Genomic DNA, 140,145 nt, shown 5'->3' on the forward strand with positions numbered 1-140,145 from the left:
ATTGTGACGATACAATATAGCGCCTTCCATACTGGCAATATATGGCTTGTATTGTTTGTATTGGTTGGTAGTCATTCGCCTTTCCGTTCCCCAATTCGCGCCAATATGATGACGCGTCAAAAAACACGCGTAAATATAAGCATGTTCTATGTATTGTTTTTCGTCTGGCGGACCTCCAGGACGTAAAAGTTTCCTATTGGCGCACGGAAACGCGTAAATGTATGTATAAATCCAGACCTACAGGGTAGCGGCTCGCCGTCCAAACACTGTTTTCCTCCTCAACCCCGCTTTCCCACCCCAGGACTTACAAGCAATCTCGATGCCTCAACAACGCCTGCCTTTTGTTCAAACATCGCCGCGACGGGATTCGTCAATATCAGACGAATACTCGGAGATTTCCAGCCCACGGTTGCATGATCCAGATGAGACCCAAACCACTGAATGCCAATCGTCGCAACCTCGCACGGCCTCCATAAACCCTTCGGCCAAGCCAAGAACATCATGGGTCTTTTCTCATATGCCAGACGAGGACATAGAGACGAAATACTACAATCAGCGGACCGGAAAAGAAGAATGGCGCTGCAAACACTGTGACAAAACGTATTGCTGTTCCGGTGGAACTGCGGCCCCAGCCAAGCACCTTACGGATCCTCCTCCTGACGGTCACGGCCTCCCAAAAGGCGCGCCACGAACTGCCAAAGTCACGAATATACGAACTATTCTCGAGATAGCTCGTGTTACGGCCAAAGAACATCCCCGAAAACGCCGTCGGCTCAACGATCAATCCGGAGACTCGATCGACCCAGACCAGCTCGAAGCTTTATACGTAAGGTTTATTACGTCCTGTTCTCTCCCATTTAGGCTTGTGGAATGCCCAGAATTCCGAGCATTCTTAGCCTACCTCAACGCCGATATCGATACTTGGCTTCCAGATACACACGAGACCATCAAGAAATGGATTATGCGGCAGTACGAAGGTCAGAAGGAGAAGGTCAAGCAGCGCATCCAGTCAGCAAAGTCAAAAATTCATATCAGCTGCGACCTATGGACTTCCCCCAACTCTTTGGCCATCTTAGGCGTAGTTGCTCATTACGTTGCAGAAGACAGTCAGTTGGAACACCATGTCTTGGCTTTGAAAGACATCGACAGTGAGCACGACGGATATCACCTGGCAAGGGCAATTTTGGAAGTGGTTGATGACTGGGGTTTGCTTCCAACCTTGGATATTTTGTGATGGACAATGCAGGCAATAACGATACAATGATGAGATCTCTTTCCTTGGTAAGTACGGCGCACTGTTTTTCTGACTGGCCCTAACATTTACAGGCCTTCTACGTCGATATGACATTCGATACGATCCCAAATCTCACCGACTCCGCTGCCAAGGTCACATTATCAACCTTGCCGCCAAAGCTTTCCTCTTCGTTACCGATAATGAGAAGCTCAAAGACGACGAACGTGATGGGCATAATGTGACACTAAAAGAGATCGAGGCGTGGCGGAAAAGGGTCCCTTGGCAAGCTCCACAACTTCGTGGTTTTCGTCCAAAGTAGTGTTCAGCGTCGCCAAAAGTTTCTGGCCATCAGCCATAATCGCAAGCTTGCGCGAGATAATGACACGAGGTGGAGTTCGTGGTACACCATGCTACGAGCGGCCTTGCATCTTAGAGGCGCAGTCGAGGATATTTCAACAAATGGGTGGAAGGAGATTGTGCCGGAGACGAGCTCTCTCCCGAGGAGTGGGTCATCCTCGAGAAGATCAAGTCTTTCTTGGAGAAGCTTAAAATGACGACAAAGGCCCTTGAGTCATCGTTTGCAACTCTTGACAATGTTCTCTTGGCTATGGACTTCGTATTGGCGCAATTCGAAGCAGGAAAAGAGGCACATATCGACGATCCGATTATGGCACCAATGTATAACTCGGGCTGGGCGAAGATGGATAAGTACTATTGTCTTACTGACGAATCGCCTGCCTACGTCGCTGCGATTGTGCTTCACCCTTCGCATAAATGGCACTACATACACGAAAACTGGAAGAAGGAGTGGGCTGACTCGTCAAAGAAGCTGATGGAGACACTGTGGGATGATTAAAATACTTCGAACACCCGTTAAGTTGCCAAGGCAAGGGGCTTAACGGCTGAATATCCAGCCCGAAGGGTGAACATCGTATTCCTGCAATTCAACTTTCCTAGGGGGGGACCCCCTAGAACCCCCCTTTCGCCTGCGGCGGCCATCCAGCTGTTTAAACCGCTCCTTGACTGGCCCAATCTAACTATATACCTGTAACGGTCTCAACTGAGTGTGTTGACAACTAGCTGAGCGACTGCGACGAGTATCCTAAAGCTAAGGAGAAAAGAAGAAGAAAAGAAAAGAAAGGAAAGCTCTCGAAGATGGCACGAGCTTATAAGCGGAGCTCCGGTGGGTCTTGTCGAGAGCGGAGCCGAGACCCTCACGGGCTCAGCCCGTTACAATAACCCCTCCTTCCTCCCCGTTTCGATCGTTTCGATTGGGGTGGTTTCGATCCAACTTTCCCATGAACTTCTTCATACCTAGCCAGTGCTATTGTGTCTGCGACGTACTTGACTGGCTCCCACGTCGGACCTATCCATCCGACCCATTTCACCAACACTTTCCACTCTCTCCCGACTTTCTTCCTGTCCAGAATCTCTTCCACTTCCCACAGCTCGCCATCGTCCGTCAAAATGGCCGGTGGGCGGTAGTCATCCGACGTCTGTGACGGTAGCGGATCGTCCGCTGCTAAGCGTAAGAGCGACACGTGGAACACGTTGTGTATTCCCGGAGGCGTGTCCAGCCTGCACGCGTGTGACCCAATGGTCTCCAGGACGGTGTACTTGGCCGACAGCCAATCGAGCTTCTTGGATGGCCGATTGGATCGGATGTTGCGAAGTCGCAGCCATACCTTGTCTCCAGGCTTGAACTGGTCTGACGGCTGTCTTCGCGAATTGGCGTTCTTCTCTTGCTGCTCTTGCGCTGACGCAATTGCCGCCTGGGCCCATTCCGTTGCCTCTCGAAATCGTTGCACAATGCTTTCAGCCCTGGCCACTGGGGACCTTCCGTCCGTCCGTAACTTCTCCTTGACTTGTATCGGGTCAACATGATACCCATGCGTGATAAAGAACGGGCTCAGGCCTGTCGACGTCGAGTTGTGATTGTTGATGGCCATCATGGCCGCTGGCAACAGCTCTTCCCAGTTATCCTGAGCATAAGCAGCAAAGATCCTCAGATATCTCTCGACTTCCTGATTCGCCCTTTCTGTTGCACCGTCAGTCTCGGGATGCCACGCCGTAGACAATCTTTGCTTCACGCGTAGCAGCTCGCAGAGCCTCTGCCATAGTCTACTGGTGAATTGCGTGCCACGGTCAGTGACGATCGCGCGCGGCACGCCATGGTGTTGCACCACGTTCCGTAGCAATGCTCTGGCCGTCGTCTCGGCCGTGATGTCCTTCAATGACTCAAGAACGACACTTTTGGACAGTCTGTCCGTCACGACCATAAGGTTGGTCGAACCGTTCGACTTGGTTGGTGGCAGGTCTGTCACAAAGTCAATTGACAGCTCCGACCAGATCCTGTCTGGAATAGGTAGCGGCTTCAATAAACCGCGACGCTTCTCTCGCCAAATGTTGCTTCGGCCACACACATCACAATTTCTCACAAATTGACGCACGTCTGAATCGAGGCCTGGCCAATAAAACTTGCGGCTCAACAAGGACTTCAGCATGTCCCGTCCGGGGTGTCCTGCAAGCGTTGAGTCATGCGTCTCCTGCATAAGCCGCGTGCGCAGGGGTTCGTGGTTCGGCACCCAAATTCGCTCTCGCCAGCAGAGCCGCTGTCCATCGTCAATCGAGCATTCCGAGAGCATCACGGGCAGTCCCCAATGCGACGGCAGACGCCTCTCGCCTTGCTGTACGGCCTTTCGGATGAGCCAATAACGATTGTGCTTCTTGACACCTTCGTCCCATAACTTCTGCAGTTCCGGGTCCGAGAAAGGGTTTTCGATTGAGTCGTCTTGGTCAGTTGTTGCGTCATCGGGTTGATCCGTGTCGCCCTTGGTGACATAACCGCTCTTGACTTTTGTCACCAGGCCACCCTTGTTACGTTGCAGCAGCTGAACACGTCGTCCTTGCAACCGATCATCTTCGGCGCTGTGCGGCATGTCCTGTTCTCGTCGCGACAGCGTGTCCGGTACGACGGCTTCTTTGCCCGGTCGATGCTTGATGGTGAAGCTGTACCGCGATAGCGTCTCAGCCCATCGCGCCTGACGTTCACTCAGTTGCTGCTTCTTGGTGAAGTAACGGAGGTTGAGATGATCCGTCAAAACGGTAAAGGACTTCACACTCCTCAATTCGGCGTCCCAATGCTCAAGGCAGCGAATGATCGCCAGCAGCTCTTTATCGTGGATTGGGTAGTTGCACTCCGCCGGTGCGTTTTTCTTTGAGAAGAAGGCCACAGGCCGCATGATGCCGTCATCGCCCTTTTGCGAGAGCGCCCCTCCTGTGACATAACCGGATGAATCCGTCTCCACAATCGTCTCTATCCGGATCCCATTGCGCAAGGACCGGCGCACTGGTCAGAAGAGCCTTCAACTCCTCGAAGGCCTTGTCGCACTCCTTCGACCACGCAAACACCGCATCCTTCTTTGTTAACGCCGTTAGAGGCGCGGCGATGTTGGAGAATCTGGGAATGAATTGCCGGTAATAGTTGGCAAACCCCAGAAAACTTCTGACGCCTTTGACAGAACGGGGTCGCTGCCACTGCTGAATTGCCTGCACCTTCTCCGGGTCCACGCGGATACCTTTCCCGGCTTCGACGATGAAGCCCAGGTACTTGACACTCTTTGCCTCAAAGTCACACTTGTCGATATCAATCTGCAGGCCTGCATCTCGCAGTCGAGCAAGGACCTGCCTGACTTTGTTGCGATGATCTGCGAGCGAACCGCTCGAGTAGATCAAGATGTCGTCAATGTAAGCGGAACAGAACTCGTCGAGGAAATCTCGCAACGTGTGGTTTATGTAACGCTGAAACGTTGCGGGAGCACCCGTCAACCCGAACGGCGTGACAAGCCATTCGTAGAGTCCGTAACGTGTTCTGAATGCTGTCTTCCACTCGTCTCCCTCCTCGACGCGAATCTTGTGAAATGCTGCGATAACGTCAAGTTTGGTGAGCCACTTGGGCTTGGACAGCGACCGCAAAGTTTCCTCGATCAACGGCAAGGGATATCGGTCTTTCTTGGTGATCGCATTCAATCCTCGATAGTCCACGCAAAGCGCAGACCACCACCGGGCTTCCTCACGAACAAAACTGGTGCTGACGCTGGAGAACTACTTGCTCGAATGAAACCCTTGTCGAGTAGCTCAGTGAGAGTCTTTCGCAGAACAATGAGCTCTTCTCGTGACATGCCGTACAATGGTCCCCACGGCGGTTCTTTCTCCTTGTCATCAGGACCTCTCTAACTGAATCTTGTGATCACACCCCGGACGACGCGGTGGGAGTTGGTCCGCTTGGTCGCGGTCGAAGACGGATAGGTACTCGTGGTAGTGACGGGGCAGCTTCTCTCTCGGGTCTGACTTCTTCCTCGGAGTCAATGCCTTCTCAATGTCTTTCAGGCTTGCGGCGAAGATCCGCACTCCATCGTCTCGATGCTTGAACTTTCTTGCTCGGCGAACCATTCCGGCGAACACGAACGCCGCCTGTCCTCGTATGTTGCACCGTTCCTCCTCCTTCGGGTCTCGGCCTTTCACCCAATGGTCGTGCGTCCCGATATGCAAGAGGTTCTGCGATAATCGCAAGGTGACATCCTCCTGGTTCAACCACTTCTTGCCCAGAATCACAGGGTCGGTCTGGTCTCGCACAACGTAGAAAAAAGCTCTTTTCTTCTGGTACCCGTCGATATCGAAGTCGAAGTAGGTCACGGCACAGATGGCCTCGGGTGAGAATGTGTTGACCTGCTCCAACGTTCGAGGTTTAATCGGAATACGCGGCAGGTGAAGCTTGCGGGCAAGGCGCTCACTGATGGTCCCATAACACAGGCAACCACAGTCAACGAAGGCCGTGATGAAATACTCTCGATTGATACCGAAATTTACGTAGAGGCCTTCACAGTCCATCTCGTCCTTCTGAGTTGCCCATTCCGCCTCAGCCTTTGCGCGCTCCTGACGGCGATTTTCGTCAGGAGCTACTCGTTTTCCGAATGGTCATCGGAGGTATCCCCGCTAGAACTCTCCGCGGGCTCTTGGTGCTTTGCTCTCGAGCTTCTTGTCTTCTCTTCGACACGGACCTTGACTCTCTGCTGCCGCCGCCTTCCCGGGACACTTGGCCGCAAGATGGCCAAGCTTCCCGCACTCGTAACATTTGCGCTCCTCCAACGGAACAAATTGCTTTTCCTCCGGGGCCCTCCTGCCGTTTATCAACCGATTTGCTTTCACGGGTTCCCAATCCATCTGATCATCGGACGGGGACGACGTGGTTGGCGATCCGGGTGACGGGGGCTTTTGTCGGGACTCGAGCGGTTCGGATAAACGACCATACTCCTTTCTTGACCTCTGCTCGCGGCCTTGTTGTCGTTGGTGGAAATTGAGGCTATCTAGGCGCGAGCCAATCGTCAAGAGTAGCTCGGCGTAGCTGTTGAAATCCTTCGGAGACTGACGGCACTGACGAGACTCGACTTGAGCCTATTATTAATTGCTCCTTCCAAGTAATTGATTTGCACCACGTCGGCCCACTCGCCACCGCCACTATCGGCAAGCTCTTTCTCGAACTTTGGGAAGAAACTGGCGAAACTCTCATCAGGCTTCTGCTTCAACGATCGAAGTCGATCCAGTGCTCGTGCCTTTGCGTTCGGGTCCCCGTACCGACGGTTCAAGTAGTCGAGAAACAGATCTGGGGAGCGAGCACCATCGATACCGCCCTGTTCGTAATAAGCAGCGGCCATGTTCTGGGCTGTTCCCGCCAACCGGGAGTACACATAGGCGAAGAGTGCTTCTTTATTGTCGAATGCCTGTCGGTCCACAGCCAATTTCGCTTTCATCTCTAAGAACCAGGGACGGAAGTTTTCCTGGTTCCATCGAATTTCGGCGGATCAGGCAAGGTTGGTTTTACCCTCTTTGATGGGATTCTTTCGGATGTCTCGATCGATTGAGGCGTGTTGTCGGACATCGGTTCGATAGGAGCGACTGGTTCATTTGCCGGAGTCGGAGTTGAGACGGCTGTTTGGAGGATTCGGATCTGCGATCGCATCTCTTCGCGTTCGGCCTCTTGGCTTGCACACACTTTCTAGTTTGTCCATCACTGCAGCCAGGGCTTGCATCATCGATTGAGGCTCAAAAGAACCTTGCTGGGAATCGATTGCCTCCATGACTGAAGATTTTCTCCTCGTCTCTCAGGACTGAGGGCGACTTGATCACACAGCAAGTCTGATACGGAAGGGATATCTCGACAACGGTCGAACGCTATCAACGCCTCGAAGGCTCCTTCCTACACGGCTGGACGTTCTGCACAGGGCTTCTAGTCCAGCTGCTGCCGTCCACACTGGGAGCCAAGCAGCAATCACGTACTTCTCGCTCAACCGCACGCCGTACGGAGAGCAGATTGACGCTCCACGTCCTTTGCTCGGGAGATGAGAGCTACGCGACGCGAGCCAAGCTGGCTTTGGCGCCGTACACACACGCACTTTCGTCGCGGGCGTTCCACACAGGATTGCCCAAGCTACTGCCACTCCGCGTACCCACAAAGGGAACTGAACAGCGCTGCCAATTGATTGTGATCAAAGGCTTTAACGATGAAAGGAGCTTTAGGATAATGTAACGGTCTCAACTGAGTGTGTTGACAACTAGCTGAGCGACTGCGACGAGTATCCTAAAGCTAAGGAGAAAAGAAGAAGAAAAGAAAAGAAAGGAAAGCTCTCGAAGATGGCACGAGCTTATAAGCGGAGCTCCGGTGGGTCTTGTCGAGAGCGGAGCCGAGACCCTCACGGGCTCAGCCCGTTACAATACCCTATATCGAACCTCCCCCTTCCCTGTAGCTTATAGGAAGACGTCGTTTAGTCAAGGTAGAGTGGTGGATACGGTGCATCGCTCAGCTGTTGACCCTGACGCCGTTGTTGGTCAGCGAGGCGCATCTTCATCCCTGCTTTAGCCTTTGTAGTTAGCCGTAAACGCAGCACGTAGGGAGACAGGCTTATAAACCTTCTGTCGGCGTGTGGTTATAGAGGCTCTGACGATCGAAAGGCGCCTCAAGGAGTAAGCCTTGCAGCGACGTAACCCGTGACACAGCAACATAGCTAATACCGGCCTGGAAGTCGCGTGTAGCGAGATCAGTAACTATTTGCTCCTTCGTTAGGCTCTGGCATTTGTGAACAGTGATAGCAAACGCCACCATCAGGAAACTGCGTGCGAGCGCAGGTCTCGTTGCCCATAAGGAAATCACGCCTGACTGGGAGGATGGGTGAGATTTTCCTGCCCTCGTTAGTTATTAGATATGGCGGTCCATCGTAGCTATCAAAGTCCACCATAATAACGGCCGGGGGTCTTCCATGGTTCGGCGCCTGGGTTCCAGGCGATATCGTATACAGTACCCTGGGCACCGTTAACTAGGCCAGCTGGCTGCCATAGGTTAGTAGTGAGCATTACCCTGGCGCCCTTAGCAACAGGGAACTTGTTAGATAGATTGCCAGCATTGTCGCTTGGTGCCTGCCCCGCGCCCTTGCCCTGATTCTTTGCCTCCACCTGTATTGCCGGGGCGTTGAGATGCACCATATGCTCGTAATTGTATTCGTTGACCCGGGCCCTGGTAGAATACACCCGCAAAGCGGCCCTGAAGCTGTCAACCTCGCTCTGCGTTAGCCTGGACTGTACCCGACTGCTAAGGAGGTTCCAGGACGGTATGGATAACTTGACTTCACGCAGTTCCTGCAACGCCCGACGGAACTGAGCCTGATCATCACCAGCCTGGCGCTGTACCGTGGTCAGGAAGACGGTGCGGTCAAATAACCGGTAGGCCACCTGCCCTCTCCTTTCCAACGAAGACAGGCTGGTGCTAGTCGAATACAGGGGCTTTTGCCGGACTGGTGGTAACTGGAAGAAATCGCCCACAAGCAAGACGCTCACACCACCAAAGAACTCGAGGCTACGCTGTGGAAAGGCCTGTCGCAGACGGGAATCGATCCGCGCGAGCTGCTCAATCCCAGCATGCTCTTTTCATCGATCACGAGGTATTTGACGTGCCGTAGGCGGGACTGAAGGGCGGCTGCGTCGGCTGGGGGAAGGTCGGTAAAAGCACCACCTACTGGGAGGCGTAGCAATGAATGAATGGTGCTGCCCTGTATCTGGTTACTCGCAACGCCTGTTGGCGCTACGCGGCAAATAGGGCTAGGATTCGGTAGAGCGGCCGCCTGAAGATGGGAGGAAAGCACCTTGATAAGGAACGACTTGCCGGTGCCACCACCACCATCAACGTGGAGAAGGATTTGAGTGGGATTTCGCGCCTGGAAGTGGCCCATGAATGTGTCGTACACGAGCCGTTGTTGTGGATTCAGCGTATTACGCCATTGAGGGCCAAGGACCTCCACATCGTTGGCCATGGGGTGGCTAGCGATAAGGTCCTTCCAGTAGCCATCTCGAAGTTCCGGATATGTACCCACATGCCGTGTCCAGTCGTAATTGACGTCGATATCGCGGCGGCCAAGAAGGTCAAGAACTTCCTGGGTAAGGGGTGGTCAGGTAAAGGGCAGCGAGGCGAATCCAGTCTTCGTCATCAAATTCTTCCCCACAGGCAGAGCCTCATATTGATCATCTTGAGGCTGTAATCGAGCCTCTTTTGGCTGGCCGTAATGGTCATCACCATGATTGTGATGCTGCCAACAATAGGAGAAGGCCTGAACGTGGGAACTAAAAGCCTGGCCGTCGAAAGTGAGGAGCTCATCAAGCCGGCGATGTGGGTGATTTAATGTCAGCTTTACACGGCAATAATCTGGCCACTGCTGGCCTTCTGGAGCAGCCTGATAGCGAGGAAAGTAAACCAACACACGGGGCCTGCCGTTAACGTTGCCTGGCCGCCATTGCTTCCATGCGGAAGGGTCTCTAGAGCGGAAATTCCAGTGTTTGAGGAAGGAAACGTAGGTCAGGTCCTTCAGGGCTTCCGGGCGCTGACCGTACTTTTCGTAGACGTTGGGGCCTCGTCAACCTCATCGCCGTCAATGCGTAAGGAGCGGGAATGTCTGTCAGGATGACGGCAGTCAACGTATAGGCAGATTCGTGAGCCCTCCTGTAACGGCAGGCCGAGGAGTAAGTGGCTAACCTCCTGCTTCGAGTAATCCCGTTCAGCAACTAGCTGATTCAGGAGCTTTGACGTGAAAGAAATCAGGGGGTTGTGGTCCTTGACCCGGGGCATCAGCGCCTTCCCAATCTGGGCAAAAGACTCGCTCTTCTTTTCTGACTTGGAGCAGTATTTGGCTGCGTAATCGATCACCTGCTGGAGGCTCGTGCAGGGAGAGACATCTGTATTGGCTAGCCATGCAACGGTAAGCAAGCGGTTGTAGTGGTTAATCTGGCCATCGTTCCTCCCACCCCTAAAGGTCCAGTGCTTGGAGTGAGGCAACTTGTCAAGGGAGGCTAGTAGGCGCTGTCCGTGAGGAAATCCAAATCGGCACTCTACCTGCTTGGTATGCTTATTGCGCTGCATACAGTAGTTGTTGCAGCGGTGGCGTTGCACGCGGTTGACTACCATCGATAGGAACTGAACGGTAAGGGGCTGCTCCAATAGATTGCTGATCAGGGGATTCCCTTCCCCAGGAGCCTGTATTCGATGAGGCTCTGGGTTAACGGCAGATACGTGATATCCCCAGATACGGGCAAATCGCTCCCGGGATCGATTATCGTCAGGATCCAAGTCTGGGTGGCCACTTAACCAATATAGGCCATGGTGGTGACTAGACCCCTGCCCTGCCACTCATAGCGGCCCCAAAGGTCCGTTAGGTTGAACTTCTGCTTCAGGACAATAGTCGTAGAAGCGTATAACGCTTGTAGAAGTGGTAGGCGGCGATGTGGGCGTTGTCTCGCAGTAGTTGCCGGGACAGGACCATGCGCGCCGCCTCAGGAGCTGCTTTCCACTCTTGGAATCGAGGCATGTGACGATATAGTGATTCCCAGTGGTAATCGGCCGCACTTGCAGTAACGAAAAGGCCAGGTCTGCCCAGATTGTAGGCATATGCTTCCAATTCCTTCCTTTGCTTATACCAATACGGCCGGGTGCCCCTGATTACCGCGGCTTGGCGCGTGATCGACTGGATCAGGTCCTGAGCCTCTGGCTCATCAGGCTCAGCCATCGCTTCCTCTAGGTCAGCGCGTGTAAGGGGTTGACGGCGGCTGTCGCGTTGCTTGACGAAGTAGTCACTTCGCTTTCGGACCTGCGCACGTAGCAGCGTGTTGAGGGCGACGAAAGGCCACGTTTTATGGCGGGCAAAACGTCCGTCATGCCATCTCATCGCATGGCCAAGGTAGTCCTGGTACGTGATGCTCCGTAGGCGAGGCTCCACGAAGTCGGCCTTGCCGTCAGGGTAGAGGGTAGGGAACGCAAGCGATAACAGCGGCTGGGAACGGTTGAATTCGTCGATAGGGGTCCTGCGAATGGATGGCAATGGCATCTGGTGGTGAGCCTGCGCGCTATGCGACATATACTCAACATTAGCCATACGCTCAGAGTCAGGGCAACATCAAGGACTCGGGACTGCAGGGCGTTTAATTCGGTATCGGTAACCTGCAAGTTCGGGATCGCTGATGCGTCCGCATCGCAGGATCCTCTTCAAGGCCTCCTCAACAGGGCCTTGTGGGATCTCGCCGTCAGGTATGTCAGCCACTTGGCTAGCAATGGAAGCAACTATGCTGCCGTCAAGAGGAAGCCGTTGCAGGCGATCCTGGCTCACGACGATATCGCGATAGCCCGGGTGGTGGCGCTGTAGGTAATACAGCCAGGTCAACAGGCATGAACGGCGTACCCGGAAATCGCGAGCAAACTGTTGCTGGAAGCGAGGGTCGCCTTCCATATTAGGAGGCCGTAGGAGCACGATATCTAGCTCCTTCGGTAGCACTGGGAGCTCTTCAAATAGCCTACCAATGTTGCGAAGAAAGTGGATAACGTGGCCGCGATATTTGTATTGAGCGCCACGCACTTGTAGGACCTTGACGTGTACGTGAATCCTAGCAATAAGCATCTCCTCAACCATCGTTAGATCGGGTAGATTGCCGGGGACTTCCCCAAAGTCGAGGTTATTCGCAGCGCTGAAGAAGTAGGGCTCGTCGAGGGCTTTCTTCCTGTCTCGACCAATGCAGCGGCTGCAGATTTTCAAGCTATTTCGTTTCATATCGAACCAACGCTCCTGGCAGCGAATGCAACTATGCATCTTGTCGTCATTCAGGGCAGTATAGAACTCTCGCACAAGCGCCTGATCTTCCTTACTAAGGGCGGGCAAGTCAAGGTCACCTGTAAAAGGCGGATCACTACTCTGATCAAACAGCCGCGCTTGAGGCTGTGTGCCTTGACGAGTATAACGGCCGCGGTGATGACCCTGTGACAATAATGAAGGAGTGGTAGGAAGCGATTCCTGTGGTATAGGAGTGCCTTGCACAACAGGAGCTGTAGAAGCAGTGTCTTGAATCGGCGTGCCCAGAACTACTGTTGGCAGGCCAAGGGTAGGAGGAAAAGGGAAGGTCCTCAACAGGGCTTAGAGTAGATGGCCCCAGCGGAGGTATAGGCAGTTCCGGTGCAGGCGCCAGGCCACGGAATAAAACAGGCATGGCAGGAGGTCGTAGGTCAGTCACAGACGCAGGCGTTGGCGCAGTCCGCCTTGGAGGCGTCAGGTTAGCTAGCGAATCCGTCCTCTTCGTGGCTCTGCGTAGCGATGGTCTCGAGGCGATATTCCGCATCGCGGTAACGGCGGCTCGCGATTCGGTTGCCCGTTCTTTTCGGTGTGCCCTACAGCTAGCACACTGTCCTGTAAACTTCGTAGGGTCCTTGACGCTTCGAAATTCGACTTCGGGCAGATCTTGCTTGCAGGTACGACAGTTGCGGACTGCCTCGGGCATATTGTTCTCCATCTGACCGTATATATCCACCTCTTTCCCACCGAGACTGCTAGATATTGCTCGGGCAGGAGGCTTTGCGAGGACTTGCGTGGCTGCAGCAATACACACCCGCAGGTGGTGCCAGGAATGTTGTAGCTAGGTCGGCCGCGGAGCTAAATTTGACCTAGAATCCGTTAGTAACCGATGGGTTCGATAGATTCGACCCACGATGGAAGTGGAAGCGTGTGCTTGGAAACTTGCATTGAAGAAAAGCTCTCGGAAACGGCTAGCTCGTTACCTAGTCAACGCTCAGGGGTTTGCGGCATGGCCTTCATTTGGTGGCGTTGCCAACCGACCACTCCCCGCACGAGTTGAGTACAGGGGAGGCCAATTAGCCAATGAGAAGAGGTTTTATGCCTCTCTTTCTGACTGAATAAACGCCCTTCGGGCTGAATAAACGCCCTTCGGGCTGAATAAACCTGTGGAGCCGCCTTCTCTATCTGAGGTTCCGTTGACGACCACGAACGAGTTCTTGAATTGGAGAAACAAGCACCTACAACCAGCACTTATCACAGACGAGTACGAGCGATATTGTAAGTCTGAACGGGTTTATGGGTTCACAAGCGCCCTCGCATGGTGGCTGGAGGAAACACAGCAAAGAACTACCCATACCTGAGCAAAATGGCGGTGGATATACTGTCAATTCCCGCAATGTCTGCTGAGCCCGAAAGACTCTTCTCTGGGGCAAAAATAACCATCACAGACCGTCGAAATCGACTTGGGAGTGATGTAATTCAGGCATTGGAGTGCTTGAAGTCATGGTTTGGGATACAGGATTTTCAGGGTGACGATATTTCAGCAACGACGGTTGAATAATGAGGGTCACGTGGGATATACGGGATATATTGTTTTACTGGCAATATATTTGGTCACTGGCAATACAATACAATATGGACCAATGCCATATTGCGCAATACAATACGCACCTCTTGACAATACAATAATATTGCGAGGGGTCCATATTGCCAATATACGTATTGTTTATATTATTAGCAACACTGAGTCAAGCTGCTGCCTGCAGGCAGCAGCTGCCCTCAGTCTCCCTATTCATGTATATAAGAGAGATAGATTTCCTTCATTAGATATAAATCAAGAGTCTTTCGTTGCCCGATTCACAGGGGATCTTCTTCCCGATTGCCGCTCAGTCGTCCATACTGCCCGTGCATCTTGTTGTGTGACATAACTGCCTACACTTTACAGGCAGAGAATTTAGATCAGCGATTCCAACTCCCTCGGCCTCAACTATTCCACAGACAGAAACCGGTTGCCGGTATCGTCCACAAGGCACTTGACTACTCCGGTTCCTCATTTGAACTGTTGCTTTCCTCCTCGTCACCGCTTATTCCTTCAATGTCGGTTCCTTCCTCGTCTTCAAAGCCTAGTTCAACCAATGGTTGCTCTGCTGATTGCCCATCTCCAAGCTCTTCTTCTCGGGCTCGATTTGCCCGCTCAAGTAATGCTTGCTATGTACGTTTAGGTCAGTGTACTCACAAACAGATATTGCGCTTACATATTCAGCAACGCCCCCAGTTGGCGCTTTGCGGTACGCCAGTATAGGCTGCCGGCCACTTTCGATGTGTTGAATGATCTTATCCGGAGACCAAGATAGAAACGCTTAAAGGGTCGCAATTTATCCGGGTCCTGGCGACTTCAAGAACGACCTGATCGTAGCCCATTTTAAGGAGCGTCTTGTGGCACCAATCCTTTGTCTCGGGCTCCAAGCACGTGCTAATGTCAATGTCCACCAACGGTCGCCCCATTTCGTGTAGAACTGAGCGATCAATGGGGATGCCCCAATTGCATGCCTTATCCGGGTCGGGGTAATGGTAATTCATCCAGGGCTGGCCGTGGACCACATGGGGACGGTTCTTTTGAAGGCGTATTCGATGAAGATTCCATGCCTCCACAAAGTCGAAGAGCTCTTGACGTAATATATCTTCGAAGACGGCGTAGATGGCAATCTGATCCTCCAGCATGTCGCCGTCGAAGTCCCCGTCCCTTGCGAGCTCCCCAAAATAGTCTACCCACTGCCGAGAGGAGACATGGAGCATACGCTCCCACCAACTCTCAATCTTGACGTTCTTCGTACTCGGGGCTGCCTTATACGAATCCTTCAATCTCCTACCTTGCTGGAAGACTTGCTCATGCCATTCCACACGTCCGTCTGTGGTCAAAACAAAGTTCAATGGGCTGCTGCAACCAACGGCGTTTCGCTCCCCTGTCCGCTTGCAAGTACCATGGCCGGAAGCCATAGGCGTCACATGCCGCCAGGTACTGCTTCAGTACGCTCAAGGCAGTTGTGGCAGAGTGCCCAAGGTAGAACCAGATAATGTTGCGCGAGTAGGCGTCGATGGCCGCGTATATCTCGAATCCGTACACCCTGAGCTTCTCGTGGCCATCAATGCACCACTGGTAGTTCGGGCCTGGGACAAGAAACTGTCCTTTCTTTCTCGAAACATCCTCTTTCTGAGCTCGACCTCATTCGGAACATGATCTTGTACATCTCGAAGAGAGGATCTCTTGGTACCCAGAGCTGCTTTTGCTGACGGAGATAAGGTTGCAGAAGGTTTCTGCCGTATCCCGAAATGGCATTAGAGCGTCGCGTTATGTCGATGATGGCTTGTTCGGTTTTTTCCAACAATGCCAGGCGCTCCTCATCGCTATTGAGTCTGCGCACCCAACGGCGGTCCGGGTGAAGCCTGATGCGTTTCAGGCCTCGCTTCGTGATCTGCCAGCCCCGTCTCTGTAGAACACTTAGGGTTTGCTTTTCGTTAAGGCCAACGCGAAAGATCAGATCACGGGTGGCCTCTATCAATTCCGGAGTTTCTCTGGTACGGGATTGCTGGCGCGGGAGACCCCACCTGGCGATTCGGCGGGAGATTGTACTCAGATCGACGGCGACGTGGTAACGCTTCCGAAGTTTATACTTAATTCTGCTTCGCGAAACACCGTTAAGGTAGAGGAAACTGACATAGTCACGATATTGATCGATCGGGTTAGGTGGCCTTGCCATTGCGTTTGGTGGAAGTTGAAAGTGGAGAAAATTTTCGTAGAAAGCGGCCAAGTACTGGTGGGGGGGGTCTACACTTGGCCCGCACCGGCCTAGCGTCAGGGGCTGCTGCCACCGAACCAGGGATAGGATCAATACTGCTCGTTCGGGAAGGTATTACTCCTGAGAGTGCCGCCAGTGAATTAGGATAATTTTCCTTTCGTAGTACAACAATATTGACAGAGACTGTTCTTTCAATTTTAGTTCTTTATTTCCTCCCACCCGATCCCGTCCCGCGTCACACGAGGCATTAAAGGCCCTGGGAATGAATGTGCCCAAGTTAAATTTCGTCAAAGTGTATACCTGTTTCGCTTACGCGCAAGGAACAGTACTGGCGCTGCGTGTTGGGACTGCGCAAAGGGTGAAGGATTTTCTGCCTGCTAAGAGTGACGAGCCATTGATCAATTTGAATCTGTAGGTCTCTCTATGATGCTGTACGTGTCTTTAGGGCTGAATCGGCACCTTACCTGGCGTACTGCTGCGCATCACAACAACTACGAGCTTGCTGCCGCTCCAGGACCAGCTCCCGTGTCGAATGGATCATCCAGCCAAAAGTGAGATGCACATCCCAACAGCACTTCTGCTAGAATAACTGATATGGCCTGTCGCTGATTGCAACATCCCGCTTGGCCTCTTTCGACGAGACAGCTGAGATGAGCCCTGGGAAGCGAAAGACCATGGCGCTGGACCATCGCCGCCTCCGGAGGGTAGTGAACGGACTCAAGGAGCGTCAACGTGCGGGCCCGCTGCTAGTCCGCGGTACATTTTCCACACCAACCCGAGGTACTCATATGACCGGGGCCAGGGGAGCCTAGACCCAAAAGGGAGTTTTGCAACAGTGTCCCCTATCGTCCTCCGTAGCAGCGGTTGAACTACGATCGTGTCCCGGGTGACTCCTTCACAGGGTGGTTTTCCATATATGGAAAGGTGTGCAATCCATACTGGAGTATCGTCCCACATTTATTGCAAGTATTGCAATACACCTTTCCATTCTTGGTCCGTGCGCATCCCGCAACAGCTCACCTATATGGTCTCGGCAAAACGTGCCAAACACGACATGAATCAATGAAAAATCAAGGAAAAGTTAACGTGAACGTAATGACAGACGACCGGTCAAGGGGATGCCAAGCAGAAATTTGCTCCTTTTGCAGGAAACAGGCGTAGAAGTTGTGCCAGGATTTTACCCAAAATCTGGGGACCCTCCACCACCCTCGGCCCCTTGCAAGATATCGTTCTTGAGCCAATGCTTTAAGCATTCTCCCTTTTCGACTTGTTTCGCGTCCAATTGGGCTCTTTCCCATGAGATTGTGCGACGCGCCCTGAGAACACCCGCTCAGGTTCATCACTCATCGCCGGCATTGATAGGATGTCTATGGCCATTTGTGATAGCTTGGGCCATCGTTTTCTCTGTTGCTCTTGAAGCCACCATGACAAGGCCGTCGTCGGCGTAATGTCGTACGGATCACATGAAATGTAATCTTCGTACTCGTCCTGGCTTGACGGTCGAGTGCAATTCTGCAGGTTCCTTGAAATGCGATCAAACGCGTCAAGGTCCTCGTCATCATCGTCATCTAGTAAATGTTGCGAGAGGGCGCCATCCACAGTGTCTCGGTATGTGAGCCAAAGGTCTTTGACCTGTTTGAACGCAGGTTCTGCCACTTCTTCTTCCAATTTGCCTGGATGTATGTTGTGCGATAGCTGGGATGAAGGATCAAGGCAGCTGCATAATAGGGCGATGCTTCTGTCTTGCTATAATATTTGTCAAAGACTTCCCACCCTCGTTTGATCCTAAAGGACAGCTCGGTGTCTGATTTGTACGAGACCTATTGCACCATCTCAGCGCTTGCACAAGGAGATCAGAGGAATGGAAGGCATGGTACCAGGGCTTCATCAAAGCATCGGATCAAGACGTCCATCGTGAAGAGCACTTTGTCCAGGGTCGCATGATCCCCTTGTGTTGCTAATGTCGCTCGGGCGAACGGTTGAAGGATCTTCTCAATTATTCGGAGCCGGGCCCAATCTTCCGGCAATAGAAAATCCGCAGAAAGATCTTCGAAATGATTCTTGGTGTAGGTGTCCAGAGCGCTGGCAGTTTCCTGCTGAGTGGCAACATGCAGCATTTGATACCAGCTATTCCACCTCGTACGATTGTCAAGTGGAATGCCCCTCTCAGCGAGTTCCATAAACTCTCCACTGCGTCCTGATGAACTCCGGATGTTGACAACCAGGTTGTGGAGCTTACCAAGTGGTCCAAGGCGGCGAAATTCGGTGCGCTGCCTTTGAACTTTTGCCAGGTCATCTGCGTCTTCGCATATTTCGCCCTCTTTCAAGTCAATAAAATTCTGGAACAGGAAAGCTTGAACTGCCAAGTTGATAACGTGGCCTAGGCATCGGAGGCGGTGAACTTCAGGATCCCATTTGACGCCCTCTTCCTTGAGATACGTGCTCACTGCCCGGCAGAGGTGTCATTCGTGCTCGAATTATCCCCAACGATGCTTCCAAGGCGTCGCAGAATACCAAAGTCCCGCAAGATGGGAAGAAGTGTAACGAATTGCTCCTCCCGGAATGGTTCGCCACAGGCCGAAGTGCAAGGAGAGCTTTCCGTCGTGCTTCTTGTGCGTGGTCAACAAAGTGGGAGCAAACTCCGAGAAGAAGGAGCCGATTGGGGACGTCAAATGTCAAGCGAGAGGTGAACCTTGGATTTTGCTGACTGGAGCTTCATTCGCACGATATCCTTGGCCGACTGGAAATGATTGTCGATAATCCGTGGAATAGTCGAGTGGGCGGAAGGAGATGGTCCTTCGCGACCGGGTTCAAGGTCGAAATGAAGAGGTGAAATTCGCGGGATTCGACAATTCGATAAGGAAGGTTTCGTGCGACGATCAGCCAAGCTAAGGCTTTGTTTATCTTGTCTTGGTCCAGGTAGCGTTTGAAGACCTCCGACTCAATCTCCGTTGTGTGGCCCAATTCCCGTGCTTGCTGGTAAAGTCGGTCGTTGCAAATTCCCCGCCGCCCCCCACCGCCTTCCGCTTTAGGCAATCCCCTTCCCATTTTGGCCCGTCGCTGCATGCGGGATTGCTATAAGAACACCCACACTCCCTCCCCCCTTCCACTCGATTCTCCTTTTCTTCCTCTCTCTCTCTCTCTCTCTCACCGTTATCCCTGTCCTGTCGGCCGGCCATGTCTGATGCACAGCCCCCTCCTTTGTCTGACTCTGCTCCGCTCACACGACCCCCTCGACCCTTACTCTGCAAGTTCAGCTGAGTCATGATGCCCCTGGGTTCTGCATGTCCGCTTCATCAGCCATGTCTTTTGTCCCTTTGGTCCTTCACCTTGGCTTCGGGGAGGGAAAGGGCTCCTCTTGTTGCTTCAACGCCCTGAATCGAAGGGGCCTTCACTCGCCGATGTGGACGGGATTTCCCCCGACTCTCAACCTCCATACTCTGGCAACAGCTTGACGCGATCACGGGTACCCGCCAGATCCTTGGATCTTGCCAGTGACTTGGTTGCCGCCATTCCCGCGATGACTCACAGGCTTCCGCTGCAATATTGTCCGTTATTCTGGGATCGGATGACGTGGCAAAGTCTGCCCTGTCATTTGGTAGGCATACTGCATACGAACACATGCAGAGATCAGGCCAGCTGACCTTCCATCATCTCCGTTAGCTCCATCAAAAGTCCCTCGGTGCGCCCGAGACGACCACCGATGGAACACTGGCCTGCTTCAGCGTTGGCTGGTGAAGCCTCCTTGATTGGCAGGCATCCTAGCAACGGACCGTCCCCCGACAAGAATTCCACCGACATGGGCCCCGCAATCTGCGACCACAATCGCGACGCACGCCATCTCTCGATGTTGTGATTCGTGGCTCGACGTTATCTCCGTCTTGGTCCACCCTAGGTCTGTTCCTGTGCCCGCATGAAGGTGATGATCCTTCCTCAGTCTCGCAGGCAATGTCGAATCGTACGAGTTTCGGGTATACGGCTTTCCGCGCCGCGGCTCGTGCCAGGGCGCCCGACGACGGACTATTCCAAAGGTGACGTTTATGAGTTAGGTGGTCCGGTGATCTTACCTGGACGAGCTGCTTGTCCGGCGCGCACTGAGATTGGGTGATTGCTCCCCTACTCTGCTGCAGCTTTGCGATGCAACTCAACTAGGGGGACAGGAGAAGCGATGTTCGTGGAGGAAGAGGGGGTTGTTGACCAGTCAGAGGCGAGACACGAGAGTGTGGAGAGTGGAAAGGGAACAGGGGTTCCTGTTGGCCTTGCCAGCTTGTCCCTTACCCCACGAGGGCCACGACTCTCAAGGTGGGTGGAATGGCTGCGCCTTGGGGAGGAGGCACTGATACGTCACGGTGATGATTTTGGCAAGGCTGGCCCCCGTCTTCCTCTTCTCGTTACTCATACAGCTAAGGGCATGGGGGGCTCAGATTGTCTATAAAAGGGTCACGGATTCCCCGGATTCCCCGGCTTCCTCACCCATTTAACACTTCTCTTCGATATCTTTGTTTCCTACGTGACCACTGCAGATGGACCGAATGACTCTGAAGAAGACATACCGCTGGCCCTCCCCGAGTCGAGGTCACTCATCCCACCATTCTGCAGTCACGGGGAACTTCCCGTCCCCGACTCCGTCTCCCTCGCCAGCCAGTTCAAGGAGCTGTAACTCTGGCTCCAGCAGCGACTCAGGAAGCATAAGTGAACCCAGTCAGACCATCTCGGAGCCTGATGATGAAACCCCCGACGTTAAGTTTGGCGCTCCCGTTATCAAGTCGACGGGCCCAGAGACAGAGATGCAGGGGACAACCTCATGCCTCGCGCGATTCCAAGTACCTACCACAGGCCCAGCAATGGACGCCAACCGTCTTCAATCTCTTTTCTCCGAGTACGAAAGGGTCATCAGTGAGCAAACTGAGCCACGTCAGCGTAACGTTTTAGCAAATCAAGGTATTATGAGCTCTCGCCCACAACCTGCACATGCACTTCTTACAGTATTTTGCAGAGAATGGAATGATCGAGCCTGAATGCTCATCACCCCGGCGGCAGGCGCTTCCCGAAGCGATCACAGTCTGTGAAAAGCCCGAGGTAACCAAGCCGCGCCGAAGCGGGCGTAAGAGGAATTCTGCGCCACGCGCTGCTGCTACTGCCTCGTATCGTGTTCAAAAGAAGCGCATTGCGACTTGCACCAGTAAGGAATACGAGTTCTTACGCTTGGGGGAGGTACGAAAGGCTTGGAACGGCTTCATGGAATATAAGGTTATTTGGAAGCCAACCTGGGCGTCTATTGAAGATCTCCGGGGCAAACGGGCATTGGAAGAGGCCGAAGAGCTCATCGTGGATGAGTTCGGTCAGGTAGCGTGGGAAAAGGAGATGGAAAGATCTGGTCATTTCGACATGGATACCGAGTCCGAGTAGAATAGTGAGGTTATGCCAAGACAACCCTAACCCCCTTGCTTCTTTCCCTTGACGGGATACGCTCAGAAGATCCAAGGCCGTCTGGAGCATAGCCCTGCCTTCGTTGACACTACTGCTGCTGCTGCTGCTGCTGAGCCTCTGCAGCTCGGTCGTGTTATTGGTCGCGACTTCATCTGGCGCCAAACGCGTTGCAATCCTGGCGCTCCGCTTTGTCCTATCCGCTGTATCTTCAAGCTGTCGCGTCGCTTCCCGAATCTTGCTGCTAGGTCTCGTGATGCGACTCGATCTTTTCGTGGGCGTTTGAGCGGGCGGCGCGCCCTGCCCCACCATAATCACGGCCTCGGCCGGCTCTTCCATGATGGAGCTCCTCAATCCTCCAGTGCTGTTCGTTCGAGGAGGATGTCGGTTAAGCTCGGAACGACCGTATGCAGTGTCGACTGTCGTTCGTCTTCCCGCGGCCTGAGTTTACCAGCAGCGGGCTATGAGCGACATCGGCCCCGCGTGTCTAAATAAGCGTAGGCGCTAGTAACTTGTAAGACAGGCCGCAAGAGCACCCAGCCGTGCCAGTAACCGCCCAGGTGCAGTGGCTGGTAGCCTGGGGTTACTGGTTACCCATGGTCAGAGGTTGGCAGCAATGTATAGGTGCCAGTCGCCTTTAGACTCTTGTTCCTGGTCGCTAGATGCTGCTGGTAACCGCCCAGCCACAGTGCCAGCAACCATTCATGCGTTGTTGCTGGTATCCCCTAGTTGCCAGTAACCGCGCGGTGACAGTTATCGCTCGCCTGTAGTGAAGGTTGTTCAGGAACATGTGGACAGAAGCCGGGCCAACAAACACCGGAGTCGCGGCCCGATTGCTTACAATCATGACCAGTAGCTAGGGCGGTTGCGGTAGCTCGCGATCAGACTCATGCCCCATTCATTGTATGCGCTAGTCCGCTTGAGGGGAAATTTTGGGTAGTTATAGTGGTTTGTTTGGCTGAAACTTCACGTCCCGCCAGTTCAGAGCAGTAAGGCTTCAAGCAGCAGGAACGGAAAAGATACGAAAGGCTATTCCACCACTTGCAAATGATCTCGTAGCAAGCCACGGTTCCTGCTACGAGCTCCAAACCCGTCTCTCTGCCGCTTCCTCTTATCCCGGGATAAATGGAAAAGCTGCTTGTGTTTGGGAGCTGGGAGAAGGTTGGCGCGGTCGAAGTCGACGAGCATGACGCGGCGGCGCTCGTTGTTCCAGAGCAGATTGGGTTCGCGCTCGTCACCGTGGTCGACACCCTCGGCCCAGACGGCCTGCGAAGAACGCCTCACCTCAGCCGCTAAGTCCGGCACCCCCACCTCCACGGCCACTTCGCCGCCCCACGACATTAGCATCATGTGAACGACCTTGCCCCGCCAGGGAGGACGTAACCCCTAGCCAGTCGGACGATGTCAAAGTGCACCGGCACCACCTCGCCCTGGAGCTTGTCGAGATGTGCGTAGATACGGCTCTCGTACTCCAGGAGGTATAGATGATCCGACAGCGTTCCCTTGCCCACGAATGTGTAGCCATACGGCGCCAGCTCTAACTTGAAGAGCACCCCTGTCGCCCCAACCTTGCCTTGGCCGTCCAGCGCCTTGCAGTTTCGATAAGGATTCCGGCGCAGCCGCTCGCCCACCAGGCGGGTGAACTCGCCGGCGTCGATGGGGTGTCGGATACCGCCTTCGGTGGTGCGATGCGAGGGCACGTTGGGGCAATTGGCGTCGAGATCCCAGCCTCTCTTGAGGCTCAACAAGCAGGCCTGTGTGCAGTATTGCCTGGTGGGTCCCGGATCGGACGTTTCGGTCTCCTGGTCCTCACAGCTGCCGCTCGATGGACCTTCCCTACGCTCATTCGTGTTGGTTCTTGTCCAAGTCCGGGATGGATCACTCTTCGGACCATCCTCGTCCTCGTCCTCGTTTCTGCGACGAACTGCCCCGCCCATGCACGATGACCTCGATCGCAATGGGTACACTCGATTTGTTGGGCCTTCAACGGACTGGAACTCCGAGCCCTCCGTCCCTTGCGATGACGACGGCGACGATGAATCCGTACCTTCTGCCCCGAGAAGACGCAGGTCCTCATACGGCTCCCCCCATTTTTTCAGCTCTTTTTTTGCCTTCTGCAAAGCCGCGTCGAGTGAATTTCCCCTGAGCGCCTCAGATCGGAGACTCAACAGGCAAAAGCTGGCCAGTTGAGCTACTGCGGTATGAGGCACCTGTCTAGCCCGATCCCCAGCCGACACTTCGACCACCTCTTCGTTTGGCATGCATAGATGATAATACAACGTCTGTGGTTTATCTCGGTCCATATGAAGGAAGACAAAGGACTTACCGGCGGCGACATAGCCGTATGCAACCCCATACCAAACCATATAGTCGAAGACTTGTGTTAGCGCCATGGCAATCCGGGTTTCCTCCCTCTCTTGCTCCTGCAGCTTGATATTGCTCTTGTATTTATTGCTGTTGTACCTTGCGATGACCTCCGAAAACAGTTTCTCTTTCGCAAGTGTGGCCTTGAGGTACGCCGCCGCAAACTTGTGAGCTGCCTTAAAGTCATAGACAAAAGCCATGCTCTCGTCACCGTCCAGGTGCGTACGTATGCCCCCTCCATCAGGTTTCATTGGTGGCGGCTGGAATTCTCTTGTGGATGCGATTCGCATGGTGGTCCCGGCCGGCCGTCGTCGCTCCTGCCTTTCCTCGTTTGGGTCATCATCTCCAATCCGACTATCGCTCGGTTGCGTGAAGTCGCGGACGTTGTGACTGAATCGTAACATCGTAATCCGGTGCTCCCCATGTAAGCCCTCCTGATCCCATACGGGCGCCAGGATTTCCCGCACGGGAACTTCAACTGCGATCTTCTCGAAGTACTCGACGGCGTTCTCGTTACCAGCCGGATCGTAAGAGACAGTAGCTCCTAGGTTTCTGGTCGTACTCTCTTGATGAAATAGCCGACTCTCACCGCAGACCCTCCTGATCTCGTCAAAATGTTGGTGTCGCTGGTAGCTGGCGAAGATGTTCCAAGGACGTAGCCACTTAGGATAGTATTTGTTGTCGACTCGCTTAGCGAGTCCCGTCGAAGACTTGGACTTGTCGGCGAACCCGAGTTTCGTATAGAGGTGGAAATGGCAGTTGTATAAATATTCCTCCAGCGTGGTCTTCTGGCTCTTGCGCCGCTCTTGCTCTTCTCGCGCCTTTGCTTCCTCTTCTCGCGCCTTTGCTTCCTCTTTCTCGCGCCGCGCTTTCTTCAGCAAACGCTGAAGCTTTTCAATCTCCCGGGGAAGTTCGGACATTGGATGGAATAGGACGTGGAAATGTCGATTGGTGGCCTATGACGAAGTCGATTTCGAGGCCCACGCGAGGAGGGAATGAAGGCGCATTTACGGAATCAACCGTTTCAAGAGAAATCATCGCGGCCCGAATATTAATCCGTCATGCCCCGCTTCTCTCAACCAATGAAAAAAATAAACTTACCTTGAAGGACAGGTGGCAAACGGCGCCGACCCCACTTACTCTCCCTGTGCGCGAATATTATCCCTGTGCCCAAACAGGTTTGGGCGTAGCTAGGCGCGTGTACACGCGGTACATCGTAAACATATCTATGTACGTAGTAAGTCGCGATTTCGCTACGTCCGTACGGATAGGTAATGGTGGCAGGAAACATCCCTGGCTGCATGTTGCAAAAGTTCCAGCGATCCTTGGCCGCACAGGCAAACGGTAACGCAACTAATGCGCCACATCAACAAGGGGAGCGCGATGCTCGGGTTAAAGTTTGGCCGCGGGCCGGCGTCTCGGACACGTAAAAGTGTCCCATGCCCTACCTATTAGCCTGAAGTCAATTTTTGCTGCTGCTACAACCCCACTCTCAACACCCCCCGCACGGCCTCCGCCACGCTCCTCCACAAGGCCTGTGCGCCTGTTGCCCACGAGCTTTGATCAGACATATTAGTTACGCCCGCTCCAAGACCGGGCCCACCATGTCTCATACGGAGGGCAACATTGGCATGCCCGATAGAAGGGAACGGCAAGCTTTGAGCAGTACTGCAGCGCTCAATCTCCTCGCTAAATGCGCATCAATCCTCATCAGGGACAAGAGCCTCAGTCAGAGACAGTTTAAGAGTATTCAAGGTACACGAGCACTGCTCTTGCCTCCGACGGAGACGAAATGGTCCAAGAGGCACCGCACATATCGTGCGTTCCTCCTCGACGTACTCGAGGAGACCGGCGGGGCTGCTCTACTGCTTGCTGTCGTCGCCTTGGGCCAGTATCGAGCGACGGAAATGAAACGGGATGATCGCAAAAGGCTCATTGAGGGATTGAAGACGAGAATCTGCTCATATCCGTTCAATGATCAGGTCCTGCACAAGCTTGCCAAAGAGGCGCGGATACCGCCCCAAGGTGAGTCAATAAATTCATTGCAAACGCTCCAACATGACCGTCCTGGCCGATACGGGACCGCAGTGCGCGGCGAGGAGTATGTCGATTCACACGAGATATTAGGCGTGTCTACATACCCGGTCGTCCCGTTGGACTCTTGCCAAGCTTTAGTAATCGACGGCGATAGTACGTTTCGGGACGACATCAACCACGACATACTGCCGCCGGGGGGGCAGGATGTAGAGACCGAAGCCAAGCTCAGCTCCGACAAGAGCCGCTCCGCCAACAGCCAAGAAGCTTCTTTGCGATATGCCTCCTCCGCCGGGGCGGCCGCGGTGTTCCAAGAGGAGATATGCAAGGCCGTCAGGAACATTGCCGTTCGTCATGGAGAAGCCGAGCTACGTGCGTCCATCACGATCAAATTCCCATTATGGGGCAGAGGTGCCATCGATTGCCTGCTCAGCATGCACATCTGCCCTTGGGCGGTGAGCTACTTCGCTCAGCAACTTTTTGGCGCCCAAATCGTCATGATCGGCAGTGTCCGACGCATCGTGCTTAAAGAGGGTATCACCGTCATTGTCCCTGGGACAGAGGTCACTTTGAAAGGCGTCGAAGAGGACACGATCCTTAAGGTATTTGGTTCGGAAATGCTCGACGCTGTCAAGGAGAGCTCGGTTCGGGGGGAAGAAATTAGCCAAGGAGTCTCCGCCACCGAGTGTGTGTCCATGATTGTCACTGAAGACGGAGCCATAGTCAGCCTTGCCCTCGGGCTGGCGAGAGGGTTGCAAATCCAGAGGAAGCTGGATTTATGACAGACAAGCGTAACTTTAGAGCTCCAGCGCCTTGCCTTGGGTAATGTACAGTGTAAAGCCCTCCTTTAAAACGCATTCGCCATCAGGCATTTCCATGAGCGGCTGGCGCTGCTCTGCTCCGTGAATGTTCTTTGTGATGATGCTCACATTGGCCCCCTTCCATGCAACTCTCTGCCCTTTGCCCACAATGGTGGCGATTTGAATTGGGTCGACGGTGTCCCAGTCCACCACGGTGGTGAGCGGCCCAGCTTTGAAATTCTGGCATTCGGTATGTGAGTCAAAGCCCACGAACGGATAGATTCCACTTGCCATTCAGTCGTTGAGACTACGAACGCACCGCGGTCGGCGAGGGAGGGGCTTCCAAGGTATGTACAACCGTGGCACCAAGGAGGCGGCGGCAGGATGGTGCTCGCGAGGGCACCGAAGCTAGATATCGCTGACAAGCCAGCACAGACGAGGGACGAACGCTCGCGGACGCACGATTGGACTTGAGGCGGGCCGATGGCTTGGTCTTGAGAATGTCGGCAGCGAAAGGTCGATGCGCGTGCGTTCTGGGTGAGGAGCCCCGCCTGGGGCACGGCACCCGGGTAAAAGGGTTTATCCGATAAAGCAATAATGACGTCTCGTGCCGTCGTGACTTCTCCCCGTCTGCAAAAGCTACGGTTAATAGTAAGTCACTGCCGCTAGCTTTTTGCAGGGGAGATAGCGTTTCCGCCCAGGCAAACCTGTACGTTTCCTCGAACGACAACGATTATTCAGCCGAAGGCTGTCTCTACCTTAATGCCTTGCCTTGAGGAACGAAAGGCCTTCTAACGTGCCCCGCAGACCCCGCCCTCTCCCCCCAAAAGTTCTCCGCCCCTTGATTGGTCCCTTGTGATTGGTCCCTCCTTGCCTCCCTCCTTGTTGGTCGCTGCCCTTCCCCCGGCTTCTGTTGCCTTTTCGCGTGCCTTATCCCACCACTAGGCGCCTCCCACCCTGTCTGCCGCCTGCCGACTCTTCCCGCCTGCCGAACTCTTCATCGCGTCACCTAGCGCGGCCGCCTTGACTCTTCAGCATCACCGTCCAGCCAGCGCAACGCCTCCTCAACGGTCCTCTCGCTCAGTACCTCGAGCCTGGCCTGTGCGGCAGTCATCTCCTCGGGGACCCGGTTGCCCACCAAGTCTCTGTCCCGCACCTTGGACACGAGCATGATGCCGTCTAGAGTTCGGCAGCGCGATAGCTGCACGTACAGGCCGTACGGGTCGCACTGCGAGGCACCACCGTTCCATCCATCTTCGTCGTCCGTGTCCCTCGCAGCTCGAGGGCCGCGCTCCAGCGTTTTGCCCTGCACCTTGTAGTCCGTGCACGCGAACGCTGCTGCGCACGGCAAACCCTTTCGGCTGACGTCGTTGCGTTGCCACGGCCTTTTTCGCTGGCACTGTATCTTAACGGTCATGGGTGTCAACAAGATCGTGCCCGGCGGCATCCCGACGAAGTGGAGATATCTCGTCGTCTCCGATTCGAGAATGATCCCCGCCGGCGGCCGAAGTGGATCGTCATATCGGCCGAGATCCGATGCCCCGGGTACGCCTTGTCGACAATGACCTCCACCGCCGAGTAGCTCGCGCCGTTCACTAGCTTCAGCCCCTGGTGGGTGTTGTGGTTCACGACGATGGGCATCCCGGCCACGAACATGAAGACGGCCGGCACCGGGATCGCGCTATCGTCGCCCTGGTTGAGTATCATGATCGCCTCTTCCTCCGTCGGCAGCTCCTCCTTCCACTTGTGCTCGGAGATGAAAATGCGCATCGTCGACCGCTGCTGGACCCGGAACGCCAGGCTCGCCTCCATGTTCAGGTTCCACCGATTCCTATTGAGCGGCGTCACCACGGTGATGCCCGTCTCCCAGGGATCCGCCTTCCCTCCCGGTAGCACCTTGAGTTGAGGAGGTTTAGATCCGTCCGATCCTGCACGCCTAGACGGATCCGCTTCAGCAGCCTCTGCAGCTCCGGGTCGCCGGCGGCGCGCATTTGCTCGTCCAGCATGACGACCGTCGTGAACCTCTTCCACAGTGCGTGCGCTTTGTCGTGCTGGTGACGCTGCTCGGCCTTGAACGAGTTGTCTACGTCCCACGAGATGGCCGCGCTAGGCAGGACGATCGACCTCTCTTGGACCGGCCGGAACTGCTGAAAATCTCCGCAGAAGAGGACGATGGGGATCCCCCCGAAATCTTGCCGCGATCCGCGAAGCCGGCGAAGCCGCTCGTTCACGGCGTGCAGCGTCCGCGCCCCGAGCATGCTCACCTCGTCGATGACGAGCACATCCTTCTCCTGCCAATCCATTCGAGACTGGCCGTGGATGAACCGCTCCGCCTGTTTCGGCAGCCGCACCCGTCAAGGTCTTTGACCATGTTCGCGCCCCCCGCCCCTTGGTCTTTAGTGAACCCGCAGGCGGAGTGGATCGTGATGCCGTTGATCCGCGCCGCCGCAGTCCCCGACGTCGCCGTGATCAGCAGACGATTCGAAAGGCTCTTTTTACTGAACAGCTCGACGAGTGCCTCGATGATTCGCGACTTGCCGGTACCGCCCTCGCCACCGACGAACTGGCGCAGCTGGCAGGCATCGCCCCCGTCGGTCTGCTGCATCAAATCGAGCTGGCGGCATATTATCAGAAAAGCGATGGACTGCCTCTTGTTCAGCGTCAGCCGTGTTGCCAACACCTTGCCCGCCGCGAGGAAGGAGGTTGATGGGCCAAACTGAACGTCCATTCCCGCCCCTGCGTCGATAGCGGTCTCGTCGGAGTCGGCCATCGTCATTTCGACCTCGTCCTCCCCGAAACCGGTCATCACCCTTCGCAACGCTGCGCGGCGATCGCTTTCCCAGGCGGCGGGCGTGCTTTGTATCCCTTGGATCATCCTCTCCCTCTCCTTCGAGGCACTTACCTGCTGCGACTTGATAGCCTTGACCTGATCCTGCGGCGGTAGTGCGGCCCCGGAAAATACCCGCCCTGGCATGCTTAACCGCCTCTTCCTCGTTCGATCAGCGCCGTGGCCTCGAGCTCGGCCGTCGAGCGCAGCGCCGATTGCTGAAACCGACAGAGCTGCTGTATCATTGCCATGAGCTCCGGCGACTTGGCCGTCACCTGATTCGCTCCCACTGCACCTCGGACGACGTCGATGAGCCGCGTTGCGTCTCCGATGCTGTTGGGCTGATATGTCGCTGCAGACTCCGCGCCCGCCTCGCCTGCTCCACCCTCCTCGACGTGTGCGACCGTCGGGTCGCCATCGCCGGACGAGGCTGCCCATTGCTTGGCGTCGCGTTTTGCGTCTTCGGCGGATCGTCGAAGCAGCTGCACGTTGTCGACGAGACATGATATTCTCGGGGCATAGCGTCTCGAGCCCGCGCCCAGATGCTGTTGATCTCACCTGTTCCTTCGCCCAGGAAGGACTCCACGGCACGAACAGCGCAAGATGCTGCACGGCTGCCCTTCAGGGGTGGGTTAGCCTCTCCGATAATGCCCGCTGACAGAGCAGTTGCCATACACACCTCCGGTAGCACGACTCGTCATCGTAGGTGAAGTCCTTGCTCAGGTAGCCGTCGAGGCAGACGGTAGCGTGCTTGCCCGGCCGCCTGAGCACCTGAACCCAGCGTCGTCTCGCGCCCATCCATCCTCGAAAGACATCTCCCCAAGCCGCCCAGCTCTCGTCGTTGCCGATGCGTTTCAGTCTGACGATCGATATGTAGTCATACAGGCATAGGCCTTTCAGCAGCTCTCCCGGTGCTGGTACGCCTCGACGTGGGAGATTCTCAGGCCTTCTTCTTCGACGACGACCGACTCATCCAAGGTGTCATCCGTAGCCGCAGCGCCACTGGCTTCTCGGAGATGCCGCCATCGCCGAAAGACTTCCCAGTACAGCAGAGAACAGTTCAGGTACGCCCACGCGCTGCTGTCGGTGAACTCGGCCGGATATCCGAGAAGGTGAGCGACGACCTCGACCTGTGATAGCGGACGCTCCGTGAACACGCGGTTCGCCACTCTCATCAGGAACTGTCGCGTCCTGTTCCCTTGACAGGGTCATCGGTGGCAGCGTCTCCGCCACCGTCCCGCCCTCCGTTGGCCGTGCCATCACCTGTTGAGGCGGCCAGGAGCTCGGCCGCGTCCTCTATAAACGCGGCCGAGAACTGCGCGGCGTTGTCCAGCAGGGAACCAATACCGCCCGTCACAGATCGCTCCGCTTGCACGGCGCAAAAACTTTCCTGGTCCAGATCCTGCCTTGCACGTCAACCCGGCCCCACTTGGCCATCAGAAGAGTACTTCAGGCTCCCGGTGGCACATCTTAGGTAGGCATTCTTACCTCTGAGAAGACGCTATCGATGTATCGGACGATTCGCTCGCGATACGCCGCCTGATCCTCCCCGTGGATGTCGGCAAGCATCGAGCTGAGATGCGCGTTCCCGTGCAGCCAGAGCAAGCCGTGAACATGAAGCGCCCTCGTTCGTTCGTCTCCACGGCGCCATAGTACTTGCCGATGCGCCCGAATACCGACTCTTCACCGACCTTCACGTAATGATCGAAGAACAGCTTCATCTCGCGGTGGAAGAACACGGCCGAGCTCATGGGATCCGATATCGCCAGCCGTGCCCGCTTATACGCATCCCCAAGGCCTTCTAAGAACTCCTCGGCCGCGTCGGGATCGCGTGTGCGGTATGCCGCCAGTCGCAGCTTCACCGGGTTCGTAATGTCGTTCGGGTTGATGGTGAACCAGATGGCCGGCACGCCATATCCGACGATGAGCGACTGGATTTTCCGCCGCATATTGAGACGGACCTCTCGACATGGGCTGCCGGTGGCCGTAAAGCGAGAGGCTCCTGAGAAGCTCCTTCACGTCACCATCGGTCGTCTTACCCGAGCTCTCCAACTCGACCCTCGCCGCCGCTAGCCTTTCTGTGGTCATCGAACGCACGATGCGCTCTACCTTGCGGAAGTTCTTCCTCCCCACACTCAACATGCTGACCCGGCGGTTCCTCGACCGCACCCCCATGTTGAAGACGAGAAATGCGAAGATGTGGTGCAGTGCAAATCGACCACCATGGCGCCGGAGCACGATCTCGGCCCACGCCTGAAGGTTCAAGCTTCGAGACGATACAGGGTCTCCGCGGCCGCCTCTGCCTCGACAGCCCTGCCTCGCAAGTTGGCCGTGACCTTCCCGCGTCGACCATGGTCTCTTCAACCAGCCTTGGTCCCCAACGCCAAATGGGAACAGGGTCGGGAACGTCCTGGCAAAGAAGGACGCCTCAAAGGAATCGGTAAACTCACCCCCCCGCGAAACCCGGATGTATGGCTCACAACCACCGTCGCCACGCCCCCGAACCCCCCCGGCTAGGGACCCGACCCACGCTCTCGGGCCCGCACGGCCGTCGTCGGCACCTTCACCAACAGCGTCACAGGCAAACTGCAGCTTCTCCACGTCCGCGACGTCTGGCGGTCCGTCGAGCGCGAACATGCCAGAAGACGTCACCTCGTTGATCGCTGGAACGTTCTGGTCGGGGCAGGCGTCACTTCCATCGCGAACCGCGCCTTCTCCGTTGGGCCCGTGACCTTCACCCTGGCCGCCGGCTTCTTGTCCTTGGTTGAGCAGGGCGAAGAGCTCCTCGATCTCCACCGGCCCCTCCTCGTCCATGGCGCGTTCCGTGGGCGGCACAACGTGCGCCGTCCGCGCTTTCTCCCACCCAGACGGCTCGTTCCGCTCCATACGATCGCACACCGACGACGGTACCCCGTGTGACGGTCACGGACTGAGCCAGAAGGCTGTGGACTCTATTACGAAGATTCTGCTCTGAAGAAGAGAAAGGAGAACAGAACAATACAACTGGGTGTCCTCTCCCTAAATATGCCTTCCGTACGTGTGGGCCGTTGGCTCAGCAACATGTGGGTCATGTATGCAAAGGGGTGTGACGGTGCTAGGCCGTCACACTACCCCTAAAGCCGTCGAACACCAACGGTGGAGATGGCTCCTCACGAGTGTCGTCGCAGTCGCCGTCGCTCATGCCCACGGCCGACAGCCTTGTTGTCATCGTTGTGACTCTCTGCCCACCTGTCTTCCGCAGCGGCTAGCAGCCATTCTGCCAATCGTACAGGCGGTCCAGGTGCCTCGGGATATTCGTCGTGGAACCGCCTGAGAGCTGCGGCACCATTCTTGAACCCTTCAGCGTCGTAGTATAGCTCGTCAGGGTCCTGTCCTGCCCACTCGGCTCGGTACTGTAATTTCCCCCTTGAGATCCTTGACGACAATATTTTCGCCACCTCGTACTCTGGCTCGCCGTTAATCATCTCGGCCGGCGGAGCTTCCACCTGCTGTCCCGGCAGCGGGTCTCGCGCAGCCCTTCTCAACCGGTCGGCATGCAGCACCTTTGCCACCCTCATGCCTTTGGGTAGGTCCAGCTCGAATGAGTGACCCCTTTTTGCCACGATTCTGAACGGACCCGCGTTCTTAGAATCTAGCCGCGTTGTTGGCCTGTCAGTTGACCAGCCCCTTTTCGAAACAAACACCCAGTCACCGACATCAAAATCGGGCACTCTTCTCTTCAAATTGGCTGATCGTTCCTGGCGCCTTTGAGCCGCTTCCACGTTCCTTTTTGCCAGCGAACAAACTTTCTTGGCTCGATTCACAAAGTCCTTGGCTGCCTTTTGGGCGTCGGTCCAATCCCGACCTGCTTGTCGGTCGCTATATGAACGAAAGCCGCGTGGGGTGCTCGCCCTTGGGAGGCCTCGATCGGAGTCATGCCTGTTGAGTCGTGCGGCGTGGAGTTATGCGCGAAGTCTAACGCCGCCAGATGCTCACTCCAATCGTCTTGAAAATACGACACGTAAAACGTCAAGCGTTGGTCAAGATACTGGTTGGTAATCTCCACGCCTCCTTGAGTCTGCGCATGGTAGGCACTGCCGAATTTGTGCTCTGTTCCCGTCATCTCGTTGACCTTGGCCATGAATTTCGAAATGAACTGTGGTCCGTTGTCCGAGAGCCAAATCTTCGGTAGACCGAGGTGACCAAACACGCGGCGGTAATATCGCTTGGCCAGTCTTTCGGCGGTGTCTGTCTTTTCCCGGAATCGTGAGAATCAGCTTGCTCAGCTTGCAGATGAACGTCCAAACGTAGTCGAATCCATTTCGATCATTCGGCATGTCCTTTCCGTCCACCAGCACGGTATGCCAAGGTTCCTCTGGGACGGGCAACGAATGGAGCAATCCAGGTGACTTATCTTTCCACACCTTGTTCCTACGGCATGCCTGGCAATTGCGTGCGTAGCGCGCGAGATCCTCATCCATACGTGGCCAGTAATAGAACGGCCGCAGCATCGCCTTCATCTTGTTCTTCCCGGATGACCCCTTGATTTGGGTTCGTGGACTTCCGGATTAAGGCAGTTCGCAGTGCGAGCCCTTCTGACGAGTACTCCGGCACCCAGATACGATCTCCCTTCCGCCGGTCCTCCTTGGGAATCTGTTTCTCATTTTCCCGGACAATCAGCTCCACAAGGAACACTCCGGCTGGTGCCTCCCCAGGTACTGCTGGGCCGCGGTCCTCAGAATTTGCCGCGATGTCTAGGGGAGCAGCTTCGACATGTGTCTCCTCGAGAACTTCTGCGGGTACCCGATCGTTCGGGACCAGTTCCATGGTGCGGGAATCCAGGTCTCTGGCTCTGACGGTCTCGAAGTTCTCGCTTTTCCGGGACAGGGCATCTGCAATTATGTTCTCCTTCCGGGTCGGTATGTCATCTTGTAGTCAAATTCCGACAGAATCTGTGCCCAACGGGCTTGTCGAGATGATAAAACCCGCTTTGTCGCAAAGTACTTGAGAGCTTCATGGTCCGTTACTACTTCAAAGGGCCCCAACCAGCTCTGGCCTCCACTCTTCTAGGGCGCGGATGATGGCGAGGAATTCTCGGTCTTGGATAGGCCATACCGTCTCTGTTGACGACAAGGTCTTGGAGAAGTAGGCCACCGGCTTCCATGAGTTGTCGTTCTGTTGTTGTAAAGCGGTGGCGCCTACCGAATGCTTTGACGCATCAGTCTCTATCCGAGTCAGGGCGCCTATCTTCCAGAAGCCCATTCCGGGAGCTCGGACCAGGGCTTCCTTGAGTGCTTCAAAGCCGCTTCCTCTTGCTTGCCGATCTTGAAGATTGCCCCTTTTTAGGAGCTCGTTGAGCGGGTGCGCCAGCTCGCTTACTTCTTTCGAAGCGTCGGACAAAGTTAACCAATCCGAGGAAAGATCGGATGGCTTTCGTAGATTTTAGGTCCGACAGCCTCCACTCAAGGATGGCCTGTTTCTTCTTAGGGTCAAGGGCGATACCTTCCCCGCCTTAATCACCAGCCCGAGGTAATCCACCTCGGTGACGCAAAGGAGCTCTTCTTGATGTCGCCCTGTAGGCCTGCCGCTGCCAGTCGTCGAATGACTTCCTCGGTCTGGCGCACGTTTTCCTCGGCCGACTCTGAATAGATCAGGATGTCGTCGGCGTACGAACTGCAGTAGATGTCCAGGATATCCCTCAGGCAGTCGTTGATAAAGCATTGAAAGATTGCTGGGCCGTTCGTCAGCCCAAAGGGCATCACCTTCCAACGGAAAGTTCCCAGCCGGCACCGAAATGCCGTCAGATCCATACTTTCGAGGGCCATTCGCAACCTATGGAAGGCTTGACGGATGTCGATTTTTGTAAAAAACTTGGCGCTTGCTAGTTTTACCAGGGTATCTTCTAACAGAGGCATGGGGTACTTCATCTTTGCACTGGCGTCGTTGAGGTCCCGGTAGTCGATCACGAATCTCCAATCCATGCCCATGTCACCCTTGGGCACAAAGAAGGCTGGTGAGGCAAATCCAGGCCAGCAGCTCTCGATGAAACCCTTGTCCAGGTAATCTTGAATCGTCTTTCGGAGTAGTTCGTCTAGATGATGTGGGTTGCGGTAGACACCTCTCGAACGCTCTGGCAATGGCTTGGTCAGGTAGATCTTCATGTCCCTCCCTGGGCCGCGGAGAGGAGGCAACTGGTTAGACTCCTTCTTCGAGAAAAATCCAGCCAGATGGCCCAGCGGGGTCGGGAGTTTCTCTTTGATCAGGCGGACCGTCTCGTCATCCTCACCCCGTGGAAGTGGGATAACTGGGCGGGTGTCCTTCGGTGGTACCTTAGGCATCTCTGGCGTTTGCGGGTTCACGTGAGCCACCGTAACACTTCTTCGAGCCAATTCTCCGAGGCGCGATGCACTCTGAATTCCTTAAGGCGGGCTGTCAGCAGCCCTGAAGTTCCCGGTCCTGTTGCGGGTTTAGAAAGCTGGCAACCACCCCGTCGGCCTGCAGAGTCGTGGTCGTGGGGTGGTCCATCCTGTGGCAATTGACTCTGGTCGACTTGGGTCCCCTTTGCTCCCGGAGACGCTAGTTCATGAATTCTTGGGGCTTGCGCTTGTGCCGAACACGTTGGCGGCCCGCCGGCATTGCTCTCCTGGCCGGCCAGACGCTGGTCGGTAGCAAGGCGACCACAGTCACGGATGACGTCCTCTTGGTCGTCCGTTTTCCCCTTCCTTGGATAGGCTCCGTACCGGAAACAGCGCGGATTTGCTGCGGATTATCGGCGTCGACTCGCGTGGTTGGAATCGTCGGGTTTCGCCAGGACGGCTTCCCAGACTGTCTCGTCTTCGGCCCGATAATCTCGTCGCGCCTTCCCGTCCTGATGACCAGAGAAGTTTCCTGAGTCCAGGCGCAACGGCGACCCTGTGTTGTTCAAACCATTTCCTGCCAATGATGATGTCGTAGTCCATCCGGACGACCAAGAATGGTAAGTTCTTTAGAGTCGTCCATCAATCTCGAAGTCCATAAAAACCTCCTTGATCGGGTGTTTGTGCTTGACTCCGCGTAATCCTTTAGGTGAATTGGCTGATCAAGCCTCTTCCTCTGGGCCCCAAGTTGTGAGGCCGCTCTTCTCGCTAACCTATGGTTAATGGCGAGATACATACTCGCTCCGGTGTCTGCAAGGGCACGAATGAGAATAGACATGTTGTTCAATTTAAGGCGAGATGAGATTGTCAGCTGTTTGCCCCCTATGAGTCTGTCCAAATCCGCCGCTCCAATCACAGACACCAAGTCGGCCAGGAACGAGACTTTGTCCTGGCCTACTCGTTTTCCGACTCCGAACTGCTCGAGTCTGGGTCGCAAACCTTGCCCTTGCCCGTGGCGGTGTTGGTTGTCGCTGCGCTGACTGGGGCCGCCTGCTCTCCACGGTCTTCGTGGTTGCCTTTCCGGGTGTTGTTGTTGCGGGTGCGACAGAATGGGGCGATATGCCCAGATTCTCCGCACCGGTAGCACAGGTTATTGATGCGGCGACGTTCCTCTCTTCCTCGGAGATACGGTTCCTCCAGCTTCCCGGCTAGCCCTTCGTTGCCAGTTTGTTCCCGGTGGCGACCACGGGCATTGTTACGGTTGCCGCCATTGTTCCGAACCCCTCGGGCACCACTACTACTAGAGTGGTTGCGCTTCTTTTGCGCTTCGGAAAAGTTGTGGCGGGCCACGAACACCTGGTGCTGTGCTGACTCACAGAAGTCCTCGTAGCGCACTTTCGTATCGTAGACCCTCTCGACCACCGCTTGGTTGACCGGAGCAGGAAGAGAGTCCCACAGGGTCTGTTTCTGCATTGAAGGTTGGTACCCCGCCGCCTCGTACATGGAGTTGAATTCCCCCAAGAAAATATTGAAGTCCTTCTTCCAATCGTATTTGCAGACACGCAGCTGGGCGCGGGCGTCGGCGCCTTTGTTTGGGTTTGTGTGCGCTGTCTGGAGGACCTGGATTAGTTCGGCCAATGTTGTGAAAGGCCGAGTCAGCGAGTGGTGGCGTCCTTCTACGGTCTTATACGCGGTGCCCTCGAGACGCGTAATCACGAAGTTGATCCGCGTCTTCTCAGAGGCGAAAGTATCGTTGTCCTCCTCGAACTTGCCCTCTACTTGCTTAATCCAGCTTTCAAACGAGGAGTCCTTCGCCGGAGAACATGGTGGGTTTCTCTCCCGACGTTTCCGTCCCTCTCTATAGTTTGGGTTGGTGCCATCCATCGACTCATATCTCCGGAAGGCTAAAAGGGCCGCATATCCTGACGGCCGGAATTCTTCGCGGTCGTCAAAGGCTGTTCCTTCCCGTTGGCCTGGTGTGCTGACTTCATCTTCACCATATTGGCTGTCTCTTGGCTCGGTCACTCGTACTTGGGCGACCAAACGGGCCACTTCTCGGCTGATGTGGTCGGTTAATTGCTGTCTCTGCTCGGGAGACAATTCGGTGAACAAGCCGCTGCTGCCCTCCTGATTGGTTCTGTCAGCCATTTTAGGTCCCTGTCCTTCCTGGATGGTTATGTGCGATTCGATGGTCCCTGAACTGTTTCTTTGGTCTTGATCTCGGTCTTGATCTTGGTCTTGGTCTTGGTCTTGGTCTTGGTCTTGGTATTGATCTTGATCTTGGTCTTGGTCTTGGTCTTGGTCTTGGTCTTGGTCTTGGTCTTGGTCTTGGTCTTGGTCTTGATCTTCGATGCTTGGTAAGACGGGTCGTGGGAGCTGCGATCTATGGAGGGCCGTGTCCTGTTCAAGTGGGCCGGCCGAGCGCAGTCTTGGCATGGGGTAAAGTCGTGGCGTTCTTATGAATCGCTCGGCAGCGATGGCGTGGTAGAGAGCAGAATAGTGTGACGGTCACGGACTGAGCCAGAAGGCTGTGGACTCTATTACGAAGATTCTGCTCTGAAGAAGAGAAAGGAGAACAGAACAATACAACTGGGTGTCCTCTCCCTAAATATGCCTTCCGTACGTGTGGGCCGTTGGCTCAGCAACATGTGGGTCATGTATGCAAAGGGGGTGTGACGGTGCTAGGCCGTCACACCCCGTGTATCGAGTCTCCCCAGCTCCCCATCTCCGCCGCGTCGATCTCGATCTCGGCGTAGTGGGGGTTGTTCCGCTTCAGCCAGACAAGGGCCCTCTCGACCACCCGCCGCCTCACCGACAAGAGACTCGACAGGTCGCTCGGTGCCGGCTTCTCCGCGCCCTGCCACGAGATGTGGATCTCGTCCAGTGCTTGCAAAAGGGGGTGCGGGAGCACTTTGGTGGCCAGCTCCTGCACATTGTTCGGAAACACCGTGATGTGGCCCCTGACATGCCTCGGATACTTCACGCTCTGCCTCTGCCCGCCCGGAATGCTATATCTCGTGACAAACCCGTAACACGAGTTCAGCGAGATGAGCTTCTCTTCGACCGGCGTCAGTCCCTTGAGCTCGTCAGGGAACATGTGCTCGCAGCCAAGGCGACTGTGAAGGTGGATCGCCGGCGACAGGCTCCTGCGCGCCAGGCATCGGCCACACTCGGCGCACACCGACACGGACTCGCCCTCAGGAAAGCAACTCCGGCATGAAAATGGTGAGCGGCCGCCCTTTGGTACGCAACTTGACAGCCAATGATCCCATGTAATCTCCTCAACTCTCCTCTCGTACACTTGCGGTAGCACACCATGCAGGTCCGTATCGGCAACGTGCTCGCATCGTGGAACGCCTGATAGAAGTCTCGCACCGTCGACACCTTCCTCTCGAGCGGTATTGGCGTGCACCACGTCTGATCGTTAGACAATCTCTCCTTCAAGGCAAAGTCTTCCTCCAAAAAGCGCAGCACACTCGCCAGGTCTTCGGCCTGCAGCTCCCGTCTCCTATGCCTTCCGATTCCACTTCGGACCTGTTTTATCGGGCGCCCATCCCGGCTAGGAAGACGGGCTCTCTTCTCCGCCTCCGGGACTGCCTCTGTCCGCGCAGCGAGCCGTCCGCTGCCTCTGCTGCGCCATCGTCCACACCCACCTGTGCCCTTGGCCGCCGAACCGGTCCCCGACGGAGCTTGGGCAAACCCCATGCAATCGATGCTGCAAATTGCGCCGTTCGTCTTAGGTCTTGGAAAGTCGTATCCTTGGGCTGGATAGGTCGGAGCGTCGGTCCCTTTTCGAACGAACACCCGGGACACCGCCGGTCGCCGCCTTATCTCCCTGCCCGTCACCTTCAGGACCCTCTCCTGGGGCAAAACGGCCGATGAAGGGCGGACTGTTAGAGCCCACTGCCCCTGGTCTCCACGTTCTGTAGGCAACACGAACCTCGGAAGCGGACTCGGTGACTGACGTTGCGCGGAATTTCCGCTGCTGACCAAATTACGGGACTTCCGTGCTCTGCTTGACCGCAAACCGCCTCGCGGCGGTCTTCTCGGCAGTGACTTTGCGATCGCCTCTGCATGCTTTCTCCATGCGGTTTCTTCGACCGCAGACTGCTTAGGCTGAATCAGCCGGAACGTTAATGCTTCATTCGCCACTGATCTGTATCTCCCGAACCGCCCCAACCTTGTCTCCCGTGCTCCGTGCCCCTTCTCGGAGTTGCCCTGTATCATCTCCGCACCCCGAAACAGGCACTCCCCCGTTCCTACCCTCTTCTCCATCCTCGACTGACAACGAACAGGCTCCACGGTGAGCGGCCGCCTCGCCTAGCTTCCCTGCAGGACTGTCCGCCATGCTACTGCCTCCTCGACGTCGACTAGCGTGGATTGGCAACAAGCTAGAAAGTTTTGGCTCCGGAGCACTTCCACTTGGATAATCTCGCTTCTTGGCGTACACTATTTCTTTCCGAGTGGGAAGCTTCCTAACGATCACTACTCTCATGGCCGTGGCGTTTCTTCCCTTATAATGCTTGCCTATGGTACCGAAGCGATGCAATACTACTACCCCTTTGTAATCCCCCATTTACCCTCCCTATGTGCGTCCACCGTCCCGGCCCTCGGCTGGTCTCCACGTGCGACCTGCTACCCCAGCTTTGCCAAAGGCGGCCCTTCCATCGCCGTGCTCTCTTTTGCGCACTCCAGCGAATCCCTGGCTACTGCCGACCTCCGGCACATGGGGGTGGCCGCGCCAACCGCCCGCCGCACACTTCCAACCATACTCTCCGGCCCTTCCAACGCCGTCCCACCCACCTTGCGCATCAGTTGCTCCATCAATATCTGCCACTCCACCTCGTCGAGCAACAGCCAAAAGGCTGCCGGCGATAACATGTCCACGGTGTCCCTCGTGCAACCGGACTACCCGGCTAGGTTTGCTCCCTCGCCACCACCAACGTCGCATCAACGGCCTTCATGCTAAAGCGACAGCCAGGATCCCCCTGCCTGTCCTCTTGTAGTCGCTAGCCACCGGAGTCTCGACTTGCAAGCCCTCTTGAGAGTTCTCGTGACCAACTCGCATCCTCCTCCTCAGCTCGTCCCCTATATCCGACTTCACCGTGTCCCAATAGTGGACTCGACACGGTCGGCACCCGCCTCGCTCAGCCGCACGCAATGCCCATCCAACTACCGACGACCGTCAAAAAGGGACCCCTGCAATACTACCATAACCTCTTTCTTTCCTTCACTCTCATTCGTTATTGTCGCCTTTGCTATCTACTCCATGCAACGATGACACCGAAGGGTACTGCTGGACTTTCTTTCTCCGCAGACTTACCCACACTAACCTTACTGTTCGCCGACCTCCAACTTCTCGCGACATAGCCATCACCCCTACTCAACTTCCAACCCCCGGCTCCCTACTTCACTCACGACCATAGAACCAGATGGTCGAGACTGTTCAAGAACCTCGCCAGCTCATTCCCGCATACCCCCGCTTCTGATCTATCACCTAGGTAGCATTCTCTGACTCTTAAGTCTCCCGACCCTAGCCGCGAGCCCTCTTTCGAGCAGCAAGAAAACCTGCTTTATAGGATGCCCACCTCCACTCTGCGTAACCCCTCATTTACACTTCCACGGTGACTACATCTGCCATGTTCTCACGATGTCGGCCTCCCAGCTCAACGTCGATACCTCGTCCTCCCGCGGCAACCTCTTGACAGCCAGAAAATGCTGGCGCCGACATGTCCATGATGGCCTTTGTCCAGCCCGGCTGCCCGGCTAGGTTCGCCTACCAGAATGAGCATCGTGTCAAAGAGCTCAACGCAGAAACCCTAGCGAGGGTCTTCCTTCCCACGCCCTCATGGCTGTCGACTCCGGAGTATGCAGCAATCCGGTCAGATACTGGCAATCCATCGACCTGCATCTTCTTCAGCCTTAATATTTCCATATACAACCAACAGATAATCTCCTCGGAATGGACCGAGCAATGGTTCTTCATGGTCGGCCGTGTTCATCCCTTTGCCCTGACGTGGAAATCGAGCGACGTGATGGCTTGGAGTCGGACGATGATAACATCACAGAATACACCGTCCCCGCGCTTATAGTCCGCGATCACAGCTACCAACCGTGAGTCTATGCTCCAAATCTCTCTGTCGCCACTGCCCTCCCTGACGATATCCATAGAATTGTCACTCGCACCCTCAGCTCGGTGGATACTTTCCCAACGATACAACCCATTGTCTCCTTCACGGGACCTGTCATCGGCTCCGGCCGCGACCTCCTGCATGGAAACTCGGCTGCGGCCCTTGACGACACCCAGCTGAGCTGCTGCGGCTTTGTCCAGCTCTCCACCTTTATTTGTCCTGGGATTCCCGGCAAAACCCCCTTCAAGGGCTTTCACCCTTCCAAGTTTTCGTCATCTTCCCCATTCACGCTAATCCTTGGACCTCCCTGCAAGAAGATGACCGAGAGGCGCGACAGCCAGTTCCAGTCGAACGCTCTCTTCACCTGTACGGGCAAAATCGCCGGCTTACTGGATCACCAGATCATGAAACATGCCCCGGCTTTCGACCAAGACTATATCTTCATCGTCGTCCCCGACACGTGGACTTTCCACGACAAGGCCATGTCCGACCAGGCTTCTGCAACACAACTACTGCCGACGACACCCAAGAGCGCGGTCGGCAATCCTCGGACTATAGCGTTGCGTTGGCCAGGTTTACCTCTACGAAGAAACCCAAGGCCGCCCAAAGCCCCGCCTCCCCACGCCGCATGCTTCTGGCCCAGTCGATCCTTATGCTGGCATCAAGTCGGTCATTGCCCGATCCCTACCAAACCCCAACCAAGAGACCGCGACTTTCTCCCGAAACTTCCACCATAATCACCGACTGTGACGGTCAAGACTCCCCCAAATCCGATACCTCCTCCTTTCTGTCCCCGGAAGACCCCGCAGAGTCAGAGACGGACACCGAACAGGTCAATCACCAAGACACATCCGCCTCTGGCTCTATCAGACCTCCCGCGTCGATATCTTCCCGACCACTGCGCGCCCGACGTCCGCCCAAGAATATTCTCTGAACTTTAAAGCATCAAACGAAACAATACAACATGACAACATGTCTCATCATCCTCAAAATCAACTGCCAAAGGCTCGAATAGCACATTCTCTTCTCTTCTTGTTCTCCTTTTCATGAAGACGATCAAGTCAAAACTTCCCAATATACTCCTTATTCTGTTTATACCTACGACTTATACCGGTAGCACATGTAAATTTTCCGAGCCTTCCACTCGCCCAGACATGCATTACCCACTCACATCTCTCTTCAACCCTGCCGTCTCTCCACGCCCTTTGAGTTTGCGCCTTTTTAAACCAAATTTTCCTCCAGCGGCCTAGCCTGCCTTCCCGACGCTCTGTCTCGGTTTCACTCACGATAATGCTCTACGTCTCTCGCCGTGTCTCGTATCTCGACCTCACTCTTCTTCCTGTCTCCTATCTACTGTCGCCAACTCTCTCTCTTCTGTAGCCAACTCTTCTCCGGTTCTCTTGTCGCCAAATTTCGTTCCGAAAGGCTTCTTTGCGCGAGCCGCGGCTGGCGAGCCTTCCTCTCGTCTGAATAGTGAGGGTTTTGGTGCTGCCCATACAATATGTTTCTCAGGCTCTGATTGGCCCAAGTTTTGTGTTGCCAGCCGCAAATCGTTCGGCAATTGGCTAATGGCTCCAGAGAAGTGGGTCATGACCCCTGCACCATATCGCGGTTTGTTAAGCGAAGCTGTAAATTGTGCTACAAAGTGACGAAGTACACGCAGTGCGCAAATTCAGCGGAGCTTCTTTAAGCAGGTTTTTTGGGGGACCACTTTTTCCTAGCACAGCGTTTTGATTGGCCCTATTATTAATTTTCAGAACCATCATTGGTCAGATTTACCCGGTGATCACCCGCGACTACGTTATGATTGGTCAGATCCGATGTATACTGTACGCCGTAGAATTATTCGTACCGTACGAAACGCTTCTGATTGGCCCAAAAGGTTTACCCGTTGCTTTGCCATAGGGAAGTTTACCCCCACCTTTGCCGCAACAGACCTCACAGCGCGCGCCTTACATCAATGCACGTGGGGCTTAAGGTGTTATGCATTAATGTATTGAAATGTCAGTAGCTTTTACGTCTAGGCCCTATAGGAGAAATCCTCCGGGTGAAATACACATACATACATCAATGCAGCCTCCATGGCGGAGCCTCTGCGTCGCAGAGGGGTCGGCTCGAAGCCGGCTGGAGGCACCCCTGGGCGAACAGGGCACACCCGGGTTCCCGCCCGTCAACAGGGAACAGCGTCATGAGAAAACACAATCGGCGTACCAACCACCATCAATGACTAACACAACCACGCTTCAACTTCGACACATCGCGCTTCAGTTGCTGGGAATAGGATGCTGAACACTTGGAGAAATTGACCTTCAAGCAGGTCTGTCATGAAGCGAAAACAGTGGTACGGTTGGCGCAGCGTAAGATGATCTGTGGGGCTTGGGGAGTCAAGGAACAAACGTGTTGAACTGTACTCTAGACAGTGTAAAGTCCTTATAGGGACCTCCCTCCGGGCGAAATAAATCCTACTACTACATCAATGCACCCGTGGGGCTTAAGGTGTTACGCATTAATGTATTGAAATGTCAGTAGCTTTTACGTCTAGGCCCTATAGGAGAAATCCTCCGGGTGAAATACACATACATACATCAATGCATTGTTGCATCTTCGTAGCACAGAAATTTACAGCTTTGCTTACTCCTGTGACGGCGTATTCGGCGGCAACCCAGGTATTTTTTACTCAGAAAATGGTTTGTTTATGTCACGCTTAGCTGAAGATGACCGTTTCGTCCGCCTCAACGCTTCTACGTGTCTTCTTTTCTTTAGGCAATGAGTCCTAAATCTACTTCCCGGGAGCTCTACAATGGACATAATTTCCATTGTCTGTGCCCGCTGTGGCGAGGAGAGACCGGCGGGTGACTTCGTCAGCAGAAGGAAATCTGCTGCGAACACGAAGAACTGCCTCGATTGTCGTAATAAGAACGACTCTCATGTCAACTCTGTCTCCACAATCTGGAGGATCAATATTAACTGAATGAAGTATTCCAGATCCAGAGACGCGATCTTGACGCTGAGGGACCTAGCCGTCGGTCCTCCCTCAGCTGAGAGACCTGCCCCGAAGAGAACGGACGGAGAAGCTGGCTTATCGCCTGCTAAGGACAGATCCGGAACCCAGCCTACGTCGCCTCAGCCGGCCAGTTATCCGGGCTACAGCTAAGAACGTCGGCCTTGGGGCGGCTGCTGCTCCTGACGACACGGCAGGCAACCTTGCAAAGCAGATTCCTATAGGGACCAGTTATCAATCCACTGCTTCAGGATAATTATCCACGGAAAGGTGGAGAACGTGTGGCGTAGCGCCGATACCGCAAATTTGTAAATGCTCGTTCCTTAGCACCTTCACTTCATTCAATCTTGGCAGAATTTTTGCCCGCGCAACATAACACACATGTACCGCATCAAACGTGAAGCTTTTCGCGATATCTCACCGCCGCCGTCACCGCCGCACCAATGGATTCCGCTGCTACTGCACCAACCGCTGCCGCCGCCGCCGCCGCCCCAGCCGCACCAATTGATGCCGCCGCCCCAATGGATGCCGTTTACTCCACCACGTTCAAATCCAAGCAGGATGCTATCCGCGCCTGTAAAGCCGTTGGCTGGGAGGTTGGATATGGCCTAGCCTGCAAGAATCAATACCCTACGGCTGCTACTGCAACGTACGTCCTTTTAGTGTGCAACGGAGATTGCGGTCCGACGGGTTTTCTTCTCTTCTTTCTTTTTCCCCCTTCCCGCGTCTACACGCGCGTGGGACGCGTTTATGCCTGCTTCGCCGAGCTTCGTTGCCACGATGGGGGCATGAGTTGAGCGCCGGCGAAGCCTCGATGGCTTCTACCTTCATCTGTCGGCGCGCTCGCTCAATTCGCACGATCGAATCAACGTTGTGATGTCATCCGAACCACTGTCAAGCCCATCCCCGTCGAATCGGTCAGGTCTGATTGAGCATGTGGAGTACTTGTCTTTACCACCCGCATCATCCCAAGGAACCTCGTTGCCGACGACTCCATCACCTCGTTCTCGCGGTACTGCTGCCGACTTTATACAAGTAGATTGGACGCTCTGGGGCCGCCAAGAGTGGGCGAAATGGCCTGGATTCGAGCGATATACTGGCGGCCAGGACACGAGGGCGTGGTGGCAGCAATACGGGTATCGTGTTGAGGACCGGTCCACCTCGCGCCAGGGCAACAGGCTGAAGTGGATCTGCGCGGATTGCTTCGCTCGAGGCTTCAAGAAGAAGTCAGACTTCTGCTTCGTCTGCTCGACAGGAGCCGCTATCAAGAAGCACCTTCGTAACGCCCACGGAATTCTGGTAAGTGTGTGCCGTTCGGAGATATGCCAGCAACATGAGTGTTCACCTGGCAGGCCCCAAACGACGTTGCAGGAGGCGTGCGAGCCTCATCTCTGGACGGCCGGCCCATCACACACTTCATTGGTGCCGACTTCAATAACCCGCACGACCAGCTCCTTGTCAGCAAGCTGCGTGGAAGATTCAACAGCAAAGGGCTCCGGGTGCTCCTACTCGACTGGATCACATACCATAATCTGCCATTCGATATCGTCAACACCGAGAGGTTCCAACGGCTCCTTCTCTACGGCAATCCGCTCCTTGATGCGACCCATATCCCATCTGGGAAGACGCTACTTCGCATGCTCGAATCTGAATACAGAGGTGCTGTCGGGCCCGTAACGGAAGTACTTCGCACCGCTCGATCCCAGGTTCACTTCTCTTTCGACGGCTGGACATCCAAGTTCTACCCTGCATTTCTGGGCGTCAATGCTCAACTCATTGATCACAACTTTGCCCAACACCGCATCCTTCTTGGGCTGCGACCTCTCTTGGGTAAGCACAACGGTGCCTCGCTTGCCGATGAGGTCGCCGATACACTGGCATTCTGGCAAGTCAACAACCCGGACACGGTCGGCTACTTCACGCTGGACAATGCTGCCAACAATGACACCTGCATGGAAGACCTTGCCTTTGAGCACGGCTTCTCACCCGAAGAGCGACGGATCCGCTGCGCTGCACATATCCTCAACCTCTGTGTGCGGGCAATGCTGTACGGTTCGAAGCAAGAGAATTTTGCTGCAATTGTTGCTGCCGATGGGGACGATCTAGATGACGACGAGGAGCAAGTTGATCAAGCTATCGACGAGGCCCTAAATGGAGAGATGGAGGACGGTACGGACGAAGACCCAGGAGCAAACACTGCCGTTGAAATCCCAGATGAGGACCTCATATCGTCCCACCCGGCTCCGGAGGAGATCAATGCTGCCACCTTCAGGGAGTACAGTCAGAACGGCGCCCCTGGAATACTCCATAACATCGGTCTTCAGCTGCGAAACACACAGCTGTACGAACAGTTTCTTCAGTCTCAACGCAAGGAATCCGGCCACGGAACAACACTTCACTGGGCCTTCAACAATGCCACCCGGTGGAACTCGGACATGCGTATGATGGAACGGGCTCTTCGACTCCGCCCGGCGCTCAATACCTTCTTCAATGACGTTTCAGAACCGGTGGGAAACCGAGGGCCTCTGTGACAGAACGAAGCCGGCAGTTCTGCAGTACCGCTTAAGTGCGTACGACTGGAAAGTTATCGAGGTACTTGTCAAGCTTCTGAAGCCGTTCGAGATTTCCACCAAGCAACTTCAGGGCAGTGGTGTTCCCGGCGGTAGGTCCACATGTGGCAGTTTCGATGAATACTTCCCCGTCTTTGAGATTTTGCTTGACCACCTCGAAAGTGCTATCGAAGGCACAATCTTCGAAGAGGTTGAGGATCCAGTGACTAGGGAGAAGAAGGACGTCGAAGTAGCCATCTATGACGGGCTCGATAGCAGGACCCGCAGGTTGCTCAAGGCCTATATCAAGCTCGGATGGAAGAAGCTGCATAAATATTACAGCCGTCTGACTAGCGCTGCATATGTCGGGGCTGTTGTCTTCAATCCTGCGAAGAAGTGGCGCCTTCTCGATCAACTGTGGTCTCGAGTACCCTCTCGGAAGACGAAGAGTTGGCGGTTGGAATACGAAGCAAAGCTCTTGGAGATCTGGGAGAAGTATAGGGAGCGCGACGTTGACAACGAGGTCCTCGCTACGTCTGATGAGGCCTCCATGGATTACATTGAGCGGAGACTTGCTAGGACTGTAGCTGCGTCGCCATTCAACCAGGGCTCGTTCGGAGCATCGGGTGCCCGCAAAAGCAACCGAAAGACGAAACCGTCTACGGCGGGAGCGACTGGTGATGACGAATATGCTCGATATTGTGCCGAGGACGTCGTCAACAGCCACCACTACAGAAGCAGACCGATTGACTGGTGGAAGATCAACCGGAGCCGATATCCGCGACTGTCTCTGATGGCAGTAGACATGCTTACGATTCCATCGACGTCCGCGGAAAGCGAGAGGACGTTTAGCAGTGCAGGACGTATGACGGCACCATTGAGAAGCCGGCTGCGGAGGGAGATCGTAGCGATGGCTCAATGCATTCGATCGTGGAGTAAAGCTGGGATCTACAGGCCTTCACTGCCGCTGTTTAGCCTCAACGAGGATCAATGGATTAATGCTCTTGCGTCGCTGAAGGGGCGGAGTGACATTTAATCAGCTTGTCAAGACAGCAATTGACCGTGCTTTCGACGTCTCATCTGCTGCAGCCATGATGTCTTTACACCCCTTGGCACTTCTTAAGTTGAGGGATGTAGGAGTCCTCGTGATGGTGACAAAGACATGTCGGTGAAACGCACGTTTGGTACCCCAATCTCTGCTGAAGTCCTACGTTCGATCGCATTCGATACGAATTCGATCGAACCTTGGCATTCGATAGGTATCGAATCTACGGGACACGCGTTCGATTCGAGTCGAATCAAACGGGCAAGAAATTTCACGCGTTCGATTCGATGCGAATCTACTGGGGACACGTTCGATTCGAGGTCGAATCGAAGGGGCAACCAATTTCACGCATTCGATTCGATGCGAATCTGCTGGAGCCATGTTCGATTCGATGCGAATCTGCAGAGGCCCTATTCGATTCGAACGCCAAGTCTTGGCGTTCGATTCGATAGATTCGTAAGATGTCCGTCCCTGCATGATTGGCGCCCGTCTGATGCTGACGTCTAATCTTTGGCAGCCAGTTGGCCTCTGCAATGGAGCTCGTGGAACAGTTTACGACATCGGTTGGGCACCCGGGGCTGACCCTACCCAAGACCCTCCCTGTGTTATCATGATGGAGTTTGACAAGTACAGCGGACCGGTGTTCCTGACCACCCTTGATGGCAGGAATATTGTCCCGATTCTCCCAGTAGAGAGGGAATTCCTCATCGGAGTTTCTCTCTGCACTCGCACCCAGTTTCCCCTGATCGTATGCTACGCTATCACCGTTCACAAGTCACAAAGTATCACCGAAGATATGATCGTTACGGATCTCTGGTGCCGGGACTTTCAGACTGGTTTGAGTTATGTGGCTGTCTCTCGTGTCAAACCGCTCGAGGGCTTGACGTTGGATGCCCCGTTTGATCGCAATGACCTTATTTATGCATCTCTCCCGGACGGTATGAAGATGAAGATGAGGGATCAGGAGCTAAGGAGACGACAGGTTCTTCCGCGGAATCCCTATACGTTAGGCCACAGCTCTGCATAGTTATTGCTTCCTTCAGTACTTAGATAATGTAATGGTTGTAGATAATTTTGCTTGTCCCGCGGTCTCTCAGCCTTCCGCTGATTCTACCCCTTGCACCGCCGCCCCAACACGCAAGGGGTGACGTAGTATTTTACATAAAGACGACATCCCACGTCTTCCTCTCTCCCCGCCAACGCCGCCATCACTCAGTCCCAAATTCTTGCACAACTTGCTTCAATTCACTGCCGAGTAAGCGCTGACATCGTCCCTGTAGCACCGCCATATGCTTGGCCTCAAGCGCGGTCGACTGAGGCAAGGTAGTGGCACCCTCCAACAAAGCGGTCTCCTGGAAAAGAAGCTGGATCGAGGCAAAGCGCCCTTTCCAGCACCGATCGATAATGCAATCTGTTGCGCTTTCGCCTAGCTCAGGAAACTCCATATCCTGCAGCCAGTCTAGGACCTTGGCGTTATCGCGTTCCTTCTCGTACGGCGCGAATCCGCGTATAATGGTATATAGGATAGATCCAAACGCAAACTGCTCGGTTCGTGGCCCTTGGGTGCCAAACGTGCCTTTGTCTGCACCGGCCTCATTCCCTTGCACTCGAGCCCATGGGGGTGCGCTGCCAAAGAAGATGGATCCGATCTTGCTGACAGAGTCGAAGTCGGCTAGCTTGATGTGGTCAGCCCCATCAAGAAGAATATTTGCTGGCCTCAGGTCGCCGTGAACGAAGCCTAGTGATTCTAGCCAGGCCATCCCGCCAGCAAGCTGCATTGCCCACTGCTCCGCCTGCTTCTGCGATGTAGTCCGCAATACGTCGATGTAGCCGTCCCTGCTACGGCTCTGATTGCCTCTGATTCGTTCATCCAGCGACCCTCCGCTCAGAAAGGGTAAGAAGTACAACCCTGGGCACCGGAAGATGCTCTGGAGGAGATGGGGACAAGGCTCGCGCTTCTCGAGCTCGTCGTAGACTATGCCCTCGTCCTTGAACGCTTGGATTGCCTGACGTCTGGGGACTTTGAGTACCAGGTCTTTGTCGACTTTATAGACCCAGCTTGTTGCGCCACGAGATATGAACTCCAACTTGGCAAGAGATTTGGGCAGCTCCTCGATAACGGACGGCATCTTGAATGGGGTAGATGGGCTAAGTGGGCAGGTGGGTCACCTAGTCTGTCGCTTGCTTGTCGGCCTCGACGCACTTCTTATACACGAGGGACGTCGAGGCAAGTGGAGAATGGAATCTGACTAAGCAAACATGACATGTCCCATGAGATCCAATAGGCGCAAGCTCCGAACCGGCCCTGTCTCAGGCCTTCTTCCAGCCCCTGGTTGCTCTGTCTCTGACCCAGGCTTTGCTGTGCTGGCAGTCGGGGCAAGGGTCCCTGCTGGTGGACTGACCCAAGTACGCCGTCGACTTTTTCACGCTGCATCCCCCGCAATTGTCCCAAGGGATTAGATACGACCCTTCGTCGAGTACATGGCGGCAAAGGAAAGTCCGCCGTGCGATCATCTCTTTGCACATGTTGAATTGCCTGAATTTTTTGGTCAGCCTTCCGTCCGAAAAGGTGGTGCAGCGGCGGAGCTCACAGAGGCCCAAGGATCCTGCTTGATTATCGAGTCTTGTTTCGAACGATGGATTGCGAATGATTTGCGAGTGGCTTGCGGATGGCGTCTTGTTTTGTGCAACCCGGGCTCAACCATGGCTTTTATACTTCATAACCCTGGTCATGATGCGTTCCAACAAGGCGTGCTGGCTAGTCAGAGCCTACGAACTCTGCATTTTCTGGCCCTTGTCGACTCTCACGCGCCGCGGAAGAATCATGGCAGAGCCGGCGGCAAGCTACGATGGTATCGTGAATTGATACAACATCTTGGATCTCCGGCGCGACCCAGCACCCCTGGCGATGCAGCAATCCCGCGAATAGCCGCCGGCTTGCCTCAAGACCCCGTTTCTCCTCAGCCATGTTCTGCCAGCGCCGTCGGATTCCCACCAAAAATACCACAAGATGTCCCACAAGATGTCCCACCAGGTGTATCGTCAAGTGTCCCACCAAGATTCCCACCAAGACTCCCACTGAGATTCCCACCGAGATTCCCACCGAGATTCCCACCGAGATTCGACACCTTTTGCCGTGTCTTTGGCCGTCCTTGTTTGGGCCATCTCCACCAGAGAGCTCCTGGTGTCGTCACGGCCCCTGGGTAAGTTGCCCTCTGTGCCGGTCCATGGCGTTCCGACCCCCTAGTCAAGGGGTGCTTGGACGCATGCAAGCTAGAGTGCATGAACCAGGTTGTATGCACTGCTGGCAGTGATCTTGTTGGACTGGACTGGACTGGATTTCGAGGTCGGATCCAGTCCAGTCCAATGCACAGCGCTGAGGACTCCAGAACCGCCAATGCAAATCCAATCCTTAAATGGATTAGCTCAAGGTAGTCGATATTCCGTATTTTATAGTCATCGCGAGATTACCACGGAGTCGATCCTTGTTCAATGCTGTGCGGTGTGTGATTGACATCAATAACGCTGGTTAACTACCGCAAGCCCTCCTGGGGCTGAGGAGTATTATCATGGAGGTAATCATCTTGATCCACGATCCGAAGGTCCTCGTCGTCCATTTTAGCTTCAGATCCATCCCCAGCTTTGTAAGCCTCCTGCAGATCAGACTCCTTCTAGTCTCCCGATGTTGATATCCTCAAAAGTATTTCGTGCAGGTGGGCCGTACCAGGACCGGAGGCACTCGCTAGCTTCAATGATGTCGATCTTAAGCCTCGACCTCCGGTCAGAAAGCAGGATCTTAGCGCTGCTGAATAACCGCTCGCATTCATCCGACATTGGTGGAACAGATAGAACATCTAGTGCCATGCGTGCTAGATCAGGTTGTGTATGATAGCGATCGTTCCAATACTTGATAACGTCAAAGCTTTCCTCCTCACCAAGCCGGATAACATCTGTCTCCAGGAACTGATCGAGAAGGTCGATGGCGGGCAGGTCTGTTGATCCGACCTCGTGACGAAGCTTCAGTCTTTATGGCTCTTAACAGCCGCAAAGGCTTCTCCTTCCTAACTGAAACAGACGACGTTGGACCGGGCGAAGCGGAGACCGAAGCCTGCTTTGTGGAATGCCTGCCCCGATACTCCTCTAGCCAGAGTTCTCTAACAAGCCTCGTAACGCCCGGGATCCATAACCGTTTTTCTTCGTCTGTCCAAGCCTCGACGTACCACTGACTTTTGAGAGTCGGATTCAGCGAAATGGCGGTATAATATGCCGGTGTCTCGTCCACTTTATTGAAATACTGCTCGGCCTTACGCCAGGAAGCTTCTGCCGAAGCGGCAAGAAACGCAAAGTTGTCGGCTTCAGCAGCGGCAGCTCCACGACTGGTCTTCCTTCGAACAGCCGCCCTGTGAAGTTCCTCGAATTTAATCTTGGCCTGCTGGATCTCATTTAGCAACCAGTCGAGCGTCTGAAAGTGATCTGCTAGCGTTGAATGCCTGCCTTCCGTCGACAGGGTTCCGTCGTAGAACGTCTCCAGCTGATCATGAAGGTGTGCAAGCTCGTTCCACTGCTGCTCAGACAGGCGGTCTTCAGCGAGACTTTTCTGGCTCTGGCCAGCCTCATACTGGTCACAGAATATCTGAATTCTCTCCTTGAGATCTCTGCCGATTGACATGAAGTATGAGTTCCAGCGCGTTTGCTGGCTCTGGATAAGCTGGGCTAAATTAGTCCTGATCGATCTGCTGGTTCCCAGAGGGTACAAAGGCAACTCACCTCTAAGCCATCGAACTCCGACAGTGCTCCCCACAGGCAATTGATCTGAAAACTGACGGCGCTGAGGACTGGCTCGAATATATCTGATGATATTATGAAGCCTGCCGATGGCGCCGCGCTTCCGCCAGAGCTCCCGGATTCGCGTCATGTCGCCTTCTTTGTATGCAGCGTCTAGATCTTTGCAGATCTTTTTGGCGTCCTTTCCGATCAGGAAAGCCTGCGCGCAGAGATTCACAATATGCCCAAAGCAGCGGAGGCGCCTGCGTCTTCGCTGCTTGTCCGACATACTGGGGTAAACGGCGCGCAGCACCGAGTCAACGCACACATCGTTGGCCGTCGCGTTATCGGCCATGAAATAGCCGACCCGGTCCGTAATCTTATAATCTTTGATGACCTGTAGCAGGACATCGGCCATGTTCTCTCCCGAGTGTTCCTTCCATTTCGCGCAGCGCTAAGACAGCAGTTCGACGCAACCCAGATTTGTCTATGAAGTGTGCTACTACCCCAAGCACTGCGAGGTAGTTTGGCGACGTCCATAGATCGAATGACAACGAAATGGAACTCCGACTGTCGAGCATGTCCTGCCGCAATTTCTCCTTCCTCACCTCGAACGAATTCATCACCCACTGTCGAATAGTTGACGCTGCCCTTGGGAGAAAGTTCGTCAAGGGCGGGAACAGGTAAAAGAGGAGATCGCGAAAGTAGTCATTCTCAACCTGGAAGAAGGCGATATGGCAACCGACCAGCCACCGGACGAGCAGTTCCTTGAACCTATCTAAGCGGCGGGAGAAGATGATCGACTTCACGTCTTGGTAGTCGGATATCGAGGGCTGGCTCGAGTCAACCGAGTCTCCTCGAAAGCTCTTGTGTTCCCCAGTAGATTTGTCGATATCATGTTTCGAGTGGAGGTGGTCAAGCGCTGTAGAATTGCCACTTGAGATAGCTGGGAGGTCTTGTTGACGACGCTGCTTCTCGCAGAGATAGCAGTACCAGACACGTTTATCATCTATTTTTGACTTCAGGTCCTCACCGTATAACCATATGACGGATGTACGCTTCTTTGTTGATTTAGGGCCTCTTGCCAGCACGGCACAGCGAGTATATTCCTCTCCCTGAAGCCTGAACTCATCTGGCTGGATCAGGGCCTCCGGATCGCGACGACTGTTGATCGATTCCGGAGCGAGAACAACATTATCTGACCTAGAGGGCTTATTAGAAGCGCCAGTGAAGAATTGGGTGATTGTCGATGCGGCCATTTGGAACGTTGATCAAGTTAAGGTTACGGTGGTTACCTTGTTGGCCAGATGGAAATATGGGATTCCTGCTGCTAGTTATACCGGCAGTCGGTCACATCTCCCGTCTGGCGAATTTCTACGTTGGTAGTTACCACTGCTCGTCATGAGCACGCTGTATTCCAATCAATAACGCGTTGTTGTGGTAGCCCTGAAACGAAAATTGGCGTTGAGGTTTTCTTCTTTCCTAATTAGGCATGGTCCATTGGAGCTCCAGGAGCCTCCAGACCTCTCGATCCAGTCCAGTCCAAATTTTTGAAACTGCAAATCCAGTCCAGCCAAATCCAGTCCATCCAAATCCACTCCAATGCTAGTCCAGTCCAACAAGATCACTGACTGCTGGTGATGCCGAGATACTGGATGGCCTCGTAACTGTGAGCCAACCGCATTGACCTGTTGAAGACGTGCCATTCCACCCACCCTACTCTGACCAGGGCCGTTTTAATGTGGAGGAAGCTCATATGCCTCATATATGTAAATCATCATATCGACTGTAGCCCAACCCCAAGGCAATGATGGTGTAACCTTACTATGCACAAAACACCCAATCACCATCTTGCAGAATTGTCACAGCTGAGAGTCACGCTTCCTACAGCCGCGCTGTTGTCCCACAAACCCCAATGTAGAATGGCGCAACGACACCTTTTGCTCATGTCTTTGACCTTCCCTGTTTGGCCCGTCCATCTCCACTCGAGAGCTTATGGTGTGGTCACGGCCACATTCTTTTTGACTGCAGACCTGGGCAAGGTGCCCTCTGCGCAGGCCTATGGCGTTCCGACCTCCCTGGTCAAGGGGGGACTTAGACGCATTCAAGCCAAAGTGCATGAACCAGGTTGTAGTTGTACGCAGTGCTGGTGATGCCGATCTACTGGATGGCCTCTATCGCACGGAGGATGAGCAAGTGGGCATAAAGATCAGGGACTGGAAGACTCTTGATTCTGCTATCTAAGGTGGGAAAGAGGCGAGATCTTTATAGACTGCCTGAATATGAGAATGGAAGGGAATGGTAGTGAATGGAAGCATCTGATCAGATCATCTGGAAGCCACTGATGCGTTGATGATGCCTCCTAGAAGTTTCTGTGGGGAAATGTGGAACGGACTGTGCGAATAGGGGTCAGACTGTTGGAGGCTGATATCCTATGTGTGACATACCCCAGGTTGTGCTGGCTAGTGGGCAGTGCAAACTGAAGAAAGAAACTAGATCCCTAGCAACGTAGAGTCTGATACCAAGGAACCATTGTAATTCCCTTGGTCTGTCATCGCGTACTTCCTCTTGAGGGCTGCAACCATCTCATCAGCTGCGTCCTCGTTTTCCTTGCGATAGAGGAAAACAATATCGTCAACGAAGAAGAAAACAGTGAGCCAGTCGTTCTGGAAGATGCAGGGTTCGTCGGGACACTGTGTAAGACCAAGCTCTCTGAATGCAGCAGTGAGTTCCTTCTGCCAAAGAAGAGGGGACCGTCGGAGGCCATAGAGGGCTCGCATGAGGCGAAGAGCCCATCCCTGTCTGTAGTATCCGTCTGGGAAGGCTACATAGACCTCCTCCTCGTCTTCTAAGAGGGCGTTTGTGAAGGCATTAACTGCGTCGAGCTGTCGGGTCTCAAGGTCGAATTTGGCGGTGATGGCCATGAGAATCCGGAAAGAACGTCCTGCAAGGGTTGCTGCATAGGTGTCCTTGTCACCTAGCTGTTGAAGATCTCCTCGAACACAAAGACGGGCTTTGAACTTTGTAAGAAAGCCATGCTTGTCGAACTTATACTTAAAGACCCAGGTAAGTGGCAAAGCTTGCCCGTGACCTGGTCTCTGGGGACCGCTCTGAAGGTTCCTCTCTGTTGGAGTGCTTTCCACTCGGCGTGGGCTCCTTCTCTGAACTGAGGACCAAATCTGTGGGTGCGAAGTTCCTTATACGTCGTAGGTTCGGGAGGAAGGTGTCGTCTGAAGTTTTCTTCTCTGCCGAGAAAGAAAGAGCTGTGGAATTGACCCTTAGTGTTGGTCGAAAAGCACTGAGCTTGCGAGGCTTTGGAGTGCGGGCTGAGCGCCGTGGCTGAGAGTCACTCGGACCGGGGTCCGGTGTCGGATATGGGTGCTGAATGTCATGAAACTCATCCTGATCATCCGAGTCCTCATGATCAGATGGTTCGGGTTGTACCACAATCGTGGTGGCGTCTCCTTGGTCTGAGGTTGAGGAGATTGCTCAACGGGGTCAGGTTCAGGTTCATCGATTTGAGTGGGATTTCCTCGTAATCCGACTCGTCCTCGATGTGGGCTGGAAGCTGTACTTCCACGCGCTGTGGGATAGGTTCTGGTGGCTGATCATTTCCGTCATAGAAGATGCTTTCATTGAAGGTCACATCTCGGACCCTTCGGACTTCTGATGTGGACGGAATCCAGATCCTGAAAATGTTCGTGGAATCATATCCAACGAGATAACCGATTTCTGTGTGAGGGTCGGTCTTTAGGTCCTTCTTCTGTCTGTTCTGAAGGGCCTGGGGTGTCAAGGATAGGCTCTGCAGCCGTATGCCTTGAGAAACGTGATGTCAGGCTGGTCTTGCTGGTAGCCTATGTCTCTGTTGTTGTCTCGCAGCCACTGATGAAGCAGCTGGAAAGGCGTTCGGAAGCTGTGGTTCTGCATGGGCGATCTGTTGTGCAAAAACACTGCTGCTTTCCAAGTCTCTGGCCAAAGATCAGATGGTAAATTGGCATCAATTCCCATTGTTCTGGCCTGGGCAGATATTACCCCCCCAGATCGCTCTGCAGAGCCGTTTTGAGCGGGAGTGTAAGGGCAGAAGGTTCATCTTGAATCCTTTTCCTCGATCCAGCTCTCATACGCACTCTGAAGAGAACGATCGTTATCACGGTGGATAATGCAAATATTGAGATTCCATTGGCGTTGAATCATTGCCTCATGGTTTCTCAAAGCAGTCATAACGGACCCTTGTGTCGCGTCATTCAGAAGGTAGATGAAGATCATGCTTGTAAATTCATCTTTGATAAGAAGAACAGCTTCCTTGCCGTTGAATGAGGTGTTCATACTGAAGATATCAACGTAGATTCTCCAGAATGGTCTGGAGATCGGTTTTGAGGGGTTCGGCGAGAGACGACCTTCTTTCCCTTCCCAAGGGAACACGCGGTGCAATCGATGGTAACTGGGCCTTTGATCTTCGAACCCGTCGTGTTCTCAACAAGACGCTCTAGGGCTTGAGCGTTCAAGTGGCCTAGGCGCTTATGCCAAAGCGTAGCATCTGCTGTTTTCACTGCGCGAGGTGCAGATGAAGATGTGAAGTTGGAGGCGTGAGAGTCCTCCTTAATCGGGTTGAACTCGATGACCGGTTGACGAAAGCGGCGTTTCGTATGAAATATAATCTGATCGTCTTTAGAGACGCGTCCAGATAGTGGATTCCAGTTGTATCCTTCGCAAGAAAGCGGTCGAGGATGCGATGTTGGTGTGGAATTTTGGCACGAAGGCAACTTCGTTGAGCTGAAAAAGTCCTCCTTCTTCAAGCTTCATACGGACTGTGCCGTAGCCAAGGATCTGAAGTTGACTATCGCCTGCAAAGAGCTCTTTTGGCTCTGCAAGGGCGGTGTAGTCAAGAAAACGGGATCGGTTGTTGCAAATGTGTGTGTCTGATCCGGAATCAAGGATAAAGGAGTCATACAGCGGGTAGACTGCCTTTCCCGTCGAGAAACTGGTTGATGGAGGTGTTGAGGAGGCGGTGTGTTGTCAGGAGCTGGTAGAAGACCGGCAAACGCTGTGCCTTTAACGGAGGAGTCGGACGATTTCTCCATTTCCTTCTTCTTGAAGTCTTGTGCTTTCTCCGTCATCTTCTTTGCCCATGGATTGGAGTCGAGGATTTCCTTGATCTTCTTCTCAACCTTCTGATCAGGAGTCCAGCCATCAGGCCGAGCTGATTTGATGAGATAGAAGCAATCTACGAAGCGGTGATATTCTCCGCAGACACACATAGGAACACCATCAGCGTTCTTGCTTGAAGACCACTTAGGCTTGTCCTCTTTCCTCTCCGATTTCTCTCCCTTGCCTTGGAAGGCAGCTCCGAATGATCCTTTGCTGTTGTTGGCGGCCTTGATTCGGTGAGCTCGTTCAAAGATCTCACTGATCTTAATGCCGTCCGGGAAGTCGGTCTTCCACTCAGGCTTGCCGAATACGGCCTCGTCTTCCATTTTGTTGACCCAATAGTCTGTGAATGGGGCGTTGATGGACGAAACAGCCTGTAGGAAATCTTGGGTAGGGCGAAGGTCCTGGACATCAGGAAGCCCTAATTGCTTTGCCTCAGTGAGGACTTTCTGCCATTGGGTGACCCAAGCTTCGATCTTGGTCCTGTTTGGCGACTGAAGGGTGGAACGATAACGCTGAACAACTTCCTCTCGAGTGCCCAGTCGGTTGGGGCCACACGAGCCTGAAGCAAGGCAAGTTGCTTTGCAACGTCGTGTTCCTCGGCAATGGTGCTGTAGTAGTTGCCGATGGTCTTGACGATGTGTTGTTGAAGGCTGGCGAGTGCCTTCACTTGATCCCTATACCCTTGAAGCTTCGAGCGGTATTGGGTGTGGAGGAATTCGAGACGGCGAAATTCCTCCGAGGTCAGATCCACGAGATCAGATGCTTCGTGGTTGATTTGTCGGAATGTTGGTTCAACTGGCTGCTGAAGAACCGGCTTACCCTCCTTGACGGCAGGGTCCAGAAAGTCCCAAAGACTGTGGGACGTGGCGAATTTCTTGATGATAGAAATCCATTGTTTCCAGTCGCAAGGGCCGTTGAGCACGGTGCCCTTGGAAGAGCCATCAAGATCTAGAGCTGAGCTCATTGTGGAAGCTATTCTGCGCAGCGGAGTGAACAAGAATAAGATACCCAGTCAGTGGCAGACCGGGCTCATAACTATCGCACGGAGGATGAGCAAGTGGGCATAAAGATCAGGGACTGGAAGACTCTTGATTCTGCTATCTAAGGTGGGAAAGAGGCGAGATCTTTATAGACTGCCTGAATATGAGAATGGAAGGGAATGGTAGTGAATGGAAGCATCTGATCAGATCATCTGGAAGCCACTGATGCGTTGATGATGCCTCCTAGAAGTTTCTGTGGGAAATGTGGAAACGGACTGTGCGAATAGGGGTCAGACTGTTGGAGGCTGATATCCTATGTGTGACAGCCTGTAACCGGAGGCCAAACGCAATGGCCAGTTGAGGACGTGCCGTTCCGCGAACCCTACTCTAATCACGTCGTTTCAATATGGACGAAGCTCACGCGCCTCACATATGTAAACCATCATATCAATTATAGCCCAGTTTCAAGGCAATAATGGTGTAGCTTTACTATGTACAAAGCACCCATCACCACCTTACTCTAGGTATGTCTTCCCGTTTGTCAGTCGACCGGACAATGCACTGCGGCTCTCTTCACCCGAGCGTTATTTGCTATATACCAATAACTATTCGCTGTTATGACTTCAACGTCTATATAATGCACGTCTCGTTCCAGCCAAATCCGGTGCTCATGTGCCTTCTCATTACTCCAAGCTCTCATTCCACTTTCTCCACCAGTCCAGGTTGCCGCATTTCGACATGCAAGACGAGATTACAACCAAGGAGGTCAGCGAGGCTGGTGTCGTGTTTGCCGTGACCACGGTTTTCCTGGCGCCCTACCTGTACTGGATGATCAGAGTTAAGCCGCGAGACGCTTCGCGTAGGCGAACTTGGGCACTGATTTCTACTACTTGTTTCCTCTTGGGTGCCGGAGTAATATTCGCCGCTTTGTTTGGCAGTGCGAGAGATGCACTCCTACCAAGCGCGTTTGCCTACCCCTTTTTCACAGCCTGGAAAGGGGTCACCATTTTATGCGTCGACATCATCGAGGTACTTCCCTTTCAGCCCGTCTAATTACCTCCTCCAGGTACTCATGGAATACAGCTTATTCAAGTCGTCGACCCCTTGATTTATGCCTATTTTTGCGGCGCCGTCGAGCCTGACCCCTCCATTAAGGCGAGAATCATCATATTCGGACTAGTACTAGTCTTTCACCTTCCCTTTGTTGGGGCAACCGTCTGGCAATTTAGGCGATCTGGTGTTGAATACTGGTGGGCTGCTCCAATGGTGTCTCACCTAACCACCGGTATTATGGTTCTGGCGATATGGAGGAAGACACAGTGTTTCCATCGTTATGGCCAGCGCTCTAACCAGCCTCAGCCAGAGCGGCCGACGTCAAACCAGGGGATGCCGTGGCTTGGAGCAGTGAGTGGCTTGGTATTCCTGGCATCATCGGTGCTCCTAGTGTGTTCTGTGACTGGTTGGGTCGGACACCAGTTTGGAGGTCAGTGTGGACTTTGTCTGGTGATTTTATTCATGCCAGCAGTACCTCTAGACAGTATGATAAGAGATCACCGGAGGAGACTGTTAGATAAGAAGGTGGATATACAACTGTCTGTAATGGTAGAATCCGGTACTAAACGGTCGACGGAGCACCTGGTATCTCCTGAGGGCACTCGATCAGAGCGACGGTAATTTACATCACTGCCATCCTCTACCCAAAGCTACTTCTCCTAATTCGAGCAGCCCAAGTTTGGGCAACGCGCAGATGCCGCGTTCAGGTTGACGTGAACACTTTAACTAATCCTTCCATGCTTGAGAGTGCGACGCAAAGGTGCCTACTGCCTTCCGAAGTATTAAAGAAAGCCTTGCTCTCCGCATACCTATATCATCTCGTATATATGACCTCGGCTCAGCGACAATCTCCTTGACCGACGTTCCCACCTTAGTTTACACCAATTTCCACCAGTCGTCTGAAAACATGTCCCAAAGAAGGACTTCCTCGGACTCGAAGAAGGGCTTGCTCAAGACGCCCGGCTCGCCCGGCTCCGACCTTCACGTTATAGAAGATGTTCAGGCGTCCAGATGTGCCCTGCCCACATGCACGAATGAAGCATTAAGTCTATCTGAAAATGGGGAGGGGGGCGACGAGTGGACGGACTACCGACGACGACAGTTCTGATGATAGTGGCGAGCCGATCATGGACTCGCAGCTGTTCCAGCGTACTGCACCCCGTCCTAGGACAAGGCAGCAACAATCACTCATTACACTTGGGCTGGAGAGTGAAAGAAAGCAACAGGCAACCTCTGACAAGCGCAGCAGCGAGGCGCCCCGATCCAATGTGCAAGACACTCTAGCTACATGCGACCGTGGGAAAGCCGCAGCACCTCTATCGCCACGAACGACTCGTCATAACATGCTCGCGAATGAGTTGCCTGACTCTCTTCGATTTGGTCTCGTGTGGGAAAGGCAGCAAGGGAAATTCGCAACCGACACCATATTCGATCGTCAGCACGTATTGCAAGATACGCCGAACTTGAGGCAATTTCCGAGGGTCCTCACATGAAGGCAAGCGAAGGCAACGCTGGTTCGTGGAACAGATATATATTGGAGGCAGCTAGGGGCAATTACCATTTCAGGGGCTGGTGAAGACACTTAATCTGAAATCAATACGTTTGTTTGTTCTGGAAGGCTCGCAAGGCCCTTGCTTGCTCCTTTGTGACCTGTAGGCTCGTTGCCTTCTGTGCCCCGGTTCAGGAGTTTGCCATCTTCGCTGAGGCGCTTGAAATTCCGCACCGATCCTCCGGGAGACTCCGTCATGGACCTTCTGCTTGCGTTGCCTGGTATGTTGTGAAGACCCTCGAGGAGAATACTGACAAAATCTCATGGTGATATTAACTGGCTTTCGATGAGGGAGAGTGAAATCCAGTGCAACTTCTTCGTCTTGTCCGCCATCGATGGAGCCGTGGGCCTCTACTCGATGGCAGGCACTGAACAAAGTGACCTGGAATGCAAGTCCAGGAGAACAGTTCTCCTTCCCATCGCCACGAGAAGATGAATGACGAGCCTCTCGAAGATCGCTTGGTGCGAGTGTCAGCTGCGTGTCGGTTGTAGGTGACTTTGAAATCTCATCTTGCGCACGTTTGTCGCCACGGCTCGCGCCTTTATATTGGGTCACGGTGTCTAGAGCCTCTGGTGTTGGCGATTCAGGACATAGAAGCCTGCCGGGAGCACGCAGTTGGCCAGTTTGTCCACATGCAATCGACTCCGTATCCGTATACTCCTGGATCGTCGAGAGGGAGTCAGTCGACATGGCAGGCAGGAGGTTCTTTGTGGGATTCTGCCGTTCATTGGCCTCTGAGAGTGCAAGCAGACTTGCAAATAGATAAATCAAATCAAATCCGGGGTCCAATTTGATTTGATTTGGATAGCAAAATCATGGATCTGATTTGATTTGATTTGATTTGAATCGATTTGGATCTCATTTGGATATCTGGATAGCCCCACTTTTTTTCCCACGACAAAATACATTGAGCCGCTCCTATAAGGTCCGCTTTGATAAGGTCCGCTTTGAGGCGGCCTCTCTGAGCTGCGGCCATCTGTCCGGCAAGGCTAAATATTCTCTCCGGCTCTGAAGACATCGCCGGAATGGAAAAGAGGTCGATTGCCATTCGCGACAGGCGTGGATATTGGCGTCTGCGGAGAAGCCAGTACTGGATGGGATTGTCCACAAGACAATCGCCCGGATCGGTACTGCCCACCCATTCTGCGTACTCGTCACGCATGGAGGACGGTGAGGGCGCAGGTTGGGCGCCAAGTTTCCTAATTGAGGTCATGAAGTCATCTAGGTCCGTTGTCTTCCTTGCAGCTGTGGGCTCCTCGGGTATCGTATCTTGCTCGACCGCGAGGGTTCGGTACTCCTCCCATATGCGCCATTGCAGCAGTCAAGTGCAGAGCTGTCCCATTTTGGCCATCGGCTACAAATATCTCCCCCCGTAATATGGCAGATGCACCAAAGATATATTTCACGATCAAACGTGTCAGGTAAAACACAAAAGAAAGCTTGGTGACACGGCCTGAAAAGCAACTGCCCGTAATTAGCGACCACTCTAGGCCAGGCAGGGCTGGCTCCCAAAACTATTGGCCCAGGTCGCCATTGTGGGGCGTATCCAAATAATCAGATATCCAAATAAATTTGGGTGTTGCGATTTGATTTGATTTGATTCAGCGCAGGGGCAATTTGATTTGATTTGATTTGGATTAATTTGATTTAATTTGATTTGATTTGATTATGATTTATCTATTTGCAAGTCTGAGTGCAAGAATACGAGAATGATGGGGGACCGAGGAAACGGGTGGACCGGTGCTTAAGTTTCTCTATCCTCCACGCGACTGCAAACGAGCTGTCCCAGATGAGCTTTTCCGTGACTCCTAATGTGGGCTCCAGCAAATCATCCCGTACGTTCTCTGCAGTGCCACTTTGGCCGCCCCATGGCATCTTTCGGCCAGCTGTCTTTTGCGCCTTATTCCTCTTTCGGGACTACTGAACGACTACGGTTCTGATGGCAGTGAAACCGGCGAGCCGAGCATGAAGTGGCGGCTGTTCCAGCGTACGACACCCCAACCCAGGGAAAGGCAGCGACAATCAACCATCACGCTTATGGTGGGGAGTGCAAGAAAGCAACAGTCAACCTCAGACAAGGGATTTAGCGAGGAGCCTCGATTCAATTTTCTGCATGCTCAAATCACATGCGACCCCGGGAAAACCCGGGCAGTTCTATCGCCACGAACGACTCGCCGCAGTATGCTCATGACCGAGTTGACCGACTCACTTAGACTTGGACTCGTGTTGGAAAGGCAGCAGGGGGCACTCACACCCGACGCCGTCTTGGATCATCGATACGATTCACATGATTCGGTGACCCGAGAGCAATTCCCCGACAAGTCTCGCATGAAGGCGAGCGAGGATGCAAATGCCAGCTTGTGGAACCAGCATTTCTTAGACGAGATATCTAAGGACTAAGTTACTACCATTCTAAGGGCTGGTGAAGATATAACAATTCAACACTCCTCCACGGCTGGTTGCTTGCTCCTCCGGATTTTGTGAATCCGCTGTCGCTTATGCCCTTGCTCATGGCTTTGCCATCTTCTTTTAGGCGCTCGACATTCTGTACTTACACCTCCGTATATCCCGCCGTGGTCTCTCCGCTCGCATTGCCTGGTGTGTCGTGACGAGTCCGAAGGAGAAGACTGAGAAAGGCTGATAGTAATTCTAACAGGCTTGCAGAGAGGGAGGTCAAGTTCCATCTCAACCTGTTTGCCTTGTCCGTTCTCGACTGTTCCTCTGGCCTCTACTCGATGGCAAGTATCGGATACAGTGACTCGAAAAACGAGCCCAGTAGGAGGACGATTCTCCTTGTCATCGTCGCAAAGGGAAGAGTAATCACTCTCTTCAAGATCGCTAGGTGCAAACAAGGGCTGTATATTTTGTGTAGGTGACACTGCAATCTCGTCTTGCGGATATTCGTCTCGACAGTTTGTGCCATTGAATTGGCTTTCGGTATCCGAGAATTCTGATGTGGGCGAGGTAGGACAAAGAAGCATATCGAGAGCACGAAGATGACCAGTTTGTCCACAGGCAATCGATTCAGTGGAACTCATATTCCCCTGCATAGTCGAAGTAGTGTCAGTCGACATGGCGGGAAGGAGGGCCTCGTTGGCTTTCGGAGAGTTGCAAGAAGATGGGAGATATGGAAACCGGGACAAAGGGGGGTGGTGCCTACCTCCTTTACTTTCTACACGAGTATGAGACGGGCTGCCTTGGCCGGGACGAGAGCGGCAGCGAATCATTCCGAGAATCCCCAAGGCGTAGCTTTGGCCATCTCATTGCACATATCGTCGGGTGGGATCATGCGCCTTCCCCCACTTCCGGGCTGTGGTCCGTTGTTGCTTCGCTGACGCCTGCCGGCCACCCCTGAGATGGTTTATGCGTCTTTGACCAGGTTCAGCTTCTGCATCAATGCACCGATTGCATCCGCTAATGCTGCAAAATTACGAGTAGCCAACTTCTCCGTAGGCGCAGGGGGGCGAACCGAATAGTGCAGACTAGTCCGCAGCCTCCCCTGCGCCGGGGTTCAGGGAGGGAACGCGAGGCAGGACTTGTCAGTTAATTTCTCTTCTCTCGTCGTTGACCCAATATATGACAATGTACATGTACATGCCTGAGAAGTGTCGGGGGTGGCGAAGCTTGCAGCGGAGGGGGCCTCGCGACAAGGGGAGGGCTGCCCACGTCGGCATCAACTTCAGGAAGATGACGGCGACCTTCGCGAGACCTACATTTGCATCTAACGAGATATAAATACTTCAAAATGCATGAAAATTAGCCGCAGCTCCAAAGGAGCGACTCTAGAGAGCCGTCAGGGACACCCCTTAGGGTGGGATAACGAGACATGGCGATATTTACACGCTCCGCTTGCTAGACACCACCATAGACTGCTGGTTTGTATGATTACCTATCCGGCTTTCATGTCGTGTTTCCCAGCTCTGCTACCAACTACGTCTTCCATTCATTCCTTGACTCAACGCTTGACTTCTAGGTCGTGAGTATCTCGCGGCACTTACGGCTTACACGCGCTACTAAGAGCACATGCGAGAGCTCGTGATAGCGAATCTAAACGAGACAATGTCACAACCTCGGCGTCCTCTTTTCGACTCCTACGCAATTGCGAAAGGCTCTCCGGCCCAGCAAAAACCCAACCTACACGCCGAAGCCACAACAGCCGCTCCAAAGCCCGAGCGCCAGGACGATAGTAAGAACGGCTTCGTGATATGTCATGGCGGCAGCGAACATTTACTGACGTGAATGGTATGGGGGAATCAGGCAACGCCGCGGGCGAGTCAAACAATGCGACTCAGCACAAGCCCCAGATGGCACAAATCGAAGAGGCCATGAAATCTCAATTTGAGGGACTCCGTCAGACATCCAGTCGCTTACCTAGCACGCATACGGAGGTCCCTACCGTCGCCTTCCGAACAATTATCTTTGGTATCATGCGGCAACTTTTCAAAGAGATTGAAGAGAATTCGGAGAGAGCACGCGTATTTGCGCAAGAGTGCTCATCAACACTATCACCTCGGGATCTCCAGGCGATTGCACAGTTTCAGGGACAGCTTGATCCCCAAACACACTCGGGGAGACCCTCCATACCCTGTGGCCGAGAACATGGAGATTTCTCGTCGGAATGTCCTCTACGAGGACGGCTGTTTTGATCGCGAGGGGACGGAGAACGCATTTGTAAGTTGTCCCAGAAGCAACCCGGATTGGGAACTAACCCGAGCAGCGACGGCTTTTTCAAGCTGTTGAGAAGACAGCTAATGGAATGGACCTTATAAAACTAAAGAGATATGCGAGTGAAAGCTTGAGAGAAATGGACGAAGATGCCACGGCGAGAACGAGCATGTAATAATATAAACTCGTCTTCTAACACTGGCTACTGCTACCTTGCGCCGTAGCTACATTGCGTACGCCGTCGCAGTAGAGAACACTACAAAATAGATCATTGACATTAAAGTTGGAGGTCGCCTGTCTATGACCTCTTTTTGCGGAATTCGCGAGGAATCCTGAACCACTAAGCATTCCGCGCCAGACAATGTCACACTCTCCATTGTACTTCGTAAGTCGCTGCCCCTCGATCGGCTAGGGTGGACAGTCAGCGAGGCGCATGAGGACGTGTAGTTATTTGAGACGCCGAAATGCATATCCAACCGTCACCTGTCCAAATATCCGTGAAGGCTGCAAGGGCTGCGCCATGGTTTGCATGCGTCTCGAGTGAGTGGAGCCGCTGGAGCAATTCTTCCAGCTCTTCCCCCCAACTCTCTATAACTTGTTAATTTCGCATTTCTCGTTTTCTTACACGCTCACAGATATTCTACTTGGAGACGCTTATTTTTAAAATCCTTTCCCCGTTCATTAGTCAAGGAGGGCGGCCCCAAACAAGCTTGCAAGCCAAATGTCAACCATCGCGGTAAGTGACATCAACCCAGGTGATACCGTAGACTGGAAGGGCCTTAACTAACAGCAGAGTCCCTTTCTCTTTCTCTGCTCTAGCGCGAGAACAAATTAGCCCGAATTCGAGACAACCAGAGGAGATCGCGCGCCCGACGGAGAGAGTATGTCCAGGACCTCAAACGGCGACTCAGAGAATACGAGACTCAGGGCATCGAGGCCTCTACTGAGGTCCAGATGGCCGCGAGAAGAGTAGCTGAGGAGAACAAGCAGCTCCAGGAGCTCCTCAACAGGCATGGCATTAGCGACGACCAAATAGCCCGTTTCTTGCAGTCAGGCACCTTGCCACTTGATTCCAACCAAGACCAACCCTTTCACGCCGACGACCCTAGTGCCGCTGTCCAGTCGCTGCAACGGCTCCTGATGCCGCGACAACTGGCCAGTCCAGATGAAGACTTCTCCCTATATTTGTCGGGACAGTCGATTCGGAACCCCTCCACCACCGAGAGGTCGACGACAAGTTCGTCTGTCTGGGAGCCGTCGCAGCTCGTGACATCCTCGTACGGCTATCAGCATCATATGGGCGTGGCTACTGCAGTCATGGCATCGGCTGTTCATTCTCCGTATCCACCGACAACCCCATTGAGTCGCGCGAGCACCACGCGACAAGGCCGCGTCTATGGCGGGCAACCGTCCCCGTCGATGCACGACAGTCCCGGCCAAGCCATGGTAACAACACAGCCTACGTCTACTGGCGGCCGTACGGTAATGCACTTGCATTATTCTGTGCCGACTTATCCAAACGCAGTGGTACCGCATTATGATTCCCTAGGGTCCACGGAGGCCCTCCTTACCGTCATGTCCACTGACTCTCCTCCGACAATGCAGGGGAATTTAAGTTTCACAGAACCGATTCCCTACGGACAAACTGGTCATCATCGTGCTCTCGATCCTGCCCAGCTACGGAATTTTAGGGCACCGAAAGTCAATAAGACGACGCAACCAGTTGAGACAAAGATGCGCAATGCAAGATTGCAGGGTCGCCTACAGCAAAGACACAGCCTGTCTTTGCACCTAATGGTTCTGAATGAAGGAAGTACCCGTGAACAAATGGTGGACAGCGATGTAAATGACCGTCACTCTAAATTAGTGCCCTCAAAATGATACCGGATGCTCCACCGACCGTTCAGTACCGGGCTCTGTCACCACAGACAGCTGAATCTCTCTATCTACCCGTTTTCTCTGGTGCTCTCTTATCATACTGTCAAGAGGTACTGCCGGCATAACTAAAATCGCCAGACAAAGCCCACACTGACCTCCAAACTGATGTCTCACCCAACCAGTCATAGAACATACTAGGAGCCCAGATGATGCTAGGAACACCAGTCCGCTTACTGCTCCAAGCCACGGCATCCCTTGGTTTGACGTCGGCTGCTTCGTCTGAGGCTGAATAGAGCGCCGGTCAAAACGATGGAAACACCGTGTCTTCCTCCATATCGCCATGACCATAATAACGGTAGTCAAGTGAGACACCATCGGAGCAGCCCACCAGAATTCGACGCCAGATAGCCTGGTATGCCAGACGGTCGTCCCAATAAAGGGCAGGTGAAAGACTAATGCTAGTCCAAAAATGATGATTCTCGCCTTAATGGATGGGTCAGGGTCGACCGCGCGAGAAAAATAGGCGTAAATCAAGGGATCGACAACTTGAATAAGCTAGCAACAGTGAGTATATCCGGGAGATAATTAGACTGGCTGGAATAGGAGTACCTCGATGATGTCGACGCATAACATAGTGACTGCTTTCCAGGCCGTAAAGAAGGAGTAGGCAAGGACGCTTGGTAAGAGTGCATTTCTCGCACTGCCGAACAAAGAGGCAAATATTAGTCCGGTTCCCAAAAAGAGAGAAGCCGTAGAAATCAACGCCAAAGTTCGCCTACGCGAAGCTTCTCGTGGCTTGACTCTGATCATCCAGTACAGGTAGGGCGCCAGAAAGACCGTCGTCACGGCAAATACCACACCAGCCTCGGTAACCTCCTTGATGGTAATTTCGTCTTGCATGTCAACATTCGGCAGTTTTGAATGGTGTAGAGAGTGGAATTGAGACTTGGATTGATGAGAAGGCATATGAGCATCGGATTCACCCAGGACGAGAGACGTGCTTTATATAGACGTTTAAGTCATAGCAAATGTTAGTACATAGCAAGTAACGCTCAGGTAAGAGAGCCACAGTACATTTTGCTGTCGTTTTACAAACGGGACGACATGCCTAGAGTAAGATGGTGATTGGATATTTTGTGCATAATAAGGTTACACCATCATCGCCTTGAGGTTGGGCTACAGTTGATATGATGACTTGCATATATGAGGCATATGAGCTTCCTCCACATGAAAACGGCCCTGGTCAGAGTAGGGTGGGTGGAATGGCACGTCTTCAACTGGTCAATGCGGTTGGCTCACAGTTACGATGCCATCCAGCATCTCGGCATCACCAGCAGTGCATACAACCTGGTTCATGCACTCTAGCTTGCATGCGTCTAAGAAATCCTTGACCAGGGGTCGGAACGCTATGGAACGGCACAGAGGGCAACTTGTCCAGGGGCCGTGACGATACCATGAGCTCTCTGGTAGAGATGGACCAAACAAGGATGGTCAAAGGCACGGCAAAAGGTGTCGTTGCTCCATTCTATTGAGATCTTTAGGGCAACAGGAAGCCTGGCTCTCAGTTGCGACAATTCCGCAAGATGAGTGTCGTACTTGCATGCAGAGCAAAGAACATGGCTCTCTCCTGCCGGCCTTATCGAGGCCACTGGCCGTGAGCATCAAGAAAAGGCAGGATTGTCAGGCGGGAAGGGAAGAAACAGAGAATAGATCTGAGATGGGAAAAGATAATTAATTACTGGGCAATTCCTTCGGCTTTTCCATCCCTTGAAGAATCATTTCCATCGCCCTTACCAAAAGTGCTCTACCCTTATCGCTGTCCAACTCATCAACAGAACACGGTTCTTGACCATCCATAAAAACCGCGCTCGCACCGCAACTCGCCAAGTGGATAAATCCTCTGGACCCTTCCTGCCATGCTTCGCACATACTTATTTCCATTTCGGCGCTGATGCTCTCGGAAACCGGAATACCAACTCCCTCACCCAACCTGGACGGCCCCCAGAAATATCTATCTTCACTAAGCTTTCGACAATACCAGTAATGGAGTAGAGATGATTTATCTTCGAGGTCGTGGAAGTTGTAGCGGAGTCTTTTGTGAGGGTCCTGCATACACCTCTTGCAATTTTCGGTGATGATCTGAAAGGGTTGGACTCCAAGTCGACACGGCTCGTCATGGGTGCACTTCTTCTGATCAGGGTCGTTAAGGTGACCGCACTTCATCGAGCCTTGGGTGACAATATGTGATGCCATCATTTTTTTTTGGCAGGAGCGTTTCAGAAGACAAGTAATTGTGATGGCTATGTCCATATGTGCGCGATTCAATGCCTTATAAGTCAGAATTACACTCGCAGCTGCCTACGCTCTCTCTGCGCCTGAAATGTGACAAAAAGGTAACAATAAGCTATGGCAAGACCTAAAGTCCCAGTAACGTGCTATGTTGTTAGCCGCATCACCTGTCGCGTGCATGCAGGGCGCAAGTTTGGTACAAGATTAATCAGGCAGGACGCATAGCTGCCGCAAAGAACTATTGCACATATCCACACCGAACCGTCAGACAAGGTCAATCGGTGCGGGACAAATGAATACATACAGCAAAACTGGCTGGCGGGGGCCCGCTGGGTGCCTAGTACAATCAAATGCCTCCGTACAGTCGCTGGAGCGTACTGGACTGGCTGTCCACCAGCAAGAGTCGGAGACAGCAATCCCGCCGCTACACTTATACCTTGACGACCAGGTTGCCCGCACGCGCGTAAGATTCGACATAATCAGTAGACATGCACTCTATCACAATCACATCGACCGGGGAATTTAAGATGGCCTCCGATGCTACGCCGCGTTCCAGGTTGGGTAACAGACCAAAATGCAGCGCAAGGGCGTATGCTCCATCCGCCCCAACAGCTGTGATTAGCGACTAATGTTAAAGCCATGCTGGATATTATGGACATTGTTGGATATTATGGACATTGTTGGATACCGCGTTCATTGGTGGCTAATATTGGATACGTGCTTCATGGATCATGTTGGATAAGGTTACGGTCTGCTTACATTGCATGACACACTTCTCTAAAACTGCGGGGTTCCGCTGCACGTGCTCGGCAACTGCAACTCCGACCACCTACCAACATTCGCCAACATCAGCCCTAATTAATATAACACGGTGCCCTGTTTGCAATTCAATGAGCTACCCAATGTTGCTAGTGCGCTATGCCTCGATCGCCTTTGTTCTGGACGATTCACAAGATCAGCAGAGAGCTGGACGAGCGGGGCAGAATCCCTTCGCACCGTCTGTCAGAGCTTCGCAATCGACTGAGCATAGCTTGCAAGGACCCTGAGCGTCAAACACCAGGGAAAGCTCCCCGTCCAAAAAAGCAGATTCTGGCCAACAGTCGACAAAACCATGCTCATCGCATCTATTTGGATGTGCTGGATAAAGACTGCCATGTGTTTCTCCCCTTTATTCTTGCCGTCTCGCCAAGATCGTGCGTGGCATTAGACATGAAAAGCTTCTTCGAGTTCCAAAGCGGCAATCCATGCCGAGTCTCGAGCTTTAAGCCAGAGGCGAAAGCGTGTCTTGAAGATATAGCACGAACCGAAGATTTCAGCGAAAGCCGTCATTTCAAGAGACTAATACAGTCTCTATTCCCCAGAGGTGGGTAATGCCGTCATTTACTGCCCACGGATTTCGTCTGATGTGAGTAGGTCCCCATGAAACGACAACAGAGCGACCTCAGAGGCAAATTGAATATAAATATTGGCAAACCTCTATCACACAGATGGAGATTCTAGGCGACCCGATTATTACAGCAGTGAAAGCTAGTGCGCTATGGAAACAGGAGCGGGACACAGGTATAACAACTACGGACTGCTTAATCGCATTGATTCCTCGAAACAAGAGCGAAGACATATCGATTATCTTCTCTGTAGGCCATAAGAAAGGTCTTGAGCTCATAGCTGGGCTTCAACCTGAAGAAGAATCCGGAGCTGAGCTGAGCCTGACGCATATGCAAGTAGGAAAGGGTAAGTGAACAACTTCCTCTTGATACAGGACTGCTAACAGCATCTTTGCGACAGAATCACAGTTCCAATGCACGCATGTGACTCTCAACCGCGTTAGCATGCTCGGTAACCCATTATTAGACGCAATCCAAGCGAGCAGTCGGTGGAAAGCGGAGCGAAGGACCAGGATCTCGACCACAGAATGCCTAGTAGCGTTTATTCCGCGACGCCAGAATGTGGATGTTTCTGTTCGTATCACGGTTGGCCACAACAAGGGACTTGAATTGATTATGCAGCTTCAGCTTGAGAGTATATGAACACCACCCAAGCTTTTATAACACGTACGACAAAACCAGCAGGTACATTGACGTCCGTGTTAGTCATGATGTTGTCCCCTTCCCAGTATGTGTCCTCGTTCTCGTTCGACGGGTCGTATACCATGACAGATTCGCCCCTGCAGCTTATTTTTCTATCGACGGTCGCTTCTTTGAACAGCCACACTCTTAAATACTCATATTCTTTGCCAGACAAAGCCCTTTCTCCTCTCTAAGAGATACATTAGTGGAAGTAAGATTGAGAGCTGAGGCGAGCTGACCTTGGGTGTGTCTTTTGAAATGTTTTCGGGCATGTCGACGAAGCCTGGAAAATGCAGGACTGTAGCCTGATGGGAACAGCTGCGATTGCATGATATTGGATACCGCTATGTATTCGCAGGCATAGCTCTTTGACGTTTATCCTTGGCTGATTGCTGCTCCTGGAGCCTCGATATGATAGATTGACAATGTTGGGCAGCAAAATCTTTTGCCGGATTGAAGTTCGCCTCGGGATTACCCCGCAGCGACCATACGTGTTCGGCGTCACCCCGCGGACATGGCGGATAAAGAAAAACCCGGTCCGGCTAAGATTGCTCGATTTGGGCTTACCCACTCTTAAATGGGGGCAGGTGCAGGTACGAGTAAAGTGGGTACTAATCACCAAAGGAAATTTTCTCACCCACCTACAGCAATCTCGTCCCAAGAGCCGAGCAATAGTTCTTCATAATCGGTCGTGCTCATCCCCTTCTTTAGCGTGAGAACTTCTAAGTTAACTCCAAGATATGCTCTGTCTATTTACGAATGCCCGATCTTAATTAAGACTAGCTTCAAGATTTAATTAGTCATAATTTTTTTGACGTGCCCACGTTAAACGGAATATTTTGTAGCGACAGTCCGGTTGCCGTTTCAGAGCTCGGATAAACTCCGGCCCGGCCTCTAGCGAATCCTCAAATTGGTTCTAGCCCTCCTGCGCGCTTTCAAACGCCTCACCATTGTTTCGGCCCCCCGAATTCGCATTTGCAACTGCCTCCCCATAACATCTTTGCTCGCTTGTAGAGGGCAAGAATATTCGGTCGCAGATGATCAACGTTTCAATACGTGGCTGGAGGTCCCTCTGGATCGTCTCCAGATTATTCAACAGACGGCGGACATACTACACATGTTACACAACAGGATGCCCGGAGTCCCGGACAGTGTGGATGACTGAACAACGATCGGGCAGAAGATCCCCCGTAGATCGGGCAACGAAAGACTCTTTTTGTTTCTATCTAATGAAGGAAATCCATCTCTCTTATATACATGAATAGAGAGACTAAGGGCAGCTGCTGCCTGCAGGCAGCAGCTTGACCAGTCGCGACTGCCTATTAGGCAGTAGGTAGCACCGTGAATGAGCGTCTTAATCTTGACAACACACGACATCCTCACATCCTTACTGATTGATGACATAGGGGATAACACACTCCTGCGCCGATGCTCTGCGGTTGCGCACAGCATTTTCGGCGTAGCTAAGACCATCAACAGCGGACTATTTCTATTTTCGTGCCCTCAAGGAGCTCCAGAAGCTAAGCAGCTCGGAAGTTATGGGTATCTTTGTCGACGAGCTGCTACAACTGCACCGCGGCCAGGTATGGACCTATACTGGCGTGATTTACTTACCTGTCCGGCTGAGCATGAATACCTGGAGATGGTGGGCAACAAGACTGAGAGCAAGTTCTCTTTGCCTGTCATACACAGCATATACCATGATCCAACCAACCTGCAGCTGCTCCATATTCTCAAGCAAAAGACTACTGACCTTGACGTCAAGCGATATGCGGTCCAGTATATGGAGGAGACTAGCGGCTTCAAATACACCCGTATCGCGCGACAACCTGGGGCACAACCGCTCGTTGCTGGTTGTTTGGGTTGCAACCAGACAATACAGTCACAAGAACGGCTTAAGGTTACTTCGGAGAAAGCCAAATCACCTATGCGAAAGGTGAATACATCGATGCAAACAACGACAGAGCCTTTTTCATTTCGGCCTTTTTTTGCAAAGATCAGAGGCGACGGACCTCTTCCTGTGCCTACTTCGCTTCAATTGCCGTCTCAAGCCGGGGGTTCGCAGGGAGGCTACAGCTACTCGGCTTACCCTGCAGGGTCCTCTGGGGCTTATCATGTGGCGGGCCCAGGCGGGGCGGTCTACGAAACTCAGACGGAAAAGGCGGACGCACTTCGGGCCGAGATTCTGGAGAGGCGCGCGGCCGCAGACGACATCCCCTGGGCTCCGGAGGTGCGGGCCCCGCACAGAGCCGTCAACTGCAGCGTTACGCTAGCCGATGCGGCGCATGCCTGCACGTCCACCGGGAACACCTCAGCACGCGTTGGTGCCCCGGCCATACGGGGATCGCCGGCAACGAGCGGGCCGACCAGCTAGCAAAGGAGGGCTGCCGGGCCGAGGGTCCGGACAGATCGCCGACCTACGCGAACATCAAGAGACAGGCCAAGGCTGCGGCCAGGCGCGACTTCCAGGACTGGTGGGCCGCGGGGGCCCCGAGCAGCTACAAGAGCCTAGAGCTCAAGGCCTCGCTCGGGTGCCCCCCGGAGCTGCACACCAAACGAGAGCACCTCCATCACCTGCTCGCTGCGAGGAGCGGGCACGGGGACTTCGCCGACTACCACGAGAGGTTTAACCACGAAGAGGCCCGGATCGAATGCTCTTGCGGAGGAGAAAATCACCGACACACCCCTACTGCCGGAAGGTAGGTACTCGACACCGCCTAAGGCTAGCCCCACGGCGGGCAAGGCTATCAACCAGGCACTAGGAAGGGATTTGACCGGTTCCTCGGGCTAGTAACGGAGGCAGAATTCTTGATCGGATCTGCCACCGCCACTAGCTCGAGGCAACCCTCCAACCTAATATGTACAACTCTCTTTTCTATGTTTTCTGCCCGTAGGCTCCTGTGGGCCTACGGCCCAGCTGACTGCGTGGGCTTTCAGTCACCCGGCTCTGACCGAAGACTGACTAATATTACGGCTTCGCCGCCGTGCCCGGAACCCGCTGACGGGGGAAGGGACCTGAGAATCCGAGCGGCCACAGAGTCCAAGAATTGCTAGATAGGGGAGTAGAAGTAAGGAACGCGCGACGGGTCTCCGACGAGCATCCCCATCTTGTACTATACCTAGCCTAGCACGTCTTTTGCCCTTATAGGGATGTCCCAGACGGTAATCAATACTACTACTACCAGCCAAGCTGGTGCTGATAACAACAGTGGCTCCATCGCCTTCGTGGACGACTACTCTGCCTGGGTCACTGGACCAACAGCCGAGTCGAACAGAGATGGTATTCAGTCGATTATCGATGATGCGCTCGAGTGGGAGAAGCGCAGCGGCGCCACGTTTGAAGTTGACAAGACGTCCGTCATCCATTTCACACGCATCGCAGAACGAGACAGCGACTCGCCTTTCGCCATCAGAGGGAATGATGTCAAGCCGAAGGACAATGTGAAGCTGCTGGGAGTCATCATGGATCAAGCACTTCGCTTCAAGGAGCATATCGCCGGAGTAGCCGCCAAGGGGCTGACCGCTGCCATGTGCTTGAAACGACTGAAGATGGCCTCGCCACGAACGGCGAGGCAACTGTTCACTGCGACCGTTGCGCCGACCATGGATTATGCCTCCAACGTTTGGTCGCATGCATGCGGGGCGAAAGAAGCGTCATGGATCGATAGGGCCCAGCGAATTGGAGCCCAGGCAATCACAGGAGGATTCCGCACAGTGGCAACGGCAGTGGCTGAGGCCGAGGCTGGCGTGCAATCATTCCGAGAACGGCACGCTCAAGCGGCAGCGAAATTCTGGATAAGGATGCGGACGCTCCCGAAGACGCATCCTCTGACATCGTTGAGGCTCAAGCTGCACAGGAGGTATGCCTCGCCGATGCAGAAGCTCGCCTCGGCGATGTCAAGACTAGATACCAAACGCGTGGAAGTCATCCATGAGTTCGCACTCGCGCCGTGGGACGAACGTATGCAGGCAAAGTACGAGGCAGACCGAGTGGAGGTGATGAGGCCGGAGGTCCCGGAGGACATCACTATTGCGACGTCCAGTTCTCAAAGGAAAGGCAAGGTCGGTTTGGGAGGCGTCGTTCGGGATGCTTCCCGTGACAACGCAGACGAGGTGCTGGCAAGCTACTCCGTCACCCTTGGCTCCAGTGATGAGCAGAATGTCTACACAGCAGGACTCGAGGCAATCGCCATGGCCCTGAGGTGTGTGCCTCTAGGTATTCATGACCGAGAGCTCACAGTTGTGACAAGCAACCGCGCTGTCCTGCAAGTCATCGGGCGACCGCGGCAGCAGTCTGGTCAGTGCACGATACGGGCGATATACGGATCTGTTGAGTATCTTGCGAAAAGAGGCTGCAGAGTCAGACTTCGTTGGGTGCCTGCAAAGAATGAGGAGTTCACCCTTGGGCCACTGGCCAAAATGCAAGCGAAAAGAGCAACGCGAGATGAATGCATCGCTGAACCAGCAACGTTTCAGGCAAGAGCAACGACGTTACGACTGCTGCTCAACGAACACACTCGCGTTAGTCAGATCCCAGAAGGGTTGGGAAGCACTCAAAGCGCATCGATAAGGCACTGCTGGGAAGCACACCCGCAAGTTGTACGACGAGCTAACGAGAAGGGAATCCGAAGTGTTGGTACAGTTTCGAACTGGCAAATCACGGCTGAATAGCTACCTTTGCAAAATCGGGGCAGTGGAATCGGATGAGTGCACTTGTGGGCAGTCTGCAGAAACGGTGGAGCATTTCCTCTTTCGATGCAGAAGATGGACGGTACAACGAGAGATTATGCTGCGATATGCTCGCGGAAAGGTGGGAGACCTGTCTTTCTTCCTAGGAGGCAGGTCAGAGTCAGACGACGACAAGTGGCAGCCTGATATTGGGGCGGTGCGTGCGACGATACAGTTCGCATTGGCGACAAAACGCTTCAGTATGGACCGTTAATGGGCCATGTACTAATCAAGAGAAAATCATACTAACACAACAGCCTTCAACTTGGCAGACCGCGCTTCAGTCGCTGAAGGTAGGACGCTGAACACTTGGAGAAACTGACCTTCAAGCAGGCCTGTCATGTCACAGCGAACGAGGCTGGAAACAGATGAAAAGAAGCGTGGGGCTTCGGGTGAGATGGAACAATGTACAGTAGGTCCGTAGCTTAGCGTAGTGGCCCTATGGGGGAACCCTCCGGGCGTAATACAACCAAAAAAAAAAAAAGCTGGTGCTGACGGGCCACTTAGCCTGACTGGCCACCTAGCCACTTTTTCACACCTTCTACCTTCCAGCCAGAACACCACCACCAAAATGCGTCGCGAAGAGGCCAGACTTCTGGAGGCTCGCGTGAAAAAGGCCAAGAATTATCTCGATCAAAATCCCACGGCAAAAATGACTACGGTTGCTCGTCAATTCGAGGTGCCGCGTGGTAGACTCAGAAGCCGTCTTGAGGGTCGAACCAGTTTGACCGAACGCCAACCAACAAATACGAATGCGGTAACCGGATGTTGCCGCAGTGCTCTTAGAGGGATGTTGCGACGCCAGGACGTCACGATATCACCGAGCTGTTCTGCCAGAGCCGTGATTGTCGCCTTATCCAAGTCAGCACATGCCATGGGATCACCCGCGACCTTAGTCATCAAGATCCATCCGCCGTGGCCAAGTGGCTGATTGTTAGATTCGTTCAGCGAACAAGGTCCGGCCTTGTATGGGGTCGCAGATATGGCGACACGGCCGTCCTCGGACCACGCAAGAGCTCGGGGTGCCGGAACATCTGCGCGGTGTTGCTGGAGCAGCTGCAGGCATGCCACCTCGTTCTGGACCTTGTACGCTTCAAAGAAGCGGCCGCTGACCTTTAACACGACTTCTTGTTCTGGCGGCGCCGCTGAGCTCGGTGACGTCTCATGGGCAGGGTGTCGAAGTGTTAGGAAGTATAGGCGATTGTTGTACGATCGGCCAGAAGGAAGCTGTGTCACAGAGACCAGCTCGGAGTGGGGGAACCCGCAGCTCGCGATGTTCTCAATCTCTTCACGCAGCACACGCACACCGGCGGTAGGATGGTGAGGCGGTGTCGGCGGCCGGACGCAGTCAAGGCTCTCCATCTGGCAACGTAGAACGAAATTACAGTAATATTGTTATTGGACCCTGCTCTCTGAAGGACATGGAAAACGCATCCTGACATCCAAAATGTCGGCTCATTTTATGGTCAATAGACTCGGCGTGTGAGCTGCATGGTGCTGGACAGGTGCGAGCGGTGGTGACTCACACGGCCTGTCGTGGCCACTACATGATATGAGGATTGCTATTGGCAGACATAACAATTACGAATCAAGGTGGTCCGAGCCGGAATGTCGTGGATCAGATAATCACTGATCAAACGCTAGTAAATATGCTCTAGCTTCCATTTTGTTGCAGAATGGCATGAGCAGTATTTTGTGACCTCTCTGACTTTTGAGACATCCTTAGAGTCTCCTTCGAGGCCATTACTCAAAGCACTGAGGGTCCTCACATATTAATAGACGGCCGTTGGTGTAGCGGCTGGCACACCCTGGGAGCTGCATAGGGGGTGCACTCCACCCACTCCTGTTTGCTTCCCAACCTAGGGATAGGTATACTCGGCGGTCTTGCGATAAGTTCTGTTGGTTTGCTGTCTCGGCCATAATCCGCCGACGTGGCTTCTGTGCGGAAGGGTAGAGTAGCGACCCCCGCCGCTGGTCGCGGGGAATTTCCCCCCACTTCTTCCACTTTCACCGACACACTTCGAATCGTCCGGTAAAGCCAAGAACGAAATGCCTCCAGATTGTATGACCCAACACAAGCATATTACGACTCTCGTTCTTGACGTCCGCTCACATATTGACATCGCGAAAATAGCTTCCTGCAGCGAGCAAACTATTCCCAGAATTCGACTGAAATTGAGACGATTTGAACTCCGAAGTACCGTTCGGGCCGTCCTCAGATGGTAGCTCTTTCGATGTCACGAGCCCTACAGAAGCAACTATCCAAACACCTGTTCCGTGACGAGATGATCCCAAAATTTGTTTCAAGAGCCAGGCATCCCTTCCCTGAGTATAGCACCAGCCAGTGCTTTGAGGCTGGGTAACACATTGAGAACTTGACATGTGTGTGTGTGTGTGTGTGTGTATTAATTACGCCTGATGGCCGTAGGCCAATAAGGCTACTATCTGATTACGGACATGTTCATTTCTCAATCTTTGACATGGTATCCTGAAGCCCATATTGTGTTCGATCTCGGCAATTTGGTCTCAACAGAATTTGCATCGCACTCGGAGGGTCCGGGCGCTTGAAATTGTTCCAGGCAGGCGAGCTTGAAGGTTGTTCTTCAAGTGTTCAGGGTCCTATCTGCGGCGGCTGAAGCGGTGCCTGCGACCTGAGGCCCGAGCCCAGAGCGGGCGTGTTAGTAGGAAAAGAGTAATAAGGGAAGGTGTGGGTTCGCAGTCTGTTCTCAATGTCGTGTACTCGCGAGTCGTGCCGTCGCTATCGCAAATCGTATTGTCGCACGAACTGCCTCTATGTTGGGCGTCCATTTCGTGTCATCTGAAGGCGACTTTCCGGTGTGTGTGTGTGTGTATTTTTTGTCCAGCGGCCAAGAGGTTATCAGAGAGCATGACCAGCCACCAAAGCGATACGGCCGACCGAATGCTCTTGATCACGATTATGACAAAGCACATCTCTTTCTTCCTCAGATGCAGAATGAGGTCGACGTCGAGAGAACAGAAATAACATCGACATTCATACGGTGGTTCGTCTACTGCGCTTATTTCGGACTACCACCGTCAATCGGAAGTATTGCTACAACAGAGATCGCTACGGGCGATGATGTAGCGATGACAACTGCCGAAGGTGGCCAGGCAGAGAGGGCGGCGTTCAGCGGCAAGCCCACGACGACGGATGAAGAGGACGTGAGCTTGGCTATCATGAGGCATGAGCTTGAGCTGGAGCGAGTGAGGCTCCACGACACGCATCAGCGAGTAGGAAACCAAAGTTTGAGGTTTGAAAAGTTGGCGCGAGAGGAGGTTTTGCAAAAGGGAAGGCTTAACAGGATAAGCCGTCAAGTACGAGACCAGAATGCAAGACTCAAAGAACTGAGGCGAGACTCGCTTCTGGAGCAGGAGAGACTGGATAGGTTGAAGAAGTTGGTGGAGCAAGAGCAGGGACCGTAAGGACTAGGACATAATTGTCGAGAAGAAGGGTCTAAGACTTGGTCCTGAAGCCTGATAGCTAGCTGAAGGTGTAGGGACGAGACAGGATGAAACCGGGAGGATGTAGCACGCTGACGCGGAGAGATGGGTGCCTATGGATTAGTAAGTCCGCAAGGAAGAAGATGGAAGACGGAGGAAGAAGCAGGGCAAGGGGATAAATAAAGGGCCTATGACAGAAAGGAAGAATCAACACACAGACACCCCAAAAATCATGCCCTTTGCCCTGCTTTCTTCGTGAGAATAATAGGTCTGAAGCATACTGTAGTGGGACATCTATCGGAGGGGATCGAAGCGCCTCGCGCTCAATGATGCTCCTCTGTCCCCAGATGACGCCGGCCTACGCCGGCCCCTAGCAGACGGCACCGCCTCCCAAGGTTCTGCCGACCGCTGGGGATGACACGACACGCCAGCTTGAATCCGAGCTGCGACGATTACGTATCTCCCACGTGATATCGACGAACTGAAGATGATGCCCAATGGGTATCTATTCAGCGACCGTCAGTATTACCATCGTTGGTTCGTGTCTAGCCTCCCGGTTGCCATCGCGAAATTGATCGTAGGGCGTACCAGGTATTGTACCGAAACATTTACAAAATATAATGCACATTGAGCCACCGGGCCCTAGGAAATCTGTAGAAACCCGTGAATCTTCTCTACAGCCTGATAATCACCGGCGAACGTCCCGCTAAGTTTTCATCAACCAACCCTCCGTGTTCCACCCGCCAAAGTCAATCAGCCAAGCCTCGTCAGTATGAGGGTGAACAAGAACATTATCCGCCTTACCATCCCCCCCCAGATGATGCCATGATGATGCAACCAATCAACTGTCTGTCGAACCTTTGAAACCCAGGCTTCCCTTCGCTCCTTTGAAATCGCAGTGATATCGTCCATCGTTGCCAACGTTGATAACTGTTGATTCTCAGAATGCGGGATGAATTCCTCCAATATTCCGATGACATGCCCGTCGTTAGGCGTTTCAATTAGCCCAAGTAGTTTTGGCACATTGACTGGCGAGGGGTACTGAGCGGCGTAGGCGGTAATTTTGGCGAGGCAATCCAACTCTCTTTGCATCGCTCCGCCATCAAATTCGCACCCTACTTTGGCACACATATGACACCCATTGACTGAGACATGCGTAATATAATCATCTCCAAGTAAATTCTCAACCACCTGAATATCTGTCATCAGATATCTCGGCACTTTCAAGTCTTCTTTGACGTCAAGGTGGAAGGAAAATGTTGGAAACTCTGGTTTTGGTGACTGTAAGTGGGGAATTGGAACTACCCCTGCGTAGCCTTTCCCAGGGACTCCAGACATCTCGAGGTGATAGGATCCTTCGGAAAGCAGTTTCATCGTGCCACCAACCGTGATAAGGTTGAAAAAGTATTGTGGCGGAAAAATGTTTGAATGCAGGCTGGACTGTGGCTCTGCCAGGGGAGGGGCGATCTGATCAAATGTAGCAACTCCAACTCCAACGATAACACCAATAATCTCATCTTGAACCTCATCCACTTTGTCCTCATCACCACCGAGGCATGCAGACATGTATTTCTGGATGAGAAATTTTTCCGTCGCGTTAGGAGAGGGGCTTGGATCGAAATTCACGATCATTCTCGCGCCATTCCAACGGATGTGAAAGGTGATTCCATCACCGCAACCGTACGATACTTGTTCAATATAGTAAAGCGCAAACATGATTCGAGTATCGATGGATGTGGGAGAGAAAAGTAATGAGGCTTAAAGAGTTGAAGCAAGACTAACGATACGCGATGGAAGTCGCGGGGTTAATATACCCGAGCTAGAAGACAAGAGTTTAGTTAATCCCCTTGCCTAACAGTTGATGCCAAGTAAGAACACAGGGGAGTGTACCTGGCTCGCGATGATCCTGTACAGAGACCTATTTTTGTGGACGCCAGATGTGGCCTTATAGCCCAACACCCTGACGCAGACGGTCGCAAGCTTGAAGAGCTTGTCGCCGCGGTTCGAGACCACATAGGTGTTGGGATTGGTACTGACGGTCGTTGAACGGATGCCCGTTGGGCATCATCCCCAATTCGTCGATCTCAAGTAGGAGATAAGCAATCTTTGCAGCTCGTGTTCAAGCTGGTCCCCAGCGGTCGGCAGAACCTAGGAGGCGGTGCCGTCTGCTAGGGCCGGCGTGGGCCGACGTAGGCCGGCGTCATCCAGCGGCAATGGGAGCATCACTGGGCGCGAGGCGCTGAACCCCAGGCTCCGATAGAGGTCCCACTGAAGTATGCTTCAGGCCAATCATGTCCTAGTCTTTATCTGGTGCGGCAGCCATCTCATCGAGGCAGCCATCTCATCGAGGCAGCCCATCTCATCGAGGCAGCCATCTCATCGAGGCATCCATCCCATGAAGTAGGAGTGCTTTCTGGCTGCAGGGCAGCCAACAGAAGCACATTTTGACTCTAGCGCGGCAACTTACAGAGCGCTGACATTCGACCGTTGCTGAGTGTGGCAACCATCTTAAGAAGGTGGTGTGAAGAGGTAGATAGCTCCGGTTACCGGTGCAGTTCCTTGAAGAACAACAACGTCCAAGTCCTTACATGAGGCAACCATTTCAAGAAGAGGAATGGCACCACAGGAAAAATTTCGACAAGTACTCCCTTGCATCCTGGCTATGACTTGAAAGCCGGTATCAGCAAACCAACAGACTCCATGCATAGGCGCAAAATGTGGCTGAGCCACGATCCGCATTTGCAAGGATGCTCCCGCGGACACCACCACGGCACGCGCTAATGTATGTGAACCTGCCGTGCATAAATCCTGAACCAACAGCAGAATTTGGAGCAACTTGAGACCTCTACATGGCATCGAAGCTGGATCATCCGCTGACTTTACCACATTAACGTCCGTGTTTGAGCACATGTACCTGGAAGTAGCGCTTCAGGAGTGAGCTTTCAAAAAGTTGTTATCTGGCGATGCAAGTTTTGGCTCCTGGTCATTTTCTCAGCAACGGCTCCGAGACCCCTCGTCTCCCACCTTCCTTTCCCCATGCTCTTCTATCCGGCTATACCTATGTATACTTTGACACTATCCTGGCCATAATACGTCAATTCATTTTTACCTAAACTAGGAAAGGCAGTTTGTTCGTAGGTTTCACGAGTGTTATGTTCCTGGCTGCCCACCCTTGTTCCATGGAAGAAATGCGCATCGCAACTGTAGACATCGGACCGGGCACTACGAGAAGGGCTATTGCTTGTCCTACTGCTTTTTCGAGAAACATTTGAAGCGCCCTACAACAAAGGCTTGAAGAGGCGCTACCTAAGTAAATGGCGTATTGCTCGTCCTGGCGGCATTTCGTGTGACCGTTGTTTTGTCTGCTACGAACTGAGCTCCACTCCGCCTCTGCCCCTCGACCGTGTCGCCGGTGATTGCTCGTGGTCCTCGTGGAAGGACGTGCGAAGAATGTTGAACACTCGGATGACAGGGGTGCCGACGCTGACATAGTCGTCTGCGATGACCCCCTCAATGGCGTCGTGCCCGGCGGCTCCATCGATGAAGTCGCCAGGAAGTACAAGAAAACCTATGCTAACCTCATCGGCGGGATGGCGTCCCACTACTCGGTCGAGGCCCCCCAGCGCGACAAGGAGAGAAAGAAGGGACGAGATGGGCTACATGACTCTCCAACGCCTCCACAGGGCCGACAAGCGAACATAGGTTATGACGCGCAAGGAATACGTCACCTAGTCCAAGTACCGCTAGGCCTCCTTCACCTGGTGCAAAGACAAGTGCTTCAGTGAGTGGGCCGGGTTCAGCATTATCATCGGCAGCAAGCCCTCGGACGACATTTCCGACATCCTCATATTCCTCACCTTCGAGATGCCCGCAACTTTGACCTAGTAGGACATGGACCAGCCGCGCTAAAAGCGGCGGCGACAACGTCGGCACCGAGTGATACTAGGAAAGTCCAGCAGGACCTCTTCGATCCCCTTCAGTGAGGCAAGACCCCGATGGAGCCCCCTCATCCAGGAGGTCTTTCGTAGGTTCCAACACCAACCCAAGAAGAAGCAGCACACCCTCTCACATCTTCTGAGTCGCTCTCCGGCTGGTTCCACATGATGCCCTCTCGCTGGGCGATGTGGGATTTCCTTATATTTCATTGTACCTGCGCTATAATTCTTCTACGTAGATAGGGTTGCAAGCGCAAATAGTAGGAGAATGGGGTGAGAATATTGGCAGGTTGAGGCTTTCCTAGGAGAGCAATGCTGGATAACACTCCCAGCCTGCCAAGAGCAATACCACTCAAGAGCCCTAGAACCCAATGTCTGATAGAAGAGCTGTCTGCTGTCGGGAAGGCGGCAGTCATCATATTTCGCCGGGTTACAAATGGAACAATGTGTTCTGACCACTGAGGGCTCAAGCCCTGTCTGGCAAACGATCTCTTCACGAACCGCCACGTCGTAGTTTATTTCGATACCGCGTAGGTCCGTGAGCCTACGAGGACAACCGGCTACGGCATACGAATGCCACTTTTGACTTATTTCTACAACCCGGGAACCTAACTCTAAGGCCCAGTCTGACTGTCGCTGCACGAGCATGTCGCGCGTGACCTTGTCCGATGCCTGGATGGCCCAACCCGTGTTTACCGGGAAGGCCGCCGGGACGCGGCGCAGGTCGATACCGACTCTAGCGGCGACGTGGGTCCGGATTGCGTATCTTTCATGTTTTCGGGCCGGAGCATCAGCGTCAAGTCGGACAAAGACACGGAGGTCCTCTTTGGGTGGGGTCACGGGTGGTCGCCCTGGAGGCGAGTGGCGGTTTGTTGTTTTCGCTGTAGTGGGGCGGGGCCGTAACGGCCAGCTGTCCTTGGGGCTTTCTGCCGGAGGCGAGGACGCTGCTGTACGTGGGTTTCGGTGGTTCATCAAACTCGGCGAGCGATTGGTTCCAGAAGTTCAAAACTTGGTGGCAATTTGCTTGGCGATGCTGTTTTGGCGTCGGACGTGAACTGCTTGGCTGCCTGTTCGAATGCTTCGCTTAAGACCCGAAGGACTGCCAGTTTGGCGTCATGGGTTGCTGTTTGGTCGCGAGCAATCTTTTCAGCCGCTTCAATGATGGATACTGGTGCATTTTTCGAGGAACCGGTCGAGACCGGGCCATTCGATACCACTTCCGGCTGTGTTCCTCCGTGACGGCAGCGTTGATTGTTTCGCTATGAGGCGTTGACTGGGCTAGCTGCTGAACCGCAGGGAACGAGCCATTGGGGCAAGCCTCCGCCTGAGAGCCGTATCGAGGCTGCGATGCATGAGTTGCTAGGTTGGTTGGCGATTGTATGCCTTTCATGAAGGCATTGGAGTCGGCATGCGAACCTGAGGCTGGTGCCATGGCCGCTGCCGGCGCTTGCGCGCGGCGCAGTTTCGGATGGTTCGAGAGCACTTGTTAAGTGAAAAGGTGTGTGAGTGGGCTACTTCCTTAACACTTGCGTGCCAAGAAAGTAAAAATACAAGGATGAGATGGAGGATCTGTAATAGCTTAGTATCGTGGCCCTCTAGGGTTATTCCCTCCGGGCGGAATAAACTGTGCATTGGCTCCCACTGTGGGCCCAGTTAAAGGTGGCTTACGCAACATTCAAAAGGGTGGGGAGACACGAATTGTGACGGACGAATCGAGAATGGGGACTGAGGGGAGGAGGTGAAGGGGTCCGACGGCCCTTCCGTCCCTTCGTTCCCAAAACACTCGTTGTTCTTCAAAGGCAGAGAGCCTCAAGAGGCGGTGCCGTCTCCTGCGGCGAGCGTAAGTGAGCGTCATCTAACGCTCATGGAGCATGATCACGCGAGCGGCTCTAGCTCTCATCCAATGACTGCCGCACCATCCTGTCGACCTGTCATGTCCCCATCCTTAGCAAATGTGACGGCCATCTTGAGAAGCGGGGGTGCGCTCTAGCTGCATCGCAGGCTGCGTAGTAGAAGCGCATATTGAACCGCAGTAAGGTGACTTTCAACGCCTGAACATTTTGATCTGTTGTCCAGTATGGCAACCATCTCGAAAGCTGGTGTGAAGTGGAGGTAGGCTTCGGATCCCGGTGTATTCCTTAGAGAACAAGGGGTGCTTGAGTTCTTACTAGCTGTGGCAACCATTTCAAGAAACATGGGAATACGATCTGCATCCATAGGGATATCTTTGACGCTATTGTCTGGGCTAATGCATGCGGGCCAGCCACGCATGCCCAATGCCAACAGCAGAATTCGGAGCAAGTTGAATGGCGTCTATGAGACCTCGAAGCTGGGCATTCCACGGACAGGACCATACTGCTGTCCGTGCTAAGACGCATGTACCTGGAAATAGCCCTTCTGTCACCCAGAAGATTTCAGCGCTGCAGGGTCGACGCTCCCTGCTTGCTGCCTGGCAGGCAGTAGACACTAGGCGAGCTGCTGCCTGCAGGCAGCAGCTCCACTCACTCTTACAACTGATGTATTTAAGGATTGATTATTCCCACTCATTAGATAGGAACAAGAGTCTTCCAGTCCCTGATCTTTATGCTCACTTGCTCATCCTCCGTGCGATAGCTTCAGTGTGAGTCTCATGAGAAGACGTTACCTAGTAAAGTAAAGCAGGTTTTGGCTCGGGTCATTTTCTCACCAACGGCTCAGAGACTCCTCGTCTCCCACTTTCCTTTTCCATCCTCTTCCCTCAACATACCTAAGAACACTTCGACACTATCTTGACCTTAGTGCGTCGTTCGGCCTCTGCATAGAGACTGGAGCAGGCACCTGCGGTCGTTTCAGGAGCAAGTACCAAACTCTATGGCATCCTCGTCATGAGTGGAGGTCGAGATCACCAGAACCAACAGAGCATAAGCGCAAACCGCGACTTATGCCTCACTGACGAGAGACCTGGTAATTCACTTGGTGTCGGCTTATCCGTGCCCTGCCGCGAGACGTGGATCTTGTTCTTGGTTTGAAAGAGCGGATTCGGGAGTCCCTTTCTCGCCGGCTCGACCGTGTCGTTCTTGAAACAACTTAATTCTGGCCCTGTCAGACCACTTCTCACGCCATACGGGTGCATCCAAAATTTTAGAGGCATAATCCATGGCGGGCGCTACCGTTGCGACTAACAATTGTCCCGCCACCTGTGGAGGAACCATATCCAGTCTACGCATACCCATGGTGGCCGTGAGCCCTCTGGCGGCCGCTCTAGCCACGTGCGCCCTTGTAAGGCACACACACAACGAAACAGAGAGTGAAGAACTGGGCCAATAATTCAATTCGTTGATCTCTGACGAGCTCCTCCAAGGGTTATGCTACCCTACTTTATAACCACGAGATGCCTCCCAGCCCCGTGCTTTCTCTGGAATAGTCACTCCAGCCAGTAGTTGGAATCAACCAGCCATCTACCGAGTCAAGCACTTTAGGCGCGTGACAGCCCTGTACTGAAGAATTGCGTTCATAGCCACCCTAGGAGTTTCGTCTGCTTTTCGTTTTGACATCCTGCTGTTCTTGTATCATAAACGGTGTGTCACTGGTTCGTTCCAATTCTCTTGTGAAGTAAATGACGGTGGCTTGTATGCTTCCAGTGTCGCGCCGCTACGTCTTTCCTACTGGAGGGCTTCGGCAATAGTCGATTGGATACTCTCTCGATCTCATGGAGAAATGCAAAGGTGGAAGCGAAGCAGTTGTCTACAAATGCGATCGAAACATCTTTTGCATTGATCCGTCTTTGCACCAAGTCTGAATTGAAGAATAGGAATGCGATTGGTGACAATGATGACCCATTGGACACACCTGCCTGGGGCAAGACTCGTTCCTCGGATGGGTGCCCATTCAAACCCACTGAGGCCGTAAACCACTAGTAGAGCGCATCCATACAGTTTGCCAATCTTTCTAGAATTCCCCTGGCTTTTATCCTCTCCAGTAGTCACTCTGTGCATACGCCATTGTACGCACTCCTCACGTCAAAGCTGACCAAGCTGCCTGCTAGTTTGCCATGCTTCACAAGTCTGTTCCTGCAGGAGTATGAGTGCCTGCTCCGCCGGCCTACGTTTTCTCGCCGCGAAGTGATTTTCGTGCAGGAGTCTATGGGTCTTCGCTGCACAGGAGTTGTCTTCCGCGACAACCGCCCTCAGGATTTTGCCAAGAGTCGGCCGGGGGAAATTGGCCGCCAGGCCTTGGCCAGCGTGTTCGCCTTTCCTCGGTTTCTTTAGGACGATGATCTTCGCTGTCCGCCGTTGGTGTCTTGGAGCGACGCATCAAAGAGATTCCACATCCTGTATTTCCCTACGTGCGAGCCGCTTCCCACCATCGCCGGGAGGCCACCCTCTCCAGGTGCTTTCCAAGCTCCCGCTGCCATCACTTTGTCTTTAATCTCTTCTAGGGTCAGCTTGCTCATCCTCCGTGAGATGTGGGCCATGACATTGTATAACAGCTTGTTCTACTTCAAGAGTATAAAGACGATGGAAACATAACCCTAAAGGAGCTTTACAGAGATCAACAATAGAATCAATGACTCTCCGGTTCTTTACTTTCTCTTAGTCGTGCTTCCGATCCTTACACTATCTGCCCGGGGAAGTGGCACCAGGAGAACTAGTGACGATGCCCTTTCAAGAATGTCGTAAGACGCCGAGTTCAAGCTATCGCGAACGCCCCTTTCCAGCCAGTTGATGAAGATAATTCTTCTTGAGAGTGGCTGCTCTTTAGTAGGGGCCGAAAATGAAAAGTGAGCCCACATGTGAATTGCCGTCTATCCTCAATGACAGACAGAGGGTTTTCCATATATCGATGTTTGGATGCCTTGAGATTTGCCCATGTCGCCACCTAGGCTGCTTTGGCGTCAGGGTGACGTTATGCAGAAGGGTTTATAGCATCGCTTAACAGCAACATGTCAGACAGTTACGGCCCACACCTGGCACGACAGCGGCTGTGCAAAGCGACCTGAATGGCATCAGTCAATTGATGAGAATTATCTAAAGAACAAGAGGTGAGTGAATGAGCTGCAGGGAATTGTGCAGCTCTTTATACACAAATGAAAGACTTGTTGCCTGCCTACGCATTAGCTGTTGCCTTCCAGGCAACAGCGGCGTTGCGTAGTAATATCGCCACTTCATGAGTAATCATCCTAAGCAGGCTTGATATTGCGACACAACATTTATCGCGCATTCTATCTAAATACGTATCCTGAGCGCTAAAGGTCTGGTAGCGTGAATGCTGCTTATTTCACTGCCATAAATAAATTTCATACATCTTCCTGCCTTGGTGCATCCGACTCTGATCGCTGACTGGGCGCAAGGGTCAGGCAAATGATGAAAGGGTACACCCTGTGCTTACATCTTGACACCCTGCCAATTATCTCATGTTCGAGCAGAATTAGAAAGCACCTTCCCTTCACAGTTAAGTTGTGCGCGAACAGGTGAACGTAGGGTTATCTATGGATGTGTTCGTTTCGACGCCGTAGCCGAGACCGTTTCTGAGACATGTAAAGAGGCCGTGAAGACACTGAGTAGAGTCCAGGCTCAGGCTCTGCTTCAAAATGCCGAAACTCATAAATTACGCATTGTCTCTCTGTGAAACCACCAGCGCCGTCATTGTTACCTGAGACCTAGCGTCAGCTTTACAGACTAGAAAGTTAAGGGCCCAATTATCTATACACCTCCTTTTATTAACTGTACACCAAAAAGTGGATCAACTGTGGCTGGGTCAGGCGCAGTGCCGATGCCGCTAATTTTGGTGCGCCCATTCCCGGCCGGCCAGCTGGCCAGTTCGTGATGCTTGCGTAACAACATCCTGTAACCGTAACTATCAGCAATACCATCAAAACTGAAGCTATTCGCACCGCGTTTTCTGCCCTTACGAGCCCGAATCATGGAGTCGCTTACGAAGACACTATTCCCGACCTTCCAGGCCGCGATGGAAGCCGCCGATACCGTTGCTGAGGCTGAGGGCTACGCCCTACACATTCGAACATCGAAGCGGGATAACGCTGGCCAACGCAAGTCTGCACTTGTTCGTTGTATCAAGGCCGGCCCCTACGAAAATCGGAAGGATAAAGCTGCTCATATCTCTCGTCGTCGCCTCAATACAGCAACCCAGAAAACAGACTGTGAATTTCGCCTCTCGTTGAAGGAAAAACGCGGTTACTGGACTATCTCTTATCTTCACGATGTTCACAATCATCGCCTTGTTGATGACCCGATGGTCTTTCCGAAGTACCGGGCGCTTGTTATCCAGAAGTATCGCGACGACATTATCCGGAAGTTTAATAACAATACCCGGCCGACCGATATTGCTGGCGAGCTTCGTGACCTGGTTCACGACGATCCTCGTTTAGCCGGTATCACGGCTCAAGACGTGAGTAACGCCTTGGCTAGGCACCGTCAGGAAGAACTAGCTGGCCGTACGCCTCTTCAGTTTCTCTACGACCGGCTAGATAAGTCCGACTTCTTTCATCGAGATAGTCGTGATCCCCAGGGCCGGCTAACTGGGCTATTTCTCGCGCCTCGTGCTACCTTCCATCGATGGCGTCAGCATCACGATGTCCTCGTCCTCGACTGTACCTACAAGACGAACCGATTCAATATGCCGTTATTGAATATCTGCGCGGCCACTCGAGATAACAAAACGTTCTCTATTGCCTCTATCTTCTTGAACGGCGAGACCGAGTCCCATTACTATTGGGCTATCTCGTTGCTGCTAGTCCTTTGCGAGAAGGAGTCGATCCCATTTCAAGGGTCACTGTCACGGACCGAGATACTGCGTTGCTTAAGGCGTTAGATAGCTTTCGCGAGCTTCAAAACAGTACTAACCTTCTCTGCACGTGGCATATTAACCAGAATGTCGTTGCGAAATGCAAGCAATTTTTCCTAAGGCATCAAAAATCGGCAATCGAGTCGTACGGGCCCCGGCATTCCAAGCGTTTCTACAAGAGTGGAACGAGATCGTCAAGTCACAAGATGTGAATAGCTTCAACGAACGTTTACGCCAATTTGAGACACCAGGCCGCCACCCGCTTGCAGCTATACAATACTGTTGCAATACGTGGCTAACGCCTTGGAAGGAGAAGTTTGTATCTTGTTTCGTTAATCAATATCGCCACTTCGGGCGTACAACGACCTCGATCGTCGAGGACTTCACTCTCATATGAAGAAGTTCCTTTGGTCCTGTACGGGCGATTTGACGACCGTTTTCCAACGATTCGAACGCTTCTGGGGCCATCAGGCTGCTCAGATCACAGCGATAGAGAATCGAAACCTCCACAAGATATCAACGTTCTCCTACAGGCGCCGTATATGCCGATCCGCGAGCGAGTATCGTCATATGCGTTAAAGCTACTAATAGATGAGCATCGCAAGATCCTCTAGACCCCGAAGTCAACGGGCCAAACCGCCGCCAGGTCAATGTCCTTGTAATTGGGCTACTAGTCGAGGGCTACCGTGCTGCCATCGAATCTTCGAGTCTATCAACACCAATACCTCCCTTACACTCGACGACTTCGACCCATTTTGGTATATTCCGATCGATACAAGCGCTCAGGGCACAAGCCCTACTCGGGCACCATACGAGCCACAAGTTATCAGGGCTAAGGGCCGCCCAAGGCTCACTCAACCTCGAAGAGTCACGGCGGTCAAGATCAACGCGGCGGGATCCGTCACATCACGAGATCGCTGAACGGCATGAGCGGGCTGAGGCTATACGACTGCCTCCTCCCTCAACGGCACCAGCGGCGATGACGGGTACGGTAACGGCCGCGATGACTTCAACGGAACGAGGCTGCGGCACATCGAGGAAAACGGCGATACGTACGAGGCAGGCACACGGATGCAACGGGCGTATCAACAAGCCGGGCGTCAAACGCCAGTCTCTGATGATGACGATCAGCCGGTACGGCGGGAGACCCAAGACTGCATCTTCGTCGCCGGCCTCACGGACGATGCCGCCCTTGAGGATGTATGGGATCAATTGGAATCACAGTTAGATGAAGCGGATCAGGCGTAGTGCACTCGAAGAAGGAGGCCTGTTGTAAACACCAAAGAATAGTCTCATCAGCATAGAAAGCGCAGTACGAATAGCTTCAATTTTGGGTGCCTTATCGTTGAAGGAGAACTGTTACTACCTGGCTCTACTTATCGTAGAGAATGTGTGCATACAAATTGGCGGTATCGGCCCTCTTCGGCCGTCAGCCACAGTTAATCCACTTTTTGGGTGTACAGTTAATGAAAGTGGGTGGATAGATAACTTGGGCCAAAGTTAATAGGCAACTTACAGGCCAAATAGTTCTTTTTCATCGTCTCCGCGCACAAAGTTCTGTCGATCTTTTCCGTATAGGAACAACCCATGTCCCCGCCAGTCCAATAGAGGAGTAGAAGTAGGTATTTGCTCCATTCCAGTACTGCTTAAGGAAGCTGGGGTTCTTGGAGCTGAGAGGATCCTCTCCTCCTGACAGAAAATACTGGCCAAGCGCGCCTGCTCTTCAGGGTCAACCTTTCGCCTATTCTTGGAGCCTTCTGTGCGATGCACAAAGGGCTTGAGCCAGAGTCCGACGTGGGTTCAGACGCTGGTGACGATGTGGCCGAGATGCGGTTCGTGCTTCCACAGGCGTTCGAAGACTGCCCAGTATGGAGGGTTTCAGACAGCGCCGTAGAAGGCGTCGAGATGTCTTTCCCACTCGAAAGTGACACTTCGACAAGCTTGGATGTAGCCTCGCTTGTAGTTGTCACAATTGGATTGGCTTCGGTGTCTGCACTTTTCGTCATTGTCCACAACGTCGATTTTTTGGATGATGCAGTCGACGTTTGGCCTAGACGACGCGTGGATGTCGAGAAAGAACCCTTGTCACAGTACTCAATGTATTTTTGACTCGTGTGTTAAGTGTTGTTGATGGCACCATTTCGAGATATGCTCTGCAACTAATCGCGCTCCCTGTCGTAATTGCTTCCATATTCCATGTCGCCGGCGGCAGAAGCGAAGAAACATATGGAATCGTGACTGTTTGACCCGGAACAATTAAGCTTAGTCTGTTCCCATAATTAAGCTTTGATATGTCTTCCACGGCGACACCAAGGTGTTCTGCTGCATCGATCGCATATGGACTATCCACAATCCCTTGCGCTCAGGTTTACACGCGCTTACCACAGCGGCGCAGGCAAAAGTAAAGATAGAAACATTTCGGAGAGCAGCTATAATACGAAGGCGAAGAGATCTGCGAGCTTGTCGTGCTTTTATAAATGCGTATCACCGGCAGAGAAGTCCATATTTGGATCAGTGCGGAGGCCATTTGCGGAGGCGACAACTTCGCAGTCCTCGGTAGTCTGCGGCTTCCTAAGCACGCGAGTACAGTAGCCTTATCTCACAATTGTTACAAGAATTGAACCAGCCAATTCGGACCAAATCCTGCACCACGGACAGCGCCTTTTGGCTCAAGATAGCAGCTGTTTTCTGTCTTCAAACAACTTGATGATGTGAACGCAATGGAGCTATCTTCCAAGCCTGCTTGAGCCTTTGACAAGGAATCAGTTCAAAGTAGCGGCATGTTCAAGCGTGAAGGCCCCAAGTCTATCAAGCTAGAAGCGGCGAATATGACGAAAACGAACCTTCAGAGGACAGTTGAGACATTCGGCAACGTGATTCAGAAGATTGAAGAGGTATTATTAGACTACAGTTCACCCAGCAGCCTCAAAATGAGCATATATTTTGCGGATTATTCCCGGTTCAATTTCAGGCTTCTCGTTTTCTCGACCCTGGTCCTGTCGGAGCTTGATACACGTAATCCCGCAGAGAGTGCTAGCCTTCCGTAGCGTCATCGCGCAACCCGTCTTGACGCTCAAGCTACTGCACTACGTAATGTGAAGTTACGGGGTACACTTCTAAAACTAAACTCGCCTAACGTCAATAAAGAGGTATACCATTTCGGGCGTGGTCGTTGCGTCGGTGTTCTAAAACTCGGTGATGTTACCCGGGACGGCGGAAAGCGCCTAGTGGGCATTACGAAGGTTAAAAGATAGTCATTTGCATTTATTATAGGAATGGGAGCCAGACAAAACCCCAACAAAAAGTATTAAATGTGAAGCGGGTTACGATGCTTGCGAGTATTAAATGATTGAGCACATGAGATATCTATTTTTGTCCTTTGCGCTACTTCCTGTCCTTTTTGTTTCCTTGCGCTACGTCTACCTAAAATCGACCCATACGATTCTTCTAATTCCTCAGTCAGGTGAAACCGCGTAACTGATCTCAATCACGACATGTTCCCTCACCATAATGGCCGTCGCTGTTGGCCCCGTCTTGCTTTGGAGGAAAAACATCAAGGGTCGAAATGGAAGTTCGCAGCAGAAACTCCGACGTTAGGGCTGATATTTGAAGATTTTGAAGTCGAATCGGCCTCGGGACCCTTGAATTGAATGAAGCCGAATCGGGTAAGGTCTTCAAATTCGACGAATCAAAAATCAGGAGTCTTCATTCAATTCATTCATAAAAATTGTGAATGAATGGCGATATGGTCGAAACGTAAGGCGAAAAAAAATTATCACCCCGCTTCGCGGCCAAGGGACATACAGGGAGGAAAGGGTCAATACCCGAAGCCACCCACCAAGGGCCTCTTCCCTGTTCTTCCTCGGCAGGCTCACATACACATCAATAAACAAGCTGCTTTGACCCCATCATTGGGGTTTGCCCGCGCGGACACGGTAACTTCGAGTTCGGCCGCGCTTGTGATGACGCTCTGCGTATTTAAAAGTCTGTTGTGCGTGTTTCAGTTGGATTCCACCGTCCACACTCCACTGGCAAAATCCTAGTCCCGCGCCGCCCGCGTCTGGCGGGGGCGTCGCTGGGGAAATCGAGGCGAAGGACGGCAGTTAGGGCGTCCATATATTGTGGTATAACGACCTAACAGTGCCTGATACGCCACCGTTTCAGCAATCTTGCCACCCTATACGGAGTATTAAAAACACCATGAAGCTCATGAACAGTGCCATTTTATAATGCACATGATTTAAATGTAGTGCCGCTCGAATGTTCTGGATTTTCTCGTTCGGATGATATAACCTCGATAGTTACATGTCGTTAACATTTGCTCAAGAAATGCCACATCATCTTGAAGGCAATCAATGGATAGCCCATTTTTTGGTTGGAATACTACATTTCAAGCACATATTAAGCTCGGCAACCCATATTCTGGATATATAATATAATAATTATACCGCTGTACAGCCCCAGCAAGCTGATTCGAAAACCGCGTTCAGATCCTCAACATCTCAATACTGCGCGAACAATTGGAAGTGACACGAATCGAGTCAGCTCGCGATTTGGAGGCTGTTAGGGACTTATCTACTCCTCGAGCCCAATATGACTGCTACTTGTTTGTCCATACAAATTAGCCGATCAGGAAGTACCCGAAAAATCTGCATGATAAGGATATATTGTGCCAACTAGCCGCGTTCAGACGCGTTATTTCCGCTCAGTTGACCACCTGTTAATTCTACTGCTGTCGGAAAGACAGGGTCGTCAGCCCATCCACCTTTGCCTGCGTGGCGCAACGGTCTTCGCGACAACTGCCACGACATTATTTTACCACGACCTCGCCTAATTCCTGCTTCGATATTCCGACAGCGGCTTCGGATCAGCCCCCGAATCAACGCCCTGACCGACGACCTATCCTACCCGTTCAACCCCGACTCCTTGACACTTTATTGTGGTTTATTTGGTGTCGTTCCGACTACCTGTGTCGCGTCCATTCTCGAGCCTTTCAGCCAAGATCAGGTAAAACTTCATTACTCTCAATCTACCCTCCTTATTTAATTACCTTACGAGTGGATAGCTAATTATAACATGATACGTAGTATGGCCCTGCTGAAACAAAAACATCTGCCGCAGCGAATTTCTTTGCTCCAAGGACCCGGCGTAAATTGCCAACGCAGAATTATGCCCGCATCGAACGTCCTCAATTCAACCTCGGAATCCCGCGCGCGCGCTGATTCTAGCGCAACTCCGGCTCCTTCCTCTCCTCTTCCAACTGGCGAAGATACAATTGTCTGCGCGCCCCCGGGTCATCCTGACTGTGAGTCAGATGATGACATGCCCGACGCGGATACACCAGAGCCGCCATTGAACAGTAGTCATATGACGCTCGCAGAGAAAGCCGGACTTATCAAGAAGTGGGCCGACAACAAACAAAAGCATGTTCGCAAGAAGAGAGACAAGAACAGCCACGTCTATTGGTATATGCAGAGGAAGCTATAGACAGAAGCTTTTACTCAGAGGATAAGGATGGGCCGAAGATCTTCCAAGAGTTCCGGTGGACTTGTATAGAGTGCCTTCAAAATCCCAATACTCTTCGGAAGAGATTCCAGGTCCTCGAATCGAACCGCCGAGGGTTACCTCTGGCATGGGAGACCATTTAAAAATCCACGGTATTACGAAGGAATCTCACCACGCTCGAATTAATGGATACGGCCGCGCCATTGGTGGAGGAGATTATACAGAGGCAGACGCATGGAGCGGTCGACCTAGGCAGAGAGCAAGACTCACGGCAAAGGAGTCTATCCGCCGGTGGTTTGTAAAACACCGACAACCCTTCTCTGTTGTCGAGACTCCTGCTTTTCAAGAGATGTTCTTGGCTCACAACACAACATGTGTGTACAGGAGTCGTATAACGTTACGCAATCATATATATACAGACTTTGTCGAACGCAGGAGAAGCTGAAGATTGAGCTTGAGTACAATTGTGCCACCATCTCGTTCACCCTTGATATCTGGACAGCACCGAATCGGGTGCCCATTTTCGCCATTATTGCGCACTGGATTACACCGGAGTTTGAGGAGAGAGAGGAAGTTATTGAGTTTATTGAGCTCAAAAGATCTCACACTGGCAAACAATTAGCTGAGATAGTTGAGAGGACGCTTGAGGAGCTCAGGCTCAAGCCTAAGCTTCTCGCCATTACGGGAGACAACGCCGGCAATAACGGCACGCTCTGTCAGTCTTTGTACGATTCTCTCAAGACCAAATTCGACGACAAGGTGAGCCCAATAGGAGGCCCGCATGCGCTTTCACGGCAGGAAGAGTTGGATCCGCTGTCTAGCTCATATTACCTCGCTCATTTGTGAGGGCGTCTTGCAAGATCTCAAAGCAGGCACAGCGAAGGAAGCCAAGAAGATGCTTGACAAGTGGGACGAAGAGAATAAAAGCAACAACTACACCATTCCGGGAGACTCTAGTCGAAGTGGGATTGCCAAAATCCGCCTCCTCAATCTCTGGATGTTGAGATCCGGGTCTAGGGAGCAAGACTTCAAAAGCATGCCGCGCACGCACTACCGGAAGCCAACCTACGATGTCGACACTCGCTGGAATTCGGCCTACGACATGATTGACCAATTCCTCGAGCTTGAGGCAGAGTATACTGAGTTCGTTGATACTCACCCGCAAGTCAAGTGCCTCCTGCCCTTATCAGAAGAGATTGTCGCTCTCTATCAACTGCGGAAGGTTCTGAAGCCGTTTAAAGACCACACTCTGAAAGTCTCCGAAGTTATGCCGCCGATCTCACAAAGTCTCGATATCTATTGGGATTTGGAAGCTCTCCTTGATGATGTAGTCGAAGGAGTTGGCGACTTTACAGACCTTGATATGTCCATTCGAGACGCCTTCTCGAAGGGCAAAGCAAAACACGTTACTTATATGAAGAAGCTTGACGATCAAATGATGCTATTCGCAGCTCACATCCTGGATCCGCGTTATAAAACTCACCAATTGGAAATGATGATACCGGATCAATACTCTGAGATTATGGCTAAAGTCAAGAAGTATTTCAAAACGGAGTGGCCGGAGCTAGCAGCATTGAATGCCACAAACTCAACTATGAGCCAATCCAGACCAGCTGAGCGTCCTCAAGGAGTCTCCATTGCGCAATGGAGAGCCATCCAAATGAAGAAGGCGAGGGAGGCGGAGACGGGCGCGGCGATCCCTATTTCGGAGCTTGAACGGTGGCTTGCAGCTCCTCGAATAGAGTTCGACGAGTCTATTGCAAAGTCTCCAGACTTCCTACTGAAGTGGTGGAAAGAACACAAGGTCGAGTGGCCACTTTTGGCTGCGGCGGCGCGTGATCTTCTCTCTGTCTCTGGCTCTGAAGTTGACGTGGAACGCCTCTTCAGCGGTTGTAGAGACGAATTCGGTATCCGCCGTCACGCCTTGAAGGCAGATACGGTGCGAGTACTAACACTTTTACGGAGTGCTTATACTCAGGAAGATAAGATCGATCAGGCGTTGATCAAGGCGGCCATGGAGTATGACATCCTGCCCTTTGCCAATAGTATTATTTGGAGACCAGACCACATTCCGGGCAAGCTGGAAGATGGTATGTATGGATATACCCTCATTATATATGTAGGTATATGCTAATCTGTGTTCAGGCGAGAATCCTCCTCAACCTCTTCCTCCCACCGAGGCTCCCACTGAACCCCTACCCCCAAACCTCCTGCATCCCAAGCCGATAAGTCTGCGATATCAACCCCCTGTCTAGATACAATGGAGGCTTCGGAGGATTGGGGCTCTAAGAGTGTAGCCGTGTACAGTGGCGGATTCGAACGCGTTGTACCGACGTATTTTGAGGATTCGGCAGAGCTTTGAAAGTGCTTATTTTCAGTCGATTTGCCTAGGACAGGCGGATCAGTATTTATGTAAGTTAATTTTTGTAGTATTCGGGATTATCGACTTCTTAGAAGGCTATAACTTAAAACTATATACTACTTATTGGCGTTTTTGAGGCATCTTTGCAATCGCTCAGGTACACACCAAATTCACTTCGTTTAGGGATCCTTCAAACCATTCATGAATGGCCTGAATTGGCCCAAACCCAACTTGAATCGCGAAAATTGGAGCTTGAAGATTTTGAATCAAGATCCAAAATTCAATTCATTTGATTCATCCTTCATTCAAAATCTTCAAAATCTTCACCTTCGTCTATCACCCCTATCCGACGTATTCACTCGGCAGCCGTCGGTGTCAATTGATCAACAACCAACGGCAGCAGCTGACGTTGAAGACCCTTGAAAGACGAATGACAACGCAATCAGCAGCGTGCTCGCGGCCTGTTGGGCACTCTTTCCAGTCAACCCACTTCCTGGAATGGGGGCAGGAGTTTGGCGCTTCTCGAACAGGGTGGTTTTCCATACCCAAGTATGGAAATACCCTTTCCATACTATGGCATGGACAGGGTATGGATATGGATCCATAGTATTTCAATGCTCAGTCAATAATTGGCCAAATTGCGCCACTGACCGGGACCCCTACAGCGCCATCGTCCAGGGGTCTGAGGGCCTTGAACCCCGCTAATTCCCACACAAACACAAATCGCTTTCCCACCACTTTGCACCAACGCGTCGGACGAATCAGTTGTCGAACTATGGATTCTGCAAGTGTGCTATCCTTCTTCGATGCTGAATCTATATTGTCGGACTCTACGACATCAAGATCTCGCAATACAAGAGGCAAAGCGGCTATCGCAACGTGGAAGCATGCTCGCGTTGCAGCAGAGGGGGAGGAAGAGTTTAAGGGCCGAAATCGTCTTCTCTATTGCAGCCATTGTCCCCAGACGAACCCGTACAGCACTTCAGTTACCACTAACTTTCGAAAACATCTGGAGGGTAAGCACGATATTCGAGTCGTGGAAGATTTGACCCTCTTCAATCATCCATCTTTGAGGGTTTGAGCAACTCTACCAGCAAGCACGGGAATTGGGCCACACAACGGAGATTGAGTCGGAGGTCTTCAAACGCTACCTGGACCAAGACAAGATAAACAAAGCCTTAGCTTGGCTGATCGTCGCACGAAACCTTCCTTATCGAATTGTCGAATCCCGCGAATTTCACCTCTTCATTTCGACCTTGAACCCGGTCGCGAAGGACCATCTCCTTCCGCCCACTCGACTATTCCACGAATTATCGACAATCATTTCCAGTCGGCCAAGGATATCGTGCGAATGAAGCTCCAGTCAGCAAAATCCAAGGTTCACCTCTCGCTTGACATTTGGACGTCCCCCAATCGGCTCCTTCTTCTCGGAGTTTGCTCCCACTTTGTTGACCACGCACAAGAAGCACGACGGAAAGCTCTCCTGCACTTCGGCCTGTGGCGAACCATTCCGGGAGGAGCAATTCGTTACACTTCTTCCCATCTTGCGGGACTTTGGTATTCTGCGACGCCTTGGAAGCATCGTTGGGGATAATTCGAGCACGAATGACACCCTCTGCCGGGCAGTGAGCACGTATCTCAAGGAAGAGGGCGTCAAATGGGATCCTGAAGTTCACCGCCTCCGATGCCTAGGCCACGTTATCAACTTGGCAGTTCAAGCTTTCCTGTTCCAGAATTCTATTGACTTGAAAGAGGGCGAAATATGCGAAGACGCAGATGACCTGGCAAAGTTCAAAGGCAGCGCACCGAATTTCGCCGCCTTGGACCACTTGGTAAGCTCCACAACCTGGTTGTCAACATCCGGAGTTCATCAGGACGCAGTGGAGAGTTTATGGAACTCGCTGAGAGGGCATTCCACTTGACAATCGTACGAGGTGGAATAGCTGGTATCAGATGCTGCATGTTGCCACTCAGCAGGAAACTGCCAGCGCTCTGGACACCTACACCAAGAATCATTTCGAAGATCTTTCTGCGGATTTTCTATTGCCGGAAGATTGGGCCCGGCTCCGAATAATTGAGAAGATCCTTCAACCGTTCGCCCGAGCGACATTAGCAACACAAGGGGATCATGCGACCCTGGACAAAGTGCTCTTCACGATGGACGTCTTGATCCGATGCTTTGATGAAGCCCTGGTACCATGCCTTCCATTCCTCTGATCTCCTTGTGCAAGCGCTGAGATGGTGCAATAGGTCACGTACAAATCAGACACCGAGCTGTCCTTTAGGATCAAACGAGGGTGGGAAGTCTTTGACAAATATTATAGCAAGACAGAAGCATCGCCCTATTATGCAGCTGCCTTGATCCTTCATCCCAGCTATCGCACAACATACATCCAGGCAAATTGGAAGAAGAAGTGGCAAAAACCTGCGTTCAAACAGGTCAAAGACCTTTGGCTCACATACCGAGACACTGTGGATGGCTCCTCTCGCAACATTTACTAGATGACGATGATGACGAGGACCTTGACGCGTTTGATCGCATTTCAAGGAACCTGCAGAATTGCACTCGACCGTCAAGCCAGGACGAGTACGAAGATTACATTTCATGTGATCCGTACGACATTACGCCGACGACGGCCTTGTCATGGTGGCTTCAAGAGCAACAGAGAAAACGATGGCCCAAGCTATCACAAATGGCCATAGACATCCTATCAATGCCGGCGATGAGTGATGAACCTGAGCGGGTGTTCTCAGGGCGCGTCGCACAATCTCATGGGAAAGAGCCCAATTGGACGCGAAACAAGTCGAAAAGGGAGAATGTTTAAAGCATTGGCTCAAGAACGATATCTTGCAAGGGCCGAGGGTGGTGGCGGGTCCCCAGATTTTGGGTAAAATCCTGGCTCAACTTCTACGCCTGTTTCCTGCAAAGGAGCAAATTTCTGCTTGGCATCCCCTTGACCGGTCGTCTGTCATTACGTTCACGTTAACTGTTCCTTGATTTTCATTGATTCATGTCGTGTTTGGCACGTTTGCCGAGACCATATAGGTGAGCTGTTGCGGGATGCGCACGGACCAAGAATGGAAAGGTGTATTGCAATACTTGCAATAAATGTGGGCGATACTCCAGTATGGATTGCACACCTTTCCATATATGGAAAACCACCCTGCACCAAACGACCCGCTCCCCGGCCAATACAACACACCGCCCCCACCAATAACGCTAGATGCAAAGGGGGAGAAACTCTGGGCGATTGAAGCAATACTGGACTCGAAACGCACAAAACAGAAAGGCTTCCAGTACCATATACTATGGAGAGGCTTCGACCTTGAGCAGGCAACATGGGAACCACTACAGAACGTCGTCAACGCTCACATCGCCATCAGAGACTTCGAGAAGCACAGCAAAAACAAACCCAGACCTGTGAAAGGCCTCTAGTGAGTTGATACAACTAACTAGTCCCTATGCTGTTTACTATCAAGATAGAAAAGAAAGAAAGAAAGAGAATCTACTACATAAGAGCATAACGGCATTTTATAGCTTCGAGCCAATGGAAGGTTCTAGAAGCTAGGCGGCGCAGCCGCCGTTAAAGCGGCTTGCCCGTTACATTACCTCCCTCCCGTCCAACGTTTCCTCTTCCTTGGGATCGTGGCAATCTGTGTCAAGATGACTTGAGAAGGTGACACTCTTTTTATGTTTCTTCCATTGCTTCCATGCATCAGTGTGTCGAATAGTGGGAAGGGGCTCCCACGTAGGCTGCGAGTAATCATGCCATTTTACGAGCACCTTCTTATGCGTACCTTCCATTCTTTCATCCAGAATCCTTTCGACGAGGTACATTTCTTGGCCGTCCACCAGCACCGGTGGGGCACTCTCTTGATCGATTTTCTGCGAAGGCAATGGGTCTCCGGGTACTGGCCGGAGTAGATCGACGTGAAAGACTGGATGGATACGTCCAGGCACATCCAACCTATAGGCATGTGGGCTGACTTCGGTGAGCACTTGATATTTGGCATGTAACCAATCGAGCTTCTTGCAGGGTCGCGATGTTTTGACATTTCTCAAGTTGAGGTATACCCAATCCCCAGGCTTGTATCTCGGTGCGGCTGTCCTGTGCTTGTTGGCTTGCGCTTGCTGTATTTCCTGGGCCATAGCTATCGCTGCTTGCGCAAACTCCGTGGCATCCTGTAGTCTCTGAATAAAATCCTCCGCTGCAGCTTCTTCCTGTGTTGTGTCTTCCGTGCTTCGATGCTCAACTAACTGGATTGGCTCATTGTGGTAGCCGTGCATGAAGAAGAACGGACTCAGTCCGGTGGAGGTTGCTTCCGCTCGTTAATTGTCGCCATCGCGACTGGAAGCAAGTCCAACCAGTTCTCCTGCAGATAGTTTGTCCATATCCGAAGAATCCTCTCTACCTCTTGGTTCATTCGTTCTGTTGCACCGTCGGTTTGTGGATGGTACGCCGTTGACAACCGCTGCTCGATCCCTAGCAGCTGACAGAAGTGTTTCCACATACCACTGACAAACTGGGGACCCCGATCACTGGTAATAGCCGTTGGGATGCCATGGACAGGGTAGTGTCGTTCGAAGAGTCTTCTTGCAACCGCTTCTGAAGAAATATCGTGTAATCCTTCGAGTTCGACGCCTTTGGTGAGTCGGTCCGTGACCACCATGCAGTTCGTCGCGCCATCTTTCCCCGACGGTGGGAGGTCAGTAATAAAGTCAATGGTAATTTCGCTCCATATGCGTTGCGGAATAGGGAGCGGCTTTAGGAGTCCTTTCTTTGTATCCCTCCAGATGGTGTTTCGTCCGCAAACCTCGCAGTTGCGCACAAACCGACGTACATCGCTAGCGGCACCCGGCCAGAAGAAGCGTCTCGACAGAGTCGAGTACGTGAGGTCCCTTCCAGGATGTCCGGTGATATGAGAGTCGTGAGTTTCCTGGATGATCTTCGTACGTAGCGGCTCCGAACCGGGTATCCAGACGCGTTCTCTAAAGCACAGCAGGCCCCTATTGTCTAACGAGCATTCTGAAATGCTGACAACCTTCTCCTTCTGTAATCCTGTTGGCAAACTCTTCGCTCCATCTGCTACCAGCTTCGTGAGTTCTTGATAGAGCTTGTCTTCTTGGCGTGCGGCGTGCCACAGCTGCTGTAACTCCTCATCTTCAAATATCCTGATCTCTTTTCCGAAGTTGATTTCCTGGGCACCCTCGGTGTTGGTAGACAATGTCGATATTGGGACCCTTCTAAGGTGATCATTTTGGAATAGCCTCATAATGCGTCCCTTTAGTCGTTCATCGGAGTAGTTGGCCGGCATATCCTGGTCCCGTCGAGAGAGTGCGTCAGGCAATCCGCCCTTGCGGCCCGGCCTCCATTCGAGCTCGAATTGGAACCTGGACAGGAACTCCGACCACCGCACTTGTCTCTCTGTCAACCTCCTTTCCGAGTAGAAGTACCTCAGGTTCTTGTGGTCCGTTAGGATCTTGAAGTGCTCTACTGCCCGTAGCTCTGGTTCCCACTGCTCCAAACATCTGAGAATGGCGAGTAGCTCCTTGTCATGGATAGCGTAGTTCGCTTCGGCTGCCGAATGTTTCTTCGAGAAGTATGCGACAGGTCGTACCAGTCCATCCTTATCATCTCTCTGCAAGAGCACGCCTCCCGACGCGAATCCTGAAGCGTCTGCTTCCACGATAGTCTCCCTTTCTGGATGGAAGTGTGCAGGATCGGGGCCGTGATCAACAGGTCCTTGAGCTTCTCGAAGGCTTCTTCGCACAATTCATCCCAACGGAATGGCACGTCCTTCTTCGTTAGCCGCGTTAGCGCTCCGCTATCACCGAGAACTCTGGCATAAACATCCTGTAGAAGTTCGCGAATCCAATAAAACTCCTCACGGACTTAACATTCGTCGGGGTTGCCCATTCCTTCACAGCCTCAACCTTCTCAGGGTCGACTCGGATCCCACACTCCGCCTCGATGATAAACCCAAGGTATTTCACAGCCTTGACTTCGAATTCACTCTTGTTGATATCCAGTTGCAGCCCGGCGTCCATCAGTCGTTGGAGGACCTTGCCGACCTTGTCGCGGTGGTCTTGTAGGCTTCCAGAGGAGAAGATCAGGACATCGTCGATATATGCTGACACAAAATCGTCTAGGTAATCCTGGAGCGCGCTGTTAATGTACCGCTGAAAGGCTGCTGGTGCGCCTGTCAGGCCGAATGGAACTACCAGCCATTCGAAGGATCCATAGCGCGTTCTGAAAGTTGTCTTTTCCTCGTCGCCGGGGGCGACCCTGATCTTATGGAACGCTGCTATAACATCTACCTTGGTGAACCACCTTGCCTTGGCTATCGTTCGCAAGGTCTCGCTCAGTAAGGGCAAGGGATAGCGGTCCCTCTTCGTTATATGGTTCAAACCTCTGTAATCCACGCAGAAGCGGATGCCTCCGCCGGGCTTCTTCACCATAAGGACTGGTGCCGCGGCTGGCGAGCTGCTGACTCTAATAAATCCCTTGTCGAGTAGTTCTGTGAGAGTCTTCCGTAGTACCAATAGCTCCTCGCGGGACATGCTGTAAAGCGGTCCCCAGGGTAGGGCTTCTCTCGGCCATGCTCGTCTTTCAGCACTTCGATCTTCAGGTCCACACCTGGCCGATGAGGGGGCAGCTGGTCGGCCAGTTGCTGAGAGAAAGCTCGAGACCACTTGTGGTACTGTGGTGGCAGCTTCTCCATTACGTCAGTCTTCGGTTTCGGTCTTAGGGCCTTGTCAATATCCGCCATCGTGACCGAGTGAACTCCAATGCCGCCTTTGCGTTTGTCACGGCGTGCTTCTGCTAAAAATGTTGCGGCCATGACATTAGAGACATCTAGCTGGGGAGGCTGGTAACGTCGTCGGTCTCGTACTTGAACTCCATTGGACCCGATCTCGAGATATCCTTCCTTCGCATGGATGTGAACATCCTGGTCTTCCATCCATCGTTTACCCAGGATCATATCCCAGTTCAGATCGTCGATGACGTACATGAAAACACGATGCTGCTGATGTCCATCGAGGTCGATCGACACATACGTGATCTTGTCGATTTTGACCTCCTTGCCGTCTCCGGCTGCGTTCTCCAAGATACGCGGCTGAACGCGTATATGTGGCAACTGGAGAGTGAAATGTGCGCTTGCTAACCGCGCCGTAGCAGAGGCAGCCATAGTCGACAAGAGATGGCACGAAGTCTGTGCCGTTCACCCTGACGTCTGCTATGAACGGTTCTCCGTCCATTTTTGCTTTTCCGCTCACATCCCATTCTCTCACAGCCGCCGCGTGTCCCTAGTCTGAATCTTCATCGTTATGAGAAGAAGTATCGTCTTCGGCGACCTCGGCTTTAGTGACCGCTGGTCGTGACGGGGTCACGGCATTGACCTGAGTGCGTCGGGTCGTGTTTGCGGGTCGGATAGGCGCAGCCAATGGACAGCGCTCGATTCTGCAGTTGTCTCTTCCACAACGGAGGCAACGCCCTTCACGGTAACGGGCGTCCATCTCGGCCTGGTCGACCCACTTGGCACGCTTGCCCAACAGCGCTTGGTCTTCTGGTCGCTTGGATTGGTAACCATATGTGTTCTTATCACTGCGGGTGCGCGCAGCGTTCACTTTCGCGGATGCTTGTAGAGTTGGTTCCCATTCCATCATATCCTCTCGTCTAACTTCGGTTTTCTGGCCAGGCTGTTTCTGGGCAGCCTGGCCTCCATGATTCTGGTGGTTGTCATAGTTGTCCGAACTCTTTGTGTTGCCTCGAGGCCTTTCCACTGACCCAACAATTCCATCTGGCTGCTCAGCGAATCGCACCTCCTCGCCAGCCCAACATAGCTGCTGATGGCAGAGGGTCAGAGCCTATGAGGGTTGCTTTCATTTTATCGTTTAGTGCCTCCTGGAGGTAGGAAATCTTGCTGTCATCTGGCCAATACTTGGCGTTGGCATTGGCGATCTCCTCTCAAAGCGGGGTAAAAGGACGTGAACGGTTCATTCTCTCCTTGCTTAATCGAATGCAGGTTGCGTGTAGCTCTCTGCTTGCGATCCCTCTCCCCGTACAGCAATTCGAGGCGGTTGAGTAGTTCAGCAACATTGAACGTTTTCTTCTCGGTTTGCATCTCCACAAATGTGGTCACGTTGTCTTTAGCCTTGCCTTCTAGGCTCATGAAGATGTACATAAAGTGGCCTTCTGCATCTCCAAGCGCTTCTTTGTCGACTCGTAGCTTTCCTTCGGTTTCTAGTTTCCAGCTTCGCCACTGGGCCTTGTCGCCGCCGAATTTCGGTATGTCTCGTAATTTGGGGCGCTTGGTTGGGTGAGGGTTGTGAGTGGCGACCACACGGGTGTCCTCAATGGGGACAGCCGGGGTGACAGATGGCGTTGGCTCTAGGAGTTCAGACGAACGGGCTTGCTGGTGTTGTTGGAGTTCCAGGGCAATAAAACGTTCTTCAAACTGGGTGTTTCTTCGGGAACTCTCTTCTCTCAGACTTCGTATCTCGGCAACCAGGGCGCTGAGGACGTCCGGCTGCATGTTGTTGTTATCTTCGGCCATCGCGACTTCGCTGAACGCTAATAGTTCGACGGGACTCAGTTTGGTGTCTTCAGTGTCTTCGGTGTCTTCGGTGTCTTCAGTGTCTTCGGTGTCTTCAGTGTCTTCAATGTCTTCAGTGATCTTGATAGTATGTGAAAGGCCTCTAGTGAGTTGATACAACTAACTAGTCCCTATGCTGTTTACTATCAAGATAGAAAAGAAAGAAAGAAAGAGAATCTACTACATAAGAGCATAACGGCATTTTATAGCTTCGAGCCAATGGAAGGTTCTAGAAGCTAGGCGGCGCAGCCGCCGTTAAAGCGGCTTGCCCGTTACAAGACCCACGAAACAAGAAGTGCAAAATGCTCGCCTACAGGCTCAGCAAGACGTGGAAGAATCAGAAGCGATGGAGTAAGGGAGGCCCATGTGTGAGGGAACGATCATGTGACTTTCATACTTTATGAAATGTCTCACTTTGATTCATGTAAATAGCGAAAGTCAGAGTCTTCCTTAGGAACCTCCTTCTCTCTTCGTAGACAATCACTTTACCCAAGTCGCACCCGACCTTGTTCGTGCACTTGTACCGTCACACTCATCGAACAATCTATCGAACAACGGCCTCGCATTATCGTCACAGACCGAGACCTCGCGTTAATCAAGGCGTTAAATGACAATCCATCTTTCCACTTGATACCGCATCTACTATGACGCTGGCATGTCAATAAGAACGTCCTTGCACGCACGAAGAGGCATTTCCCCGGGATGGCTCCGGACAGACATATTGCAGGGATTATCGCGCTAAGCATGGGTTAAAAGCCATCGCGCCTTGACTACAACCTGAACGGGAATAATCGTTCATCGCCCCTTGCTAGGGTGCGCGTCGCAATAAGAATCGCGTTGTTCAGGTTCAATGGAGATCCAGCATCTCGTCCGACGCGAACGCGAACGCGATGGAGATCCAGTACCGCGACAGCCTCCCCGATGATGTCCGCTCCGGCTTCAACAAAGCTGTAGAAGCCCTACCGCAAGAGCATCTCCGCGCTCCTGTTACCGGTGACGAAGTGAACAGCCCCGAGGAAGCCCTTCACTGGTTCCAAAACTATGCATTCACCCAGGGTTTCGCTCTGGTCACTGCCAGCAAGGTACGCGACCGCCTGCGAGTGAATTGTATCCATCACGGTAGAGGTACCGAAATACTCGAAAGCTGCCGGACATCGTCACAGAGGAGGGGACCGAAAGAAGGAGCTTACGTACACCAAGGCCAAGGAGTGTCCTTATAGTCTTTATGTCTCCTACAAAACTATCCGGAGCGGCCGCGGAGGGATAGAAGAGCGAAAAGGCTGGGTGGTCGGTTTCACTTACGCGTACCATACGCATCCGCCACTTCAAAATCCTTCCACTACGCCTGCCATAGATCCCGTATCCCAGAGCGGGCTGCGGCAGTCGATCTGGCCCTCGCGCATCGGACTGCCGGCCTGTCAGCAACTGAATCAACCCGGATTCTCGACCAACACGGCTTAGGCAACTGTCTTTCTGCAAAGGAGTTCTACAACCTGAGCCGGTCTGAAGGAGACGCAGCAGTCAAGAAGCGCTTGACGTCTTGCTCACTTGTTTGGAGTTCGAGGACTTCCGTGTTCGTTGCTTCTTCAAATACCTTCTTGACGACCAAGGACGACAGACAGCGCGAGTACTCGAGCATCTGTTCTTCTGTTCTTCCGAGCAGATCCGCCTGGGTAGAAGATTCGTCAGCGGATTCCTCATGCAAACCGATGCGACGTTCAACACCAATTGCCTCCACCTGCCTTTATCTGTCATAGTGGGAATCACAAACACAGGCAAGACATTTCCTCTGGCTTTCGCCTTTATAACATCTGAATCAGCTGAAGCCTTCGAATTTGTGAATGCTCAATTGGCAGAACTGGTCTGGTACGATTAGAGCTGATCCTCAGGGTGAAGATGGGCAAATATTGCAGCTTTGTGAATGGCATGCCGCAGAGAACTTCAAGAAGCGATTGTTAGACTCGGGCAAATATACGAAGGAACGAAGGAAGAGCTACTTCGGTTCGTTTGGGATTACATACAAGCTCCCGATGAGGCGCGACTTGAAGAACGGCGAGGCGAGCTGCTCGCAGAAATTCGGGAGCCGGAACGCCTTTATCTCAAGAATAATTGGCAACCGAAAGAGCGCCAATTTGTCCGAGCACACACACAGTACCCGAACCTCGGATGTAACAGCACGCAGAGGAACGAAAGCTACCATGTCGTGGTCAAACAGTCTCTCAACAGGCAGCTTCCTGCAGGCATCCTGTCAAAACTGGCCGAAAGCTTGAAGAAATTAACTCAAAAAATCACTGAAGACGAGGATCGGAGCAGGGCTGACGTCCCAAGGCTGTTGGACCGAGCTGCTTTCCGCCTTCTTATCGGGAAGGTTCCACACTATGTTCTGAGCAAGCTAGCTCCGGAGTGGGAGGCAGCAAAGCTCTAAGATGGAGGCAAAACACTGAGCTCGAGAAGGAGCGTAAGGTATTGGGCCTTCTCAACGAACCTGGATGTCCCTTCGCGTGTGAGTTCCCACTCAGATACGGCCTGCCCTGTCGACACTGGCTGTACGAGGCTGTTGTCAGGTCCTGGCCTGTCCCACTCAATGTCCTTCATCCACGCTGGTTACTCGACGGACCTGCGGTGGTACGCAGCTGGACCATGTCTTATGCAAAGCAGCCAGCTCCCGAGGTCACAAAAAATCCAGGGAATCGTTACCAAGAATCCAAGATGGCGGTAGGAACATGGTTCTTCAATCGGGATTGGAGGTCGTTCAAGTACAGGGGAGCCTCGGCGGACAGCAGGCAGAGGAGTTCTCGAGACTCTTTTGCTTACAGAATGACCGTCTAATAGCAGATTTCCAGGCGCAGGTACAGTCAAGAGCCCTCCTGCCTCCGGAATTGCCGGAAGCACTGCATTCGCCTGGCTTGAAGAGGTTCAAATCGCACGGTAGCACGAAAAGGCGATCCATGACCGGCCGTGAGGCCGCAGAGCATACTGCCGCTCGAGCGGACCGAGCCACTTCGGATTTGCTGAAGGAGTTGATCAGCTTCCTGACCATTCCTCGACCCCGTCCTCTCCTTGGCAACTTCGCCACAGCTTCTTCGGGAAACGAGACGTAGTCGAACACGGAGCACGAAGGATATAGAGAAGGCGACGACTGCTACTGGGAAGTCTCCAGATAGAGCGGGAAGGCCCGAAAGGTGAGGAACCCGATATGCCTAAGCCGCGGTGCAAGAAGCGGAAGGCTTCCAAGGAGGATGAAACGCAGTTGGAACTGCAGCAGCGGCCTACCCAGGATTGTATACTAGTGGATTTCCCTTCAGACTGAAAAATGGCACTTGTGCCCGTTCAGGTTGTAGTCAAGGCGCGATGGCTTTTAACCCATGCTTAGCGCGATAATCCCTGCAATATGTCTGTCCGAACCTGTCTGTCCGGAGCCATCCCGCCTCTCCCTCCTCGATCTATGTAGATCTGGTCGTTTGTCAATCGCCAGGATAATGTGCTGTAGTTCTCGATTCATCAACACGTTGCTTGCCATAAACCAAATATTCTCAAGTGGGGTATTCAGGAATAACTTGAACGTCTATATAAATAACATCTCCTTCAGGGCAAGCCCGGCCCTCTCATGCCTTCTCATTACAATAAGTCAGCATCTCGCTCTCTCTATCATTGAAGATCACCGCATTTCGACATGCAAGACAAGATTACTACTGAGGATGTGGTCGAGGCAAGTGTCGTGTTTGCCGTGACCACGGTCTTTCTAGCTCCTTATCTGTACAGGACGATCAGAGTCAATCAGGGATGGACATCTTACGAATCTATCGAATCGAACGCCAAGACTTGGCGTTCGAATCGAATAGTGCCTCTGCAGATTCGCATCGAATCGAACGCGTGAAAGTTCTTGTGCCTTCGATTCGACCTCGAATCGAATGTGTCTCCAGTAGATTCGCATCGAATCGAACGCGTCTCCTGTAGATTCGATATCTATCGAATGCCAGGTTCGATCGAATTCGATACGAATTCGATCGAACGTGGGACTTCAGCGGAGATCGGGGCATCAAACGTGCGTTGCACCGACATGTCTTTGCCACCATCACGAGGGCTACTACATCCCTCGACTTAAGAAGTGCCAAGGGGTGTACAGACATCATGGCTGCATCAGATGAGACGTCGAAAGCACGGTCAATTGCTGTCCTAACAAACTGGTCAAATGTCACTCGGCCCTTCAGCGACGCAAGAGCATCAACCCATTGATCTTCGTTGAGGCTAAACAGCGGCAGTGAAGGCGTGTAGATCCCAGCTTTACTCCACGATCGAATGCATTGAGCCATCGCTACGATCTCCCTCCGCAACCGGCTTCGCAATGGTGCCGTCATACGTCCTGCACTGCTAAACGTCCTCTCGCTTTCCGCGGACGTCGATGGAATCGTAAGCATGTCTACTGCCATCAAAGACAGTCGCGGATATCGGCTCCGGTTGATCTTCCACCAGTCAATCGGTCTGCTTCTGTAGTGGTGGCTGTTGACGACGTCCTCGGCACAATATCGAGCATATTCGTCATCACCAGTCGCTCCGCCGTAGACGGTTTCGTCTTTCGGTTACTCTTGCGGGCACCTGACGCTCCGAACGAGCCCTGGTTGAATGGCGAACCAGCTACAGTCCTAGCAAGTCTCCGCTCAATGTAATCCATGGAGGCCTCATCAGACGTAGCGAGGATCTCGTTGTCAACGTCGCGCTCCCTATACTTCTCCCAGATCTCCAAGAGCTTTGCTTCGTATTCCAACCGCCAACTCTTCGTCTTCCGAGAGGGTACTCGAGACCACAGTTGATCGAGAAGGCGCCACTTTTTCGCAGGATTGAAGACAACAGCCCCGACATATGCAGCGCTAGTCAGCCGGCTGTAATATTTATGCAGCTTCTTCCATCCGAGCTTGATATAGACCTTGAGAAGCCTGCGGGTCCTGCTATCGAGCCCGTCATAAATGGCTACTTCGACGTCCTTCTTCTCCCTGGTCACTGGATCCTCAACCTCTTCGAAGATTGTGCCTTCGATAGCACTTTCGAGGTGGTCAAGTAAGATCTCAAAGACAGGGAAGTATTCATCGAAACTGCCACATGTGGACCTACCACCGGGAACACCGCTGCCCTGAAGTTGCTTGTTGGCAATCTCGAAAGGCTTCAGAAGCTTGACAAGTACCCCGATGACTTTCCAGTCGTACGCACTTAAGCGGTATTGCAGAACTGCCGGCTTCGTTCTGTCACAGAGGCCCTCGGTTTCCCACCGGTTCTGAACGTCATTGAAGAAGGTATTGAGCGCCGGGCGGAGTCGAAGAGCCCGTTCCATCATACGCATGTCCGAGTTCCACCGGGTGGCATTGTTGAAGGCCCAGTGAAGTGTTGTTCCGTGGCCGGATTCCTTGCGTTGAGACTGATAGAGGAGAGTAGAATGTGGCGGAGCTACGGTCTGCATCTGCAAGGCCGCATGACTCACACCACCCATGCCGGCCAGGGAACAGTTGGAAGCAACATCCCACCCCTTCGTCCTATTGTGGCTGTTCTACCCCGGACGCATGTGGAGCTGTCGTGCATAAGCCGTCAACCAACCTGCAGCAACACGTCCACAACCTTCCTCACATTGAGAACCAACAGCGATATTTGGAGCAACGCGGAACTGGATGCCGATTTCGTCCGTTTGCCCGCCGCGCCAGGACAGCATCGCTGTTGGTGTGCATGTACCTAAAAGTAGAGTCCTTGAAATGCATCTCGAAGCGGACGCGGTCTGGCAAGGTGGATTCTGGCTCTTGGTCACTTTCTCACCAACGACTCCGAGACCCCGCGTCGCCCGCCTTCATTTCCTTCCTCTTCTCATCTTCTGTTATACTTTACAGTACCCCGTCACTATCATCTCTACATTGCCCCCATCCGCACAGCCGTCGGCGGGAGGCCAGGCGCCCGCACCCTTGTAGCTGGCCATTGACACGCTCATGTTATGATTGAATCAACGGCGTCTCAGCTCCTGACACAGCAAGTCATATGGACAATACTGTATGTGACGATTGAGCAATGATTGGACAGAATGTCCCCCACTAAGGGATTTTCCGGTGATCTGCCGGATCTGGCGATTCGCCGGATTTTGGGCTCATTGCATTCCAGCAAAGAACTGAGAATAACTTCACGAATACTATTTGAATTGTTCTAAAATCTTATAAGAGCAGTTAATAATGCTCAAAGATGCCACTCAATCTTTTTGAAGTCATCCAGCCATCGAGGTCGTCTTCTGTTACTCTCCGATCGCGCAAGTCCCCGAAATGCACCCATTGCCTCCCGATCACTATCAACAGCTAAAGAGGGCCTTTGAGGACAGGATATGTCGTTTGAAGTTATCATTGCCTTATTATTTGCGTTATTATATAGTGTGTTTGGTACCTGCAATGCTATGGCCCGCTCTGGTGTGAACGGAAGAGTGACAATTTTTGCAGCGTGAACATCCTGACTCCTCTCGCGACCCTCAGAAGCCACCCGTCGCTCATTCTGCATTTTCTGTGGCTTTTCCACTTTCAAAATCTTCAGCTCTTGTTAATAATGCCAATTTATCTCCTTATTTTGCTTCACGGCCTCCGTCATCCGTCGTTTTCTCCCAATTTCCGCCTCTCATTGCTTCCTCTTCTCTAGAGCGAGCTTTTGCTCCGCTGCCTTCTGCTGTCGCTGAAGCTTTCGGGCCTCCTTCTTCAGAGCCTCCTCTTTCTTTTGAGTCCTTTCACTGTCATTTTTGGCGAGCTTGAGCCACAATTTTAGAGCTAAACACCTCGTCTGCACTAGAATCTGTACAGCAGAAGAGATCATCTTTGAAGCCTTACCGGTCTGCCTGCGCTGGTTCTTGTGACTACTTGTTCTCTGCATACTTTAACTCTCATATCAAGCACTTAAAACTCATATTGAGGGCTCCCGAGGGTGCTGCTCAGCCTTCGGCTGTTGCGGCCAGCATCAACAGAGGACTTCTCGACTACTTCCTGAAATGCGTTCCAAAACACAGTCTAGATCTTCGATTTCAGCAATCCAATGAACCTTTTACCAAAGGCGATAAGCACAACCGTTTCGAGCTTTCACCCTGGTAAACCGGTCGAACGTACCGGTGAGCTGCTCATTTCCAATATTGTGATTCGTCCACCTCGTTTTTGACGTGTTAAAAATATTTATTGACGACTTGATTCACGTTTCACGAACCAAAGTCCAGAGTTTGTGCTGGCTTGTCTTGGTGGATGAGAAATGGGGCAGCGATGCCATCTCTTGACTGACGCACATCTTGAACGTAAGGGAGGATGGGTTGCCATTTTAATACGCCGAGCAATTTTGCCTTGTTTTCTTATAATAAGAGGAATACCCTGTTCGTTCAAATGCTCATAAGGAATAGAAAGCCCATTTCATCCATGTTATACGTGTTTTAGGGTAGGGTGTCGAATTTCTCAATTTTCGTGCACGTCTTTCCTTGTCAGGTGTGAAAGGAGCCTCGCGCACTGAATTTCAAGCTAAAATAAACCTTACATTCAGATGCATAGATAGGTTCTTTTCAGAAGATGCTTGTACCGTCGAATCACGTTCAATCTGGCTCATTACGGGTGCGTAGAATGAAGTTATCCAGCTCGCCCTTCAACCCCATTTTTGCAGTATCCTGAGCCAAGTTCTGCACTATGGATAGAATGGGAGAATCCCACATGATTAAAGCCTACGATGAAAGCCAATAATGTTCTGTTTTGCTGTATTGGCTGAAATGACTTACACAATCTGTCGGCATCCTATTTTGGCCGTTGCTTGGTTTGATGTCAGCACCGCAGCGCATTGCCCCTAGATAAAAGTTCTAAATATATGCCAGACTTTCACTGCTTCTGATGATTCAGGAAATCAAAGGATACGTCAATTGGCACCGTTGTTGTTGAGCTATTGTCGATTGATGTTGAGCGTGCGAAGTCGCCGCAATCCGGCAGATCACCAGATCCGGCAGATCATCGGAAAATCCCTTAATGAGCTGTTGCACTGTTGTGAAGCCAGAATCGCCCGCGGGTACGGTCACGGGCACCCATGATCGGGGAAGGGTCTAGGAGCGACACCCCGCGTTTTCTGTGCCCAACGTAAGTTACCTTCCCCTTGCTTCATACGGTCTAGGTACAGGGATAATAAAAATCGCGTACAGGACGGCTAAGGGGGCTCGGACATGCTATCTATGCATGCCACCCGAAAAGGGGCGTGCAGACTTTAACCTTGTGCGAGGCTGACCCTAGCAGAATCAGGGTTTGTGCAGTGAATCTGGCTTGCAACCCTGGGCGGAGCCTGCCCATAATTCGCAACGGGGTCAGGGCAATGTTTGCAACTTCAATCCTAACCGGTTAGGGCCTTGACGGATGCCACCATCCACCGCCAGCACAGCTTGGTCACAGGTTATGAGCTCTGCTTCTCAAAGCTCTCTGGGCGATGTTATGCAGTAATAGCCTGCCGCTCAGATCCCACAACTCAGACCTGGCTCAGTCGCACGATCCGCATGACTGACCGCAGGTGCTGTAGCATTCGGGGTCACACATAGTCCCAGGACATACACGGTCCCAGGACACACACGGTCCCAGGACACACAACGGTCCCAGGACACACACGGTCCCAGGACACACACGGTCCCAGGACATACACGGTCCCAGGACACACACGGTCCCAGGACACACATGGTCCCAGGACATACACGGTCCCAGGACACACCGCATGACTGACGGCAGGTGCTATAGCATTCGGGGTCACACATAGTCCCAGGACACACACGGTCCCAGGACACACATGGTCCCAGGACACACACGGTCCCAGGACACACAACGGTCCCAGGACACACACGGTCCCAGGACACACATGGTCCCAGGACACACACGTCCCAGGACATACACGGTCCCAGGACACACACGGTCCCAGGACACACATGGTCCCAGGACACACACGTCCCAGGACACACACGGTCCCAGGACACACAACGGTCCCAGGACACACACGGTCCCAGGACACACATGGTCCCAGGACACACATGGTCCCAGGACACACACGGTCCCAGGACATACACGGTCCCAGGACACACACGTCCCAGGACACACATGGTCCCAGGACACACACGTCCCAGGACACGACACACACGGTCCCAAGGATACAAATGGATCCCAGGACATACATGGTCCCAGGGATCCCAGGACACACACGGTCCCAGGACACAATTGGATCCCAGGACAGGACACACATGGTCCCAGGACACATCTGGGGTCTCAGGTCTCATCGAAGCCGGCCGTCGCCATTTCGACATCGTCCTCCCCGTGGCCGGCCATGACTCTCCGCGATGCAGCGCGGCGGTCGCTTTCCCGGACCACGGTTATATCTTGTACCGGTATGCTTTGGATGATCCTCTCCCTCTCCTTCGAAGCACTCATCTGCTGCGACTTGATGGCCCTGACCTGATTTTGCGGTGGTAGTGCGGCCCCGGAAAATACCCGCCCCTATTTATCCGTCTCGCCCCTCGTTCGGGTTACCAGGCGGCCTCCAGCTCGGCCGTCGAGCGCAGCACGGATTGTTGGAACCGACAGAGCTGTTGCATCATCGCCATGAGCTCCGGCGACTTAGCCGCCATCTGATTCGAGTCCACTGCACCTCGGACAACGTCGATCAGCCGCGTTGCGTTTCCGATGCTGATAGACTGATACGTCACTGTAGATTCTGCGCCCGCATCGTCCCTCCCCACGTGTCCGACCGTCGGATAGCCATCTCCGGAGGTGGATGCCCATCTCTTGGCGTCGCGTTCTGCGTCTTCGGCTGGTCGTCGAAGCAGTTGCACGTTATTGATGAGACATGATATTCTCGGAGCCAGCGCCTTTCGCGCCCGCGCCCAGATGCTGTTGATGTCGCCCATTTCTTCGCACAGGAAGAGCTCCCATGGTACAAATAGCGCAAGTTGCTGCACGGCTGCCTTTCAATGGTGAAAAAATTGGGATCTCCCATATCCGCCGGCGAAACGGTTTCCGCATAATCCCCGACGACACGAATCCTCATCGTCGTGGGCAAAGTCCTGCTCAGGTCGCCGTCAAGGCAGACGGTGGCCTGCTTTCCCGGCCGCCTGAGCACCTGAACCCAACGTCTTCCTGGCGGCCGCCCATCCTCGACAGGGCCTCTCCCCAACCTGCACAGCTCCCGTCGTTGCTATCGCGTTTGAGTCTGACGAGCGATACGTAGTCGTACAGGTACAGGCCTAGCAGGAGCTCTCCACGGTGCTGATATGCCTTGACGTGGGAGCTCCTGAGGCCTGCTTCTTCGACGACGATCGACCCATCCAGGGGATCATCTGCCAAGCCTCTCGCTGCGAGCCGTTGTAGAAACCTGTTTTTGAACACTTCGTTATACGCGCCCTTGACGTCGAAGCTCACAAGACCAAGCACTTTTCCCATTCGCCATGTTTTGTAAATGTTCTCTTGCAGGAGCACGAGCCTGCTCTGCGAAACCCCTCTTCCTGGCTCCAAAGCGGTTAGTAGGCAACAGCCCAAACGTTTCCATCGCAAAGGAAATCCGCTCGGCCATCTGTTGCGAAGACCATTGCGCCACGCAGGCAAAAGTGGAACGCGCTCGCTGCAATTGACACATATCTGATGTCTGTCTTTCTTCCCGACACCATCACCGCCTCCAGAAGACTCCAAATGGGAGGGTAAAATAGTGTACGCCTGCGACCGGAACAGACTGCCACCGAAGACACAGTCGAACGAGCACGCCAAACCTCTAGTCGCAAAACGGGTTACAAGTTCTCAATATTAGCTAAAGAGTCACTAGATGGACACACTTGGACTCTCAGCCATCGACCAGACAAGGAGTGCGCTGAGCACAACCACTCACCAAGCGGGGACCCGTCGGCGCGCCCAGTGCATCGCCGACTCGAAGAGCGCGACGCTACAAATATTTCAGATCTTGTGGCGTCTGGTAGTCCTCGGGATATCATAACATACCTTCATAACCATTCGAATACCTTGCCAGCCAACGAGACATTTACAATCGGATTGCGGCGACGAGAAGGGACCTACACCAAGGCCGGAGCAGCATTCAAGCACTGGTTGGTCAGCTGCATAATGAGGGCATCTGGTGCCGGGTTCGAAAAGATGTAGACAATCGTTTGACAGGCATATTTTTCGCCACCCGGATTCTGTTGCATCGATGCGTCGTATATCTGTAGGATTGTGCACTGGCCAGACTGTTGGCGTGCCCGCCTGATTACCTCCAATGCCGAGCAGTTGCTCGTCATGATCGTCAAATCTCGGCGACGCAGTCCAGCCGGCCAGCGCCGTTGCCACTGCCGCGATTTCTGCTATGTACCGGTTCTGCTCATCCCTCAATCCGAGGGTGACCGAGTAGCTGGCCAGCTCGCTCGTGCTGTTGAGGCTAGTGTCGTGAACGACACCTCCCATTCCAACCACGCTCTGCGAGCTGGGAGTGGCGACGACGATATCTTCCACGTCGTTTGGCTTGACCACCTGTATCTGATCCCGCTCGCCCACGACGCGGTCGTTCCGTGGTGCCAGAGAGTACTCGTGGATGATCTCCATTCGCTCTGTGTCTGACTCCGCGATGATCGAGGCAATCCTTCGCATCGACGAGACGAGTCGCTTGCTCGCTCTGACCTTTGATAGCGTCCGCAGGCTGATCTAGAACCTCGCCGCGACTTGACCGTGCCGTTCTCGAAACGATGCGATGCCGGCCTCAGCCTCGGCTATCACTGTTGCAACTGTGCCGGAGGCTCCCGTGACAGCCTGTTCCCCAACCTTCTGGGCCCTGTCTAGCTAAGCCGCCTCTCTCACGCCGCACGTCTGCATCCACACACTGGAGGCGTAGTGCATGGTTGGTGCTACCGTCGCGACAAACAGTTTTCTCGCCATTTGCAGGATATCGTCTTCAGTCTTCGCAAAGACATGCGGCCGTGAGCCCTTTGGCGGCCGCTCTAACTATCTGCTCCATGCACCGAAAGCTTCGTGCCCATGACCACCCCTAGGAGTTTCACGCTGCTCTTCGGTATGACCTCTTGTCGTTTGGTCATGAACGGTGTGACGCTGTCGCAGGTGCGCTCCATTACTCTTGTGAAGTGAATGATAGTCGTTCTGTCCGCTTCAAACGTTGCGCCGCTGCATCTTTCCCACTGGAGCGCTTCGGCAATGATTGATTGGATGCCCTCTCGGTTCGCCTCCGCCGTTGGCCCCGTCACCGAGGCTGAGTGAGTAGTAGTCCACCAACGCGATCACGCCACCTTTTGCATTGATGCGTCTCTGCACCAAGTCTGTGTTGAAGAACAGGAACGCAATTGGCGACAGTGGTGATCCTTGCGGCAGACCTGCTTGGGGCAAGACTTGTTGCTCGGACGTGTCCCCGTTCACTACCACTGAGGCCGTCCGTCCCGGAGCAGAATGCATCCATCCTATCCACCAGTCTATCTAGTATCCCCCTCGATTCATCCTCTCCAGCACTCGCTCTTTGCAGACCCCTTTGGTCGCGTGAAGGTGGAGCAAGCTGAATAATCGATTTACCGCCGTCTGCCACTGTGCTAGGTGCCACGCCGGCGCTCCACAGCTTGTTGCTGGGACTCGCTGCTCCTGCCTCAGTCAGGACTGGCTCTATCGCTTCGTGATGGTTTGCTCACTTCACAGGGCTCGAACGTGCGCGGGGTTGAATATCGGATCTGATTTTGCGTGGCGGAAGTTCCAGGAGGAACTGGCGTAGAACTCCTCGGGCTCATAACTATTGCACCAAAGTAGAACGCGCGCTCCAACAAGTGGTGCGCAATTGACAGTTATGGCATTTGGTCTGTGTGACAGACAATACTACTTTGGCAAGCTCGATAGGCGGGTAAGCCACAGATCTTCTATGTATCGCCGACTCGGACAAACATGCAGCATAATGTTCAGCCGCTCAGTACTGGGCGTGGGAACGAGTGAAATCAGTGTCTTAGAAAATGGTGCCAACTTAGTCATTAATGGTTTTGTCGATACCCTGCACACAAGCTGGGTAAAGCCTGTCGCTGTTTACCGGCAACTCAGGGCAGCCAAGGGCCTCAGGCGGTGATCCGGCAGCTCAGGGCAGCTCAGGTCATCAGGGCAGCCCAGGGCGGCTCAGGATCGGCTCAGGGCGGCTCAGGGTACTTCGAGGAGCCCGGCTGTGCTCAGGAAAATGTATGTGCAGGTGAATTTCCGAGGTCCGAGGGGTAGATTCTGGTTGCTGTGTTGTGTAGGTGAGATAATTGAAGGATGATGCTGAAGCTTCGGGGGATTCTCGCTGCCAGCTCTTTTCGTACTCGAGATTGGCTGCACGACGGCTTTGTCGGGAAGAGGTAAGATAGGAGCGTGCTTGAAGTAGCTTTATAAAATACTACTTGGTTCGCCCTATGAATATTTGTCCATGTTATCCATCATGCTGTAAGTAGGAGGAGCGAGTTGGCCCTCAATAGTTACAAATGCGGTACACTATTATTCCTCACTCATTTTGCGCCACTGTTGTTTGACCGCCGACACCGTCCGATTGAGCTTGGAAGCGATCCAGGACTCCGACTTGTTCTCCCTCTTCCATGCTCTTAGGCGACGTTCCTCTAGCGCTGACCACCGGCGGCGCTTGGCAAGCACCTCCCTTTTACCGCTTTTGACGATTAGAGGATCGTCCTCGTCGTCGCTACCAGAAATGCTATTATCACTCCCATTGCGATTCTCGTCGATAGGACTCAGAGACTCTGCGTTGGCAGGTACTCTGCGACTGCTCTCTGGAGCCGTAGACCTTCCGCGCAAGTTGTAATGCCGCTTCAGAGTGTTGCTCACGGGTTGGCTATGCCTTGCCTTGCCCGAAACATCCTTAGGGAATGGGTTGGATAGTAAGGACAGTGCTTCAAAGAGAGCTGCACGAAAAATCGCGCATGATTTACATTGTCCAGATTGTTCCATCTCTTGCGTTCCACGGAACGATATTGCGGAATGGGGCCCATTTTGCAGCGACCGCTGTGTGCCGTCTAGGGAGGTTGACTCGTCGTCGCAGAAGAGCAATAGGGTCAGAGCCAAAGCTTGCAGGAGAACTGATAAGGCCGCCCTGATGAGCCGCGGTTGGATGGGAGCCGCTCGTGGGATAGCGGGCAAGTGCCCTCACAGCCGATCGATTGTCATCGAGATCGTGACTGCCATTGAGGCGACGAGTCTCCAATAGTTGAGGTCCTGGTCTTGAAAATCAATCCCATCGTCGACTGGGATCAAGGCACTATCGTAAACACCCGGTTGATGCAGCAAAGTGCGACGTTCAGCCGCGGAGGGTAACTTTAGACGTTTTGTTTCCTGTTGATCATCAACGCCACTGCCATGATGGTTGTCCCCCAGTAATCGCTTTGTCCTGTTGGATATCGGTGCGATGACGTGCTGTTGACCTTCATTTAGCCAATGCTGGAAGCCCGCATCGTCATCAAGGAGGCTCTTCAGAGAGAGGCTCTCAGCATTGGCGGGTGCAGGAGCAGATGCGCTCGAGCCCGGCGAGGAAAGAGGGGAGGAGTGAGGACCTCTGAGTTGGTCTATACCGAGCCTTGAAAGATCCGCCGACTGCTTGGCGGTACCGGCTTTGGGCCAGGTCAACGCTGTCTGGATCAAATTGTCATCGGCAACATCTGCCGGAGGGACCATCACTGCTGCCGGAGCGGCCGGGTCCATCAGCGTTGGAGACTTCTCAGTGGCCTTGCTATCCCCCTTCTGGATATCTTCCACCCGTACGATGGAACCTGAATAAAATTCTGTCAGTCCCGCGAAATGAACAGTGTGGCAGGGTTGACTGCCTGATATTGCCTGAGGATTGTCCGCTGCAAGCTGAGCCGCCGCAGGCTTCAACGCACTGCCGAGGTGTTCGTCGACTTCTTCGCCACCAGCATTGGAAGCATAACACCTGTTCATGGGGTGCGAGACAAACTGCATGTCATCGGACCAATCGTGGCCGGACCAATCGAGCGCCATCACGACTTCCTGGTCTTTGAAATGTCAGCAGTAATTTATCTCCAGTACGATTTCCCTTCAGCGGCATACCGTTCATCTTCGACAAGCCTTCTGCATTATGCTGTGAATAGTGGTCTTCACCGCAAGTTTCTAGTAACGTGGCATCATGACGACGCTCCTTGGGCGCGAGATCTGGGTGTTTTTTCTTTCGCTGCCTTTGCGGCAGGGGAACATATGGTTTGAACTTCAGGGCGGCCATGATGTTTGGAGACCAGATGCGTGCGTAGTCTGTACTAAAGGTATGAGAAAGGGGGAGAGGAAAGCTGAGGTGGGAAGCCTTCCATATTTATCAAGGGGGGCAGTCACCCTCTCGCGGCGCGTCAACCAGATACCCAGTAGCAAGGGACTTTGAGCTGAGGTCGGACAAGTCGTTCTGCAAACAATTCCATCGCCGAGAGGTAGGAGCCGCAGGATCGAGACCGTTCCATATCAGTCATTCCCTCTGCCACTGTCCCTGAAGGTTACTAAATTTGGCTCCGACGATGGTCAGCTCTCGGAACGACAGGGGACTAAATCGACCTCCCGTTCCCGCCTGATTCTAGCTGCAACGCACGACCAATGGCGGAGTCTGCAGCGCTGCAGCTACTTGGACTGGCAGGACCGGCGAAAAGAGATTCGGGCCGACCGATTCGCAAGGCAGAATCCATGGGCGCCGCTGGTTGCACGCTCTTGGGCCCCCTGACAGCTCACGTCCCAACACTTTCACAAGGGTGCGAACATGGAATATCACCCTCGCAGGGCAAGGCCATTGCATCCTGCGGGCTTACCCATAGAAGGCCCGGTTGAGTCACACTCCGATCAGGTTTTGCAATGCCATCCTCGCCCCCTTTACGACGGGTTAGCGGCGGGAGGATCGTCCAGGACCCGGTCCGGTCCAGTACCAACAAAGCAGGCTGTGCAGGACGCTTCAAGGTGATTTGTTCCTTGAAAACTGCCAGCCCGCCGACGGTGGGCATGTGATATGATATGCGTCCTACCCAGATCCTTCTCGGTACAGTTTCCCATATTTGGGGGTTAAACGTGATCGGCTCGGAGCTGCAAAGTTGCTGTATCTTAATTCATAGCCAGGAGGATTCGGCAGTCTGTCCCACGGTGGCAGGCTCGCGCCCTCGAAAGGAAAGTCCTGTTGGTGTTTTGGCCTGATGAGCAAGATTATTAGTAAGGGCCTCGTGCTTGGATGTAGGCTACTGCGAGTCCATCCTCTTTCAGTTCTGCCTCGTCATACTTACCGTCAACAACGCGTTCGGTCAAAAGTCCGTAGGGATTTATCCCTGCCGCCTAACCGGCGAGCCGATGGTTCGTCCCCCCGCTGCATAATGAGAATCAAGCTCGGAGAGACGATCCATTCATCAATGCGTGAGGAAACGTCACTCGTTGGTCGAGGCGGTGTAGGACTGACGAAGATCCCTGCCATTCGGAAACCTTGCCCAGCGCAGGCTTCAGTGCCGCCCCAAGAAGTCGATCGGGAGGCGAGACGAGATGGGACATTGGTGTGTCTCCCAAAACCCCGGTCAAACTGTTGATTATGTGATTTCGGTTCGGCGTTAGGGCCGGCTGCGTTCCTGCTCTCTTGATTTCTCTCGGAGAATCCTTGCGGTTGCGCACGACGATTGATGTCAATGTCGATAAGGCCTCCCTACTCTTGCACCAAGCATCAGCGGGTGAGCAAGACTCCGCCCTCATTTCCTATTCCGGGTCCGTTCGCATTGATAGACCTTCTCGGCCTCTTAAGAGTATCCCGTATTTCCAAGAGGCAAAATCGATATGTAGAGGAACGTTAACACCGAAGCACGAAGTCAGCGCCCGCGGTGTCTAGCCACTCTTATCCGCATAGGAAATTGGCAATTGCATGTGGCGTGGCTTTGCCTGATTCAGTAATTTTGAACAGCCAAACCAATGCGCATCTAGTTGCATCACATCCGCCGTGCTCTTCCTTTGGCGAGATGTCGGGGCGTTGGTTGTACGGCCAAGGAGGATGGTGGGCGAGCCGGTCGCGAAGCCGACATCGTGGAAGCCCATAGAGAGAAAAAGTTTCGAGTCGCCGGTGGCTTTGTGGCAGATATGGCGAGGCTGAAGAACAAAACCTCCCCAAGTGTAGTTGCGAGGGTAATTCTCGTCGTGTGGCAATGACTGATGGGCGAAGGAACAGCGCGTAGTTGAAAAAGATGACTAAGTCAACATGAAAAAGGGAAGAACATCCATGGTACATGAGGAATACCTGGGCAGGACCTGGGCTTTTATGGGTGACGCAGAAGCGGCGGGGAATGGAGGGGCCGAAGATTGCCCGATGGGGCAACCACCGAATGTGGTGGGCCAAGACCACCATTTCCGGAGGCGGACAAGCCGTCTTAACTTTTACTATATTAAAGATATTAAACTAAATATTATATATATAAAGGTCTTTAGCTATATAGCGTTCTTAATAGTAATTATAGTATTAAAATATATTATATTATATAAAATATAGTTACTTATTAAGTAAAGACCTTATATTAGCTATATAGTAGATATAACTTTACTTTATATTATATTATATAGATACTATTAATTAAATAAAATAAGTTAATAGTATTAGCTAATATATAGTTTAATAAGTTTTTAAGCTATAATATAAAAAGAAAAGAGTAAGCTTAGCGAGTCTAAATATATAGCTATAATATCCTTAGAGATATAGCTATAACTAATATTATAGATAGTAAGGAACTTAAAACCTTTAAGGTACTAAGTTTATTTAATAATAATATAGATAATAGTTAAACGCTAAAAGAAGTAATTACTCTTATATAGGACTTATTACCCTTATATATTTTAAAAGACTAAGAACTAAAGACGCTTTTATAGGGATTATATAGATATATATATCTTTCTCTTTTAAAAATAATAAGCCTAGGAATAGAAATTTTAATATTACCCCTCTTACTTAATATTATATTTAATATAAAGTTACTAAGCGTTATACCTCTTAAGCTTATAATAGATACTATAGCTAGCAACCCCTCTTATTATTATAAAGCATAGCTTAATTTTATAGTTCTTAAAGATATTCCTTAGTATAAGGGACCTAGGAAGCTAAAAAATAAGTTTTAAGGAAGGAGCTAAAAGGAGGTATAGAGAGGAGGGTAGGGGTAAGAGGGGAAGTAAAAGTAGCGATAGCTTCTTATAAAGGTAGTAAAAGATAAGATAGATATACTAGTAATAGCTAGAAAGGAAAGGAAAAACTAGTAAAAAGCTTAGTAGTTAAGAGGATATTAATAGCTTCTTTAAGTAGGATCTTCTTTATTAATTAAGATACTAGATAGGTATAAAAAAAGGGGTTAGATAAAGGAAAGAAGAATAATTAAAGTAATATAATAATTACTCCCTTATTATAATTACTGCCCTTATAAGATTTAAATATCTCTACCTTACCTATCTATCCCCTTACTTTTACTTTTACCTTTATATATTTTATATATACTTCTTATATCTCTCTTTATAAGACCTATATCTTATTAAAGAGATAGCTTAAATATATAATACTTATATTAATTAACGTATCTCCTTAAGATAAACTTATTAATATACCTCTTAACTTAATAAGTAAAAGAACTAATATAGTATAGGTTTAAGAAGATAACCCTTAGTCCGAACCTTATACTCTTAACTTAGTAGTTAGTAAGGCTAGCTTAAAGGTATTATATATATAAGAATAATATTAATAAAAGAATATATTATAAGGGATTAATATAAGTAATATTATTAAAGGAAAATAGGCTTATAAACTTAAAACACCCCTTATTAATAATACTATTATAAAGGTAAGTTAGTATAAGCTTTATATTAAAGATATACCGCCTCCCTTAACCTTTTTTAACTTAGTAATAGCTTTAGAATTTATATATAAGTAAAAGGAAGCTATAAACTATAAAATAAAAGAAAACCTAGCTAGTAGTATATAAAAAACTATCTTAAAGGCTATTATTAAATGAAAATATTACTTTTTAATACCCTTATATTAAGTCTTTATATATAAAATTAATAAATAAGGGTCTATTATATACTTTAAAGTATATATTATAGTTTATAAAGACCTATAACTTAAAGAGGATAAGGATATATATATAGTTATACTATAAGTATAAATATTTTAACTACTAATAGCTTTCTACTACCTTAAGGACTTTAAGATAAAGTAATACAACGTAAAAATAGTATTTCTATATATAATCCTATACTAAGAAGTCTATTACTAGCTTCTACTAGAATTCTTTATACTTAAGCTATACTTAGAGCTATTAAAAGTACTATATAGGCTCTATATCTCCTTAAAGCTATAGTTTAAAGAGATATCTAGTTTCTTTATAAGACTAAGAGCTTAGTAGCTAGTAAAAGACGCTTATATATTAGTCTATAAGGGCGTTATTATCTTCTTTTTATTAATAATATTATTATAATATATCTTAAGGGATAAAAGTAAGATTAATAAGAACTATATAAGGCTATTATAAAGAAATATACTATTATATATATAAGAGAGTTACTTTAGTTTCTTAGTATTAAGATTATTAAGGATAAAACTCTTAAAAAAATATAGCTCTTATAAGCTTTTTATATCTTTAAGACTATAAAGAAATATTATATTCTTAATAATAATCTAAGAGTTAAGAAAACTTCTCGCGAAACTAATATATACTTATAGCGGGTATTTTAATAAGGATAAAGGTATATACTTAAAGCACGCGTAGTATATAGCTAAGGATTAATAAAGTAATTAACTATATAATTATTTAATTATCGGTCTTATATATAGCGCTAAGGGTCTTAGGTTATTAATATAAGTCTTAGAGATTTCTTTACTTTATACCTCTTTATCTTTATTAAAGTCGTATAACTAGCGGCCTTTACTTTAAAGGGGAAAAATTTAAATTTAAATTAACTATAATTAAGGGAGATACTTTATTAAATAATTAAGGTCTTTATAAAGCCTTTAAGTATACTTAAAAGGAAGTTAAATAAAGAGTACTAAGGGTCTTATCCCTTTAACGGGCTAATATTTATAGGGGTATAATCTTACTTATTAAACTCCTTTTTAGCGACTTTCTAACCTAAGATACTAATAAAAAGGGTATAATAATAATAAGTAAGGCTTTCTTCTTAAGTATATAAGTAAGTAAATAAACTATTAATAGAACTTTTCTCTTTTACTATAATCCCTTTTCTTTATATTATTTATTCCTTCCTTTACCTATAAGCTACTTATTTAGCTCTTTCCTATCTTTACTTATATACTTCCTTCTTTAGATAATTATCTACTACCCTTTATATATACTCTTAAGTATTCGCGCTTATTATTCTTAAGGGCGTTAAGGAAATAAAGTAATTAGCGTCTTTACTAGTTTATAGTTTTAAGTATAGCTAGATTAAATAAACTATAAAGTCTTATAAACTAATTATTATTATATTAGTAGTAGTCCTATATAAATATATAAAATTATAGTCCTTAATATCCTAGCTATAGTTTTAATATATTCCTAGGTTTTTAACTCCTTTAACTTAAGAGGGTTTAAAGCTTAATATAAACCTTATAAGGACTATAGCTAGAGAGGCTATTACTATACCTCGTTTCTAGGAAGTAATAAAGCGCGCTATAAGCGTTACTAAAGTCTTTAGCCTTAAGGTAATTAACCGAGCGCCTAATAATTTTAGAGTCCTAAGGTAAGTTAGTAGCCGCGCTATCTACCTTTCTTCCTTACTAGCTTCTTATTAAGTTATTAGCGGGGGTATAGTTATAAGTCTTTTACTTCTTTATACGTTTAAAGGAGTTATTAATAGTAAGCGAGGAGTAGGCTTAATTAGCTATATATTTAAAGGGGAAAATAAAAGCGTTGTTTCTATATAAATAAAAAAACTAGTAAGGGCGCTTAGCTCTCTCTTTTATAAACTCTAAGGTAAGGATCTTATCTTAAGGTTACTTAGGGAAAGGCTACTTAGTTTAAATAAAGAGCTTAATTTAGTTAACGCTTAAGGTAATAAAGGTTTAAGCTTATTCTTAATTCCTATTAGCGCGACTAAATAGTTAAGAGTCTTTTTAAGAAAGAGTTTTATAAAAAAACTATATATAGCTTAAGCGATTAAGTTAGGTTACTCTATAAAGGTAGCTAGTATAGTTAGCTCTTTTCTTACTCTCTTTACTATATAAGCTAGTTTTTTATCTTTTTAAAGTAGTAGTTTTTATCTACTAAGCTTATCTTAAAGGTTAACTACCTTTAAGACTTCCTAGAGGTCTTATTCCTCTTAATCTCCTAGAATAATATAGTTATATTAATAAATCGGTTTATACCTAGGAATCCTTATAAAAAAGACTCCGCTAAAAGTTATTAAACCTTAATTAAATAGTATCCTTTATAGTCGTTTAACCTTACTATTAAACTACTAAGAAACTCCGCTACCTTATAATATCGCTTATATATAATTAAGTTCGTTTACTATAATAGCTTAGATTCTATATATTAGCTTATCGATATAGCCTTTTATACTTATCTTCTTATCTAGCTTAAAGAAATACTAGTCTTAGTATAAGATTTTATTTATTTATAGGGCTTTTTATATTACCTTATACTTTTATATTAAAATTACTTTAACCTTTAAGTATCGCTACTTAATTATCTTAAGGTATAGCCTAACTATACCTCTAACCTAGTATTAGATTATTATTAAGGCTAAGTAGCTATATTCCGACCTTTTTTACTAAGCGGTATAAGGGACTAGCGTATAGGTAAAGTTATAAGGAACTTAAAGGATATAAATAAACTACTACTATACTTATAGGAATATATAAAGTCTAGCGTGCTATCCCTCTTTCTAAGTATTAAAAACAACTAAGTTTCCTTTTTTATAGTCTTAAAGGAACGTTTCTTGATAAAGTCCCCTTTTCTTTAGTCCTACTAAAAAGTTAATAACTTTAGTTATATACCTTTATTTATATATAAAGTAACTAAGGTTAAAAGTAAGAGTAGTAAACTTAATTAAATACTCCTTATTATTTAATTATTTCTAGTACTTTATATATCTATCTTTTATATCTTTAATAGGTTCCTTTTAATAGTTAGTATAAACTAATAGTAAGTAAGGTAAGGGGTATATTATATTCTCGATACCTCTTATTAAGATCTTAATTCTTATACTAAGGCTAAAGCTTATAGCCTATTATTTATTAATAGCTTTATAGCGAAAGCTATATATATTAATAGTATACTCTTCTTAGTAGGCCTTATTCCTAGTAAATCTATTTATCTTTTTAACGCCCTTATATATTATCTAAGCGTCTTTAAGGGTAATATCCTATTATTTAATAAGGCCTATTAGTATTAAGTACTAATAATCTCTATAAATATATTAAAAAGATTGTTTTTACTTATAAATATCTCGTTAGTCTTAGTTTATAAACCTTTCCTTATTATTAGTATAAAAGTACTCTTTACTACCTTTTACTTTAACTTTACTATAGTAAGTAAGTAAAATAAAGCTCTTACTCTTAAATAGTAGTACGCTAAAGAAAATAGCGGTATTTTTAAGAGGGTCTATAGCTAGGCCTAGGATACTATTTAAGTTCGCTACTATATCTTAGGAAAGGGTAGAGTAAGTAAAAGAAAAAGAGAAGTTAAGATTAAATAGTTAAGGTAAGTAGTTCTAAGTTATAACGCTAAGAGGCTAAGAGGGTTATATATATATATATAAGAGTTATATTAGTAGAGGGGATCGTTATAAGTAAGGAAGTATATAGAGTATATCTATATATATATAGAAGGAAGAAAAAGAAAAGAAAAAGGAGGGTATAGTAAAAGGAATAAATAGTTATTAAAGCGCGCGTTTATTAATTACTTTAGCTAGCTTTTATAGCGGTAAGGTCTTAAGCGTATTTAAGGGTTACGCTTAAATAGCCTCTTTTACTAGTTATCGATTAAGGAGCTATTTAATCTCTACCTTTTTCTTCCCCTCTTTACTCTTTTTATTCCTCTTCTTCCTCTTTTTTTCTTTATCTTTTTTATTTCTTTAGACCGCTACCTCTTATCTTCTCCTTTTATAACTACCTCTTCTTTTTTATTATATCTTATAAGACCGTTAAACTTAAAACTAAAGAGCTACTAAATATTATTAACCTCTTTTTAACTATTCTTTTATAACCTTCTCTTATTACTACTACTCTTCTTACTTAGAATTATTATACTAAGGTCTTTCCTCTTTATATAAAGTACTTTTAAGTAATAACTATCTACTTTATTTAATCTTACTTAGCTTATTTTAACCGTTTTCTTTTTATAGATCTATAGTTACTTTAAGACTTAGGTCTATAATAGAAATAATATTAGTTACTAAGGGTTTTTAATTTATATAGAAATTGCCTTTTAGTTATAGGTCCTATTAAAAGCTCTTAATATTATTAAGATTAAAGTACGCGGTCGCTCTTCTCTCTCTTACTTTCTTAAGAGTACGCTAGGTTAGTATAATTAAATCGTCTTTTATACCCTTTATTATAGACGTTAGCTAGTAACTTATATCCTTATAGAAATTACTTATTTATATAGATACTTCTTTTCCTAGCTTAGTTTAAAGTAGTAAGAATACTCTTAAGTAGTCTTAATTACTTTATATAGAACTTATAACCCTTGCCTTTATTAAGATTATTTTTAAACTTATTAAATAACTATAACTTCTACTTATAAGTATATTATATTTCCTTTTTATAAGTATATCTCTCTTTTAAGTACTACTAGCGGCTCTTATATTAACTATATTTAAGATTTAACTAAGGCGCTTATTTATAAATAGTAGTACTTCCTTAGATACTATAGGGCTACTTATAACCTTAATAGATTTACTAACTATATATATAGTTATAATTTCTATACTAACCTCGAGACTAATAAATTTTATAATAAGTATATTAGTAATAAGACCGCCTTTTATCTTTTTTATTATATCCTTAATCCCTTTAGTCCTACTAAAGATTTAAAGGAAAGAGAGGAAATTAACCTTATACTTATTTCTTTTAGAAAGAGATTATATAAGTTTAACGAGCTCTCTCTTAAGTAATAATTAGATAGTCTTTAAGTTCGCTTTATAGTAGTCTATAGTAAGTTTACTAAGAGTAAGTAGCTTTATTTAATCGCTATCTTTAGTAGTAAAGGTTTTTCTCTTAAGGTTATATATATTTAATTTAGTAAGTTAAAAAGATATTAAAATTTATTTTATAGGCGCGTTTATTTTCGCTATAATAGGTCTCCCCTTCTATAATAAAAGATAAACGTTCCTATCTATAAAGTAAAAAGTCTTATTCTTAAAAGAGGTAGGTAGTAAGAATATTTATTTTCTTCCTTTATTATTTAATTATATCTTTATTTATCTGCTTTAAGGTAGTAAAGGGTAGGTTATTATTAAGGAAGGGTAGGAAATATTATCTTTATTTACTTAGGGAGCTTTAAGTAGAAAATTTAAAAAGATAAGGTAGTAAGTAGAGCGCTTATAAATATCTTAGCTACTATAGTCGTCCTTTAATTAAATAGTTAAACGGTGCCTTAGATACTAGTTAGGTTTTAGTATACTTCTTATAATAGTTATAGATTTTTATCTTTACTACCTTTTCCTCTTTAGCTCCTTTTTACCTTCTTCTTTCCTTATTAAATTAGCGTTTTTAAGGCTCTTATATAAAGATCCTTTTTTACTTTACTAAGTTATAGTAGCTAAACCTCGATCGTATACCTTAGGCCTTTATTAAGTATCTATAGTCGCTCTTCTTCCTTTTCTTAGCTTTAATCTTTCTAAGGTTTATTAAGGAGTTATTATAACTATAGTACTATTTAATCTAAGGCTTCTCTACTTAATAAAAGTAGTAAATTATCTACTTTATTTATTATTTCTTCCTTCCTCTTCTTATTAAGAGTAATCTTATCCTAGAGTAACTAGTTATCCTTAATAGAGTACTATTAACCTTCCTTATCTTATTTAAACTTCTTTAAATACTTTCCTAGGATTATCTTATTAAGTATAATTTTATTTAAAGTCTTAATCCTATATACCCTAGACTACTTTAAGCGTAATACTACTTAAAAGGGACCGTTCTACCTTATTTAATACTTAGCTTATATCCTTAGATTATTTAATCGTCTTATATTAAATAGTAAGGTAAGGTCTTTAAGTTATAAGCTTTCTTTCCTTATTATATACTTATTAGCTTTATCTATCCTCTTTATTAATCGATTTTAATATCTTATTAATCTTTTCTTAGCTTCTTTTATATCTTTTTCTTTTTTTTTAAAACTTATACTCATACTTTAAATAATTCTTTTCTTATCTTTACTTTATCTTAGTTAATTAGGCGCTAAGTTAAGTATTTTACCTTAAGAGGTAGTATTAGTTTTTATTTATATAGTAGGTAGAAAGCTAATATTCTATAAGACTCTTTAACTACTATTTAGTCTATAAAGATTACTTAGTTAAGGTATTTAATCTACTTACCCCTTTTCTCTACTATTTTTATAAGTACTATTATTAACCTTTAATACCCTTATTTTACTATTATATTTACCTTTAGATTATATACTAAAGTTTAGATAACTTTAACGCTTATATCCTTTAAGATATACTTAAAGTCTTTCTTTATTTCGGGCCCTTTATTAATTATAGCGTATAATATTATACTATACTTATAAATAATAAAGAGTATAAATTTAGTTATAGCTTCTATAGTAATTTCTTTAACTAGGGTTACTTCTACTTATTTAGTAAGGTTATCTTATACTTTTATAAGGTATAAATACCTATAATTAAATAGTATATACTAGCTATTAAAGTAAATCTTACCTATAAAGTAGCTAAGCGCGGTTATAATTATAACTTCCTAGGGTCTCTTAATCGTAAAGTATTAGTATTCTTTATAAGAAGAGATTATACTATAAATATTATTTTAAAAGCTAGCTTATTAATACCTATTCTTTATAAACGTATATATAACTTATTGTCCTTTATATCCTATTTATATATAGTACTTTATAATAATCCTTTTCTATTCTTTTAGGTTATCTATAACTAATATAGGTCCCCTTTCTTCTTTCTTAAGGAGTCGCTAAAGCTTTTAATCTTTAACGTAGAAATTTAAACTCTTTAAGTATAGCTTCTTATAGTCTTATTTAGAAAGGCCCTCCGGCCGTTTTAACGTTTAAAGGAAGTTTATAATTATCCTCGATTCCTTTAAGTAGTTCCTTTATAGCTTAGTCCCTTATACTACGTTTAAGTAAAAGTCTATAAATTCTTTAATATCGCTTTTTATTTCCCTATTTAATACGTTAAAAGGTCCTTTAAGCCTTTTTAAGAGTTTATTAGCTATACTATTTTTCTTACCTTTAATATATTATATAATAAAGTTAAAAAGGAAAATATAGCTTATTTAATAAGTTACTATAGCTTTAAGAACGTCTTTAAGGGTACCTTTTAGTTAATTAACTAAGACCTATATGTTAGTTTCTAAGATAAAATATACGCTATATAAGTATATTCTTAGTCTTTTAAGCAAACTTAATATAGCCTTATACTCCCTTTTTATTATATTATATTTAGTTTCTACTAGTAACTATATTTTACTTTTAAACCTTATAAAGCGCTTTTTTCTATTAACTATTTATATTAGGACTACCCCTTAGCTAAGTAAACTAGTATTATATATTAAAATAATATCTTATTTTCTTAGGCTAATATTTAAGGATATTAAAAAGACTAGATTAGTAATAGCTTCCTTAAGGGTAGCTATTACGTTTACTTATTTATCTCCTTACTCCTAGTAAACCTTTTTTTAATAGGTCTATAAAGGGTTTTACTAAGATAGCAAACTATTTAATCTAGATTTAATAGTATCCTATAATACTAAGGAAAGCTTTAATATATATTATATTAAGGCATCCTATCTATTCCTTAATTTTAATACTTTTAGCCTTTATAGGGCACCTTCTATATATTCTATAAGTATAACTAATAACTTTAGTTACTTACTAATAGAATTTCGATTTAGCCCTTATAATCGTATAACTAAAGAGTTCGATATTAACTAGGACTTTATTAAGGTTAATAAGGTATTTAATAATAAATCTCCTTACTCTTAGCGCTATATCTTTATTATTATATATTATATTAAGCCCTTTATTACCTATATTATTAAGGAAATTCCTATAAATATTTAGTATAAGGTCTTATAAGATTCTTTATATTATCCTTATAAATTAGCTAACTAAGTTTATAGCCCTTTAAGGGAGTATATATATATATAAGAGGCTAATAAGTATCGCGAATATTATTAAGTTATAGCTTTTAATATTAAGAGGGATCTAATTATAGCCTAAAAAAAGTCTAGGAGGGAAAGGATCTTATATATCGAGAAGTAGTTACTAAACTTATTTATATTTAGTAGTAGGTTTATATCTCTTATTATAACGGTATTTATATATATAGTAGAATTAATTAAGTATAGTCCTTTATCTTTCTTTACTACTAAGAAAAAAGGGTTCTTATAAGGCTTATACCTTTCTTTAAGGACTCTTATTTCTAGTTTAATTTTAAGGATACTAATAACTTTTTACTTTATTACTTTTAAGATTAGAATTAAGGCTACTTACTACGCTTTATATTCTATTATCCTAATAACCTATAAGGGGGCTATAGCTAGGTCGACTTTACCTCTTTTTATAAAGTCCTAGGATAACGCTACTTCCTTATTAAATAAAATACTATTAAAGATCCGGATTTCTACCTTTATAAGAAAGCCCTTAAATTATTCGTAAATTACTTTAAGTCTCTCTTATAATAGCTGATTTCCTTTTTATATACTTAAGAATTTTCCTATTAAGTATTCTAGGTAGGGTCTAAGCTATATCCTATCTTTAATCGTATTTTATTTAGTCTTCTTTTAGTTAAGGTCCCCTTTTAGTATCGAGCTATTTAATAAAGTATTATTAATAGAGTTAATCTTATTTACTTTTCTTTTAAAGAAAGTATTAACTCTTAGATTATATAATTTAATAGGTCGTTTCCTCCCTATCTTATCCTTAACCTTTTAAATCTTTTTAAACTTCTTTCTAGCTCTAATAATATTTTTCTTAAATTCTCTTATAGCCTTTATAACTATAACTTTAATAATCTCTTTTACTATTTTAGATCTAATAGCTAGAATCGCCTTATCTCTTTCGTCTATAATTAATTATAATTATACTAATACTATTAAAGGCTTATTTATAATAGTATAGGCTAGGTTAAGGACTTAATTAGCGCCCCCTTTATAACTAAGGATCTTACCTCTTAGTAAGAGAATCTTAGCTATTAAGGTATCTATAAGGGGTTTTCTCTATAATTATTAAGTAGCTCCTAAGTTATCTTCTTTAACTTTTATTACTTAAGCCTAAAAAACTTTTCTTAGGAGCTAGGTAGCTATTTCCTATATAGTCTCCTTAAGTTTTAGTCTTTTATATATATTTTTATTAACTATTAAGGTTATAGTTTAAAAGGGTTTTACTATATCGACCTTATTTAACAGCTCTTATTTAATAGCTTCTACCGCTAGTATAACTACCTAGATAGTACCGATCTAATATTTAACCTATATATCGCTATTCCTTAAGAAATAATTAAATAATATATACACGGCTCTAATAAATAGTATACCTAGGATAAAAGGGACTAAGACTTTATTTAATATAATATAAAGATAGATTAGTATCTAAGCTATACTTAAATAAAGATTAGTCTTTACCTCCCTAACTATATTTATAGGGGACCTAGTATATACTATTATTAATACTCTTATTAATAGGATTTTAAGCCTATATATATTTATATATCTTTTAGTAATAAGGTTTCCTTTAGACTTAGTATCGATTAAGGCGCTTAGAACTTTATATAAGGCTAGGTAGTCTTTCTAGGCCTAGAAAAACTAGTCTTTAAAGGGGTGTTTTTCTAGCTACTTTTAGTTTACTAGTAGGTCCGGGAGGTCTATTTTATATATCTTCCTTACTAATAGTAGCTTAAAAAGCCGGCCTACTATAAATGCTCTATAGGAACCGTCTTTTATAGGCGTTAGATAGAAGTCTAAAAAACGATCGAAATAAAGGAGAGGTTAGTTTTCTTTAGTAACCGTATCGGGCCCTATACCTTCCTTTGCTTCTTAAAGTAGGGATAAAATAGCAGCTAGGTAATCCTTTAAGAGAGGTGCCTTTCCTACCCCCTTAAGGGTCGAGATAGGAAGACTAATAAAGAAAGCTACTTTTAGATCTTCTTCTTATTCTATAAGAAGAGGCGTAGGTATTACGACCACGGCTACTAAGCCGCTAACGGTCGACCGCGTTAAGTACGTAATACGGTCTAACGGATAAATAGTCGGCACGACTATTTAATAGATATAGGATCGAGGGGATCGTAGAGATCTAAGTAATCTAGGATTAATAAGATTACTACGCTCTATACGATCTAACGTTAGGGATTATAGCTCGGCCTATAATCTAAGGATAGTCTCTATAGGTATATATACTTACTTACTTTTACTCCTTTAAATAGATAGCTCTCTAGCTTTTAATATAAATCTTTATTACGATTCTATCTTTAATTCTAATTACTTAGTTATAGTCTATAGTCTATAACCTCTAACTTATTACTAACGTAATATATATATTATTGCTTAGACTACGCCTTATTATATCTACTAATATAAACCCATCGATAGGTTTATCCCTTAGAAATAATACCGGTCGTTATACGTTAAAAGCTCTTATTTAATATAATACCGCGTTACTTTAAGTAATATCGTAACTATTAATATACCTATATAGTAAACTAGATTAACTAACTCTAGAGCTACTATATCGCTTTAAGATATAATACGCGAGATTATTACCCTTCGATATAAAGTATAGTTACTTAAGAATAAAGAAAGTAATAAATAAGTTAAGGACCTTAGAGAAGTAGTTAAACTAAAATAGCTAGGACTATTTAACGGTACTTATAGCACGCTTTAAGACTTTCTTACCTAACTTAAGGCCTATTACTAGTTTTACCCTACTAAACTTTTAAACCTAGTTAAAAAGGTACTTTATATAAGAAATTATTTATTTAGAATGGTACTTACTTAGTTTAGACCTATTATAAGGGACTTTCTTAATAACTAACTAGCGCGACGAGATAATAAGATAAACGAAGTCTTTACTAGTTTCTAAGGATTTAAAGAAGCTATTATAAAGGTATTCGGAATAACTAATAAGGAATAAGAAGCCGAATAAAAACTTTAAGAACTTTAATAAAGGATCTTAGTATTAGATTATACTACGAAGTTCTATTAAGTTACCTTAAAGCTTAATTAAGACGACGAACCTCTTATATTACGATTCTACGATAGGCTTAAAGAAGAAGTTAAGGACGAGCTCTATAAGGAAAATCGACCTAATAACCTCTTAGGCTATATTACTATAGTAGTATAAATCGATAATAAATAGTATACGCGACGCTAAGAAAAGAAATAAGGAAGAGGAAACTAAAACCCTTCTTATAGGAATAACTTTAACTAACGCGCTAACTATAAAAAGAAGCGCGAAACTCCTATTACTTACGCTTATATAACTAACCTAGGTAAGATAGATCTAGATATAATATAAAAAAGTAAAGGAAAGTATTTTAACTATAGGAAACTTAGATATTACTCTAAGGAATATAAATAACCCTATAAGGAAATAAAAACCTACTAGGTACTAGCCCTAGAAAGTAAGAAATACTTAAACGCTACTAATAGATAGGAACTAAAGTATAAACTCCTTAGTTAGACTATATATTATAACGACGAATATATAGTATACTTAAGCGATAAGAATAGTACTAAATAGTTCTTAAAGCTATTAAAGAAGACCCTTATAATAATATAATAAAGGGATCTTAAAATATAGAAATAAGTTAAATTCATAGAAATAGAATACCCCTATCTTAAAGGAGTCTCTTAAGACTAGATTAGGAAGAACGGTAAACGATTCTAGGAGGATATATAAAATAAAAATCGATAATAATAATAGGTAGTTTATAAGTAATATAATAAAGAAGATATAGATATAGCCCTTATACTTATAAAACTTAGATAATAACTTAAAGAGGAATAATAAAGTATCGACGATATAAGCTTTAAAGAATAAGAAATACCTAGAGAAATAAAAGATAAGAATAAACTTATACTACTACCCTCGCTACTAAGGGAAAATACTATAATTAAAGAATACGCTTTATACTTCGAAGAATTTAAAGAAATACTTAAAATTAAAACCTAATAAATACCTTAAATTCTTACGGAAAACTAATAAGCTATATTAATTCGATATTAACCGGTACTACGCGGAGGAGACTATACTATAGCTATCGCTATAGTTAATACCTTTATAGCTCTATAATAAGAATAGTAACTATAAGGAGAATTTAAAGATAATTAATAAATACTACTTACTTATAAGTACTATAAGTATATTTTATAGATATTATACGTCTACCTAGATTATATAATATACTTTTAGATAAAGGCACGATATAACGCTTTCTTAGTTAGGTTTAAAGGATAAGTACTTTCGAAACCCTACCTAAGTATAAAACTAAACT

General features: G+C 50.3%; 20 protein-coding genes across 20 annotated transcripts; 8 read left to right on the forward strand and 12 right to left on the reverse strand.

Annotated features, from left to right (window-relative positions):
- Positions 1 to 2,456: 2,456 nt before the first annotated feature.
- On the reverse strand, positions 2,457 to 6,124 carry HRG_01620 (reverse transcriptase (RNA-dependent DNA polymerase) domain-containing protein; the record flags this gene model as incomplete). The annotated part of the gene is made up of 11 exons (XM_044860091.1): positions 2,457 to 2,558; positions 2,614 to 2,730; positions 2,776 to 3,216; positions 3,388 to 3,606; positions 3,685 to 3,755; positions 3,798 to 4,243; positions 4,295 to 4,511; positions 4,585 to 4,821; positions 4,870 to 5,245; positions 5,311 to 5,338; positions 5,490 to 6,124. 11 exons carry the CDS (start codon positions 6,122 to 6,124, stop codon positions 2,457 to 2,459), a joined length of 2,889 nt encoding a protein of 962 aa, XP_044723724.1.
- Positions 6,125 to 11,001: 4,877 nt separating this feature from the next.
- Positions 11,002 to 12,372, reverse strand: HRG_01621 (ATP-dependent DNA helicase PIF1; the record flags this gene model as incomplete). The annotated part of the gene is made up of 4 exons (XM_044860092.1): positions 11,002 to 11,123; positions 11,178 to 11,688; positions 11,935 to 11,964; positions 12,007 to 12,372. The coding sequence occupies 4 exons, from the start codon at positions 12,370 to 12,372 to the stop codon at positions 11,002 to 11,004; spliced, it is 1,029 nt and encodes a 342-aa protein (XP_044723725.1).
- Positions 12,373 to 22,957: 10,585 nt separating this feature from the next.
- Positions 22,958 to 24,895, reverse strand: HRG_01622 (metalloprotease-like protein; the record flags this gene model as incomplete). Its single annotated transcript, XM_044860093.1, has 3 exons — positions 22,958 to 23,535; positions 23,938 to 24,519; positions 24,565 to 24,895. The coding sequence occupies 3 exons, from the start codon at positions 24,893 to 24,895 to the stop codon at positions 22,958 to 22,960; spliced, it is 1,491 nt and encodes a 496-aa protein (XP_044723726.1).
- Positions 24,896 to 26,033: 1,138 nt separating this feature from the next.
- On the forward strand, positions 26,034 to 26,791 carry HRG_01623 (uncharacterized protein; the record flags this gene model as incomplete). Its single annotated transcript, XM_044860094.1, has 2 exons — positions 26,034 to 26,076; positions 26,151 to 26,791. The coding sequence occupies 2 exons, from the start codon at positions 26,034 to 26,036 to the stop codon at positions 26,789 to 26,791; spliced, it is 684 nt and encodes a 227-aa protein (XP_044723727.1).
- Positions 26,792 to 27,818: 1,027 nt separating this feature from the next.
- On the reverse strand, positions 27,819 to 32,450 carry HRG_01624 (PIF1-like helicase domain-containing protein; the record flags this gene model as incomplete). Its single annotated transcript, XM_044860095.1, has 13 exons — positions 27,819 to 28,115; positions 28,163 to 28,208; positions 28,263 to 28,640; positions 28,706 to 29,100; positions 29,178 to 29,776; positions 29,866 to 30,118; positions 30,195 to 30,255; positions 30,316 to 30,407; positions 30,602 to 30,834; positions 30,900 to 31,038; positions 31,125 to 31,209; positions 31,317 to 31,567; positions 31,734 to 32,450. The coding sequence occupies 13 exons, from the start codon at positions 32,448 to 32,450 to the stop codon at positions 27,819 to 27,821; spliced, it is 3,546 nt and encodes a 1,181-aa protein (XP_044723728.1).
- Positions 32,451 to 35,131: 2,681 nt separating this feature from the next.
- Positions 35,132 to 35,953, reverse strand: HRG_01625 (reverse transcriptase (RNA-dependent DNA polymerase) domain-containing protein; the record flags this gene model as incomplete). Its single annotated transcript, XM_044860096.1, has 2 exons — positions 35,132 to 35,866; positions 35,945 to 35,953. 2 exons carry the CDS (start codon positions 35,951 to 35,953, stop codon positions 35,132 to 35,134), a joined length of 744 nt encoding a protein of 247 aa, XP_044723729.1.
- A 972-nt stretch (positions 35,954 to 36,925) lies between these two features.
- On the reverse strand, positions 36,926 to 39,068 carry HRG_01626 (ATP-dependent DNA helicase PIF1; the record flags this gene model as incomplete). Its single annotated transcript, XM_044860097.1, has 4 exons — positions 36,926 to 38,098; positions 38,173 to 38,316; positions 38,667 to 38,940; positions 38,998 to 39,068. The coding sequence occupies 4 exons, from the start codon at positions 39,066 to 39,068 to the stop codon at positions 36,926 to 36,928; spliced, it is 1,662 nt and encodes a 553-aa protein (XP_044723730.1).
- A 2,641-nt stretch (positions 39,069 to 41,709) lies between these two features.
- Positions 41,710 to 43,036, forward strand: HRG_01627 (uncharacterized protein; the record flags this gene model as incomplete). Its single annotated transcript, XM_044860098.1, has 4 exons — positions 41,710 to 42,016; positions 42,064 to 42,085; positions 42,143 to 42,638; positions 42,746 to 43,036. The coding sequence occupies 4 exons, from the start codon at positions 41,710 to 41,712 to the stop codon at positions 43,034 to 43,036; spliced, it is 1,116 nt and encodes a 371-aa protein (XP_044723731.1).
- A 2,510-nt stretch (positions 43,037 to 45,546) lies between these two features.
- On the forward strand, positions 45,547 to 48,688 carry HRG_01628 (Ribonuclease H-like protein; the record flags this gene model as incomplete). The annotated part of the gene is made up of 7 exons (XM_044860099.1): positions 45,547 to 45,679; positions 46,026 to 46,115; positions 46,167 to 46,402; positions 46,456 to 47,610; positions 47,660 to 47,902; positions 47,963 to 48,079; positions 48,149 to 48,688. 7 exons carry the CDS (start codon positions 45,547 to 45,549, stop codon positions 48,686 to 48,688), a joined length of 2,514 nt encoding a protein of 837 aa, XP_044723732.1.
- A 1,217-nt stretch (positions 48,689 to 49,905) lies between these two features.
- Positions 49,906 to 50,826, reverse strand: HRG_01629 (protein tyrosine kinase domain-containing protein; the record flags this gene model as incomplete). Its single annotated transcript, XM_044860100.1, has 1 exon — positions 49,906 to 50,826. The coding sequence occupies one exon, from the start codon at positions 50,824 to 50,826 to the stop codon at positions 49,906 to 49,908; it is 921 nt and encodes a 306-aa protein (XP_044723733.1).
- A 1,531-nt stretch (positions 50,827 to 52,357) lies between these two features.
- HRG_01630 (uncharacterized protein) lies at positions 52,358 to 53,879 on the reverse strand (the record flags this gene model as incomplete). Its single annotated transcript, XM_044860101.1, has 4 exons — positions 52,358 to 52,689; positions 52,925 to 53,405; positions 53,487 to 53,681; positions 53,829 to 53,879. 4 exons carry the CDS (start codon positions 53,877 to 53,879, stop codon positions 52,358 to 52,360), a joined length of 1,059 nt encoding a protein of 352 aa, XP_044723734.1.
- A 4,250-nt stretch (positions 53,880 to 58,129) lies between these two features.
- HRG_01631 (uncharacterized protein) lies at positions 58,130 to 59,576 on the reverse strand (the record flags this gene model as incomplete). The annotated part of the gene is made up of 4 exons (XM_044860102.1): positions 58,130 to 58,442; positions 58,532 to 58,685; positions 58,743 to 59,103; positions 59,172 to 59,576. The coding sequence occupies 4 exons, from the start codon at positions 59,574 to 59,576 to the stop codon at positions 58,130 to 58,132; spliced, it is 1,233 nt and encodes a 410-aa protein (XP_044723735.1).
- A 15,159-nt stretch (positions 59,577 to 74,735) lies between these two features.
- Positions 74,736 to 77,619, forward strand: HRG_01632 (reverse transcriptase; the record flags this gene model as incomplete). The annotated part of the gene is made up of 9 exons (XM_044860103.1): positions 74,736 to 74,946; positions 75,190 to 75,413; positions 75,464 to 75,792; positions 76,303 to 76,428; positions 76,507 to 76,594; positions 76,643 to 76,714; positions 76,784 to 77,295; positions 77,344 to 77,390; positions 77,570 to 77,619. 9 exons carry the CDS (start codon positions 74,736 to 74,738, stop codon positions 77,617 to 77,619), a joined length of 1,659 nt encoding a protein of 552 aa, XP_044723736.1.
- Positions 77,620 to 78,490: 871 nt separating this feature from the next.
- Positions 78,491 to 79,183, reverse strand: HRG_01633 (uncharacterized protein; the record flags this gene model as incomplete). The annotated part of the gene is made up of 1 exon (XM_044860104.1): positions 78,491 to 79,183. One exon carries the CDS (start codon positions 79,181 to 79,183, stop codon positions 78,491 to 78,493), a length of 693 nt encoding a protein of 230 aa, XP_044723737.1.
- A 1,605-nt stretch (positions 79,184 to 80,788) lies between these two features.
- Positions 80,789 to 81,265, forward strand: HRG_01634 (uncharacterized protein; the record flags this gene model as incomplete). Its single annotated transcript, XM_044860105.1, has 1 exon — positions 80,789 to 81,265. The coding sequence occupies one exon, from the start codon at positions 80,789 to 80,791 to the stop codon at positions 81,263 to 81,265; it is 477 nt and encodes a 158-aa protein (XP_044723738.1).
- Positions 81,266 to 97,878: 16,613 nt separating this feature from the next.
- Positions 97,879 to 99,761, forward strand: HRG_01635 (uncharacterized protein; the record flags this gene model as incomplete). Its single annotated transcript, XM_044860106.1, has 4 exons — positions 97,879 to 97,884; positions 97,942 to 98,265; positions 98,309 to 99,596; positions 99,652 to 99,761. 4 exons carry the CDS (start codon positions 97,879 to 97,881, stop codon positions 99,759 to 99,761), a joined length of 1,728 nt encoding a protein of 575 aa, XP_044723739.1.
- Positions 99,762 to 103,019: 3,258 nt separating this feature from the next.
- On the forward strand, positions 103,020 to 103,304 carry HRG_01636 (chromo (CHRromatin organization MOdifier) domain-containing protein; the record flags this gene model as incomplete). Its single annotated transcript, XM_044860107.1, has 1 exon — positions 103,020 to 103,304. The coding sequence occupies one exon, from the start codon at positions 103,020 to 103,022 to the stop codon at positions 103,302 to 103,304; it is 285 nt and encodes a 94-aa protein (XP_044723740.1).
- Positions 103,305 to 104,170: 866 nt separating this feature from the next.
- Positions 104,171 to 108,427, reverse strand: HRG_01637 (reverse transcriptase (RNA-dependent DNA polymerase) domain-containing protein; the record flags this gene model as incomplete). The annotated part of the gene is made up of 9 exons (XM_044860108.1): positions 104,171 to 104,657; positions 104,703 to 104,883; positions 104,941 to 105,447; positions 105,531 to 105,723; positions 105,804 to 106,259; positions 106,326 to 106,456; positions 106,507 to 106,965; positions 107,372 to 107,475; positions 107,937 to 108,427. The coding sequence occupies 9 exons, from the start codon at positions 108,425 to 108,427 to the stop codon at positions 104,171 to 104,173; spliced, it is 3,009 nt and encodes a 1,002-aa protein (XP_044723741.1).
- A 929-nt stretch (positions 108,428 to 109,356) lies between these two features.
- Positions 109,357 to 110,342, forward strand: HRG_01638 (MULE transposase domain-containing protein; the record flags this gene model as incomplete). Its single annotated transcript, XM_044860109.1, has 3 exons — positions 109,357 to 109,585; positions 109,835 to 109,986; positions 110,025 to 110,342. The coding sequence occupies 3 exons, from the start codon at positions 109,357 to 109,359 to the stop codon at positions 110,340 to 110,342; spliced, it is 699 nt and encodes a 232-aa protein (XP_044723742.1).
- A 2,553-nt stretch (positions 110,343 to 112,895) lies between these two features.
- HRG_01639 (Ribonuclease H-like protein) lies at positions 112,896 to 113,948 on the reverse strand (the record flags this gene model as incomplete). Its single annotated transcript, XM_044860110.1, has 1 exon — positions 112,896 to 113,948. One exon carries the CDS (start codon positions 113,946 to 113,948, stop codon positions 112,896 to 112,898), a length of 1,053 nt encoding a protein of 350 aa, XP_044723743.1.
- Between the last annotated feature and the right edge of the window lie 26,197 nt (positions 113,949 to 140,145).

Source organism: Hirsutella rhossiliensis (genome assembly GCF_020360975.1).
Source record: "Hirsutella rhossiliensis strain HR02 chromosome Unknown scaffold00002, whole genome shotgun sequence".
In the NCBI taxonomy this organism is placed as follows: Eukaryota; Fungi; Ascomycota; class Sordariomycetes; order Hypocreales; family Ophiocordycipitaceae; genus Hirsutella; species Hirsutella rhossiliensis.